This window comes from Phyllostomus hastatus, unplaced genomic scaffold (assembly GCF_019186645.2).
Source record: "Phyllostomus hastatus isolate PE091 unplaced genomic scaffold, TTU_PhHast_1.1 phas_contig_159, whole genome shotgun sequence".
Lineage (NCBI taxonomy): Eukaryota > Metazoa > Chordata > Mammalia > Chiroptera > Phyllostomidae > Phyllostomus > Phyllostomus hastatus.
In genome coordinates, this window is record NW_025333640.1 from 27,186,844 (window position 1) to 27,331,022 (window position 144,179).

At 44.7% G+C, this 144,179-nt stretch overlaps 2 protein-coding genes across 2 annotated transcripts; one reads left to right on the forward strand and one right to left on the reverse strand.

Moving 5' to 3' along the window:
• Positions 1–1,225: 1,225 nt before the first annotated feature.
• On the reverse strand, positions 1,226–64,175 carry SMAD1 (SMAD family member 1). The gene is made up of 7 exons (XM_045831683.1): positions 63,912–64,175; positions 36,603–37,197; positions 17,803–18,060; positions 15,191–15,307; positions 11,741–11,962; positions 5,832–6,088; positions 1,226–2,627 (listed from the first exon to the last, which is right to left on the reverse strand). The coding sequence occupies exons 2-7, from the start codon at positions 37,000–37,002 to the stop codon at positions 2,484–2,486; spliced, it is 1,398 nt and encodes a 465-aa protein (XP_045687639.1). The 5' UTR covers positions 37,003–37,197; positions 63,912–64,175; the 3' UTR covers positions 1,226–2,483.
• Positions 64,176–143,859: 79,684 nt separating this feature from the next.
• LOC123814131 (60S ribosomal protein L39-like) lies at positions 143,860–144,015 on the forward strand. Its single transcript, XM_045831736.1, has one exon. It carries the CDS (start codon positions 143,860–143,862, stop codon positions 144,013–144,015), a length of 156 nt encoding a protein of 51 aa, XP_045687692.1.
• Positions 144,016–144,179: the final 164 nt, after the last annotated feature.

Consider the following 144,179-nt stretch of genomic DNA (forward strand, 5'->3'; position numbering starts at 1 on the left):
CAGTGACACCTCATTGCTGATGTCCAGTTGTTTTAATTTATTGATCTTTATTGTATCTCCCCAATTATGGTCATCGGACCAGATTCCCTGCACCAGAAAGGACTCAGCAGGTAAGTGGGAAAACAGAGTACAGGGAGGGGGTTCAAGAAGAGTGGCCCCTATACCTACATGGCAGTTAGGTCTCTATGGTATTTTCACACAAGTTCCTCTTCCAGGAGAGCCTCTCCTCGACTTTGTGGCAAGAACACAGCATCATCTGTTTCACAGAGGCAGAACCAGAGGTTCCCAGAGGCTGAGAGACCCAGCAAAGACACGCATGAATTTGCGTTACGACGTAGGTCTTCTCTGCACATTTTTTCCCGTCTGCAGCAAGGTGTTTCTGGACACAGCCAGAGGCAGCAGACACTTCTGCCAAGTCACAGCTTGGAGACTGAGGGGGGTTGGCAAGAATCGTGGGAAAGAGGCATAACCATGTAAAGGAGAAAGAGTGGCATCTCTTTGGCCAAAGGGAAATCTAAGTCTCCTTAAATCTCCACCCTCTGTGGTCAAACTTTGGTTAGGGGAGCAGGGCGGGGGATGGGAGAAGATCCCAGGCTGGTAGACCGCAAAAGTCTAGTAAGACCTCACTTAATGTCAGTGAGTCCCATGACTTCAAGCGCAACAGTATGAAAACCAATCTTACCTGATGAATTTTACAAGGTTCATTGATATAAACAGGAGTTAAGTTCCCACAGCATCACATCGACACTACAACAAAGTGCCGTTGAACAAAACGATGTTCTCTGAGGACCTGCAGCAATCATCTTCTCTTATTGCAGCTGTAGTTCCCATCCTGCCCCCAATTTCACCCCCTTTCCAGTCACCTCTGCATCTCAGTGAAGTTTGGGAATGCCGGGGCGGGGGGTGCGGCGGGGGGCGGTGCCCTCTGGTTGACTGAACAGCATCCACCAGCAATTGCTGCTGCTGCAATTCCTCACATACAAATGTTCATATATCTAGACTGGGAATTCTGGATTTTGTGAGTTTGTATATCTTTAATTTTTAATGTTCCACATGTCCCTTTTTTTCTGATTCAAAGGGATGCCACTCTCTTCATGATTCAGTGTCCCTGTCTGTGTCGGTAATTTAGTTTGTTAGTTTGGCAAGTATTTAACAAAAATCCCTCAAAAGAGTAGTGAACCTTATGGATCATAAAGTCTAGTGTGTGAAGAAAGGAAACAACACATTTTTAATCAAAGTAAGCAATAATGAGAGGTTTATTTAAAATTTCCAGTAGAGAAAACCCACTAGTTTTGGAATAAAAGTACTCAACGTACGAGAGCATAAGTGAATATAAAAGATTAGCAGAAGAAAAAGAAAACCAAACATAGTACAAAAAATTTAAAAAGTCTGAAATGGATTTAAACAGGGATGTTCTTTAAATCCTCCAAATATTTAACAGAGTTACTAAGTTTGGCAAACAATTCACTTGAAAATTAAAGCCTATTTCTGTAAACTCCATAAAAAATGCTTATTAAATTCACGCACTCCATACAATCAGTATTGAAACGTTTTTGCAGTCAATTTCAGAAAAGCAGGAATTATCCATTTGCTCTCACAGTTATATGAATTAACCAGCTGCATAACTGCTTTTGGGAGCGAATGAAACAGAAGATGCCAAAAAGAAAAACAAGTAGGATAAAAATCTCTAAAAAAATTGAAACACAGCAAAATTCAGACAGTTTGTTTTCAAACTTTGAAGCAACAAACTGAATTTTTACAGTATATTCTACATCTGTAGTTGTCATTTCCCTGGCCCCCACCCCCTCCAATACTCCTAAATCCACTAGTCTAATCAATTCTTTACCTCCAAATATTCTGTACATATATATTTAGCAAAGAGCATATGCCTAACATTATTCTGACAGCAGTATGGTCAGCATACGATTTTAGAAAGATTACTATGTATATCATCAAGATTAACCTTTACTTAAAAAAAAAAAAACAAAAACCATTACTAAACAAATAGTTTAAAAATATTATGAAAACCCATTAAAGAAGACTCCACATGGGATCTAAACCTGATAAAAACACACTTCAGAAAGACTATTAATGCTAAACTTCTGCCAAACGATGACCTTAAAGTGCCAAACACAGAAGAATCTCCTAGGACGGGATTTCCAATAGATAATTTGCCCCTGGCTTGGCCATCTCTCTTTAACTATACACAAAGTCCTGCTAAACGTATGCATTTTTTAGGTGATTTTTACAACAGAATGTTACAATGTAAACTAAACAGATTCTTGATATCAACAGTATGTTACCAAGGTGTTTTTTTTTGTTGTTTTTTTTGTTTTTTTTTAAATCTCTGAATCCAACAGTTGGTCACAGAAGTCAAGTATTATCGAGGCTCCTTTGTCAGCTCCCAATCGTGTCTGACTCATCCATCCTTCAAGTACATGCAAAGGCTCAATAGTTTTCAGGAGGCAGAAGCCTGAGGCTGCTTAAGACACAGATGAAATAGGATTATGGGGCGAACCCATCTGAGTGAGAACTTTATCCAGCCACTGGAGGGGGCCATGCAGATGGATCTCGATCCAGCAGGGGGTGCTAGTAACATCCTGGCGGTGGTACTCGGCTCCCCAACCCTAGAAACAACAGTTGGAGATCATTGAACTTGCTTAAGTCAGTGGTTAAACTTATTCAGTAAAAAGAGTTCTCATAATCAGACATGGAGATGTGGATGCTTTCCACGAGACAAACGCTAGGGCACACGCACACACACACACTCAGTTTGGCAGGCGCTTTTGGGGGGAATGGGGGTGTCCACAGCTCCCCCACAGCCCAGCCATGGATGCTGGATTAGTAAGTCTTGGTCTTGGGGAATGAAAGGTTTAAAATACACTATAAGGATGTTTTAACAGACAGTTTTTAACTTTCATTTTCATTCCCATTATGTTATAGTACTGTGATAGATACTATTAAATTCTCATTTTATCAAGAAAATGAGGGAAAAGGTGTGTGAGACAAAAGAACATTCTATGTCTCCCCTATTCAGCCTCTGAGGGTCCTCCTATCGACACAGAGCTCTTCAGCTTTTAATCTCTAAACAAAACTGGCAGGAGCACGTGCGTATCCAAAAGCCATTACGGACAGCTAATCACTGCCTTGAATCAACAGATTCCATTATTCTTTGGTACAAGAACGTAGCTGGCCAGACGGCTGCAGGTTTACTGACTCTGGACGCGAAGGCTGCAGCGGAGAGAGTCGCTGTGCAGGGCAGTGGTTTCGCTGGGGCCGCGATGAAGGGCCCGCTGGCCCGCTGGCGTGGTGGGCACCGGAACACGGAGTCCTGGGGAGCCCTGGCTTCACGGGGCGCAGCAGAGACCACCGGGCTCTCTTTCTCCGGAGACAGGGCCAGATCTCGCTGATCTTCGACCGCTCACACCCAACGCCGTGACTGGGACGGAACGGAAGCTCTAGAGGAACACCCACCTGTTCACCTGAACTGACTTCGATTTTTCAGATACGGGGGAGTTTACCATGCCAACACCTTACAAAAATATACTTTACACATTCAAGTCTAAAAAGGATCATGTTAAAAACAGGACAAGACTGGCTATTAACAGGAGTACAATGTTCTGTACCATTTCCTCAAGCGGCCATGTGTGAGAGGGTGAGGTCTGCAGGGCTTATGACAACAAAGAACAGAGTTGCATAAACTTGTCGCTCACGGACAGTGAGCAGCTGCCCTTTCTCCTGGCAGCGGCAGTTTTAATACCAGCTGTGTTTTCCCTCCCTCTCCAAATCCAGTTTCTCAGCTATGTCCACTGCACCTTGGACAACTCCCCATTCCCGCACTTGCTACAGTGTAACTCAACGTTTACGAGGCCAGCACCATCTTGAAGCTGGAAACTTCAGGTGCTTTTTCATCTTCCTATTGGTTCTCTGGAATAGCGCTCAAAATATTTGCTGAAGGAGTAAAAGCTAATATATTCTTAATGCACATCCTTGCAGTATAAACACTTTTAACTAGTCTACAGGTTATTTTTAGGTGCAGAAAAGTAAATAATTTAAAATGTGTAAAAGTAAAACAATTAAAATTGATTGGGTAATTGACAGGAAATGAGTTTGAGGAACACGCCAGTTGAGCAAGAAGAGTCATCAATTCTTCTAGCGCGGTCCTTCAGTGATCACAGACTCATGGAGGGACCTTAGTAATGACCGCCACACACAACTCTCTATTCCATCTGTCCACCTTAAGGATGAGGAACAGGAGGATCAGAAAAAAAAAAAAAAAATCCCTGGGCCTTAACCACACGGCTAAGACGGCAGACAGAACTGGACCCTGGATCGCTTCCTCTCAAGGGGGATTCCTTCCTCCATGGCAAAAAAACCCCAGCAAACACAGAACACTGCTGGCCAGTCACTGCCCTCATTCTAAAATTCACTTTAGCCAAAACGCCAAGTCAGAAATTAAACCTAAGTGTTACATAATGGATGAGACAAAGGTCTTTGTAGTTATATATACAAAGCATATAGGTAAACTTCTTCAAAAGGCAAAAACCTCCTTGAATACTAAAAAAAGTGCCCGATGCAGCAATGCAGAGCTGTAGAACTGTTTCGAGAAAAACACCACGAAGAGAACACGCTGAAAATCTGCTAGCAACATTCAAAGGAGAAGGGGGGACAAAAGGTATTCCGGGAAGGATATCTGTGATCTCGAGGATGACTAACCCAGCCAGGCTCCCAAATTGCCCTCTGTAATAAATACGTTACAGAACAGGTTTCCCAGCGAGCTAGGTGAGCTTCTGAAGAGAGGACATGAAAGGTGGCTGCATGCCTCACCCAAATATATAATTAATGCTGTTTCTCAAGGAAACAGAGGATACGAATGTATCTCTGAGAACGCAGTGACAAGTCAGCCAAGTCACCAGAACAAGCCACTGACTGGCTCACGAAATCTAAGCGGATGCTTAAACTTTTTAAACATTTCAATGGCGTCATACACATTTTTACTTCTCGGGGGTAAAAGTGGAGGCGGCAGAGAGAGCAATTACTGTGAGCGATGCCTTTAACTGCCCCCCTCCTCAAACCTCACAAGACGCTCTTAGAGCGAAGGCATCTATTTATCTTCAGGCAAAGGCCTTACTACTTTTGAATTATAAGGAAATCATAGGGTTTACTGGAACCACTGAAAAAACCAACCAACTGAAAATGAACCCCCGTGTGATGAACTTTTATTTTTACCAAAAGATTACTCGCTTATTGTTGAAACAAAAGCAAGAGCTGTTATCATAAAAGTACTGAAAACACAGAATGGGAAGAACAGGGAAGGGGGGGGTGTTTGTTGAATTGATCGGGTAAGACAACTGCGCATTTAGACTACGTATATTAAGTCTACAATGCACTGCAGTGATGTCAGAACACCTGACACGTGCTATCTGAACAAGCAGCGTTATTAAAGCCTGCTACTTACTACTGACATCCAGCACACACACTGGTGTGTGCCCATGACCCAGTAAGCCCCCACTCAGCGGTCTGAGACTTTAAGTGAAATGACATATAATGAGACCAATTTCATCACAGGGTAATCCATACAAACAAGAGTTAAGTTTCCGTGGTGTCTTGTCAATGTCATAACAAAACGATATTGAATGGAATGACATGATTCAAGCACCTGCTGTATGCATTCTCCTCGTAACTGACATCCGTAAGTTTAAAAATGCCTAGGTAGTAAGTACAAGTTGACCTCTATGGACGCACACCAAGGAGATACAGATCTCTGCACAGGGAGAAAGCACAGCACGTTGTGTGTCAAACCCCAACCAACGGAAGGAGAACTCACTCACCTTCACAAAGCTCATGCGTATGGTGCACATTTTTGTGAGCTCATAGACGGTCTCGAAGCCGTGGTTCACAGACTGAGCCAGTAACTGGGCAAACTCCTGGTTATTAAAGATTTTCAGACTGCACCCGCTCGGGATCTTGCAGACGGTAGTGGGATGAAAGCCATGATGGTAGTTGCAGTTCCGACTTTGCACGAAGATGCTGCTGTCGCTGAGGCATTCGGCGTACACCTCCCCTCCGACGTAATACAGATGCACTCCTGCGGGCAGACACAGCACAGACTTAGTCATCGCCGTGGTTTAGAGCTGCTTCGCTACGTGAGTTTACGTGCATTGAAACTCTGGCTAATTAGATCGGCAGATCGTCTCCAAGTCTTGCACAACTGACAGAATCTTAGTTAACTGTATTAGTTAAAATAGGGTCCATATGTCAAGAGGCATGTCTAGGTTTCTAGGAAGGAGTACGACAAAGTCTCTTAAAAATCAGTAACAAAGTGCAGCAATATCACTCTGGTAAGCGTTTCATGCCCTATTTGGCCATGGATTAAAAGCATATTCCCGGTTTATAATACAGTGCAATAAACCTGGACTTTGTCATGGGATGGATCCTGCACGCACTTATCACATAGCTTGCTGCATTTATTATGCAGCTCAGCTGTTTGAAAACTCTTCGAGTGGGAGAAGGGAGGATCGAGAGACGTCAGAGGACGAGGAAGCCACAGGTGGAGGAAGTATTGCTGAGAGCTGCAAGATGTAAGGTCCGGGGGAAAAAAAAAAAACTAGAAAAATAACTCATACTGTGCGGAATCTGATCTCACTGAACTACCATCTGCTCCAAACGTTTTCCTGTGAGGTCCAGACTGCCAGGAGTGTAGGAAATTGATCTTACCCCAGCCTTTGAAAAAAGGAGAGGGGGGCAAAGCATTCTGACAAAGCCCCGTACCATTCGGGGAGATTGCTTAATACAGGCCACCCAGCAAAGAGTCCCATCCCATTTGGCTTTAAACGATCTGTCTACCTTGCAGGTAACTCCTGCGTGGTTTCTTCAATGCCAAAAAAAACTACTGTCTCGCACAAAAATACCGTGTGTTGTGTTTTCGTGCACACACGACGGCTAAGACTTTCTGTGACAAGCTGCTGCTGGAGCAAAAGTTCCTTTTTCTGTCTGATGTCGAGAAAAACACTTAAGAGTGCACATTGTGTTTTTTCCTTTTTTTTTTCCTAACTGTAAAAATGAGAAATTTCCATTTTAGAAAATGTGGAAAATAAAACAAAATATAAAGCAGAAAATATTTTCACTTCTTCAGTGACCTCCAGGCAAGAATTGCTGACACTGGGACACGCCGCATTAGGTTCTGAGTGTCATTAAACTTTCCTCGCAAACATTTAAAACACTGACATGACTGCATGGATACAGACGTTTCTTTAACGAGCCTCCCATTACCGGACCACTGCGTTCACACTCGTCTGCAGCTACTCTAACAATGCCATGATAGATTGCATTGTTTTTGATAATATCCTTAGGAGAGGTTCCTGGAAGTTAAATCACTGGATCGAACACTTTGATTCGCTTTGCCAAATGACTTTTCAGAATGCTTACATCAATTTACACCCTCCTCACCGGGAGTCTGGGGCCCTTCTCCTCTCACCCATGCCAGTACTGAGTCTGAGTTCAAAACAAAAACAAAACTTTCCTAATTAAGAGCTGAAACGCAGCATTGTTTTAATTTGCACGTGTGGCTGGCACGATGATTTCATATGTTTACTAGCCCATCTGTGCTTCTCTTATGAATTCACTGTTCATACCGCTTACCTATTTGTCACACCGGGGTTCTAGTAGTTTTACTTTTTATGAATTGCACATATAATTTATTTGTTTCCCCACTAGTCCTTTGTCTTTTGCTTTTGTTTCTGTGTTTTTATAACCTCCTGAAGTCTGAGGTCTTTACGTAGTCAAGTCTCTTGGGATCTTTCCTGTTGCTTTACGCACTTAGACAGTTTCTACCACTCTGATCAAATATGTTTTCTTCTAGCTTTTTCATAGCTTGCCTTTAACAGAAAATTTCAACTCATTCGCTTATTTCCATACATGGAGTGAGGTCAGGGTTTCTCTCTGCAGCCTCACCTAAAGCTAGCTTCATAGCTGCAGGACTACTAGAAGAACATTCTACTGACCTGTTATGCCTCACTTAACATACATTAAATGTTAAAATACAGTATAGTCTGAGTTTAATTCATCCCACTGTTTTGTCTACACACTGATTTAATTGTAGCTGCACAATGTTTTATGAACCCAACATCAAGTACACTTTCTTTACTCTTCCGTTGAAAAAAGTCAGCTATTCTCACTTGCTTATAATATTCAGAAGACATTTTTCAACTTTCAAAAAACATGTTGTGATTTTGACATGGATTGTTTTAAGCTACAGATTGAATTAGGAAGGATGAATACCCTCAAAATGTGCTTCCAGTATCAGGCCTTCTCTTTAAGGAACACAGACCACCTATTTATTCATTCAGATTCTCTTTCTCTTACAGTAAAATTTGGTTTTCTTAGCACAAATCTCATATATTGCTGGTCCAAAAATTTTATGTCTTCTGTTACTATGGGGAATGTAATTTTCCCTTCTAGTGTATTTTCTAACTGGTTATTGCTAGATTGAAAGAAACTGACATATAATCTCTAGAACTAGAACACGGGAGGTTTCTAGATAAACAACCACATCGTCTGAGTCGACGCAGTGCCCATAAGTAACACGGGTGTGGGTGCAGGAGGAAAGGGGCTCATAAGCTTCTGGTGCACGTGGACATTGGTTAAAGCTTCCCGGAATGTAATTTAGCAAAATGGATCAAGAACTTCTGACCTACTGACTTCACTTCAAGACTCTCTCTCTCCCCCCAAAAAAAATCTATCCCAAGAATATTAGCAACCAATTAACAAACCCTATCATCTGCAAATAATGATCATTTTGGCTTATTTCCATTATCTGTAATTCTACAATAGTCAAGGCATCTGGAACAATTTTAAATAACAGCATTCTCAGAATTCTTATCTTCTTCCCAATTTTCAATAGAAATGTCCCAGAGTACAATGGCTTTTTACTACTTTGGGGCAATGGCCAACTTTAGAACTTAATGAAAGATATGTCCCTCTGCTCCAAATGTATGCAAAATTGTGTCTATCTACAATTTCAGGGGTTTACAGCCCACAGAGATATATTTGTATGTTATGAACCTAAGTTGTAGCATCTCAACATTAAATGTGTAGATGTTTTTTTCTTAATCACATCAATTCCCGCTTTAAGAGTTGTTTGCTTTTGAGGATTAAATGTTAAAATTTATCTCGAATGTGTGTTAAGCATCTATTAAATAATCTTTCAATTTGGTCCACTGTTCCAAATTTCATAGGTCATTTTTATAAAGATTTTATTTATTTATTTTTAGAGAGAGGGCAAGGGAGGGAGAAAGAGAGGGAGAGAAACATCGATGTGAGAGAGAAACATTGATCGGTTGCTTCTCATCAGTGCCTGGACTGGGGACCAAACCACAACACGGACATGTGCCTGGGCTGGGAATTGAACCAGCGACCTTTCACTCTGCAGGACGCCCAACCAACTGAGCCACACCAGTCAGGGCCACAGGTCATTTTTAAAAAACCTTTTACTCTGTAAATAATTTCAAATGTATAGAAATAGAAAAACAGATCAAAGAACAACCATATAACCATTGTCCAGATTCATCTGTCATGACAATTCACTCCAAATGCTTCCTCATTCACACCTCCCTCCCCTCTATTCTTCTACACACACACACACACACACACACACAAATATTCTAACACAGGATTATGTATATAAATATACACACTCATTTAAATACACACGCAGGGTGGGGCAAAAATAGGTTTACAGCTGTGAGTTCGTGAAACCCAGCTTATTCTGCTATTAGTATTTCTTAAATACTATATTATTTATTTGTGTGACCACTGTAAACCATGCCCCACTCTGCATGTATATGTGCATATATATATACAATTTCTTTCTGAAGAGTTGATTTCATCATGGCCCTTCATCCCAAAACGCTTCAGTGTGTACTTCCTAAGAACAAGGATATTCCCTTACACGGGCCCAGCACATCAGCAGTGCCGGCACCTCTAACATCAGTGTAACAGTCTAAAAACCTGCCATTCCTATTCTGGCTTTGTGTGTTGGCCCCAATAATGGCTTTATAATATTTTCCCCCTGCCTAGGACAGGATTACCTCCAGGGTCAGGTTGCATGACACGGAGCTGTCATCTCTCTTTAAACTCTTTTAATTTGGAACATTCTCACACCTTTGTTTTTTGACACTGACAATTTTGGGAGAACACAGTCTCTCCTCACCCTTTTAAATGAAACACTCCTTATTTTGGATTTGTCTGAAGTTTCCAGGTTATGAGATGCAGATCTGCATTTGCAGCTGGAATTTTCCATAGGTGATGTTATTTCCTTTGCAGGGCATCACATCTGGAGGTATATGGTATCCATCTGTCTCTCCCTGGTGATGATAATTCTGATCTCCTAGTCAAGATGTTGTCCAATTCCTCCCCTGTATAATTACTGATCTTGATTCTCCCTTGAAACTAACAGGCTGACTGTGAAGAAACACTTGAAGACCACGCACGTATCCTGATTCTCATTTAAAAAATTCTGTCTATATTTAGCATCCACGGGTGATTGTTCCCTGATGGCTACAAAATGATGAGTTTCCAACTCCAGCACTCACTCTGCATTTACCCACCAGCCTTCCCCATTCATGCGTCTATCTATTCATTGTTAGCGTGGGCTTCTGGATTACTAGTTTTTCAGTGGTTTAGAATTCATTACGGTACTTATGTGGGTGCTCAAATTATCCTAGAGGTGGCCAGTGAAAGTCCCTCCACTCTGGCTCCTGTGACACACCCCCATCACTTGCATGAACATTTCTCTGACAAAGTGTTCCAGGCTCCTCTTGTGCCCACCTGACCCAGCCTGGGGGTCAGCCCTCTCTCCCAGGAGCCCCGGCTCCTCTGAGGGGGAAACAGCGTTGCAGATGATGGCCAGGGCACCACATGTGCTATTGCTTCTGGGTGTCTCTGCCTCTTGGCCCTTTCGGCAGACAGATCAGAAACTACCTGCAGGTACAGACATGTCTATCTAAACACACACACACACACACACACACACACACACATTTACATAATATACACATATTTAAATGACTTCACACTGACACTTCCACAGGGTGTATTTCTTTGCCCTCTTCCACACTTGCATGTCTCTTATTTCACAGTGAAAACCTAGGTTTCCAAAAAAAAAGTCATAGATTGAATATTAATCTTATAATAGAATCTAGAAGTTTCAGGACTGTTTCATGCAGTTAGCTACTAATAACGAATTCTACTAAAAACAGTTCAGGGTTTATTTATAATCACTCTACCCAGACTGAGGACATACAGCTAGGTACTCTGTTCATAACTAGTTTTGGATTAGTTTATTCTTTTTCTTTTCCCTACAGTGAGTTATGGTATTCATTTGAAATACATTAGGTTTACTTAATTTAATTTGCTTTTAGTTTTAGGTTGTAAGTCACTTTTAACAGCAATCCTATCCTGCAGCTAGACCGGTACTCCCAAGAGCAACGCACCATTTCTGTTAATCACTACTAAATATTATGTGTTGGTAGCCCACAAAAAACACTGACTAGAAGGTGAATCTCCTGATAATAAAAATTGGAAAAGTATTTATAAACTGTAGCAAGTACGTATTATCTAGCATTTGCTATAGGAGTTCACCACAGGAGTCTGCTACAGTAGTTTGCCACTAGGCAGTTCTGGGGGAACAAGGACACCACCCACAAACAAACGTCCAGAAGAGGTTCGAGTGAAAACTCACCTTTTCCAATATGCCGCCTAGTGTTTTCAATAGTGGAATTCCGATTGACATTGGAGAGCAGCCCAAGGCAGAAACGGTTCTTGTTGTTGGAAGGATCGGTGAAGCCGTCCACCAGCACGCTCGTGGAGGAGGCGTGGAACGCTTCGCCCACGCGGTTATTGAGCTCATAGTAGACAATAGAGCACCAGTGTTTTGGCTCCTCGTAAGCAACCGCCTGGACATCTGCAGGAGAGAACAGCTCAGAGTCAGCCGTGCTCAGCGCCCCGGGCGCTCAGAGACTGAAACCGTGTTGTCAGGTTGGCTCGAGGTCCCGGAGTGAAGATGTGGCAAGGCGGCTGCTGTTTTAACACACAGAGTCTATCTGCGATGTCTCAAGCAGGTACTCCCCGCTCAGTGTGACAGCCTCCTTTCACTGGAGAGCCATTTTCTCTCGTGACGGTCAGGTACCCGAGAAGCCAGCTAGGCCAGCATACCCGCGGCATCTGCAAAACACTCACAATGTGCCCCTAGCAGGCCAAGATGGGAAGGACTCCCATTGCAGACCCTGGCTCGCCATCTGAAGGAGTGCACGGGCGGTACGTGCAACGCAACCGCCAGGGGAAGAGAACAATAGCGGCGGGCAACGTGCCAAAGGTGCTGGCACGAGAAGCAGGGCCTCTCAACAAAGCCCCGGTTTGCCTAGGCTTTTTCAAAGCCATGAAAATCAGTTTCTAATTATTGATAAGAAGTGACTGCGCCTCACGTTCGGTTGCCAATAACCATCAGAGCCCCGGCCCCGCTCCGGCCCTCGAACGCAGGAAGGAGCCCTGCCAGCTGGCCGGCGCGCGCGCGCGGGGTGAATCATATCTCTCTGCTCCAGGCTCCACGCGGACTTCCTCACGCCCGCTTCCAGGCATGCACAGCAGGTGCGCTCCGGCCCCCGCTCCCAGAGCGGCCCGCGGTGGAAATCACCCGGCTTCACTGACAGGATGCAGCTTGTTAAGTCGAATCTCTGAAGGCTAACAAACCTCCAAACAGAACGTGCTTCTAAATATTTGCAACTAAAAGGTTCTAAAGATAAGTTCCTTCTGTAGTAAAACCTCTTACACCGTTAAGAGATTCCAGGAATACAGACCATATATAGCCAGTGTGCCAATACGTTAATGATCTGAGGTTTATGAAGTCTTGAGTGCACAATCATTTAAAAAAAAAAAAAAAAACAGAAAGAAAAGCCACATTGAAGGCATGAACGACAATTTTTAAGGGAAAATTACTTCCATATTCTTAACACCAACCTCCATAAATATTAACCTGCACTTTACTTTAGAATTCGGTACAGAAAACAAGGATCATGATCACTCATATGTGGGATATAACACTGAAAGCCACAAATGAACAAACAAGACACACAGATAAAAACTCATAGACAGACAATGCCAAGTATGGTGGCGACCAGAGGGAAGGGAGGTGGGGGGTAGTCAAGGGCGGAGGGGGTCAGACAGAGGGTGGCGGATGAAGACTGGACTTGGGGCCCACAGTGCAATATACAGACCATGAATCACTAAAATGCACACTAGAAACCTACATAATCTTACTCTCCAAGGTCACCCCAATACATTTAATAAAAAATATGGAAAAAGAAAACCACACAAACATTAGCTTAATGGGCCCAAACGCATGCCATCTTCCCTGTTGCTAAGCGATCATCCCTTGTCAATTTGCTGTGTAAAGAAGAACAAAATTTTAGTGATTTGTAAGTGCCAAATCTTAAAGAAGGCTGCAACATTAACAGAAGGCTTTTCATCAGCTATCAGGTTGTTCAAAATACTAATCATCTAGGTCTGAGACTGATGCCCTTTTTCTGTACACGGTTTTGCAAACCATGTAGTCTCTCTTCTACCTATTCGACTGTACCCTAGCACTGCAACAGCAGCCACAGGTAACTGTAATGAATGAACACAGGGTGTCCCAATAAAGCTTTATTTATAACAAATAGGCACCAGCCTGAAGGGACCTGTAGGCTGTAGTCTGCTGACCCCTGCTCTAGGAACACCACCAAGAACAAACCAGCAACAACAAAAAGGCCAGCATTCCTTCCTCAGGAAAACATTAACTGTAAACTTATTCTAATGGGGAAAATTTTTAAAGCTATTTAAAGGAAAAGTTTTAAAACAATTTCAAGGTCAATTTCCTGAAATCAGACCTTTTAGGCTGCAGAACAATAGCTTTAGGTCCATATGCTCCTAAGTGTACATATGCCGTGCCCATTCTTTCCTGCTCTCTTGTTCCCCAAATAAAAACCCCAAAGATGCGTGAGACGGGAGTTCTTTTCTCCAACCAGACTCCACCTGTTGGCTCATAATTATGTGCTTGAGAGGATGTTCTACAGATCATCAGAGTCAACAAAAACGACAGAAAATTTTTTACAGATTAAAAAGGTGTACACTGCAGTTCACTATACTGCACAGCTAAGAAAGGTTCTTTGAGTTCATCACCCAATTTTAACAACTTCAGCAGCACAAGCAAGCCTGACAAAGTCTGCGGCATCCCCAATTTTAATTAAGAAACTGACGAGAATGCAACAGGACACACCTAGTGATCAAACTGCATCTTAACTTCAAGTCACATAATATTTATGCAAATTCAATGATCCTGGCCGTGTGCTGAGGGCGCACCTGTGAAGCGCTTTCCTCCAGGAGCGGTTGGCTGGGAGTTTTACTCATGACTTCTCGCCGATGCGCAGAGACTTTCCCAGCACCTCGTTACCTGAGCTCCCTGTGTGCTTCAGCACCCTGAACTTGGCCCTGCAGCGGGGGAGGGACCATCCATGGCACCCTCCCCTGTCACTACCAAGGAGTTTTGTAGAGCTGCACACAGACCCACTCTTGACTAGAGAGAGGGAAAGAAACGCTCGGTTCTGCTTCACGTTCTTCCAGGTTAAAAACAGGAAAAACACGTGCCTCGGTTCCTTTTGGCAGCGAGGTCAGAAACAAATAAAAGCAGCAAGAAAGAAACAAATGCTATTAGTCTGTTCCAGCTGCAGCTCAACAGAGACGAGGGCTGGAAACTAGATGGGGTTTGTGAAGCCCTACCCTGACTACAAAGGAGCCTTCTGGGAAAGGTTCTTTTTCTATATAACAAGAGTATTGTTATATGAACTTTTAATTTTGGAAACCACCAGTGGAAACTCCTCCTCAGGACTGTCACACTCGCTGTTTCTCAGTACCCTTCTACCCTTCGCCGAAAAGCGTCCTGTAGTCGTCAATCAGAACGACCGAGTGCCGACGCATGATGACATAGGGCCCTCGTGAGCGCGATCAGTGAGTGTGCTCTTCGTATCCAAAGACTGTTCCTGCCGAGCGTCTCTTACTGTGCTGGCTTCTCAAAGGCTAACGAGATTTTGTGAGAGAACGGAACAGCTGGACAGATACACCTGAGCCCCCGGAAAGGCCGTGGGCGGCGGCCCCTCACCTCCTCTGCTGATCTCCGAGGGCAGCGCAGGCGCCATCATGCTCGTGTCCATCGGCTGCGAGCCGTCCTGGGTCAGCGCGTCTTCAGGAGGCAGGTAGGCAGGCGGGGGTGTATCAGCTACAAGGAGAAAAAAAAAAACAACGATTACTTTATCTTTAATAAACACACACACTTCAAACATATATATTCTCTACTGTGCTGAAATTCTTGGGAGATTGAAAGTTTCCATTTCAACCTCCGCGTCCGAAGATTGGATACTCCAGGCGCTGGACTCACCGTATGCGTTCTAAAAATCACTCCTCTCTCGAGAATTTTAGTAAGAATTCAGGGAGAGGGAAGGCACTCAGGGCCAGCTCCAGGAGCTGTCTGCCTCTCCCAGGGAACACCGCTGTCAGACAACCAGACAAGCACTGAAGACCACCTTTCACCCGGTTCACCGTGGGCAAGCCCTCGGCATCTCCCGGGGTCCTCTGAAAGCTGCACAGGCCTCTTAACCGAAGGGGCTGCAGGGCGTCTCACACGGACCCTCTGGGCCCTTAGGGACCACCACTGAGTCTCCTTCCAGTCACCTCACTGCCTTAAACTGTCAGTTTCCTGAGACTCCGGGCAATCTGTTGGGACTACCTTCTCCACCTCTCCCTACCCACTTGACGCATCACTAGCTTTAAAATCCCTGGTAGCAGAATAATACGAAACAAATCAGTTTCTCACAGCTATATCTTCTAAATTTCAGAATTTACATAACATTTTCTCCTGAAGGTCATAGCCAGCAGACAAGTAAGAAGCGAACAACATCGATTTCTGAAACGAAGAACGTTTAACACAGGTCTTCTGTTTTCTTACATACAATGAAGGGCATGGGCATGCCAGAAACGAGCTCCTCACTGGCCAGTGTGAGCCCAGGCAGGACTTAGGACAGAGCAGGGAGCCACGCTTCACCTACAGGAGGAAGCTCCAGTAACTTAGGTAAGTGCTCCAACGGCCGGGGCAGCTACCCATGCAAAGAGCTAGCACAGCTGCACTCACAGCGACTTCCGAGGCTGACTCTTCAGCTGAATCAAACAACCTACCGACCTCCTGTCCAGCTGTTCCCAAGCAAGGACTCGGCGCACAAAGACAGGACTGTGGGGACCTTCTCTGGATGCCTGTTTCACCCCCGGCCCAGCTTCCTTTAATTTGGCTTCTTTCCTGCAGCTGGAGCAAAGACTCGGCTTTCCTTCTAGCCAGGAAGGAAGACATGGAGCCTCCTCTGACCAAACTCAATACACCTCGGCAAACACGCTGGTGGAAACGTCACAGGCAACCTGCGGCATCAGCACCCCTAAAGAGGACCAGGAAACCGTGCGTGGCAGCCACCACTCCCCCAAGTACCTCCTGCCACCTCCAGCAACTTTCTCCTCTTCTAGTTTCCCCTCCTCCTTGGCCCATGCCTTAATCCCTGACAGCTGGGGAGGAAGTGTAAAAATCAAGCAATAACCTTCCACATTTTCCCTCTTGGGCCCACCCCGGGTTTGCCACTGCTCAGGAGGCTTCTGGAGTCACCTCCTCCCCACTAGCCTGTGCGTTCAAACCCAGCGGGTTTGGGAGGGCGAGGATAGGGGTGGCTGGGAAATCAGCAGATGATACTCCTTTGATTTTTATAAACTAACCAATCTCCCACCCTCATCCTAAAAAACAAACATAACAATACAAAGTAACCAGGCTTAAAAGGAAACAATAGATATGAAAACAGAAGATAGCAGTATCGAATGTGGACCCCTTTTCAGTTTTTGAGGACCTACCAGCACTGTTGTAGAATTCAAATTTACTCAAAAAAAAACCCCCAAAAACGCTTCGGTGGCCCCATGAGCATGCGCGGCCACTCATTTACAGAGAGATCAAGTACACCTCTATTCAGAGTATGTTTCTTGAGGTCTACTGGCAAGAAATTTGGTACTAATCAATTCTGTTCTCTGAGGCACTTGCTTATTAACCTATTACCTTGAAAAACAAAATGTCCTAATTAATCATTTATTCTGATAAATATTACACCACCCATTAAGTCTAAAAGAGGAGGATAATTGTTTTCTGTCTTTGCTAAGTTAAACAAGCAGATGGTTTCCAGTACCTCTGTTGCAATCCCTTTGTTGTTAGAGTATAGGTTTCTTGGGATTACGTCATCGCTTACATGAATTTAATTAAGTAGGGGACTGTGATCCCTCAGGAAATATCTTTTCTGAGGTTGCACTTGTAGCAGGTTTTTTTGTTCCACGTATGAAATGATGTTGACGGAGCCTGTGCTTCTCCCAAAAGCAAATGTGTGCAACACACTATTTCTCTCTCTCTCTTTTATCAAGAGCAGAGACTGGAACGACGGTACCACTCCCAAAGGATGCAGCTGTTTCAAAACCCTTCAAAATAAAACATGAAAACCTATTCAAGCATCTGTGCCTGACGAGTAAAACAAGCTACGTGCTTGTTCCTTAGCTACAGGGTCTCCTTTCCCCCACAGCTGAGTCCTGAGTCCTGGCCCACGGCGCCCCCCATACCGTACCGGGGCAGAAAGGCGTGCCAGCATGGTAACGCTGCCTGGCTGACCCGCCCGCAGACCATCACCCGGCGTGTCAACCGACCTGGCATCTGAAAAGGGCTTCCCGGGTCGGAGCTGCTCGGAGAGTGCGGGTAGGTGCTGCTGCTGCTCCCGGGCGAGTTGGGGTAGCTGCTGCCGGGGGAGTGGGGGAACGGGTGGCTGTTGGGCTGCTGGAAGGAGTCCGGGAAGGTGGCGTTGAGCGGCATGTGGGGCTCATTTTGCCCCAAGTTGCGGAACTGAGCTAAGAGGCTGTGCTGAGGATTATATTCACTGTGTCTTGGAACCAGCACTGGAGGAAGAACTGGAAAAAAGAAGAGAGAGAAAAAAAAAAGACAAAAATGAGAATGATGAAAATCTGTAATGACCATCACAATCAAGTTGAAACATACTCTGTAAGTAACAAATTCTCTGAACCCTGCCCACGGCCAACTCAAAAGCACCATGCAAATGAAAAGCCTTTTTCGCCCAGGCACAGATGCGGTGGAAAACACCGTCCCTCTAGAGCCGCCGGTGAGTCGGGCCAAGAGGAGCAGCACCGACGCACTGCCTGGGGGGAGGCTGCACCGCACGTCTGGGAGGCTGACATGTGATGGCTCCTCTATTCCTAACTTTTTCATTGACTAGAAGCCGAAGCACAATTAAGAACATACGTCACCACGGACAAGCCCACTGTACATCCCTGGCTAAGAGTTTACATTTCAGAGTTAATAACACTTACCGAATGGTGATGAATTTTCCACCATAAACGTTTTAAATGGACACAACTCACCTTAAACCACAAGGAAGCACAGTAAATAAAGTTGAGAGGGGACATACAGTGAACAGTATAAAATCCAAACGCCAAGGCAGGCGGCGAATTAGACAAAACAGGATGTGTCGTGGGACAGACTTTATGTGGTCTGCTAGCGGTCACACAGTCACGGAAGCTGAACAGCAGGGACGATTCTAAGGGACGCACAGTCAGGCCACTGCGCGGCCGTGGGGACAGCCGAGCGCACCTGCACAGACCCACACGGGACAGCCGCCTCTGCAACTGCATGAGCTGCGCTTCACCCGGCTGGCGGCACGGCAGGCGCGCTTGCCCCAGTGTCAGCACGAACACGTGAGCCGTGTGTCCCTGCGACGCTGAGACTGCTGGACATTACTAGGCAACAGGACCCTGTTATCTGCATCACAATCTCACGGGGCCTTGACCAAAAAGTTGTTCAGTGGTGCGTGACTGTGCCTTAGGAACATCCTTTCTCAAAGGACCTTATTGTATTTACCCACTTTCCAGGATCCTTATCACTAACTGAATAGGTTTAAAAAAAACAAAAAAAAAAGGAATAGGTCATACAACCCGCATTTCGCCAACTGACTACTTAAGGCCAAACATGTTTATTTATAGCAGTAAAGGAGGAAAGAAAACAACTCAAGCCATTCCTAAAAGCTCTACATGTTAGGAACCTACGGAGTGAATAATGAGCATGGTCAGAAATCTCCAGAGGCAAAGCCACTGCCAATGCCAACGAGAATCAAAGGCGAGGACTGGCTCCCGGAGCCCTCACCAGGGTTAGGTCCTGCGCGTCCTGCCAGGGTCCCCAGGCGGCTCTGCCCAAGACCCAGGGCCCTCGGGATCCCTGCTGCTCTCGTGGCCTTGGCCAGAAAGACTCAAAACAACCCATTTGGTCAACTGCATGGGAGGAGAGAGGAAGAGATTTAAAACCTGTTATTGCTGCTGGGAGTTAGGATTCAGAATTTATTTTCCCAGTGAAACAATATTCAGGAATTAGACGTTAGGCATTAGGAATTAAGGATTTTTTTAGCGCTTTCCAGGAAATTTATCCATCTAACATTTCTATAGAAAAAGTGCTCTTACCACTTGGATTATTATTTATTCGTGAGATGAAAAATATTTAAGTAAAAATAGGTTTTTGAAGGTATTAAAATTTCTCATACGCTATAACTGAAATTTTACATAATCCTGTAGCAAGATGACTTCCCTGCTGACTCTGTAGAAATAAACCTTTTTAGTATAACAAATAAATGCATTTCCTTGTTAGCGCAGTGATGGAATCTGCCCAAACCAAGTCATCAGAAGAGCAACCGCTCCTTCTACCTTTCGAGAGCCGCCTGAAATGTAAGCTGCTTTGTTTGCTGAACAAAACATTCCCGATGGGCACAAAGCCTCCCCTAAGGCCAACAGAATCTCTACTCCAAAATAAACTCATGCTATGAAATAGTCCAATGCCTTTGAATTACTTCTGCAATCAAACATTCTCTTTTTCTTTTAGCTGCTGCAACTTATGTTATTGCCACTTTCCAACTTGCCTTTTTTGGTCATCTAGCTACAGCCTCCATGCACACTGGCATCTTTAAAACGGGGGCAAACACTGGCCTCTGTACCCCTGCCCACCAAGACAGCACCACACAGCAATTTCAATCAATTCCCTACCTTCACCCTTCAGAGGAGCCCTAACTCCCCAACACACACACACACACACACACACACACACACACACACACAGTCACCCTCTCCCCCCTCACTGTATCTTGTTTTTAGCGACTCCTGCTGACGAAGAGTTTTAGACGCGGGAGTCTACCTCTTCCCACAGCAGCAGGCAGCTGGCACCTGAGCTGGCACTCTGCAGGGCTCCTGCAGTGACTCTGCCATGTGGGGTCTGGCTCTTGGGCACAGTGCTGCCCCCAGTGGACATTTCAGGCGAGGTCAACAGCTTCAGCCAACGACCTGGGAGAAGGGAGCCCCGAGCTGCGAGGAAGGCTCATCTCTGATTATCGAGCTGAGTTTGCCACTGCTGACACCGGTACAGGTGTCTTTTAATGAACTTAAAATGTATTGAGGTGTCACACATCTGTACTAAGGTGCGCGCATCTTTGTATAAACGGGGTCGTCTAGACTCCTGTCTGGCTTCTCTGATGCAACAGTATGTCGGTGAGACTCACCAGGGTTGTGTAGCATCTTCTTACACGCGCACAGTACAACTTACTGACGCAGCCCCCTCGCCTAACCTCCTCAGAGGGTCATCAATTCCGTTTTCTCCAGCTTATCCTTCCTGCTTCTTCTCAAGAAAACATGTTTTCCTATTTCAGTTTCACTAGTAAAAAATACAGACGCACGCGCGAGCACACACACACACATTTTCCCTTGGCTTTCTTCACTCTACCCTAGAATTAACACCACTTTAGTTTATACAGATCTTCCTCACTTGTTTTTACAGCTAATTGCACCATAGTTTATTCAACCAATCTCTCACGTCTGGGCCTTCAGGTAGTTCACAATGTTTTACCATCACACATAACACTGCAATGAATGACCCAGTCATATAAACTGTTCTGTTAAAGGTTTATCTCCAGGATAAACTCCTAGAAGTGGAAGTACTGGGTGAAAGGGTAAACACAGGTATTGTCAGCTTGTGACTGCCAAGTACCCCTTGCTCAGGCCGTACTCTTTTGCGTTGCCACTGGCAACAACATATGAGAGTGACTTGCCCACAGCTTCCAGAACCGACTATTTTGTCAAGCTTTTGATTTCGGGGGGGCATCCTGATAGGTGAGAAATGGTATTTTGGTGCAACTGTAATTTACATTTGCCTTAATATGGTAAAAGTGAATCATCTTTTCTTGTATCTTGGAGGACATTTTAACGCCTTTGTTGTGCGTGTGTGTGAACTGTCTGCTTGTGTCTTCTGCCCATTTTTGGTCTTTCCATTTTTCATTTAAAAATGTATATTAGAGATATTAACCTATACTATATTTGTATGTTACAAATATTTTTTCACAATCTGTCTTGAGCTTGCTTACTGCAAAAGTTTATGTTCTGGCTGTCAAATTTATCAATATTTTCTCTTATTGTGAAGGGATTCTGATTCGTAGAAAGCTTTCTCCTACACCCAGATTGTAAGGAGGAATTCACCCCCGTTATTATTCTTGGGAGTGCATATAAAGCTTCTCATTTCCTTTAGATCTCTGATCCGTTTGGACTTCAGTTTTATTTATAGCAGGAGGCCCAGATCTAATTTCGTCTTTTTTCAAATGCTTCGACAGTTGCCCCAACACCATGAAAAAGCCCAGCTTTGTCCCAGTGATCGGGGACACCACCTTTCTCGTGAAGTTCCATACGTGTCAGGGTCTATTTTTAGACATTCCATTCCATTCTATTCTAGCCTGCGCCCCAGGAGCACTCTGCTTTAATTAGAGAAGCTTTGTAGTATGTTTTAACGCAGACAGGGCTCGTCCCCTCTCCCAGGTCTTCCTTTTCAATGCTGCATGCGTGCTTTTCCACATGAACTTCACTTATCACCCTGCCTACCTCCAGGAAAAAAAGGTATTATTAGCACTCTGATGGGGACACTACATTTATACCCAGACTCGGTGAGAATTAATACCTTGATTATGTTGAGGTGTCCTACTCAAGAACTAGGAAGGGCTGCTGAAGTTTACTTCTGTGCATTTCAGGAGCGGCCACGGTCACGGGCTGTGTGAGTTTGCCGGGGCTGCCACCACAACACACCACCTCTGGGGGCTTCAACCACAGAGGTTCATTTCCTCTCAGTTCTGGTGGCTGGAATTCCAAGATCAAGGTTTCTCCGGAGGCCTCTTGTCTTGCTCCCAAGTGACCACTTTCTTGCTGCGCCCTCACATAGCTCCACCCCCTAGTGTCTCTCTGCATGCCCTAGTCTCCTGTTCATATAAGCACCCCGGTCAGACTGAGTCAGGGCCCACCCCAGTGGCCTGTTGTGGTCTTCTAAAGGCCTTGTCTCCAAACACAGTCACATTCTGAGGTACTTATGATTGGGGTTTCCATAAATCAAATTTGGGGGGAGGGTCTCACACTATTCAATCTATGATACTGCATAAAGGTTTAAAGTTTCTTGTTAAATTTATTATTAAATATTTTACCTTTCCTGTTGCTGTTTTAAATGGGATTTTCTCTTCCATTCTCTCTTCTAACTGGTAGTGATATGTTTATATATATATATATATATATATATATATATATATATATACACATGTGTGTATATGTGTATGTATATGATTATTGATATTCCTATGCTATTTTTATATCCTACTGCCCAGGTGACTTCTTTTGTATCGAAGTTAGTGCTTTCATTCATTCACTATAGAGCTCTCCAAGTAAACCGTCATGTCGCCAACAAACAGATACAGTTTTAATCTCCCCCTTCCATTATTTCCTCCTGTCTCATTGCACTGGCTCACAGTGCCAATGTAATGCTGGAAAGCAGTGAGGGAGTTAACTTCCTTGACTTATTCTCAACCCTGGCAAGAATGTCTCCAGCACTGCCCCACGAGCAAGCTGACTTGAGGACGGGCGGGGGGGGCGGCTGTGTGTGTGTGTGTGTGAGTATCCAGCTGTAACAGTGTCACTGCTCAGCAACCAGCAGGGATGCAATACTGACTTGCACAACGTGCATGAAGCTGAAAGCAACACGCTGAGAGAAGGCTGGCGAAGAGTGCAACTGTGCGACTTCCTGCACAGGCAGGCTGGTGTAAGGTGAAAGGAAGGAGGTCAGCAGCTGCCTGGGGATGAGGCTCTGGCCGGCTGGAGGGAGAGACTGCGGCAGCGCGGGAGTGAACTTGGTTCCAGGATGAGTCAAGTTCACTGTCTTGACTGCGGTGATGCTTTCAGAGATATACATCAAAACCAACCACATGGGACATTAGAAACACGTGCAGTTCATTCTACACCAATCATTCCTCAATAAAACGATCAAAAACAAATGTAAAGGGGCCATTTAAAATTGCCCTTTACCAACGTTTTACAACGGCTAAAAGTTTCTATTATCCATTCCTTTTCCAAGCCCATCTCCAAGGTTTGGGAACCACTACTCTGAGCTCTCAACAGTACATTCACTCCCAAGTGGAACGGTCTTGTGCTTCCACCTCCACTGTGGGGGCTCTACAATGTCCACCCCCCCACTTGGAACCCCCACCTGGGAAAGGGGCTCCAGCTCTCCACCACCACCACAGACGTGTCCGTGCTTGCAGTGAACAGAGCCAGCAGTGAAGAGCTGCGGACAGCCTCACGCTGAAGTGGCGACAACATTAAGAAACACAACGTTTTGTAGGAGCCATCAGAAGCAACAGCAAGATGCACAATCTTTCTCAGAGACATTTCCCCAGCATTTCTCAACACTTTCCACCCTAGTAAGTGTGCGTTAACTTAAAACGACTGTACATAACTTACAATCCAGGACGAGTGACATGCCAGGAAGACGTTCCACGTTACCTTGGCTTTGGGGGCGTGGCACGGCACGGTGCATGGGGTGGTTTCCTATTTACTCGGTGTCACCATTCTAACGAGTTACTCATTTATCAGAAAACTACAGTAAAAAAATGTGGCTGGTAACAGCAAGGAGGCAGGTAGATATCAAACTAAACTCTAGAACTAGGAGGATTTATGTGGAAGCAAGGAAACGCGTACCACGTTGATTTTAGCTGATCACTGCACGCCACAAAACTCCCATCAACACGACCGCCGGCATGACTATTTGCTATGAGCCTGGAACCATGCTGAACACATGACAGCACTCTGCAAGTGAGAGTGCGGAGGGGTGACTGCCTCAGGTCCCAGAGAGAGCACCCGGAGTTGGGAAGGCAAAGCACACTACTCTTGACCGTGAGTTCTACTGCCCCGAAGACTCTGAGTCTGCAGGAATGTGAGATGATGCTCTGCGCGGCTTGCTGCAGAGACGGAAGAACAGAACAAATCCCAGAATGTCTCTGGACAAATTAGAGTTAAGGTCCCTCAATTCAAAGGTGAAAACTCGAGTAAGTTCAGTTATAAGAAGTACCTGACTCCCTGATCATGCATAATTAAATAAATCACAATCCAATCTGATTTGTGTCGTTCGACTTACAACCTGTCAGCAGGGTGCTGATGCGCCCCAGCTTGCCTGGGACAGTCCCAAGGTGTACCTGTTGTCTGATGGAATTATTCATAGGCGGCCCTTGTCACGCTCAGCAGTGTCCTGGTTTGAACGATTAGTTATATGGCGGTCCCAACAACAAACAGTAACTGGCAAGTTTCAGAGGAGGAAAGAGCTGGGTCTGGGGCAGCTGCGAGCTCTAGAGAGAGGCATCCTCGTGGCAGAGACACACAGAAGCTAGTCAGGCAGGGCTAAGCCCACACGCGTGCAAGCTGCTCTAACACAGTCACAAGGGCCGGGCTCCCTCCCCTGCGTGGGGCCCTACAGGGACGTGCTGCTGCTCTCTAGGGCACTTCTCTCCACCCCCAGTTCTGGTCCTTTCACATCAGCCATATCTCAGATCGGAGGAGAGATAAATAAGATGCCTGCTTTCTACTGGTGGACAAGGAGAGAATAAACGTCCAGACCGGTTATCTGTGTGCGGTTCTCATTTCTTGGGGTCGGGGTGGGGTGGGGGTGGGTCAACACTCAGCTGAGAGAACGAGTATTTGGGGACCACAGGGTGGCGGCTGGCTGTTTTCCAGTACATCTGTGCCGACACACACAGGCAAGGGCCTGCCCAGGACAGCGCAGGGGACACAGTCACTAACACTGTAATAACTACTAAAAAGAAAAGAGCAAGGACATGCAAACGGGGGGCCTGACTCGGGTCAGGAATGGGGAGGAAGAGAGGGTGAGGGACGTCTTCCCCTTCGCCCTGTATTTCCACAGTTCAGGCTGTTTCTCTTTTACAGAAGCAGAGCCACGGGCGCAGGCCCTCCTGGGCCCCGTGCGCACTGCAGTGCACGGAAGGAGAGCCTCCCGCTGGGCCGCGGCGGGGATGGACAGCAGTGCGCGGCTTCCCTTTCAGGGCTGCTCCTGCTGGCTCATCTGGGTGAAGAGGATCTGCTTTGAAAGGGGAGGCCCATACTGAAACCCTTTCTTTACACCCAGACATTTCTTTTTGACTTGAATCACTTAAAAACTCAGACTGTGCAAGCTGTCCCTGTGTCCCTAGGACTTCTAGCCCTGGTAAAAACCCTAAGCTAGCTCTACACTACCTCCTTGGATGTTATTTTGCCAAAAAAAAAAAAAGTCTTCTGGGGATTTCACTGCACCTCCCTCCAGTCACTTGAAAAATCTCACACTGCTGTATGTCTTCAAAAGGAGGGAAAGTGTTCTTCCCTCCCTTTTCTGACCTCTCCAGAGGAGAAAAAAAGTCAGATTTCTGCCTTTTCTCAGTGAGGCACCTCGACTTTTCAAAGTATTTATGTGTCTCTTTTGGTTAAAAGACATAAAATCCCTTTTTGGTTAGAAAAAAAAAACAACAAAGTTAAGTTTCAGGACAGACACTTTCATTTCAGGAAGCGAGTGTCATCAGGAGACATTTGTGATTCCGCAGCCGCAGCCGGACTGGCTCTCGGCGTTGCCAGGGCACGAGGCGGAGGAATGAACGAGACTCCGTGGACACTGGACAGCGGGGCGGGGCCCCTCCAGGTCTGGAGCCTTTGCGAGGTTTGGAAGAACTGCTGGAAATCCGATCACCGCATCGTCAGTGGTGAAGTCATCTCACAGCCAGACAGAGGCTCGCAAGTCTCCCCACCTGGGGTGTGACCCACCAGTGTTTGTGGACGAGCTTTTTTTTAAAAAAAAAAAACAAACAAACACAGAAGAGAGAGTTCTATAGCCAAGTTGACAGGCTCCTGCCTGTGTTTGTTGACACAGACATCGTGGGAAAAAGCTAGTGGTGCGTGAATGCTTTTTCGTTCTGAAGACTCGGAAAAGGCATTCAGGTCAGGAAGGAGTCGAGACCCCCGAGTCCCGGCCCTGGCTGTGAAGATAAATACTTTTGTGACTTTGAGCAAATCACCACTTCTCAAGAGTCTCCACTTCCTCACACAAAAAACCAAGGGACTCTAGGGGGCGGGCCCTCCTGCTCTCAAGTGTACACGTCCCCTGACTGACGACAGGACGGCCTTATGTATGTACATGCGCAGCCCCAGTGCACACCAAGTTCAGTGCCAGACTTCTCTCCGCTGGGTCTCGGGGCACGTCGCCGAGGTCACCCAAGAGTGGGAAGGTGGCCCAGGGCTAGTCGAGCATGGCCAAGAGCCAGTCCAGCTGCAGCGGCCTCCTGTGCAGACAGGCTGAAAGGGGGAGGGGCGGCCACGCTGCCCAAGCAGCTGTGCCCAGTACAGTACCTGTACAAGACAGATGGCTCTGGGTCACGTGTGTCCAGGGACCCAGAGAGAAACGTTTCAAGTAGAAAGCGGTGGAGAGGACAAGACCACTTCAAAATGAATAGTGTAGGCATTTATGAAATAAAATTCCTATCTTAGGACATGTCAGAAAAACTTCACACTTACAAAGGATTCTCAGAACCTTCAATGGAGGTTCCATTAAAAGTTGGATAGATATGTAACCAAAACTCCAGGAGTGGTGTCATCTTGTCTTTTGGTCAGCTCACTGGTGGGGAGGCGATGGTGGCGAGGGTCTGAAAGACTACTGGCTAACGTTCCCTGAGCACCCCACACCCACCCACAGACACTGATCATGGGTGAAGCTCTGCACGGGACCTGTGGTGCAGGGGCCAGCGGGACAGCCACCGTCCCGACCCGTGTGGAGTTCACGACAGATGCCTGGATGATCGCGACAGATGAGCACGCAGACTCGGCCCAGCTCAGTAACACATCCCAGGTTACACAGCGGCTAAACTGCGGGCCGGGGTCTGAATCAAGGTCATAACCACCAGACTGCACTGCTCAGTACTACAAAGCTGGAAAAGGTTGTGGAAACTGTTTTTAAAGTTCTTTTCCATTTTTTTTGTTGTTTTTTTGTGGGGGGTGGGCATATTTTTTAGAGTTAAGATAGTTTTGCCTAACAGTAGCAACTCTATAGTATTTTTTTCTAGGGATATATCACTCTTGGGCACAAATATGTTAACAGAAGACAAGTATGAGAACACAATTTGAATATAAGCAGAGACATGAATTGTATTCAGTAACAGTATTTTGAAGCTTTAAAAAAGCCATTACACCCCTGTCTGATGTAGCTCAGTGGATTGAGCGCGGGCTGCGAACCAAAGTGTCGCAGGTTCGATTCCCAGTCAGGGCATGTGCCTGGGTTGCAGGCCATGACACCCAGCAACCGCACATCAATGTGTCTATCTCCCTCCCTTCTCTCTCTAAAAATAAATAAATAAAATCTTAAAAAAAAAAAATGAGATATCTGTTTAAAAAAAAAAAAGCCATTACACTTAACTTAAAGAGAGCCCAAATCAAACTCGACCTCAGAGAACCCAACTTCCCAACTCCAGGCCAGAGATTCCTCCGTTTTGGACACCACAGATGCCACCCTGGAAACAGCCCCTGTCCGCGAGCTGATGCACCCTCCGCGCCCCTGCTGCGGCTCCACCACCTCCTCCAATTCCTGCACTGATCTCTCCCCCACCCCCACCCCCGCTGTCCCAGGCTTCTCGCAGACTCCATCTGCCGGTTTCATTCATACGCTGTGCCCTTTGTTCACATGGCCACGTTCCCAACTGGTTCTTTAACCCCTCGCTTCTAACCAGTAAAACTGAAATAACAGGACTTTTCTCAGATTTTTAAATGTAACCCGTATACAGTGCTCGTATGTGCCTAGTGCTGTAGCAAACATTAACTCGTTTCATCATCCTGAAAACTCCGACCAGGGCACTAGAATTACCTACGCTTCGTGCTTCACGTCATCTGCTTTCCAGAGCCTTGCTTGGCCTTTCTACCCACCTCCAGTGAGGGTGGGCTCCTCTTTTCCTCATGCTCTCCTGGGCGCCAGGCAGACTTCTGCCAGGGCACCTGTCACACCTCACCACCACCCTGACTTTGCCCCCGCCAGGCCGTAGCCCCCTGACAGCAGAACTGAGCTTTTCTTCTTCCGTACCACCCAGTATCTGGCACACAATAGGGCCTCAATACATGTTTTTTCCATGAGTATCTATTTGTGAAAATTATATGACTATTCTTGGACTCTTATTCTATAAGCTGATTAATATAAACTAGTCTTTTACAAAACCCAGTATACAGACTCGCTGTGTCTGAATTAGCAAGACGCCTGTTCACACAGGCAGACCATGGTCCCTCAGCCCGGACACCGCAGCTCAGGACCTCGGGCGTCGGGGTGAAGGTGGACATGGGGTTCCTGCCTTCGCTGGTAACTCAGTGCCAGGCCTCTAGACCTATGTATCTCTCACTAGCCATGGACCTTGAACTTCAATTTTCTCACCTTAAGACAAATTTCTAGTGACCACCCCTTTCCCCGAGGCGCGATCACGACCCCACCTGGTAACGGTGGGTGTCGAGGTACAGGAACGAAGTGCCATGCCTGTGTCTATGTAACCAGGGGAGACGGGACTCGAACCCAGGCAGGCTGCTTCGGAACCCGGGTGCTGCACTGACCACTGGGCTAAGGTGTCTCTCTCAGCAGCACCCAGCTCCCTGGGCTATGGTGAGCACAGAGAGAGAGAGTTCCTAATGCTGGCTGGCAGGTCTGGGGTGCCTCACCGCCTGTCGGACACCGCTGATGCGGGAACGGCCATCCCCAGGGGCCACGCCGGGCGGCACAGCTGAATGTCCAACTGTGGCTGAATGGAACCAGTTCCCATTCTGAGTTCAGATCTGATTCCGAAAACACATTCCACAAAAACAGACACGAGTTATCGAGAATGAGACAAAGCCTCCATTAAAAACTGGAAGCGCAGGTGTGGCCTCTCCCCATTTACCAGCACCAGCCCAAAGTTCATGTGTTTCAGAGCACGTGCTCTGCTACTGGGACCTGAGGGTCCCCGTCCCCTTGGTGAAAGAGGAAAAACTGACTAGCGGTGGGGGGGAGCTGCTTATTTGGGAAGCAGCACAGTGTGGTGGCGAGGAGCCTGGATTTTGAAGTTGGACTTGCATGTGAATGCTGGCTCTCCAGTTCCAAGTTGTGTAACGGCTTAGCTGCATCTCGGTGGTCCTTCGAGCTCTCCCCCCTCTCCCAGCTGTGCTCAGGATTCAATGAGAACACGTGGAATGCGGCATACAAAGTTGCTGTTTTAATTTGTATCATTACTATTATTCTTACTGTAGCGATTCTTAGTTTTCTGATAATTTGTATAGTGAAAACTTACTTAACATTACAAATTTTGTTTTTACCTAAAGATGTGCATGGAAGTTACAACTTGTATTTTACTGTTTGGGCCACATTGTGTTTCAAGAATGCACAAAGTCTTTTCACATGCATTATTTAATTTAATCCTTCCCACCACTCTGGACAGGAGGTGTATTTACTACGATGTCACAGGTTAGCAAACACAAACCCAAGGAGGACAAGAAATTGGCCAAAGGTCGAAGATATCAAGGGCCAAAGTTTTAACCCAGGCCCTCTGCTCTGAGATTCTCCCTGGCCGTATTTTAACCCTACAACTAGAGAGAAATAGACATCTCTTTTAAAATGATTTTATTTCTCCTGAATTTCCTAAAAACTCCACATTTACCAGTTGGCAGCCAGCATTCTACTGTGAGCAAGAGCACCCCCTCCACCAATTATTTATTATCAGCAGGGATTCTTGTTGTGACCCCTCCATGGTTTATAATTCATTTCTGTCCTTATTTTGTTGATCAGATCATCTGAGGGAGCCAGGGGCAGCCCCTTCAAGCTGACACCTGTGTCCTTAATAATATGCTTCTGCCATATTTTTGTTTTTAAAAAAAGAACTCACTTTAAAATTAGCTGTTCTTTTTCCTGTTTAAAAGTTACAGGTTATCTATTTCAAAAGCATTTACCCACAACTGCTTCCTAACTTGGTCTTCCTTAAATACCTATCTGGTACACTACTGTACCCTGGATACATTTACTTAGATGCTCAAAGAAAGATACAGTCACAGGGGAAAAAAAAAACAACACTGCTAAGTCGGCTATCCAGTTAGTTACATATAATTTGGGGAAATTACAGGGAAACATAAAGGAAAAAACCAGACCAGGCAACTCCACTTGGTTGTCACATACATGTTTACTTTCTGTTTACAAGCGGCTGCCGGAATATCATTTATAAAAATCACAGACTCTTCTCCTGCCTGAGCGTGACGGAAGATTCCAGACAGGCAAGTGCGCTGGTGGCCAGGGGACGGTGGTGTGACCGCACACGCCAGCCCACTAGTCAGACAAGAAGTGGCTTTTTCGTGGGAAAGAGTGAAGAACTAAGGACAGCAGCCTCTCCTGGAGAAGCTGTCTTAGAACCGAGGCCGTGATGTGGGAGAGGGTGCACCCCATCTTCCATCGCAGGGTCTGCAAGGATCCCAGAGCAAAAAATGACGATTCAGAGAACTGGAGGGGAAAACTGCCAGACAGTCCTCTGCTGACCTACATCTTTTGGTTTAAACATAGTCCAGGTTTCTTTCCAGACTCGGGATCTTTCATCGGGGAAATCACTTCTAGTTGCATAAGCCGCATGGGCTGCAGCAGTTTATGGGACGTGGGCTCCCGGACTGAAGGTCACGGGGACGGACAAAGCCTGCCCAGGGCACCGACCCATCGAAGTGCAGCGGATGAGACTCGAGCCAAACACTCATCTCCCTGTCTCACACCTGGGGAGGAACCGCCGCTGACCCAGGGGACGCCCTGGCAGACAAAACACAGGGGAAACAGGCATCTGCAGCTTTTCAATCTACCACGTGCAAATCAGTTTCTAGGAACTGCACCATCCCCCGCCCAGCCTGGTCGGCAGATTAACAAAATGTGGGCTTTCTAGCTTGCCCATGCTTCGGGCCCTTGGCAACCATTAACATGCCCACCTCTTTAAAATGCACATCTTCTCTTCTCTATCTCCTTCCCAAACTAATCTGGTTTTCCCAGATATCAGGGCAGAGGGCTGACGATTTGGCTAATTCCTGATTGTTAGGCACGATGCTGAGTCTTTGGAGAGAACATATGCATTTGGAAGTGGAAAAAGACAAGAGGTAGACATACATTTCAGGGCGAGAAATCTTGTCTTCTGTTTGAGCCTTTCCAGTACCAAGGAGGCTAGAAGCAACACCGAGATAAAGCAGCCTGAGATCATCACACGCATCCACCGTGCCTTCCACGTCTCTCCCTCCTGCAAGTGTCTGCCCAGAACAGAGGGCACTGTGGACACAGGGCAAGTCCCCTGCGACTCCACTCCCACCGCACGGAACACTCCCAGACCTTCCAGGAGTCGCTGTGGGCAAGACAGGCCAAAAGGCACAGCTCACAGGTCCCAGTGTGATGTCACCCAAAGCCAGTCCTGGAAGTATTTAGCTAGGTTTTCTCCTTACTTTCACACAAGTGCAAGCAGTGTGTATATGCTACTTCTTTCACTTATTATGACAAATATTTTTCTATGGTTTTCAACACTGTTCTTTCTCACCGGCCATGCTTTTCTGTGTTCCGTCTGTACCATGAGCCGGCTAGGGTTCCTTCGACCCTACAGAGCAGCCGACTAGCCATGGTAGATGGGAGAGCGCTGAACTTGAAATCAACCAGGGAGATCTGAAAACAGCGTCTCTTGCCCACCTAATGTTGTAGAGACGAGAAAAGAGGGAAGTAGAAGACAATGGTCAGGAACCCAATACTTTGTATAACCTAGAACGCACAGTCTTCAGATTTCAAATTGGAGGGGATGTAGCCACCAAAAAATTCGACTCTAAGACAAATCATGTAATCGTCTAGCTGTCTGCTTCCATGTAGGTAATTTACGTTAAAGTAACGTGGAGTAAATGCTAAAACTTCCCGTGTGTCCATCGATTAATACAACACACAGAAGCAGTGCCCTATTTAATGTGCTATAAATCAGAATAAACTCCACATTCTGCCTCGGATTTAAGAATATGGAATCCACTAAAAAAGCTGGGCATAAGTCCTACTTGTGATTGTATCCCTTCACCTGCTCTAGCATTACTGTAAGCGACAATGTTGAAATGATCCAACATAAGCCAATACCAATCGCAGCATCTAGGACAAAGTTTCGCCACCTAAACTCCATGCCCACTTGGCTGTGTGTCGGAGCTGGGACAGAAGCACAAGCAGTTACTAGCTGCTTTTTCAAGACGGAGCTTCTGCAGGGAGAGAGACTGGAGCCCGGGGGGGGGCTATGCAGGGAGACGGCTCGGGCTGGGACATCTCCCCCCACCCTCCCAGGCACCTCTCCAGAGGAAGCCTCTGCTGAGTGCCCCGGGCCCTTCCCCACCACCCACCCCGAAGGGGTCCTGCATGGACTTGTACCTCCCCGAGTTCTTAAAATAGTCTTCCTTCACCTCCACGTTCTGTATCGACACACGCCCCACACCAGAACTATCAGCGAACCACCCGGACTAGGACTGGAAGCCGTGTTGTGCCCACACGTGGCAGTGTGTCCGCAGCGCAGTAAATTCGTGGGCAACGCCCACGGGCCCCCGCTCCTCTCAGTCTTGACCTTCCATCTGAATTTGCCTGCCCTGGCCTACTTTATCAGTAGTCGTTTCTACTGCACTGTGTGTCTTCTTATAAACTGACTGACATCCTCGTACAATGAAAGACACACGTATCGTCTGCACCACCACGTGGACTGGACCGCAACGTACAGACGGTGAGCGCCGAGGGAGCTCTTCTGTGGCCACTCTCGCGCAGGCGTCCAGGTAAGAGCCAGCCGCGCCCCTGTCCACGCTCCCGTTCTTCCCTGCGACACCCACCAGTGCTGCGCTCACGTGCCAGTCTTTCCCGGGCAGACTCAGTTCCTGGGGAGCTGTATTTGTGCCAGAAACGTTTGGAGAGAGGTTTAGATGTGGATGAGCACAGAAGGATGGTTCATCATATGTGTCAACGTGACTGGGCTGGAGGATGCCCAGACGGCTGGTAAGCATTACTTCTCGGTGTGTCTGAGAGGGTGTCTCTGAGTCGGCAGACTGAGTCAGGAGGCGGCCCGCACCAATGCAGGAGGCAGCATGCAGTCTGCCGGGGAGCTGAAGGGAACAGAAAGTCAGAGGCAGCGGAGGTTCGCTTTTTTTTTTTTTTTTTGGAGCTGAGAAATCTATCGCCTCCTGCCCTCGGCGGGGGATGCCTGGGGCTTACACCACCAGCATTCCTGGTTCTCCGGCCTGCGGACAGCAGACCGTGAGGCGCCTCCTCTGATATCTCTGTCTGACAGTCTGTCTCCCCATCCGTCTGCCTACCAGCGTATCTGGATCCACACCTGTGTGTCCATCTATGTCCTGTGGACTCCGCTCCTCTGGAGAACCCTTGCCAATATGGCCAATATGTGTGTGGTAATGCTTTACTTTAACTTTCATGGTTAACATTGTTGCGAACTGACCCCGAATCTTCAAAACACTTGCAGTGGCCCTATTGTGGCACCTGCTTTACAACTGCAGGTATCAGACGCCTCGATACCACCCCTCTGAGGAACCTACGGCACAAGTCAACACTTCCCCCATCTCTGCCCTCCAAACAGGTACACAAACGTAAGGCTAACAAAAGCCTGAATGAGGCTGCCATTTCTTTCGCCACTCAAGTAAAAACATTCACAATATAAAGAAACATGTCTTTTTAAAAAGCTACTGCCCTGGCTGGTAGAGCTCAGTAGATGGAAGGCGGGCCTGCGAACCAAAGGCTTGCAGGTTCAATTCCCAGTCGTGGCACATGCCTGGGTTGTGAGCCAGATCCCCAGTGGGGGGCATGCTGGGGAGAAACATACACATTGATGTTTCTCTTCCTCTCCTTCCCTTCCCCTCTCTCTAAACAAATTAAAATAAAAAACAAAAATAAATTTAAAAGATACTAATCTTTGTTTTTGAAAAACCCTAATGTGTTTCTGAGAAACATTAATTTACAATCGTTGATTAGGTTGCGATCCTTGAGCGTACAACGTCTCGTTGCTGGTGTGGGTGACGAAGTGAGAGTGCTCACGGAGCGCCTCTGCTGCGTGCGCATCCGAGCCCCACGGCCGCTGGAGGAACCTCGCGGGCCTGGCGGCCGGAGTCCTGGGCTGAACGAGCTTTCTCCCGAATCAGCCAGCGTTTTTTACGTTGAGGTCATTGCAGGTTCACACACGGCTGTACGATCTCACACAGGGGAGTCCTGCCTACCTTTTACCAGTTTCTGCCAATGGGCGACATCTTGCAAAGCTACAGCACGACACCAAGAACAGAATCTGGACACCGATTACGGTCAAGACGGAAAATTTCCATCAGCCCCAGGATCTCTCCTGTTGCCTCAGAGCCACACCCACTCCCCTCCCTCCTCGGCACCCCCAGCAGCCCCCAATTCCCTCTCCGTTTCTACAGTTTGAAGACGTTCTTTTTAAGGGAGTCTCGTCAATTTATCAAGTGACGCGTTACACGGCGACTGCGTTACACGGCGACTGCGGCAGCCAGGGTCAGAAGCTCGCGCTCAGGCAACAGGTGAAAAGGGTTTTAGGCACATTTTCTTCCCCAGCAGCTGGGAGCCGTTATGCGGAAAATGAAAGCACCTGGAAGCTGACTGCGGGGTGTTCCTTTAAAGATCAAAACCGAAATCTCAGAATTTCCAGCTCAGGTTCAATGTGGCCTTTCAAGTTGATTAAGTTCAAAGTCCAGAAAATAATTCTCAAGACCATGTGAAAAACATAAAAAAAAAAAAAAAAAACACCCAGCCAAATGACAGGAAGTCTCCATGAAGGCATTTTAATAGCAACAGATAGCAACTGAATGGTCGTGTCCAGACCACGGTCAGATGACCGACTTGACCGCTGCCAGCATTTCCTTTGGTGGAGAAAAGAAGACCGACATTTAACCCAACCACTAATAAGTAGCCTGGATTCAAAAGGCTACTAAAAGTCCGAGCAAAGAGTCACCTGTTACAGCGCCAGCCGGGTCACAGTCTTCAGGAGCTGCATGAACTTTCTCTTTCCTGTGAACTGTCCACACATTTGCAGAAAGAGAAATTCTTCACATCACGAACCTAAGTAATTCTGGGCCTCCCTTAACAGGGACACGTTTCGAGAAATGCGTCGGGAGGCGGTTCTGTCGCCGTGTGAACAGAACGAACATACACAGACGCAGATGCCACCGCCTACGGCACTCCCAGGCTGCGCGGTCCAGCCTGCCGCTGTACGTCTGTACCTCCTGTTACTGTAAGAACCGGGTAGGTCAGACGTGTAAAAACTAGAAATGTCTAGGTAGTGGTCTCAAATGATTCCACAGCAGATCATGATTCGTTTACATCCTCTACACAGCGTATGTCACAGCAAAATTCCAGTGAAGGCGACAGAAGGTGCGGCTCTTAAGGACAAAGGGATTCAAGCCACTGACAGCTGCCCCTGAGATGCATTTCTCTCAAGCGGGTGGACAGCAACACCACGCTTTCCTTTGCTAATTTTCTTCCCTTGCAAAAAAAATCACAGCTAAATTTGCCTAGAGAGATGCACAGAACCAATGGGAAACATAAAAAGTGAATTTAGAAAGAAAACTATTAAAATTCCAGGTATTAGTGCCACTATGATAACTTCATCCCTCTCTTCCCACAGAAATCAAGTTAACGAGGAAGGACTAAGTTGTTAGAATGCATGAAACAGTCAAGGGCTGACAAACATATGTTTTCCCCCTTATGTTTAAAAGTCACAACTGAGCCCTGGCTGATGTGGCCCACTGGACTGAATGTAGCCTGCAAAGGAAAGGGTCGCCGGTTCGATTCCCAGTCAGGACACATGCCAGGGTTACGGGCCAGGTCCCCAGTTGGAGGTGCATGAGAGGCAACCACACATTGATGTTTCTCTCCCTTTCTTTCTCCTTCCCTTCCCCTCTGTGAAAATTAATAAAATCTTCAAAAAAAATAAATAAAAGTCACACCTGAAAACACAGAAAAGGAATGATTACTTGGATATTTTAAACATCATGAACCTGCTAAATGCAGCAACTCGAGAAGACGCACTCACCGGGGCTCTCTACCCTCTTGTAGTGGTAGGGGTTGATGCACACCTCCTTCTGCTTGGAGCCGAAAGGAAACTCGCAGCACTCCAGAGGCTTCAGTTCATGGTGGCTCTGAAGGTCGGGCCAGCGCCACACACGGCAGTAAATGACATGAGGCAGCCCCTTCCGGTGGGACACCTGCAGCCGGCCGTCCAGGGAGCGGGGAATGGTCACACAGTTACTGGGCTGCCCCGGGCAGCTCAGGGCCTTCTCCAGCTCCTCCATGGCCCCTTTCTTCTTCTTCAGCTTCTTCACCAGGGCGTCGACCGCCTTCTCTGCCCACTTCTCTTCCTCGTCACCCTGTTTCCACCCAAGGAGTCTCTTCACGGCTGGACTGGTGAAGGAGAATAGACTTGTCACGTTCATGGTGCCGGCGCTGGTTACGCACACACGCTCCTTCTTGCTGGCTGATGGCAAAAACGAAGGCGTCTCCAAACGAAACGGGACGACCGCAGAGCCTTCCCTTTATTTACAGAGGATTCTCTCTAGCTTCAGTCTCCAGATGCTGCGAAGCAGAAATGACCATTCCTAGTATTTCAAAAGGTGACCCGAAGCCAGCCCCTAGAAGAGAAAAAAAGGGCGGGAGAAGTGTTTAAAATTATCTCTACCACAAAACCGCAATTCATTCAAGAATTACTGTGGGCCAGGTACCATTTTAAATGCTTTTTTGTATTATGGTATGATGGTGGCCGAACCGTGTACCCCGTAAAACTCCTGCTGAAATCCTAACGCCCAATGACAACATATTTGGGGATGGAGCCTCTCAGGAAGTACTTGAGGTTAAACGAGGTCGTGAGGGTGGGGCCCTAATCTGATAGGATTGGTGGCTTTATAAGGAGGAGAAGGGAGAGATCTCTCTCTCTCTCTCGCCTTCTCTCCCCCACGCGCTGAGGCAAGGCCGCATAAGGACACAGAGAGAGAAGGTAGCCATCTGCGAGCTCAGAAGAGAAAACCAGACACCAGACTGTCTGGAACCTTGACCTTGGACTCTGTAGCTCCTAGAAGTGCAACCAACAAATTTCTGTTGTTTACACCCCATGATCTATACCACAGTAGGTCCTCACTCAACAATTCCAATAGGTTCTGCAACTTGAAGCAAAATCACGTATAAGGAATCCAAGTTCACCATAGGCTAACTGATACAAACAAGAGTTCTAGGGCATCTCATTGGTGTTATAAGAAAACACTAGCAAAACGGTGTTATTCAAGGACCTGCTGCATAATGTTACGGCAGCCCAAGCAGACTAATACACGGGATGTAGTGTCTCCTTTTAGCGGGGCAGTGAAGGGATTGTCATTTTACAGGTGAGTACCCTGAGCCACAGTTTAAAAGGAATGCTTTTTACTTGAGTTCTGAGATAGAAGCAACAGACACCTCAGTCCAAAAAAAGTTCAGGTTTTCATCAGATACTATGTTTTCTCTTTAGATTCATTTATCGTACTAACAAAGTGTTTTAAGACACACTTCAATCAACAAAAACTGAAAGCACCAGGAAACAAAAATGTAAATGTTTTTAGTTTGTTCCTCAAGTATTTCTTATGCTAAACGTGGAGGCAGGTCTAGTTCTACCACAAAAACGTAGCCGCATGTTAGGGTGTTTATTCAGTGAACAAGCCTGGGGGTAAGGCAAGAAATTCATTTTGCACTTTTTCACATCTGCTTTTCACGGGCATGGAGGAAGGGATGTCCGCGAACACATACTTCATTAAATTCTCCAGCCGTGTTGTCTCCTTTCAACCTGCCAGTGGCCCCTCATCAGACGCAAACACGGAAGGCGAGAAAGATGCAAAGAGGGTAACGTGACGCAAACTCCGCTAAGATGCAGTAGCGTATATCAAACCAACCTCCTCCTGAAAATCACTACAAAGGCGGAATAAAATGCAAGCAAACCATGGCTGGGGATGGAGGCAGGGAAGCCTCACTTTTTAAAGGCATCGTAGAGCAACCAAGGTACTCCGGTGGAGAGGGGCCAAGACGAGGGACAGAAGGAAAAAGCAACGAAGTGAGCTGAACATTACTCACTGCTTTCCTTCCCAAGGCATTTGCAAAGCCCGGGCTACGAGCAGCAAGAGGCCCAGCAGCCAAGCTCCAAGAGGCTAAAGAGCCAAGCAGTTGCTTCAGCAGATTCGTAATACAATGGAGCGAAGGGCCTGCTGAGGAGGAGGCCCTGGTACTACTCTAGGCTTTCAGTGCAGGTCCATAAAGGCAAACATGACATGGACCGGTTTTACATGGAACCACGGCCTAGAACCATCTCAATAATAAACTGGATCAAGGTGACGTGAGACGAGGAGGAAAAACTGACTGAGGCAACACTTGCAGATACCGGCCAAGGCTGTTCTAACACTGACAACAGACATCTAGCCACAGACTCACGAAGCCCTATAAATGCCAAGAAGGATAAATATAAAGAAATCTACAAGTTCTTCAAAGACATGATTCTCAAGTAAGTATGATAAGGCTGACGGCCAACATTTTGACAGAAACAATGGAAACAAGAAGACAATGAAATAATACGTTAGCAAGCCAAATGTAAATAAATGGCTGGTAACTTAGAAGTCTCTACTTGGTGGAAAAATCATGCAAAGAAATTCCTGTGAAGTAAAGATGCTTTCCAACTAACAAAATCTGAGAAAACCGGTTTCCAGCAGGAATTCGTCAGGCAGAAGGGAAAAGATCCTCAAAAGCAGCAAAGAACTGCAGAAAAGAAGGAAGAGTGAAGAGTTCCAGGAGCGTAAATAAGGGTAAATCTAAATCAATATTGACTTTACAAAACATAATGGGAATCTCTTTGGTGTTTAAAAATACAATTAAAATGCATGACAAAAAAAAAGGCAGAAAGGACTAAATGAAGTTGGTGTTCTAAGGTCCCGGTATTGCCCAGACTATGGTAAGAATTATATTAATATTATTGATATAAGTTTTGAAGCCATGTCATAATAAAGCAACCACTGAAAGAATAATTTAAAAACTATTAAAAGATAATAGGAGTTTAAAGATAAGGAATTATTTTCTTAAAACATCACTAATACAAAGAATATAAGAAAGGGGGGGAAAGGAGCAAATAATGGATGAGAAAAATTAAAAACAATACAATTTAGTCCTAATCCCCAATTACTTAAATATAAACAGATTAAATTAAGTAAGAGACAGGGTGAGGATGGGGAGTACCACCTCACGGCAGTGCCCTTACCAGAGACACAGACTAAATACAAGGACAGAGAAAGGCGGACAGGAAAGATGGGAAAGGATACCTACCGTATTCTAATCAAAAAGCTGGCAGAGCTATCCAGTCTGGCAAAAGAGACTTCAAAAGAAGAAACATCATCAGCAGTAAAAAGAAAGATCCCATAACGTTAAAAGAGTTGATCCACCATGAATACATCACTATCCCCGTCATGACTACCAAATGTTTGTGCACATAGTAACAGTCTCAAAATACATAAAACAGAAATGGACAGAATTAAAGTTGCAAAGAGACAAGCCCACAATCTAGTGGAAGATTTACACATTAACTGATAACAGAACAAAAATCAATTGCTATAGAAGACTAGTGACATGCTGAAAAACTCGATCTAATTCATGTGCATAATTTACTACACCCAACAAAAAAATATAGCCGTGTGGAATGTCTACCCAAAATGACCACACAACAAAGCATGCAAGAAGTCTCCATACATAGCAAAACCATACAGAGTATGTCCTTTGATCATAGTATAACTAAGAAATAAAATTTTTGTTATTAAAAATAATTATACTTTTAAATAACCTATGGATTAAAGAAGAAATTACAGGAGATATTAGAAAACCTATTTAACTTAATGATTATAAAAATATGACAAATGAAAACCTGTGAGATGTGGCTGAAGCAATACTTAAAGGGAAGTGTATGCTTCTAAATGCATATATTAGAAAAGGGGGAAAAAAGCTGTAAAACTAATGTTCTACATATCCACCACAAGAAAGAAAAGAAACAGTAAGTTACTTCCAAAGAAAGCAGAAGAAAATGAGAGCAGAGATTTAAAAGAAAAAGAGAAGCATAACAGAGAAAACCTGTAAAAATCAAAGCTGGTTCTTTGAAAATACTAACGAAATGGAATAAACCTCTAGGAAAATTGGTGAAGAAAAAAGAAGGCAAGACTACCAATAATGAATGAAAGAGGGAAATTATGGATCCCCAGAAGTTAAAAAAGGTAATAATGATGGACAGCTGTCACAGCAAGTCACGCATGTCTGTCTGCTCCGGCTCTGTGGTCACTGACACGTCTCTTGTGAGAAGAAAGTGGGGAATTCAATCCTCCCGCTTCCTGCCTTTGAGTCCAACCCCATGCCTGGCACACAGCAGATTCTCAGTAAATGTTTAAGGAATAATTCAGCTCCCTGAAGAAATCAGAAGACCAAGTGTGGAGCTTCAACTTTATTCAGTATTAAGTATGCATGTTATTAAATACAAATACTATTCAACAAACTGTGCAGAGAGTTGGTCATTTCCCTTTTTTAGAGTAAAGAGGTTTACCCAAATTTACCGGTTCTTTTCAAGCTGATGTTCTTTTCATTTCACAGAAAAGGAAACAGGAAACGAAGTTATGCTAGTATCAAAAGTCGCGCTTGGTCAGCATGTACCTACTGAAATGACCATTCACTAAAGGTTAGTTTTGCAACAGAACAAGAAAGACAACTTCTATCTAGTCCTCTCTGGTCACCATTTATGAAGGGAACAGATTTGCTCTTATTCTATTATGTCATTTCGTTCTGCTCCAAAAACTGTTTTACATATTGTAGCCAATGATTTTCAAAGAGAGGAGAGGAGAGTATACCACAATCACCAGGGGCTACTGCGAACTCTGTCCCTGATGGGTTTGTTACACGAATAAGCAAGCATGTGGAGGGGCAGGGAGAGATTTAGAACCAGCCTTTCAGACCTGCGTTTCACCTGTTCACAGGGACACTCACTGGACGACACTGCCCTGAGCGCCCGCCCAGCACCTGGCGCCATGTGGCACCGAGGTCCACCTGCTGAAAGAGCTCAAATTCTCATGCAAGAGGCAGTGTGTACCTGCAATACCGTGTGACAAACGCTCTAACACGGGTATGACTAATATACGGAAGCAGAAAAAGAGACAATTGCAGGGATTTCAGGAAGTTCCCCCAACAAGGACCTACTAGACAGGCCCGAGAGGATGCGTAGAATTTTGTGGAACAACAGCGCTACCGTTTCCAGTGACCACTGCCTGACAGCCTGTCCCACACACTTCCCAGCCGTAGAGGGTTGAGTCTCTGCAACAAACCCTGAGAAGCGAATGCTACCACAGCCTCTTTATTTTATAGGGAAGGAAACTGAAATGTACGAAAGCTGAGTAGCTCGCCCCAAGTTTACACACACAGCTGTATGGCAGAGCCAGGGTTTGAACCCAGGCTGGCTGGCTGTGCAGCCTCAAGTTTTTAAACCACTTTTCTAAATTGCTCGTTTCGACAGATGGGTTCAAGGTGGTGGCTGAGGTGAAGAGCCAGTGACCCACCTTGTCCTGCAGACGAGAGGCTGGTTTTAAATCAGAGCATCGGCGTGATTAGATCTGTTTTAGGAAGAGAGCTAAGGTGATGTCCCCGATACGGGAAGTCTCCTCCACACCGAGAACAAAAAATAAAAACAAAAGCTACCGCCTCTGAGCACGGCAGGGGCCATTACTGGGCATGAAGGTCTCGATGCCACTCACAAAAATTAAAGCGACAAGACCGCAAACCTCTGTCCACAAATGGGCACAGGTGAAACACAAAGGTAGGACGGTCACTAATTTTTGCCTTACTGAGTTAAGCATTTTTTAAAAAAATATAAAGTCAAAGAAGTCATCTGCCTCCCATTAGGAATTCAAATGAGCCCATGATACCGTGGCCTTGGCGAGACAGCTCCTTTTCTTCCTGCCCCTTTTTGTACTTCCTGCTTTAGTTTATGTCAAAAGTTAAGTGGCCTTATCAGTTTAAAGTGCAAAATAAAAACATGAGTCAGCAAACAGAGATTTCCTTCCCTCTTCTCCAAACACAAACATTTCACACTGACAAAACACAGCATTCATCTGGGCAAGAAGCCTTAAAAATATCAAGATCTTTGTTCCAGAAACTTCACTTTTAGAAACTTACTCTAGGGAAATATCCCGAACTAGAGAAGGTAGAAAGTTTTTGCACAAAGGTTTTCATCAGAGCATTATTTATTATAGGGAAAAAATAATTGGAAAATAGTTACGTAAGCTGTATATGTACAATTCACTCAATAGACTGTTATATAACTGTTAAAAATTATGTTCATAAAAGCTACATAATAACGTGGAAAAAATCTTAAGCAGAACATAGGATAAACAACTATGTAAATATAACAAAATATTAACAGTGGCTGTGTTTTGGAAGGTTACTGATATCTCTTTCTCCTACTTCTACAAACTTTCCAAACACCCTTTAATAAAAATGTATCACTTAAATTTTTTAAAAGCCTCTATATGTAATTTACTAATTACAAAATAACACAACTCAATTTCACGAGCTCAAGCCACACACAAACTCCACTCAGACATCAGGTTGGCCTTCTGCCCTGGCTGGGAAGGACTTCTGTGAGCACCGCCAGGAGCCAAGGGGGCAGAATGCGCCTTTGCACTTGGATATTTCACTTTGTAACTGATGTGGTATTCCTTAATGCTAAAAGGAAGAAAGCAAAAAAAAAAAATCTAAACTACCTTTCACTGCTGTGTAACTCGCTTTACATGTAAAGGAAGCCCAATTAGCCAACTGCACAACAATGGGCATTTTCTCCCTCTCCGCTCGATCCAGTGAAGCGGCATGTGATGATCCAACCGTGTGCATATCAAGGAAGTATCCTCTCTGCCATTCACTGCCCTTCACATTCCAATTTCCCACATAAAGTTTTAAAAGGAAATTATTCTGATTTGTATCTGTAAGATACCTGTTTTAAGAAGGCAGGAGGGGAGGGCAGCCACCGAGTGTTACTCTCCAAGTCCCCTTAATAAAGGGTTGAGAGGGGAGGAGACAGATAATGACCAAATGAAGCTTCAGACGAGGGCCATTTTACAGTCTTGCACTGGCATGGAATTCAGTGAGCTAGACAAAATAAATGATCCCATTAAACGTTGAGAATAATTAAATTATTCAATAAACATAAAGTATAGGCTCCAAAAAGTGCCTGGAGGAAAAAATTCAGACTCCTAGTACCTTAAAAAAAGTAAGTGATAGAAGATAAATGATCTATTTTCAACAAAGCAAGCAACTCGCTTCTTAAAATTCACTTCTTATTCTTTGGTTCATCACTCTACCTTCATTCGAGTGGTAAAACATCAAAGCATAAAGATCGAAAGAATCAAGGAACTAAAATCACAGGTTTCACTTTGAAAATGGTTAGCAGTTGGATGAGTTATTTAAGAAAAAAAAAGACAACTTCATAAAAAATTATCATTCTATAAAAATGTTTGATTCTACCCTGGCTGGTGTGGCTCATTTGGTTGAAGGGTCCTCCCCAAAACGGAAAGGTCGTGGGTTCAATTCCCAGTCAAGGCACATACCTAGGTCACAGGTTCAGTTTCCAGTCCAGGCACATAGGAGACACAACCAATCAACCTTTCTCTCACATCAATGTTGTTGTCCCTCCGTCTCCCTTCCTTCCCCTCTCTCTAAAATCAGCAAGCATCCTCCAGTGAGAATTTTAAAAAAAAAGTTTGATCCTTTTTGGGCAGACAAGTATTTCCAAGTAAGTAAATAAATTATGTGCATATTTCTTGACTTACATCACTAGCTTTCTTCTTAAACAGATGATCTTGTAAATAGAAAGTAAGACCTGAGAGCTCTGGCTGGCGTAGCTCAGTGGATTGAGCACGGGCTGCAAACCAAAGTGTCGCAGGTTCTATTCCCAGTCAGGGTACATGCCTGGGTTGCAGGCCATGACCCCCAGCAACCGCACATTGATGTTTCTTTCTCTCTCTTTATCTCCCTCCCTTCCCTTTCTAAAAATAAATAAATAAAATCTTAAAAAAAAAAGTAAGACCTGAGCTTCCAAAGAGAGCCACAACAGGGTTTCAGAGAAACCGTGAGCAAACTGTGTGATTTTTGTGGTTCCGTATTTTTGTATCTAAAACACATCGCTGTCATGCCACAGACATGCAGAAGACCCCAGTTCGTGTTGTAAAACATTACCGGTGGCAATATCAATTAGGATCGTGAAATGATATACGTCATCTCTCCTAACATCCAATTTTAGACACACGTTAAAATTGGCCTGGGTGAGAACTCTGGCCTCCTCTGAGATGCATAGCTAAATTAAAATACCAAAAAGGGCCCAAAAATGAACACGCCAAGGGATCTGTCAGGTAATGTTTCATTATTCCAAAATGGACCGCTATTTTCAACTTACTCGATTTCATTTAGGTACCATGCCGACTACAGGCACTCCTACTGTGAAAGATGAATAAAGGAAATGCTCACTGAAATCGGGGTGGGACAGCAAAGGTGTGCCGGGGGGGCTCTCTTGCACACACCCCTTATTCTCACTCTTTTTACATATCCCAGCAGGAGAAAGCTTACTTTTAATACCCCAGAAAGGAGGAAGATTTTCTCCTTGCCCAGCAACAACTCAGCCAATGGGAAGCCACCACAACTCCAAACTCTAGCTCTCCTCCAATGAACTTCTGCTCAAAACTGCCCCTTCCAACTTCCGCCCTTCCCGCATAAAAGCATCCTCCTCTCCTTTGTTCTCCGGATTTGCTTGCGGGTCACCCTAGCTTGCCTGTCCTCACCTGTTCCTTGATAACCTCCGCTGTTTATTTTTTAAGGTTGACACTAGCGAAGGCAGAATTGTCCAAACAGATCCTGATTTGCATGGAGGATAAAACAAAGATTCCCTAAAAATTCCTGGCCCATGAAAATACAAAGAATCACAGTAGACACTACAGATTAGGGTTTTAAAAAATGCTTAAAAAGATGAAGGCCTCAAAGAAAAACATTCCAGATAGTCAATGCCAGTAAACAGTTTAAAACATAAAGAACAATGTGTCATTAAATCAAGAACTGCAATGAGCTTTACTGTAAGAGCAAAATGGAGAATTCACAAAAGAGAGAGTGGGGATCGTAACCATACTCGTTAGGCCTAACTAAAATCAGACTACAGAATTAATCCCAAGTCCTGAAGAACTGGGAACTTGCAAACTTTGATAAATCGACAGCGCCTATTACCTAGAAGTGACCAGCAGGCAGTCCACAAACCAGCTCAGCAGGATGGCCGAAGCAAAAGCCGCACACACAGTCACCTTTCCAGATGGAGAAGCAATGCTATGAGCGCAGTGGCCGTGAAAACCAGGACAGGAGTCCCCACCCCCCATCGACTCCAATAGTTACCACCTTTGGGGAGCCGTGGCCCAAAAGTACTATGCGGAACATTCCAGACATAAACAATTCACGTTTGAAGTTGTGCACTGTTCTGGGCAGCGTGATGAAATTGTGTGCTTTTCTGCTCCATCCTACCTGGGACGTTACAACTTGCTACCCGAGTAGAATGCCATTACAATGACTAAAAACAGAGATGGGTTTTCTCTAGCTACAATGTATCTGAGTCTCAGAAAACACCCTGAAGTAACAACGCTCTGTGATTGGGTTTCAATAAATGATCTGTTCAAATGTTTCTTTTCCCTTGTAATTCCAACTAGGAACTAAGTTGGTTTTGAAATACTTGTATTGTAGAAGAAAACAGGTGAAGTGTCTCTGCATTTCTTTTCCCTCTTTCAAAGGAGCGGTGAGCCCCTGACTTCCAACATGTCTCCATTTCCAACGGGTGAAATGTAGTCCGGAATAACCAAACGTAGCCCACCGCCAACCAAAATAGTGTGTGTGTGGGAGGGTGGGGGGATCTTAGAACAAGAAGAAAGTGATGCTGGATAAAATCTCTCTCCGTTTCTTTTACAGACTCGAAAGCACTTTAGACACAACCTACTTCACTGCTTGGGAGTTGGGCTAGAAGGAACTCAACTCCGACAGAGTCCTCAGAAAAAGGAAATGTAAACAGCATTCCCACGCAAGAAAGCAACATGAAGACCCACTGGAAGTCACAGACGAATTCTGCCAATAACTGGAGAGAGAGAGAGAGAGAGAGATCTCTGCTGTGAAGTCCTGCTATCACCAACGCCGAGAAGTCAAACTTCACCTTATGGAGCCTCTTCCCAACTTTCTAAACATGTGATTGATATCACAAGAGTTTCCCACTTTCTCCTTAAATGTTTTTCAGAGATTTATCTCCCAAGTCTGGAGAAATTGGGGGTTGGAGGTAGAAGAGTGGCCAAACTCCTGAAAGCGTCTGTTTAGCAATGCAATGAGGCAGCTACTGCTGCCTTTAAAACATGTCTTCCTGCCTGTCCCTCAGGTGTGACCGAAGCAACACGCTGGCAAGAGTTGCGACGTGGTCTCCCAACAGTGTTGAGTGAGTGGGAATCTCAGGAATCAGGGTGAAAAAGGACCACCGCACTGACTTTTAATGCTGGCGTACCACTGGTAAGTCTGTGGCGAGCGGTGACCCTTCAGTCCAATGAGTTCAAAAGTAGCATCCCCTCGATGGAAGTGAAGCAGGGGATATACAGATTCAGAATTGCATGAGTCTCCAAGGACAACACTGTATGCAGCTCACAGATTTAGTTGAGCCACGTGTGCTACTGAAGACAGCGTCACTGTGTTAGGAAATTCCTTCAGACACATCCTTCTGGGTCCTGTGTGCGCACACAAGTCCCTCCTTCCGCCCTGACAAACCCGGGCTGCTTGGAGGGCGACTGGGGCGTTTTTCTTAGGCACCGAGATTCTACATAGGACAGCAAGTGTCGTTCTGTTTTGTTTCACCGGGTAACTATTTGTTGAGTTAAGCAGACTGAAGGCACTTCGAGGCTTTCTTACTGTTCTCAACAACGTCAACAGACCCACTTGGCTTCTTTCTACATCTCCCTGCCACTTCTTCTAGAAGCTGTACAACAATTCCTTAATCCCACTTGAGTCCCCATTCTTCCAGTTCATGCTTGTCACGGAGAACTGTCCGTCAGCATACGGTGGCCTTTCGGGACAGCCTGGTCCTAATTACCTCACCCTGATAAACTTTTGAGTCACTTCAACTCAAAAATTGTACTGAGTCATTGACCGGTAAGTGCATTCCTCAAACACAGAAACCTGGAGACCAGAGGCATTTTAAGTTTTCATTTTACTGACTACAAGAGGGGAAAAGCCCACAAGAGTTGTCCCTTTGAAAAAACAACACTCTGCGTCATCGCTACGTAGAATAGCAATTTTACAGATTGCAAAGTGTGGTAAATTTCCACAAGTGGTCAGTTATGAATGATTCATCGTTCACAAAGGAATGAAATTAGTTTGAGCTATTACCTACGCAAGCATTCTATTGTTTGTCTTTACAAACATCTTCCTGGCTCCTTGCAGGACAGTTCCTTCAAGGTACGTGTCATTATCTCAATTTCACTAATGAGCCTGAGGATCACAGGTTAAAACAACTTCCTCGAGACCCTATGCTAACTAGCATGTGGTAGATCTTACATTTTAAACCAGAACAGATACTGAAGTCTATTAATCAGGTTAAAAAAAAAAAATCAGACGTCAAATTCACAGATGAAAATGGACGAGGCCACAGGAGGGGAAACCTACCCCCTTTGTTTAAAAAAAAAATCCTGCTCTACTTCATTTTTGGAACGTTTTTCTCTTGCTCCTCTGATCTCACAGGTGCTGTTTATGACAACAAAAAAAAGCACATCTGTTGGGCTGCGCCGACCAGCACCAGGCAGGACAGCCTGAACCCTCTCCCTATATTTAGATCCTTCAGCTCCGAGCTTAATTGAATAATTTAATCTGGATCCTCTAGAAGGGAAACACATCCATATCCATCACAGGCATCAAAGGAAACATCTTTACAAGTTATATCCTTTTACAAACCAACATATGGTCTCACACCATTCTCCCAATTGTTGAACTCCTCCTCTGGGAAGAGCATGGAATTTTATTTCTTTTTATCACTTGAAAAAATCACTTCCCTCCTAATTCAGTGAAACTGGGTGGAGGCCACTTCCTGCACAGGTGAGAGAAATAAAACTTGTTGCTCTGTCATTGTCAGGAACTTGCAAGTTAACCATTTACTTTGTGTACTTTCAAAATGGAAACAAAAGGCAGACTAAATCTGGAGTCAGAAATCGGGGCTGCTCTCCAGGCTTTCAAAATAAAACCCCTCCAAGTTCTCCGTCGTGTGAAGGTGTCTCTAAATGAGAAAACAAGAGTCCTCCTCTTGGAAGAGGCGGGTTTGAATGGCGACTTTCCACTCAGTAAGTAGCTGTGCCACGAACCAACACTTCTCTGAGCCTTGATCTGCTTTTCCACAAAGTTTTGATTCCACTACCTACCCCCACAGGGCTGTTACGAAGATTAAATATAAATATGTGAAACTGATTTTAAGACTGTAACATGCTCCAAGACATATTGTATTAGGAGAGCAATTTCACAACTAAAAAAGCTAATTTTACTATTACATATATACAAAAACAACCGCACATGTTTTCTGTCCTAGTTTTTATCTGTTCAGTGAATATCTCACTTTATTTTTTAAAAATGATAAAAAGAAAAGCCGATAAGCACCATGGTCATTCAATTCATTTGACAAACACCTATGCTGTGTCAGACACTGTTCCCAGCACTGGGGACACAGCACTGAACAAGAGACAAAACCAGTAAGTTTTAGCTCTAACCGGTGTGGCTCAGTGGGTTGGGCATTGTCCGGCAAAGTGAAAGGTCGCTGGTTTGATCCCCAGTCTGGGTTGCAGGTTCAGTCCCACGTGTAAGAGGCAATGGGTGGACATTTCTCTCCTCTTTCTCCCTCCCTTACCTCTTAACACACACACACACACACACACACACACACACACACACACACACAGAGTAATTTTTAGAAAGTCCGTGCTTTCATGAGACCTACACTCCAGTGGTTACGGAAGGAACTCAAATGCAAGCCTGGAGAAGAGCGGGGCTGAGCCACGTGGGCTCTGGAGTGCTCAGACAGCAAGGAGTCCAAGGAATGGGGCGGGAGGGGAGAGCAGGGAGCAGTGGGGGGTGAGGTGGGAGAGGTGCAGGGAGCGGGGCGGGGGGGCCTCGGGGACTTGCCAGCTCTCGCTCTAGACCCAGATGGGAACCACTGGGGGATGTGAGAGGAAACGTATGTGGGACCTGACTGACAGTTTAAACAGGACCACTAGGGCTGGCTGGGTTGAGGACAGACAGAAAGGATGGGAGGAGGAAGCAGCAGGGAGACCCGAGAGGAAGCTACATACAACCACTGATGCACTTTGAGAGGATGAAGGTTTAGATGGGTGGGGTGGAAGGGGTCAGATTCTGGACGATGCATTCCGGAGGCAGAGCCGTGAACAAATACACTCTCCTGCAGGTGTAAGGGAAGAAAACAATGAACCATCATCTTGGAGAACTCTGTTCAATTTTTAGAAATGAAAAATCCCACACTACAGGACTACGAGACTGAGTATGTGGGCTGGGGTCAAAGGTTACAGGCAATCCCAGGAGCAGCAGGGAGGGCATGAGGACCAGAAGCTGCGGTCCTGGAGGAGGGAGGGTGGGTGATGGCAGCGAATGAAGGGAGGTGACTGGCACAAGCTGTCTGACAGTCAAAGCTGAGTGTCCTCACGGAGGCTGGCGGGAGGAAGGCTGGGGGTGACGATGAAGAGGACCCCCACACCTCCCGCCCTGTGGTATGAGGTTAGGAGAGGAAACAGCCAGGACCCCAGCGAGCTCCAGAGAAGCAGTGCCCTCTGCTCAGCCTCGTCTGGTCTCGCCATTATTCACGTTCCAGATAACCCAGATGTCTGACAATGAGGGAATGATTAAATAAATTATGGTACATCCGACAATGAGGTAACTGTTACAAAAGAAAAAAAAAGACAGACTTTCATGTCTAACATGGAAAGAAAAGCATACCATAATTGTTCAGCTTTTTTAAGATTGCGGAACAATACTCGGAGTGCAATCTCTTTTTAGAAACACAAACAGAAACGAAACCTGTGCATGAGCGTTCTGTGTGCATCTTTAAAGGCCCGGAAGCAACAAACAGAACTGAGCAAGTGGTCATCGTGAAGAATGAGCTAGGAGGCGGGGAGTGCAAGACAGCAGACCCGTGTTTTAAATGATCAATTACCATGTTCCATTTTAAAACCCCAATGATAAAAACAAATAAAAACTGAATGTAGGTAAGAGATTTAGCCCTACAAGGCCTCAGGAGACAGTATGATGACTAAGGTGGCAAGATTTATTTATTTATTTGTTTTTTTTTAAAGATTTCTTTTTATTCATTTATTTTTAGGGAGGAAAGGGAGGGAGACAGAGAGAGAGAGAGAAACATCAATGTGCGGTTGCTGGGGGTCATGGCCTGCAACCCAGGCATGTACCCTGACTGGGAATCGAACCTGCGACACCTTGGTTCGCAGGCCGCGCTCAATCCACTGAGCTACACCAGCCAGGGCCAAGATTTATTTTTTATAAAGAAAAAAAATAATTGAAAGTGTTTGTGTACAAAATGAATACCACTGAACTGGGATTTTCAGAGAAATGTATTTCTGTATACAGGGTTGAACTAGATGACCTAATTCTGGGTGAATATGGTATGAGTAGGAACATACTTTTTTATTAAACAATAAAACTCAATTTTACAAAATGCAGTAACCTAACAAAAAGTAAGCTTCCTTCCCCTTCTAGTCCCCTTTCCATTGCCAATTCAAATATCCTTCAAGTTTTTCAGTGAATCTTTCCCAAAACATGTTTCGTACTACTCAAATCACTCAAGACCAGTTTGGCCCTGTCCGTTTCCCAGTACACAAATCTGTTATTTAGAAAAGGAAAATAACTTCTAAAAACCAAAGTTTACACAATCACTCTCCCAATTATAAGAGAAATACTTTCTAGCTGAGATGATACAACATTGATAACAACGATGTGTCATTTTGCAGCTGCCCCCTATCAGGAAGAGTGCTTCTTCAGGACGGAAACGATATCCATTTATTTCTCTGTTCTTCCCAAAACAGGGCCCAGGGCTGGCCTCACTGTAGGGAGGCACGAAACACCTGCTGAACTGATTAAAATCAGCTTAATAAAAAGCAGAACCCCCACAGTGGGGGTGCACCTTTTTAAAAGGATGCTTTTGGCAACATAAACCAACATCTCCACCTGTGCAACTTCACACGACAAAGCTCTTCATGTTTAAATGCAAATACATGCTGGCCTGCGCCAGGTGGCCCAGTTGGCTGGAGAGCTGGTTGTCACCCCATACTCCAAAAGGTTGCCGGTTCAGTCCCCGGTCAGGACACACACCCAAGGGGCGGGCTGATCCCCAATGGAGGCAGGCGCACACAGGATGTTTCTCTCACATCGATGTTTCCCTTTCTCTCTCTCTCTCCCCCTCCCTCTTCCTCCCTCCCTCCCTCAGTCCGTCCTCCCTCTCTAAAAATCAATAAACATATCCTTGGGTGAGGATTAAAAATAAATAAATGCGAATACATGTTGTACATGGAACTTGGATGCCAATCATTTAAATAAGATAATTTTGTTCACAGTTCACAGAAACACACTGAAAACCACTCGCACATTCCCTCGAGCTTGAACAAACCAAACAGAGGCACACAGACCCGAGTACCGGGGAAGAAGAGTCATTATTAATTACGCCGGGCTGCAAAGCCAGCGATGGACAGCAAGCGGAACAGGAAGCTGTGCTGGCTGAGAGGCAAGCTGTATACAATCGACTGTCCTGGGCCTGAACAGGGCTGAATGTGTATCGTTTCTAAAGCTGTGCTCACGGCACCATGATGATTCCTTTCATCTTCCCGGAGCTCATCTTCTCTCCCCAACTCAGCTTAAAGAGTTTGGGGGGTGGGTCTGAGCAGAGCCCCCCAGTGTCGGGTCCCGACTCCAGTCGGCCCAGGGAGGACATAAGAGTGGGGGGGTGGTAGTGACAGGCCATGGTGCTGAGCCCTCCCCGTGCCACGCAGAAACATTTACAGACCATTTGGAAGAAAGACGGTGAGGCAGAAGACACTGACAGATCTGAGTCTGCCTGCTGGCTCGGTAGGAGCTCACTTACTGCTGGGGGAGACCGTGCACTCAGCGCAGGGGAGGGCCCCACCGGTCCCCAGCAGACTGTTTAACTGCAGCATAGGGAGAGCCTTTTGTATTTTCTTTTAATTTTATAATTTATTTTTTTTAACCTCACCTGAGGATACACTTACTGATTTTACAGAGAGGACGTGGGAGGGACAGAGGGAGGAGGAAGGGGGCGGGGAGATATTGAGGAGAGAGAGAGAGACATTAATTGATCCCCTCTTGGATGTGCCCTGACAGGGACTGAACCCGCAACCTAGGCCTGCGCCCTGGCCAGAAATTAAACCTATGACCTTCCAGTTTGCAAGGACAACGCTCTAACCAGCTCACCCACTGAGCCACACCAGCCAGGGCCGTGAAGCCTTTTTACACACACAACCCTGACCGTTATTCGTAAGAGAAAATCTAGCAAATTAAATGCTGATGCCTAACTTTGTAAATGGTTCTCGCTTTGTAAGAGGTTTTGCTGCATGGGAGAACTTTTCTCACTCGAACACCTCATAAACTAGTCCATCTCAATCACCAGACCCATACTCCAAGGCCATCACTGGGTCTCATACGAGTATGAAAATGTCACGATAAAGCAACTGCAGTACTGCCTGCCACTCAGGTAGGGGACAGTGAGGCTCACTTCCACGTGCTGTATTAATCACCAGTGTCGTCGAGGTTCCTTGTTCGTGCCAGCTGACTGAGAAACTGCACATAACTGGTGGCCCTGAGGGGTACCTCCTTGGAACGCCTGCTTCTGTTAAGAGGCAGGAAAATTTAGGCTCCCCTTCCTTCGATGAGAAAAGGCCAGCTTTCCCAGACTGATACCTTCCGGTTCACAAACAGTAATACAAAAGGGTGAAAAGAGAAGACAACTTCATCCCATTCCACTGAAGAGCCGGATCCAGGACACAGCAAAATATTTTATGGCTATTAGCAGCTTACATTTTGTTTGTTTGTTTGTTTGTTTGTGAATTGCTTGTTCACATCCTTGACTGATTTTTCTACAGCAATGGTGTTCCTAATTCACTCAACAAATTTCTTACAAAGAACAGTCACTTGCTATAAATTTGTTACCTAAAAGATTATGTTTGTGAGTGTCTACTTGGTCATTTGTGGTCACATAAATGCTGTCAAATCTGTACGTTTTGCCTTTCTGGCTTCCTCTGCCGTGGGAGTCCCGTTGAGAAGGGCTACAGCTGGTGATTAACACTTCCCCACCTCTTGGAATGGCACGAATCAACCCCCACGTTCCTTCTGACACTATGGCAAGAATCCGTACTGGGATCTTTCTGCACTGAGCATATGTTACTCTAATAAACAGAAAAGTTTTTTAAACCGTAATGAACACTGTAAGAAAAGCCATTGATAAATTCAGAATACTTACTTTTTTAAAGCACTAGGCCAGCGATTTTCAACCAGTGTGCCACTAGAATTTTTAAAACATGCAATACCTGACTATTAGTCAGGGGCACGGACCTCCTTTCCCTTAGATTGTCAAATTAAAAAGTGACAACAACCAAAGCAACAATAGCCATCCAGTGTGAATCAAAATTGTACCTATTTTTTTTGTCAGAACAGCAAAAAAAAAAATGTTTTTTTTTTTAGTGTGCTGCAAAATTTTAGTAATTAGTTTATGCATGCCATGAGATGAAAAAGGTTGAAAATCGCTTCTCTAGGCAATGTAAATAACTTTTAAAAAGCATTTTCAGGCATTCTTCTCTTAGTTCAATTTCTACACTTTTCCTAAAAACCTTCATCTACAATTGTCAGGGAAAGGCTCCATCTACAAATTCCCAAACTTGGTATTTCACAATTTCATTACCGGCATCCCCACTGCTTAACTCTTCTTCTCAATTCATTCAGTCCATTAGACTCCTTGTAACCTGTGACCCCCTTATCTAGACTGGATCCAATACTCTCTCATTAACATTCTAGACTCTAAAATCCCATTGATTTTTATAAATAGCTAACATTTTTCCGAGTGCTTGCTGCATGCCAGCCCCTGTGCCCCGTGCCCGGTGCCCCATGCAGTCGGGACTCAGTGACCGGAAGACGCACCTCCTGCCTTCACCTCCGAAACCAGGACACTTGTCACTGATGGCCCGGCACGTCTAACCGACAGTTTTCCCATCAGGGGGACCTGAAATAATGCCTCACAGTTGGCAGCATCTTAGATTTGACGAAATACGACAGTGTAACTCGTTTCCTTTGCAACTGATCGTGAGGCTGGCACTGTTACCCCCCTTTTTCAGATGAGAAAAAGGAAGGTACGGATGTTACTGGCAGGCAGCTTTCCCAAGGTTACGAAACAAGTTAAGTTTTGGGGGCTCGGACTTAAACCCAAACATCCAGGTTCTAGGGCCTCACTTCTCAACCGGTTTCCTGTCCCTCGGCCAGCATCAGCTCTACCGACCTTTCCCTCCCATCTGCTCCCACGCCACTGGGTCACGCTGGGATCTGCGGTTCCCTGGTCTTGTTTATGGCCACGTCAAGCTTCACCCCAGGCCTCCCCCTACCGTTTAAACTTTGAAGTCTCCAGCGGTTTTTCCAAAACTCCATTATTCCAATCTTCCAATACCATCTGCCAATCCCCCTGCCTCCCCAGCCCAACGAAGGGACCTGCCTCCCCCGCTACTGGGAAAATCGGCACACGCCGGCATGGGCTCTGCCGTCTGCTTCCTTGTCAGGTAGCTCTCCGGCTCCACCACGGCTACTACTTCCTCACCCGGGGACCACTGTCTCCACCAATCTCTGTTTCTGTCCATTAACTGCTTTCTCTCGACCTTCAAATACCGACAGGGCTCATCTATTTTGAAACAAGTCACCTGAGGGAATCAGAAGAATCTAGTCCTCACTTCTCAGCACACTAAGTCTCTTTGCCTCAACTGCATTTACTTGATTACCCTGGTCTTTCCTCCTCCACCTTGAACTTGATGTTTCCCTTCTGAACTAGTCCTGGAATCTCTCTTCCCTTGACTTCCTGGTTTAACTGCTCCTCCGACCCCACACCTTTCTTCCAGTTCCTTCTTTTGTCTCCCTCAAACACACCGCTCCCTTCTCCTAATTCCCAAGTGTGGATTTCAATGGAAGAGTCAATCATCAGTTCTTTGTTTCTCCGTTCAGGATTCTCTCAAAATACCCGCCATTCTCAGAAGTTCAACCATCATTTCCAAAGTCAGTCGCAGCTGGGAATCTATACTTAAAGCCCCAAGCCCTTCTCTAAGCTTCTGCTTAGTCTGTATCTCCAACCTGCCTGCAGATACCTAGATACCCCTACCCCACCTTAAATTCAACCCGTCAGTTCTAACATCATTCACACAAAACTTTATTCCTTCTACAGGCAGTTCTTCCCTATTCTTAAGTAAAAGCTTGATTACTTTTCTAGCCACTCAGGTTGCAAGCTTAAGAATAATCTCTGCCTTCTCTCTCTCCCATTACTTCTACAGCCAGATAACCAGCAAGTATATTTTTACTCACAAAACCCACCTCATACGATACATAAATCAAATAGCTTTCTTATAATCTCCTGGCATATGGACTCTACCCCAGCCAATCAATCCAAACTGCGTGTTCAAACACCTTCAGTGACCTCCAGTGTATGCTTATTCTGGCATTCTAGGCCCCCCCCCCGAAACTGTCACCCCATCTTAATGTTGCTGAATCTCTCCCCCACCTCACCACACTGGCCCCTCAGGAATATCTACTGTGGTCAGGGAGAGCTGCTCACCAGCCTCGTGATCTACGCTGTCCAACAGGACAGCCACAGGTGGCCATTTCAACATAAACTAATTAAAATCTAAAATGCAGTTCTTGGTGGCACGAGCCACATTTTAAGTGCTCAGTACCCACGTGGGGCTTGTGGCAGTAGTGTCGGACAGTGCCAACCCAGAACACGGCCATCACCGTGGGAAAGTTCTACCAGACAGAGCTTCCCTCCGGAGTCCTTACCTCGGGAGCCTGCCACGCCAGACTCCGCCCGGAACGTCCCCCCGTCTCTGTGCGCACCCACAGGCCCTCCCATGCCACAGCGGTCCTCACGGCAGCTGTCTGGACAACTCGCTCCTCGGTTACCTTACACCAGCTGTTGCAATGTAGTTGCGTTTAATATTTTTAGATTTATCTTTAAAAAAGAAAATCCTCACCTGATAATGTTTAACTGATTTTAAAGAGGAAGAGAGGGGGAGGGGTGTGGGGAGCAGGGAGGGGAAGAGGGAGAGACATTGATGTGAGAGAGGAACATGGGTGGCTGCCTCCCAAAGGTGTCAGGCTGGGGATCGAACCACAGCCTTTGGGGGCTCAGAATGAAGCTCCAACCAACTGAGCCACCCAGCCAGGGTGCATTTAGTCTTTCATTTTCATGTTTTCTCCCCAATGACCCAGTCGCTCAGAACTAATAAATATTCATTGAATCATGAAGCATGTACTCCTTAAATACTACATCAAAATTATCAAATAAGAATGTTTAAAAGCCCTTTTCCATTAACATGACACATTTTATTTCAATCTAAACAAAAGATCATGCATTTACCTAATTTAATTTAATGCCTAATTATAATACTTAAGATAATTAGTTCCCTTTCCTTGTGTTTGAAACTGAAAGAAAAAGACAAAGGTCTGAAATGCTTCCACTTTGCATAATAACACTGCAAAGAAACCATAAAAGACAGAGAAGGGAGGTAAATAAATGAAAAGTCTGAGTAACTACACTCTATCTCAGACTGTAGGGGAAAAAATGTATAGTATAGAGGCCCTAAAATTAAGGGGAAATACACATAAAGCATTAAAATAATGTCTATAAATAAACTTTTGCCTCAAAAGCTAGACTACTCTGTTGTCCTCTTCCCAAACATGACACAGTATCTATCTACTTGCTTTTTGAGCTCAAACACAAACAGATGTGTAACTAGCTGCTGTGTGTGTATGTGTTCCCTTAAATGCGGGCTTGTTGTCACAAAAATTACTTAAGAACCAACCTACCACACCACAGACTCAGTTCTCCCGAGGGAACCAGGCTCCGAGTGTGAACCCGAGGAACCAAGCAGAAAAGAGATTAGGTAGAATCGCCAGGTACCGATTCCTGGGAACCTCGGACGGCTTGTTGCTTTATTTCCAAGAGGGACTCTTCCCTAAAGTCCTGATGTTCGCTTGTAACAAACCAGCTCACATACTGCAGTCCCCAGGACCTCCCTAAAAATCTGCTGTAGTCACAGGAGTTGAACCGTTTGTGAAAGTGCTGGCTCTTCCCGTCTGAAAGGTCGCTTCCCTTATGCAAATGACTCTTCTGCGGAGCTTGCTGGTTTCGGCAAGTCAGCCAGCCAGCAGTTGCTGTCAGCGTTAGGTTTTCGCCTACAGGACTAGTCGTATACTATCCTAAACAATGTACACCAAAAATGAAGACTTTAGATGTTCAGTGAGGACATTTGCACTACCTAGCTTAGCTATTTTTCCTGAAGGAAGCTACTCCAGAAAGCGGGTTAAAAAAATATTTCCAGGTGTTTTTGTGGCAAATCAGAAGACAGACTACCACACTGGACCGAACAGTTGCCCTGCCAGGTAACAGCAGAAAAGGGATATACAGAGACAAGAGGTTTCAGCTCGGGGGCAAACGGTGACGCCTCCCTTCGTTACCCAGAGCGCGCCCTGCTAAGGCCGGCAGCAGAAAGTAAAAGCAGGGCTGCCGGGCTGGGGAAGACACGCAGGTGTGTGGCAGGTGTGGTGGCAGGTGTGGTGGCAGCGGCAGGCCTGGAGGGGGCAGGGACGCTCTGCCCCTGCTCCAGACCTCACCCTGGGCATCGCTTCTGTCTGGCTGTTCCTCAGGTGCATCCTTTATAATGCACCGGTAGTGACTTTTTAAAAATGGAAAAAGAGAAACCACATAATCCAAGTACAATCACAGAGAACACTTCAGCAGCCTCCATGTCATTCCATACTTCAACATCCAACTTGTTTTATTTATCGTTTTTCTCCTCAGATCTTTCTAATTCTTTCCCTCATCACCCCCCAAAACTTCAGCTTTCGGTTAAGGGTGCGACTTGTTTTTGAAAGTCAAGGCAGGAGATTCGTATAGAACTTGCCTGACTTAAGGCGAACTTCGTACAATCCTGAACCACCCACTTTCCGGTAATGTCCCACCGATTAAATCATGCACCGGACATTTCTTTTCTATCTCTGGAATGGAAAAAGAAAAAAGGCAAACCTATCTCTGAAGTTGTCGGACTTGATTCCTACTCGGCATAAACAACGTTAGGTACAAAAAGTCAGCGGCATACCAAAAATTCCGCATTTCTCCCCTCCCCCAATTACAGTGTGCTGGGTGTGCTCGAACTGGCTCCAGCAGCACGGCGGGAAAACACGGCAGACCAGTGGGAACTGAACTACAGGAAGAAGGACCCAGGTCCTGGCTTTTCCTCCCTGGCGATCGCAGGAGGAGTGGCTTTTAGACACCCATCTTCTCTGGGCCTCGAGTGCTCAACTTGATAGGAACCCACTGAATGAGAAAGTCCTCAAAGCAGCTTTTAACATTATATAGCTCTATTCTCTGTAAAGGAAATTACAGATCTGAGTGTTTACGAAGGAACTTGGCAAGGCGGCCCCGTGGTGTCCTTCACCTGAAGTACCATGCGATGCGTGGACTTCAGCGAGCCCATGGGCCTATTACCAGGGCCGCCGACGAGCGGTTCTGAATGGGAGGACCGGGGTGAGAACGTACAGGATCCCTGATTTCATTGGATTCTTAAACAGCCCTAACAACAACAACAACAAAAAGTTAAGAGCAACTGAACTGCAAGACTATATAAAAGTAGACATTAAATGTAAAAAAAAATTTTTTGAAGGAATCTGCAATGAACTATTCTCTCAAGGTGCAGTGTTTACCGGCTAAGGAAAGACAAATTTTGATAAGACAAACCAAACTACTAGAACTTGCTTCTGCGGCACCATCAGCGTGTGGTTATACAGGAAAAACGTGAGGGAAAAGGGCCAGGAATGATGGAGAAAAGCAGAGATCAAACTAATTTGGCTTTGAGATCCATGAGTTTTACATCAGACGTATCCTTCCAGTTATGTTCTGCTCCCATACAAATTAACACCGTGTTTCCTTTCTTTCAAACACTTAAAAGGAGACAGCCAAGGAGAGCACAACAGCACAAACTTTGTCTAAAGGCCTAAAAAATAAAAGCCAAGTCATGCCTATAATCGAGTAATTAAGTCCAGCAGAACAATGATCATTTGGGCATTCTAGACAAATATGGGTGTGTGTGTATATATATAAATATATAAATATATAAATATAAATACATATATAGTTACAAGTTAAGACTTATAATCACTAGCTATGTAGCCTCAGGCAAGACAGTGAATCATTCTGAACTCAGTTTCTTTACTGGTAAAATGTGACTTACAGAAGTACTTAGAAAAATTCTGAGGCTGAAATGAGACAGGAGGATTAAAAACAAGGCGACAGCACTGGCTGGTATGGTTTGGCTGGCTGGAGCTCAGGTGCGAGGCTGGGGAGCCAGGTAGGGGAGCCATCTCCCACAGTGGTGTTTCTGGTGGTGGTTCTCTCCTCCTTCCCTTCCCCTCTCTCTAAATCAATAAGCATGTCCTTTGGTGGAGATTAAAAAAAATACAAATAAAAAATAAAATAAAAACGAGGAAACAGTAAAAACTCAGAAAAAAAGCTAGCGATCATTATGTCTCTAAATCAGATGAGAACCCACGACACCCATGAGAAATGTAATGCACAGAAAAGTCAACCTCGTTTTACCCAGAAGCTTCCCCCGGCAGATCTAAACAAGGAGCAACGATGGGTTTCGACCCCACAAACTCATCGGCAGAGGTAGCAAGCAGAGAAGTAGCTGCACGATAAGCAGAAAAGGCGGAAGAAGAGAAACAAAATCCCAGAGCAGCTCTGTCCAAAGAAGCCTCCTCCCATGTTCTATACAGTATTGTCCAATATGGCAGCCACAGGCCACACGTGGCTGCTGAGCACTCGAATGGTGACTGGTGTTCCTGAGAAGACAGATTTTTATTTTTATTTAATTCTAATTAATTTTAGTTTAAATACCCACTTGCGGCTAAGGCAACCTTACTGGACAGCGCAGCCCTAGATGACCCATGGACTGAACAGGGACCTTTAGAAATTCAAGCAAAAAACTGGGGTCTTTCCCTGAAGTGTCCGTGCGTTTGGTTCAACTATCTTTGTTTTCAGAGGAGACCTGGGAACTACGACTAGTTAAAAAAAAAAAATAACATGTCAGCTGATACATCAATCCACGGCAGCTCAGCTCTAATAAAAGGATCAGAGATAAGAAGTAGGTGGTCCTCTGATATTTTAGAAGGTCCCAAAGGCCAAGTTAGATTCAAGCGCACATGAGGCACGATTCCATACACGGGCCAGAGCTGCAAAGGTCCTAATCAGCAGCTCCCGAGCATCTGTTTCCCCACCGCCACACGGAAAGCTGCTTATACCTGCAGACTGAACACCCATGCATTTATCATCAGTTTTTTCAGAAATTCAGAGTGCTGTAAGCCTTCTAAAACACCAGCATTCCTGGCCGGTTCAGCCTTTCCATCATAAACAAAACCTATGTACCACCCATATTTGAGGTATAATGCCAGACTCCTGCTTAGCTGCCCCTGTAATATGGTTTAATTATGATGACTGAACTAATAGGCTGACATCATAGACTTTTACAGGCTGACCCCATGTCATCCTGATGTATCATTTTGCGCCAGTTCAGTGCTGTAAATCAATTTAAGATCTCGAGCAGGTTGAAAAGGCTGGTAATGATGCTTTCTCTGCTGCCTCTGGAGACTCTACATTATACACAACTTACATTATTTATAAAGCCTCAATGATGCCTCCATTAGCCTTGTAAGACTACACAAATGAGATCTTTTATACACACACAACTTGGCCCCGATCATGTCGGCGACTGCGGCTTAAATACACTCGTCTAATTACACTCAAGTTCATTCTTTCTCCAATCTAACCAAGTTATTAAGTTTTATCTTTAACCCAGAATTACTAGAAATCAAAATCACAATCGGAAATTTAGTTCTTAACTAGTAAATGTATTTGGAAGATGAGACTTCCTCTTAATGCTTTAATCAACTTAGTAGAAAAAAAATTAAATTTTGAGAGGTGTACAAGGTTAACATTTTCAATTGCCTAAAACTGTCATTTTTCTAACGCAAAGGTCACCTGCTCTTCAAGGGTATATAAAACCAAAGGATGATGCAAAAAGGAAAAATGGGTTTGGTTACATACCTATGGTTGGAGAGGGGACAACACTAACGCAAGGACATATCCCCACCTCAGAAGAAACCCGATCCAGCCTGGATCCCTGGGAGGCTCCCGCATCGCCCACCTTTAGAAAATCATCTCACGACCCTAGTTACAGTTTCCTAAGAACTGCAGTATTACACAAATGTACACCACCTGCACAGAAATATCAAATAACTGCAAATGGGAAAGAGGGAGGGGGTGGGGAGGACACACACACTTAAATCAGTACAGCATATGTAAGCCCGGCACCTACATCACAGTAACATGGATGCGAAATATTTATACTAATTGAAAATGCTGGGGCAGGAAACCTTGCTTCAGACTCGGTTCCTTTTCAATAGTAGTTCCAACACAGCTCCTCTACCTCCAATAAAACGTGAAGTGGTAATCATCGACAAAGCGAACAATCACCACAAGCAGAGAACACTTTCCTCATTGTGTCACTGAATGTAATAGGCATGTTATCCACGCCAGGCCGGCAGGCAGAGCGAGATATGTTCCGAAATAAAGGCATGTGTCAGCAACAGGAAAGACATACAGAAATCGTGCAACTTCTGAATCATTCCACCTACTTTGAAACTTCCGATACAATGGAAATCAGAGACCGCCAGGAGGAAGAAAAAGGCCGGTTGTCACAATATTCGAGGAACACGGTGCTTTCTCGGGAGCAGGTTCTCAGACGCGCCTCATTTTCGGAAGGGAAGCGCCTTCCCGGTTATCTCGCACAGTGTATTTAAAAAAATCGTGCGCGCCTCCAAATAAACAAAAGCCGCAGCTACTGCAGTTGTGAGATCCGGCAGGCATCTGTTCCTCCTCCCTTCCTAAGGACATCAAGGAAGCGCTCTGCCTTTAAGCCTTCATATTTATTAAGCAACTAGAAAAACAAGCCCACATCTCTCTCTGTCTCACACCCACCACCCCCACCTCCTGCAGAAACAACCCCGAGAAACCCTTCCAAAGCCAGGGAGCAGAGTAAATGAGCAGTTGTTCAACAGGGAACTCACAAATACACTTGCAGTGAGGCAATCGAATCCGGTCAAGGGAAAGGAATGAGACGACACTTGGAGGCGCAGGGGGGTGTAGGCGGAAGAGAAAAAAAATTACGCGCAGCCGCCGCCGCCAAATCTTTGAATAAATTAGAGGGAATTTCGGTACGAACTTTCCTTGACCTCTACCCAAGAGGTTCGTTGGGGCAGTGAAGGGCACAGGTCTGGGATGCAGAGGGGCCCAGGACACTGGGTGTCCCCCCACAATGTGATCGGCTCCGAGCGCCTAAAGGGCAGTGCTGACGGCCGCCCTCCAGCTCCCGCAAGGGTGGCCCGGGCCAGCGCGGGACACAATGGGCCCGCGGGCGGCGAGGACGGGCCTGAACTGGGCTGCAAAAAGGGAAAGAGAAACGGGGAGCAGGCAGAGGGGGAGGGGGCCGGGAGGTCCCGCGCCGGTAGGGCCGGGGACAAGGCTGGGGCGAGGCTCCGGCCGAGGAGCCAGGCTTCCCCACCGCAGCCCCAACAAAGACGTGAGGGGGATCCCAGGCAAGCCTTGCCCAGCTGGTTGGGGTGAGCGGAGAAGGTGGCAGGTTTGTTTCTCCCAGTGGCCGGGAGGCGCCATCATGGGGGGGGGGGGGGATTCCCGATCCGCCCCACGCGGGAAAGAGCCCCCTCCCCACCGAGGCTAGCACCGACCCGGGGGACCGCGGCAGTCCTGCGGACCGATGCCCGCCCCAACTGAGGCGGCGGCGGCACTGGAAAGTCCAGGGTGCCAAGGGGAGACAGCGGGAACACAGCAGAAGAGAAAGTTGGGTTCGGGTCTGTTTCGTTTTACCGGGTTGGCAGCAAGCCTGTCCACGGGCACAGGAGTGGCCTGGAGAGTGGAGTCCTGCGGCCCCAGTCGGGGCAGCCGGCCGCTGCGCCTCGCTGCGATCGCAGAGTCCTTCCCCACGCCTCGGCCAGGCTGAGCCGCTCGGCCTCTGCTTCCTCCTCCTGCCCGCTCGCTCCTGGAGCCTGGATTGATCTGGTCGCGCTGGCGTCAGGGAGTCGGAGCCGCCCAGCCTCCACTCCTCCGCTGCCAATACCCGGCGCACTCGCCCGCCCGCTCGCTCGCTCACACGCGCACCCGTGCGCCGCCGCCGTGCGACCAGGGATCCTCTCCAAATTCCTGGCCCCGCCGGCGAGGGGAGCGGCCCCAGACCCGCCCCCCCCCCCATTGATTCCAAAAGGGAAAAAAAAAAAATACTGTGCGCGTTCGGACTTCCCTCTCTCTACCTCCTTTAGTACTGGTGAGCAGACTTGTCGCATTATCTGCAAGTGAAGTTCTGTGTCTGTTTATTTTGTGAAATGCTCATCCACGCGTCCACCGCTCCCACGGCGCCCACCGGAACGTACCATAAACGTAGAGTGTATATATGCCAATTATCTTTCCAGAGTGTCCTATTTAGATCTAGCTTTCATTGTCCCTCACCTACTCCTCAATGATTTGCAAGCCCCAGAAGTTTCACGTACCCAGAATTGAATAGCTTAGTAACTATTGCATGTGCTTATACCAAACCCTGAATCAATACATGTGTTTTGTGCCAATTCGGGATCTAATGATTCCAGTAGGTAACCTCTTTGCTCCAGAGACAGATGCCACAATAGCACTCTAAACTTTTGATCCGATTTCCACGATCTTGCAGATGTCACCCTTCCCGATAAAACAAACTAGCTCTCATCTACCTGGTCTGCATAGACACTGAAAATACTTTTTTGTTAAGAATTAATTTTTCCCTTGGTCAGCTCTCTGGGAAGTGGCATGAAATCTTGGATAATTATCATAATGTCGAGTTATGTTTAGAGACGAAGAGTTATTCTGAGGAATAAATTTTATATGAGCCACAAGAATCATTCCCACCCAAATAAAGAAAATATCAAAGACCTCTGTAAAATAATGGTACTCTCCAGTTGTTCAATACACTTCCGTGTCCACATTCCATTTGAAACTCTTATTTATTAACCACTTCATTCTTATTGCATTCTGTGTTTAATTATCCAAAGAAAATGCAGCAAATCCCATAAAACGCCAAATACCGTTTATAAATTACAGATCAGAATATTTCTGCTAACTCCTTAGTTAAACTAGTCGAGCACTTCCTGGTCAATTCTTGGGCCTCGTCTTATTTTTCCTGAAAGCAGCGTTTGACACAGTTCATCGTCCTCTGCTCCTCGGAACAACAGCTGGAGTGAGCCTCGTTAGAGGGTCACTGGCCCTGCTCAACAACCTCCCTTGATAAACAGAAGGTGCTATCTCCATACAGTAGAACATTATTCAGTCATAAAAATGAGTTAAATACGGACACATGCTACACGTCCAAACCTTAAAAACACTGTGCTACGTGCAAGTGTCCAGAAATTGTACGCTTTCACTCGCTGTATATGCAATACCCAGGACAGGCCAATCTGTAGAAATGGGGAGAACGGTGGTTGCCTGTGTTTCAGTGAATGGGGGAAGTTAGGTGGTGGCAGCTAAAGGTTATGGGGTTTCTTTCCAAGGGGAATGAAAATGTTCCAAAATTAGTTTGTGATAATGGTTGCATAATTCTGTGGATGTGCTCAAGAGCCATTGAATTGTACACTTTAAATGGATGAATTATATGCTGTGAGAATTTTAGTTCAATAAAGCTACTTTTTTAAAGTGTGATATCTAAATGTAGTATATGATCCTTGATTGGATCGTGGATTGGGAGGCTATAAAATGGCATTATAAAACTGTTAATTTTTTAAACCGACAGATGACCTTTCTTAGTGCAATCCTAGTGGCCCCAAATGATCATTATTAATACTACACGTTATGAAATTTGATTTTTCCCATTGTGCAAGTAATTTTTTAAGTAGTAATAGAAATTGGACTTTTTTATTTTTATTTTTTTAAAGATCTTATTTATTTATTTATTTTTAGAGAGGGAAGGGAGGGAGAAAGAGAGAGAGAGAGAGAGAGAGAGAAAGAGAGAGAAAGAGAGAGAGAGAGAAACATCAATGTGTGGTTGCTGGGGGCTGTGGCCTGCAACCCAGGCGTGTGCCCTGACTGGGAATCAAACCTGTGACACTTTGGTTTGCAGCCTGCGCTCAATCCACTGAGCTATGCCAGCCAGGTGGACTTTTTTTTTTAAAAAAAGAACATTATTGGAACAATTGTGAACACTTGAAAGTGAATTGTATGTTAATATCATTGTATCAAAACAACAAAATTGTCCCTCCCTGTTTCACTCAAAATGTAAGTTCTCACAATGTGTACAAGGCCCTACATGATCTTTCTTGCCCACCCTCTTTGACCCCTCTGCCCTGGTCTCCATCTCTCTCCCTTGCTCACGTCCTCGAGTCACCCTGGCCTCCTCACAAGGCCCCGAACAACCTGGGCACACTGCTGCCTCAGGACCTTGGCACCTGCTGTTTCCCCCCCAGAAGGCCCTTCTAACAGATGTCCACATGGGCCTCTCCGCCTCACCTCTCTCAGGTCTTACTCCAATGTTGCTCTCTCAGTGAGGTCTCACCTGGCCACGCTGCCTAAAACATATCACACGCTCCCCGCGCACCCCTCCCAGACACATGCATTTCACATCCTCTTTCCCTGCTTGGCATGGATGTCTCACTTCTCACTGCGTACCTCCTTACTTAGCCAGAAGGGCAGGGTTCGGGGGCTGTTCTGTCCATTGCTGTACTGACCCTCGGTGCCTGGAGCAGTCCGGCACCTAATCGGGGCTCCTCAAACATCTGTTGAATCAACAAATCAAGCACTGTTTAAGGCACTGGGGATATGGTAGCAAACAAAACATAAAAATCCCTGCTTTCACCAAAGAAGACAATGAATAAATACATCGTGTACCAGAGAAGGGCACTTCAGTCACTGAAGCACTGCAGGTACAACTGGGGGTCTTGTGAGATTATAATGGAACCGAAAAATTGCTCTTGCCTAGTGATGTCATAGCGTGTGTTTACTCGTGTGTTTGCAGTGACCGCCATGGGCAAACCTGCCGCACTGCACTGCCGGTCACTCACAGTCACGCACGGTCCGTAATACTTCATAACTGTAATAAACAGCTATGCTACTGCTTTATGTGCTTACTACGATATACTTTCTATCATTACTTTAGAGTGTATTCTTTCTACTTAGGAAGAAATAAGAAGTTTGCTGTAAAACAGCATGCGATGTGACTCCAGCAGCAGCCTCATACGTCTCATGTTTACTGAGTCTCTTGATTACATCATTTTCTCTTGTGCTTGATTTAATCTCGTGTTGTTTTGTACAGTGGTGGGCTGTACGGGCTTGTAGCCCAGGGGCAACAGGCTAGACCATGTAGCCTAGGTGTATAGTAGGCTATAGCACCTGGGTCTGTGTGCCTGTGCTCTGTGATATCTGCACGATGATGAAATCACCTAAGAATGCATTTCTCAGAAAGTATCCCCATTGTGAAGTGGTGCACGCCTGTACATCAATGTGCTAGGTGGTGGTACACAGGGTAGAAGCGGCGGGATTCTAGGGATTGGGAATGGGGCAGGAGAAACCTCACTGACAGGAGACCCTGAAGGAAGAGAGGGGGGGTGCCACAAGACCAGCAAGGAGGTTTGCCAGTCTCCCCAGCAGAGGGAAGAGCACGGCTAAAGAGCCTGGAGCCAACTCTCCTTCACCCACTCACCACAGAGCCGGGAGGAGCCAGCCACTGGGTGGAAGGCACAGTGTGTGGGCCCAGGTGCGCCGGGGCTGCAGAGCTGGAAACACAGGGCTGTCTCTCCTCTCTGCTTCTCCTACCTCAGCGACATGGCCACAGACCAGACTCCCTGAGATTGGGGAGGGGGAAAAGATGTTGGGGGTTGGAAGAGAAAGGAGCAGATAGGAAACAGTTATCTTCTGGGAGAGTTTGAGAGCACATGAACTTGAGAACATGGTCAGATTGCCTGGCAGCACTTTCAAATGCCTATTTGAGGTTAGTGGTCATGAATTCAGAGCAAACCAGTCAGCACGGCTGTGGGTTTTTCTCCAGCCCTTTTAACCATCAGGGGCAGAGCTGGGCTTGACCAGGGCTGGAGGTTTGCAGAAGGGTGTGATGGAGCAAAAGGGTGTCAGAGGGCAGAGGGTGTGGGGGACTGTGGTAAGGAGGGAGCTAAAGACACGAAGGAGCGAGGACAATGGAAAAGTGACCGGATCAAGGTTTGAAGGTCCTCGTGCGGCCCAAGAATGGCTGGAGTCGGGAACAACTCCCAAAAGCTGGGGAACAGACTGAGAATAGGATGCCTGAAATTGGAATCATGGAGCTGGGACAGTTTGGGGCAATTCCAAAATCTAGCGGTGTGACCAGAGAAAGCTGGGTGTCTGAGGTAGGCAGAGGGCGAGACCCTGGCACCCAGTGTCCCTCGGAGTCTGACTCTGACCCCCGTCTCTACCTGGTCTCCTTCATACTCCCACACAAACCCCAGCCAACGTGCCAGGATGTCCCCCCAAAACATTTCAGTATGATATCCTTTGTTCATCGTTTGTTCATACTTGGTATAAGATCCTGACCTCTCCAGTTTTCAAACGTTGCCCTATTCTTTAAGGCCCAAGATCACCGCCTAGATATTAAACAAACAAGCAAAACTACTTGTTAAAGCTGGGATGGGTGGGCTTTTTGAGCTCAGAATTCTCATTTTAACACATGGGGGAAATGAGGTCTAAAAAAGTAATTTGCCCAAGGTCAAAAAACTGGTCAGGGGCAGAACCAGGTCTCCCATCCAGAGTTACCTCTTCTCTGTCCTAAAGCCTCATCCCTGAGGCCTCCTCTGCCCCCTCCCTCCTGCCATGCCCCATACACTGTTTGTACCTATGGCATGTCCCACGTCACCCGTCACTTAACCCATGAATTACACATTATGAAACTCTGTGAGCACATGACAAAGATGGCCGAGCAATGACTAGCCTTCCCTCCCACAAAAAAGCTAGTTTTCTCCCTTCACTGACACAATATTTCGGCACACATCTCCTGAGGAGGCTAAAAGAGCCTCCTCAGAGCACTGTCATGTACCAAGCTCATCATAATACCTATCAAACCCTTAATGGCCAGAGTTGACTGAGCGTTTACCTGGCACAATGCTAAACACCTGAGAGGCACCTTCCCTTTCTGGTCTCAGAACCCGCTTGTGAGATAGACGCCATTATCCTCATCTGCTGGTAACATCAGTGCCTACCGAATAGGGTTTGTGGGGAATAATAATAATAATAATGACAATAATAGTAATAACAAGAATAGTAGCGAACACTTATTTAGTGTTTACTACTTGCCAGGCATTGTTCTGAGCACTACTTTACCCTTCCAAACAACCCTATGTTAGAGTCATGTTATCGGCACTTTACAGACGAGGAAACTGAAGCACCGAGACGTTAAGTAACTGTCCCGAGGTCACGCAGCAAGTGTGCGGATGCCTCTAAAGTGCGTAATATGGTATCTGGTAGGTTGCATGGGTTCAATAAAAGTAGCCACAATTCTTTTCGCTGAATGTTCATGATGCTGTGCTGAGAATACAATTTCTGCCTCCACAAGTATTTGAGGTACACTCACACTGACAAAATGATTTAGTGGACTGTTCAGTTTTTAAAAAGTTTAATGACTATAGAATTTCCAGGGGAAAAATTCTTCAACAATTTTGCTCGTGGTAATAATTTCTCTTCACTAGACCTGCCTTGGTTGGCAAGCTCGCCAAAGTTGAAGGACCGGCTTCGGCTACCTTTAATACAGAGTGAGAGTGGCTTAAGCAAATAGGAATTTACTTTATCTCCAGAAAAAAGGAGATCAAAAAAAGGAATTCCAGGAATGGTGAGGCCACTCAAAGATATCAAGGCCCAGGTCTCTGTGACTGCCTGGCCTCTCCCTCACTGTTGATTATAAAATGGCTGCTATAGTTCCAGTCATCACATCTGCATTCCAGGCAGGGAAAAGAAAAGGATAAGGACAAAGGAGTGAACTGAGACTAAAACCCCTTTAAAGAACACACTGCTACCAGCACCATCTACCATGACATCTGCCTGCTTCTCATCATTAAACACTGTCTTATGCCCTCTCCCATTTGCAAAGATGGCTGGGACATGTCATGGTTTTTTTTGTTTTTGAGCTTAGAAAATTGCCAGTGCAACACAATGGAATTCCTGCTAATGAATAAGGGGAGGATGAATGCAGTGATGTGCTCCAAATGGTTCACTCTGGCTTGTGAGAGCTGATGGTCCAGTTTTTAGGTTTTTTGCAAGGTGGTTGTTAAACATATTGGTAGTCTGAAATTGGTCACAGCGGGAGTATGTACGCCACAAAAATTGGCAAACACCACAAATTAAGGCCCTTTGTTTCCCCCCTTTAAAAGCCAGTTGTTAAACATTTACCAGCACACCACTGAATTCTGGATAGGTGACTGGGAGTCCTTGCTGCAGAAGGCTTTCCACTGTCCGTGTGACAGTCCACATGTCTGTGTCTCTGCCGCGACGCTAGAGACCCGGGGTGCTGGGCCAGAGAATCCTTCAAAGTACTCGGCATATTAATAATCCCCCTCTCTTTACTCCATGAAGATGCTAGGCACTTTCATTTCTGCTAGGTTTTAGTATTTCCCCAGAGAATGCTATCTCAGAAAACTACTATCACAAGTAGTTTTGTGATATTCAGCTAGGCGTGTCACAAACTGTTGTCAAGTTTTGTTCGGGGACTTGAACTAGCTTTACGTAAAGATGTGCTGTTCCTGCAAGATCCAGGCCCGTGCAGAAGCAGCCTCTGCGTCTGTGTTGGAGGCGGCTGCGGCCTGATGCTGCTGCTCATGCAGGCCACCTTTTCTAAGTGAAGGTACCACTTTCCTCCGGTACCGAAGAATCCCTTAAAATAATTTCTCCTTCCAAAATGTGTTCCTGGAAAATGAGGAAAGTGGAACGTTTTTACCTCTGGTGAAAAGGAGGAATCGATGGTTTTTCACTCATAAGGAGGCGACGCCCTAGGCGAGTCTTTCCGGTTTTTCTTTCAGACGCAAACGGGCACTTGAAGACACAGCACTGATAGGGCGAAGAATGCCTTCCCCTTGGTCTGCAGGGAGGCGATGAGAAGAAATTTCAGGAGCTGGGCCAAAAACGGAGAAGTAAATCTCATGGGCTTGTGAACGTGACCCCACCTAAGAAGTGTTGCCTCCAAAAATAGAACTTAGGGCAGTTAGAAATGAGCACCAAACCCTGGCTGGGTACGTCAGTTGGTTAGAACATCGTCCCGATACACCAAGGCAGTGGGTTTGATTCCCAGTCAGGGCACCTACAAGAATCCACCAATGAATGCATAAATAAGTGGAACAACAAATCAATGTTTCTCTCTCTTTCTCTCTCTGTCTCCTCCTTTCTTCCCTCTCTCTCTCTCAAATCAATAAAAAAAATTTTTTTAAAGAACTGAGTACCAAAAACAAAGTCTCACATAAATTAGAGTTGGATACCATACTGTACATTTTCTTTGTGTTGAATAGACAAGACCGACCAAAAAAGAAGCCTTTGAAATTTTGCATTAAACTTCCCTTTAATTTTTTTTATTTCTTTGCATGGCAGGATTTTTTTTGTCACCATTAAAGTCCATTGTATAAATATAGTAAGTCCTTCTTTTTGTCTGAAAGGTTTCCTTTTACAAGTCTTGCTTCACGTGAGCTGCATGAGCTGCACCACCCAGCTGCAGCAGCACTGATGAACAGCCTCACCTGGACGCACGACGACAGTCAAACAGCAACAGCGTGTAAGGCTCGGCCATCCCGCTGCAGCAACCGCGTCCGAGCACTGTCTCGGTCAGGACTTTGGGGAGGAGGGTCCGTAAATAACACCTGCTTCCTCTCCTGAGTGTGGGGACAAAGAACCAAACCCAGACGTCATACACACAGAACTCAAAACATCATCTTTACAGTCTATAAAGTAGGTTGGAATATTTAGCTTTTGGATCTGTGGCCAAATTGGCTTGCCCATATTTCACCTCCACACTAGAAATTCTCAGGCACCAGCATGGTGGGACAGCCACAGGCTGCAGTTCCCTTGAACTGGAGTTGCAGAGGTCACCCCCTCTCAGAGAAGGTCCTCCCTCTGCTTCTCCTGAGCGGCGCTTCCACGCCACATCAGCATGGACCCTGAGTCGGCTCGTCTTTCAGAAGAAAGGCTAAGGCTGCGCTTTTCCACCGGAGACAAGGTGATTGGGTTCTTCTCCAGTTAACCAAGGGATACTCCACTTTGCCTAAATAAAGCCCCCTGAAGTTTGCATATTGTTCTCAAGGAGTTCACACTCAAATTTTGCCCATTTCCAAGTTTCTGCAGTTGTATGGACCCCCAATGCCATAAATTGAAATGCTTTGTATACAACCAAAAGAGAAAAAATAATAAAAGGTAAAAAGATGGGAAGATTACTATAGAAGGTCCTGGAAAAAGTCACAGAACAAAATTAACTCTGTCACCAAATGTATATTGAGGGCCTACTGTGTGCCAGGCACAATTTCCCCACATTGTCTGTTTTGGTAAGTCCTCACTTAAGCCCTCCGCTAGGTCCTGCAAACTGTGGCTTTAAGTGAAAGAACATAAAACAAAACCAATTTTACCATAGACTGATAGACAGAAAGGAGAATTAAGTACCCACAGCATACTTCTGTTCACAAAAACATCCCCAAACTTCTCAAAAGACCCAAAACACTTCTAATATTAAACACTGACATAAATGTGAGCTATACTACATTGAATAAAGATGAATCAAAACAAGTAGGAATTACTTTGGAAGCTCCTTTGTTCCAGTTCAGGGCCCAGGTGGCCAGAGCCTCTCCCAGGAGCCCAGGGTACAAGGTGGCCGTCAACCTGGACAGGACACCCTTCCATCCCAACGCGCTCCCACACCCACACCCATGCCCACTCGGACTGGGGTGAAGTGGACACATCCGTTCACCTCACCTGAGCTTCTCTGGGGTCTGGGAAGAAACCAGAGAAAATCCACGCAGATGGGGGAGAATGTGTAAAGTCCAGACATACCATGGCCTCAGACAGGAATCAAACAAAATTTTTTTCTCACCAACATTATAATGAAATGATATTATTTGAGGACCTGCTGTACTTCCTGCACCCACGTTACACAATGCCAACTAACCCACCAGGGAGGCGAATAGACAATCTGAAGCATGTCTTAAGGCTTATTGTCTCCTTAGCCTTTTCACTGTCTCCTTTGCCTTATTGTCACTTTTAATGTGCTGGGGTATCCAAGCATCAGGCCCAGAAAATTGAGATTTACTTCCCCTTCTTTGAAGCTCTCCGTTTCCTCTCGGTAGGGATCCCCATCAGTAAGCAATTGTTCTTCAGCTCGATGTAGCTTAAAGTGTCCTCACGTGAAGCGGCTCATCACACAAGCCTACTCCCCAGTGCATTTGTGTTAACGTGTTCCTTCCTCCCTCCAAGCCTCTCCCAGGAAACTTCTCCCTCCCTGATTGTGTTTTCAATGGACAGAAATGACCCCTCAGCCATCTTCACTCCTCCATTGCAGTGTTTTGATACCTTCCTGTCCCTTCGTGCACGAGACTCATTTGTTTGTTCAATAAATATTTGCTGAGCATCCACCAGGCCCTCTTACGCGTCCAGAAGCAATGCTGAACTCTTGCTTTCACGGAATGGCCACCCTAGTCACTCTTGCCAACGTCCTGCAAGAGGGCTTGCAACAGGCAGCACGCTAGTGCGTAAGGAAGGAGAAGAGTGAAGCACCAGACCAGCGCACACAGAGTTCCTGTTCTCAGAGGCCTCGTTACATTACATTAAAGTCCGTTTTTCTCATAAGCGGGCTGAGTGCTTTGCTACTTAACGTTCCCAGAAACGCTGGGCGAACTGCAGGTGTTGTGGAAATACATTTAAGAAATTTCAAAAAATGCCATAAGGGAAATGACTCACTTTGCAGAAATCTGTGTCAATAGTGTATCTGGAAAGGTCCTCTTTGCTTAGGCCGGGGTACAAACACAATCACCTCACTTATACGGCTCACTGCACCCACCTGCCCTCCGTGTCAGAAGTCCACTTACTTCCCAAGGCCTCCCCTGAACCCCCTGTGTGGGCAGAAACATGAGGGGCTCACTCCATTCAAAAGACATTGGTCCTGCTGCAAAAAGCCAGGAAGAGAGAGAAAGCCAGGAAGTGTGACCAGTTCATGAATGCTGTGGCTTGGATCTCTGCCACAGGAGGTTACAGGTGGGTCCTACATATTCAGACATCAGGAAATTTGCTGGTGGTTGCTATGATACTCCTGTTGATTCAGCTCTTTTCTTTCCATCAGCCCAGCAGCATCCCCCCCCGCCCCAGCTCTGAGGCCATATCTCTTTTAGGTCACACTCCCAAGCTCAGTCATTGGTCCTAGTGCCTAGAACAGTGCCAGGGGGCCCATAGCTACGGAAGAACTCATGAGGAAGTCTTCCCCACGAAGCCTGGTTCAATCCACACGGCACCTGCCCTGCCATCGGGCCAGCTCATGACATCCCAGCAGGGCATCTCCCTGTTGCAGAAAAAGGGGAAAGGCAGATGTTGCTAAGCAACACACACACGCCTGCCTGTTTTGCACACCTACCCCTACATCTACACACAGGCTAGGTTTGCCTGTTTGCTTTAAATTTTCATAACTTGGAGGGCGTTGTAAATGATTCTCTCCAGTGAAGCAGCATCTTCCGAGGGGCTACCCCTGGCTGTGCGGTGGAAGTGGCACCCCATTCCAGCACCAGCTTTCCATAAAGAAAGGTCTGCTTCTAGGGCTACGGCTTCTGACCACGGCCAATAAAAATCAGTCTTCAGCACCTGAATGCTCCTGATCTGGGGAGGGAGGCAGTTAATTAGATCATTTTCAACCCCCGCCCCTTAACATCTAGTAGTTTTACTGAGCGTTAATATTTTATTAACTGAAGAAAATGTTAAGGGGAAATGTTACTGCGTTATTTGTGTTGCTTTTTAGAGAATGTGGTATTACAAACCAATGAGGAGGATGACATTCAAGACGCTCTGGGGACAGAACACCCACTTGGAGGTTCAGCTCTGCTCCTCCCTCCTTCCGACACCTCATCATCCTCCTGCTCGCCAGGTCGCCACAGGGACTACAGAGTCAAGTCCAAAATCTGCAGCCAGGCACTCCAAGTCTTTACACCCTAGGCCCTCCCCACCTGCTCATCTTAATTTGCCACTGTTTTCTTAACCCCATTCTGAGCTTCGGTTGTATGTGTTTACTCACTCCTTCATGAACTTGCCATGCATATTTTTAAAGGTAAACTTGAATTTAGAACCATTTTAGATTTTCAGAAAACCCGCGAAGATGGTACGGAACTCCTCTACGCCCCTCACCTGGTTCCTCCTAACGTTAACCTCTTTCCTTATTGTGGTGCATTTGTCAAAATTGAGAAAAACAACATCAACGCATGACTATTAACTAATTATCAGTTTTCCTACTAATGTCCTTTGGCTGGTCCAGGAGACAAACTAGGACACCATGTGGCGTCTAAACCAGGGACTTTTTGGTTGCTGTTTTTTTTGTTTGTTTTGTTTCTAGCTCCTGCTCATCACATTTTCCCTCCCTAGGATGTCATTTCCTCTCTGACTTCTTTAAGTCCTACTTATCCTTCAAGTCCATTCAAATCCCATCTCCGCCACGTCTTTCCTAGTTGTTGCCGTCCTCAGTGATTTCCCTAACCTTCAAATTCCAGAAACACCTTGGTCTGGGCCACATACTTGGAATGTGGCATATGCTGACCTGCACTGTTATGTATCGTTTTATATTTTGTTTGCCAACTAGCATTTAAGGAAAGGATAATATCTCATTCATTTTCTGGCACATGTGCAAGCATGTGTTCTCCATAAATGTTTATTCGTAATGAATTTATGTTATTTTAACATTAGCATGCACAGTACAGAGTAGGCTGCAAATATTCATTGAATTCTTGGAGGTCCACGGTTACTGCATTTATATTTTAAAACATAATAGATATAAATGTAATTCGATGACTAATAATACAGATGTTTATTGAGTGCCAACCCTATGCCAGGCATCCTGCTAAATGTTCATAATTCTCATGAAGCTGAACGGGGCAGATGCTATGGTTGCCCCAGCTGAGGATGAGTAATCTGTTCAGGAGTACACACCACCAAGATGGAACCAGGACTCACACCCAACACTGTGGCTCCAGAGCACACACTCTTCCCTGCTTTTTTATAAAGTGCTTTTGGTCCCACCGGTGACTCCAGATGAGGGCTTTGCACTTAACGCCACCTTTCCATCAGCGCTCCATCTTTCCTGAACTTCTGAATCCTGTGTCCCCGGTAGCCCAAGAACACTGTTGTTGAAGGTTTCGAGTTACTTCTGTCTTATCAGTTCCAATGGCCTTACAGCCTATCCCCTCACATTTCTACTCGGTCTCCTGGGTTGGAATGTAGAAGCTATTTCCCGTCTCTACTCCCGGAGGGCAGGGCTGTGTATCCTCGGGCCCGGCGCTAGCCTTTGAACACGGCAGCATACAACCACTGTTTTTCCTCTTTGTGACCATATTCTGAAGTTCTTGAATTTTTTAAGTCATAAAAGTTTATATGCAGGAAGAAATGATAAAGTATTAATATATATATGGAGTAGTAAGAGAGAGATACCTTCTTTCCTTTCTTGTTCTCAGGGATAGACTGTTTAAAAATGGGGCTTGGACACAGAGGTTAAAAATGCTGCAAATAATGCATCAATATTTTTAACTATAAAAATTATAGGCTCCTGATTAAAAATGAAAGCCTTTCCTACTTTTCAGAGGAAATTGCTCTTAAAAGTTTACTATTATGAAACCTCCAGACGTTTTCTATACATGTAAGTTTTGTGTGTTTCATTTTCTAGACACAAACCAGTTCTCCTCTTTTTCAGCCTCCTTCTTTCCGGCTGCAAACAGTGAGTTTGTCCGGGACGTCTGTTCCTTCTCTGAATGTCTCCATCCTTGGAGAATTTATCCATTCTCCGGGCCGGCTAGGGCCTTCTCTCACTTGTTCTCCAGTTGCCAAACTTCTCTTCAGATGTTCTCAATCCACACTCATTCCTCAGCCCCGTGCAATCTGCCTCACGTTTGCCACTCCAGTAAGTTACACTGGACGGTTCTGGAGACATCTCTCATGATCACTGACATGCTCTCAGCCTCCCCCCGCATGGGCTTCTGGGTCCTGTTTACTCGCCTTTGGCTCAGAAGCACTTCCTTCTGGCTTCTGAGCCATTGCAACAACCGAGTTCTCCCTCCATCTTTAGGAGTGGAGCCTCCACTCCCCTCCTGTCCGCCTCCCCCTGTCCCAGGTCTTCCAGGTGATCTCCATCTCTCCCAGCATCTCCCTGAGGGATGTCTTCCCCTGCCACACTCTCAAACATCACTCACCTCCACATACCCAGCAAGAACTAACCTCTCTCAAACTCTAAGTCCAAGTGTCCAACTGTCTGCTGGTCGGATTCACTGTTTCACCTCAAGGTTTACATGCCAAAGCTTAACGCCAGGCCACCTAAACCCAGGGCCACTTCCTGACTTCCTTATTTCTGTTAATGGTATGGCCATTCTCTTGGTCAACGAGGGGACAATACACTGGTCATTTTCATCTCCGGTGTCCTGGGAGTCCCATCGATTGTCTGTGTCATGAATTCTACTCCCATAGGCTGTGCCTGCTTCTCCCATCTGGCCCCACCACCTCACTGCTTCTGGCCGCACTCCTGTAGGCTGCTGACTCCTTTATCTTCACGCCCCCATCGTTGTCTATCGACCCCCAAACTGCCAGATAAGTCTTCCCAGGAGCCTGACTCTAATCTTGCGCCTCCCTGCTCAAACAGGGCCCTTCAGTGACAAGGCACTGCCTGTGAGTGACGCATTCTTCAGCATGGTTTTAGAAATCCTCTCTAGCAGCGATTCTCAAGGATTTCTGTGTTCCTTTTCACTCTTCAAAATTATTCACCCCAAGAGCTTTCATGCGTATGGGCTGTTTCTATCACTGCTTACTGTGTTAAAACCTATGACAGAATAAAATTTTATAATATTTACCAATATACTTTAAAACAACCAAACCCATTGCATGTTAACATAAATACCACATTTTATTTATAAAAAAAACTATTTTCTAACACACAAAAAAATTAGTGCAAAGAATGGCATTGTTTTGTAAATCTCTCGAATGTCTGTCTTAAATGGAAAGTAGCTATATTTCCCAATCTGCTTCTGTATTCCGTCTGTGGTGATGTCACAGGAGATGTAACCTCCGGAAAATTCCACTGTGTACTTAGAAGGAGTGTGAAAAGGTAAATGATGGCTCAGTGTGAATGGGCAAAGCAGCTTAGGGCTCGCAGACCCTTTGGAGGGGTCCCAGATCCCCAGACCATGCATTGAGAACCCCTACTGTGCCTTCTCTCTCACCCCTGCTCAACCAACCCTCACATGCAGTTACACCAATTAGTCTTCATCCTCTGGATATACTCACATTTTTTTTTCATGGAAATAAGTATTCTCTGAAATAAGTACTTTGGTAGATCATTTATTGGGAGTGCCCTATGGCTTGCCAGGATACAGGGATTTAGTGGGGGGAAAAATGAGATGTTTTGTCCCCTCTCATTTGCTGGAAAGCACTCTAGACTAGGATCAAAGAACTTAAATGCTAGTGACAATTTTGCAACTAACATGTCATATCACCCTGAACAAGCCGGTTAACTTGATTCACTTTTTGGTTTTCAGTTCTTCCCTTTCTAAATAGAGGAAATAGAAGAGTGGTCCCAGTTCTGAAATCATTAGTAACTTGGAATTAAATCACCAGAAGTCTCTTCTGAATAAGTAGGAAACACGGACCACTTCTAATCTTTTGTTTCTCTCTCTCCCAAGTACAAATGGCTGTCTTTTTATGAGTGCGGTCAAAATCAGGTCCTCTATGATCTCAGTGTCTAAGGACTGTCTGGAAGGGCTTCAGAAAAACCAATCCCCCTGTCACCGCACTGGAACTTTGGTTGATTCTTTTTTAATTAAGGTATGATTGACATGTAACATTATATAAGTTTCAGATGTACAACTTAATGATTCGATATTTGTGTACTGCAAAATGATCACAAGTCTAGTTATCCATCACCACACATAGTTACAAATATTCTTCTTGGGATGAGAATTTTTTAAAATTCACTCTCTTTGCAACTTTGAATACAACACAGAGCTAATAACTATAGGCACCGTGCTGCACATCACACCCCACGAGTCATTTACCTCGTAACTGAGTGTTTGTGCCTTTTGGCGACCTTCACCCACTTCACGACCTCACACCTGCAACCACCGATCTCTTCTCTGTGTCTGTGAGTTCGGGATTTTGCATTTTTTCTTTTTTTTTTTAAGATTCCAGATGTAATTGCGATCATAGAGTATATGTATTCCCTACCTGATTTATCTCACTTGGCGTAATGCCCTCCAGGTTCATCTGTGTTGTCACAAATGGCAAAATTTCCTTTTCTTTGTGGCTGAATATTTCATTGTGTGGGAGTGTATATACCACATTCTAATTATCCATTCATCCATGGATGGGTACTAGGTGAGTTCCTTGAACTGCAGGTAGTTTTAATTAAATTGGGAATAAATTTCCACTATATTTCATGAAATCGAGAACGTTGCTTCCTTTCTTGATCCTCACCTGCTGAAACTGCAGTTGCCCCGCATGTATGATGCTCTGTTCTTTTCCCTTTTTCTCTCTGCATTTCATTTTGGATAGTTTCTATTGCTGTCTTCAAAATTACTAATCTTCACTTAAAACAGCATCTACTCTCTGTTAATTCCATCCAGTGTGTTGTTTATCTTAAATATTGTATTTTTTATCTCTAGCAGTTTTACCTGGGTCATTTTTTTATCTCTTTCAAGTCTCTTAACATGTTTGTTTTTTCCTCTACTTTCTAAAGCATATGGAGTATATTTATGATAGCTGCTTTAACATCCTTATCCAGTAAGTCTATCATTTATTTCATTGGGTCTGCTTTTATTGATTGATTTTTTTCTCTTCATTATAGATCATATTTTCCTTCTTCTTCGGCATATTTTTCTTCTTCTTTGTGTGCCTGGAAATTTTGATTGGATGCCAGGCATTGTAAATTTCAGGTTGTGCACAATGGATATATTTTTATTCCTTTAACTATTCTTGAACTTTGTTCTGGGATGCCATTAAGCTACTTGGAAACAGTTTGACCTTCTAGGAGTTTGCTTGTAAGCTTGTTTAGGTGGGACCAGAGCGGCCTTTAGTCTAGGGCTGGTTTGACCCCGTTCTCAAGCAATACCCTTCTGAGTGAGTTCTCTGTTGCCCTGTGTAGTACGAGGTTTTCCCATTCTGGCTGCATTAGCCCTGTGTGATCTCCGGAGGTTATTCCAACTGCTCCTTTCTGACGATTCTTCCCCTGGCTCTCAGCACGTGAATGAGCTGATCGATCTGCAGCATCAGCTGAAGATCCAAGGGCAAACCTCTGCACATCTCTGGAGCTCTGTTCACGCGGGTCTCTCCTCTCCTCGCAGCAATCGTTCTGGTCCCCTGACCAGCAGTTCCAGCTGCCTCGGCCTCCCTGACTTCTCAACTCCTTCTCCCTAACTGTGGGAGCCACCAGGCTCTGTTTGAGTTCCTCCTCCCTGCAGTGCAGCCTGGAAACTCTCTTTAAGCACCAGATTGGGTTCATTCCAGGGCTCACTCCATGAGTTTCCATTCTCTCAGGGGTTGCTGACCTGTGCTGCCTGATGTGCAATGTCTGAAAACTGTTGCTTTGTGTCTATGTTAATTTTTGGTAAGTTTTAAGGTTTTGTCTTTCACATCTAAGTCCTCCATCAAAACGGAATCGATTTTTTTTTTAAAAGAAAACTAAGGCTGAATCACGTTGCCTCCAGATTCATATGCTGAAGTGCTAACCCCCAGTGGGACTATGTTGGAAGATAGGGCTTTTAAAGAGGAATTAAGATTCAATGAGGTCACCGGGGTGGGGCCCTGATCCAACAGGACTGGTGTTCTTAGAAGAAGATGGAGAGATACCAGGGTAGCACGCACACACTAAGGAAAGGCTGTGTGAGGACACAGAGAGAAGGCACCATCTGCAAGTCCAGGAGGAGGTCTCATCAGAATCCAACCCCGCTGACACGTTGATCTTGAACTTCGGTCTGCAGAGCTGTGGGGAAAATTAATTTCTGTTGTCTAAGGCACCCCGTCTCTGGTACTTTTCATAGCAACCCTAGCAAACAAATACAGTAGGGATCTAATTTCACTTACAGATTACCAGTTATCCTAACATGTTTATTGACAGCCTCATCTTTTCCCCACGGAACTGCAGTACAGCCTCTGCCATATATCACATGTCCTGTTTCTGAGCTCTCTATTCTGTTCCACTGGTCAATTTGTCTCTGCCTACACTGAAAGAATACTGTCTTAATTATTAGAGTTTCATAACGTTTTACTATCAGGTGGACAAGTGCATTTATCTTAGTCCTCTTCATTAGGAGTATTGGTGATTCCTGGCATTTTGCTCTTTGGCATGCATTTTAGAAGCCGTTTGTCAAATTACACCAAAAAGCAATGTGGGAATTTTAATTGTGCCCCATTGAAACTGTCGACCAGCCTGGGGAGCGATGACATATTTAGAATATTGAGTCTTCCTGTTCATGAATTTGGGATCTTCCTTAGTTGTTTAGTGCTCCTTTAATGTCTTCTGAGAACGTTTCATAGTTTCTCTGTAACAGTCTTGCACATTTCTTGTGAGATTTGCTCTGAAGTACCTCTATGTTGTTGCTGCCATTGTAAATGGGTGTTCGGAGTGTGTCTGTTCCTTGGGCTGGTAGCTGCAAATACAGTTGGTTTTTGTAGGTTGACCTTTTGGTCAGCCTCCTTGCCAAACACAGAGTGCCAATAATTCATCTATGGATTCGTTTGGGCTTTCTATGCATGTGTGTCATCTATGAAAAATGACTGATTTTGGTCCTTCTTTTCCTTCCCTTGTATCTCTTCCTTCTATTGATGCACCACGTTGCCTTGGGATACTTAGCACAACGTTGAATAGCAGTTGCAACTTTCTGTGTCATTTCTGATTTTGAAGGGAATATTTTCTATGTTCACTATGTAAAATGATAGTTTATGTAAGGTTTTGGTAGTTATTCTTTATCAGGGAGAGCAAATTCTCTTCTGTTTCTAATTTAATAGGGATTTTTAAAAATCCAAAATGAGTGATACATTTATACCATTTTTATTCTGCGTTTGTTGAAATGATCACATGGCTTTTCTCCTTTAATATATTTATGTTGCAAGTGTCATGTACACATTTTCTAATATTAAACTATTTCTTGCATACTTAGGATAAACACACAACTTAGTTATAGTATATTTTGTTTTCTTGAACATGCTAGATTTAGTTTGATGATATTTTATTTATAAATTTTGCATTATGTTCTAAATTAGATAGACCTGTAATTTTCTTTTTTTGTACTATTCTTTTCTAATTTTAGTATCAGTTCAAATGTCTCCAAGAATGCATTCCTAAGTGTTTCCTCATTTTACATTTCTCTCTAAGTTTGTATGAGACTGGAGTTATTTATTTCATCAAGTTTGGTGAAATTTGCCTAGTACACACATAATAAACACAAATTTACTTTGAGTCAGTTTTGGAATATATTTTTCTAAGTGTTTGTGCATTTTGTCTTTATTTTCAAGTTTATAGTAACATAAACTTGTTCACAGTACTCTTAATATTGTAACCATGGCTACCACAGAGATGTTATGCCTCCCTTTTCTGTCCCAGGGTCAATCACTTGGTCTGTCTCTGTCTCTCTATTCCTTGATCAATTTTACAAGAGATTGATCTTCTAATATATATTTTTAGAGAACCAACTTCAGTTTTGTTGATTTTCTTTTCTGTAATTGTTTTCTAGTTTGTTAATTTCTGTGCTTCCCTTTATTATCTCCGTCACACAGACATAGCCTGCTCTTCTTTTTAACTGATTCCTTGGGTATTTAGCACATTAATTTCAATGTCTAGTCTTTTATACAACATGCCCTTAAAGTACCATTTTCACTTCATTCCATAAGTTTTGATAGGTTCAAGTTTCATTCATTGCTAAGTGTTTTAAATTTTAATTTTAATGTTTTCAAACCATGAATTAGTAGTCTACTTTTAATTTCTAAGTCTATGGATTATATTTACCTTTTTGCTATTGATATTGTCCTATAAATTTTTAGGATTGTTATTTAATTTGGGAAAACCTCAATCTAGTGTCTTTTGTGCATGAGCTGTAAGAATTCAAGGCACTTGAAGGTTTCTAGTTTAGGGCAGACTTTAGATAGTTTTTCAATTGTTGCCACTCAATAAGTAGTTTGTGATGGAAGACTGATGTACTTGTTTAGCAGGGCATTATAAATTTTGTGGGGTTTTTTGGATTATATCAGAATTTTGTCAAATCAGCAAAGAATTTATATTTTTTCCATGGTTTTTTAATGCATAAGTTTCTTCATTAATTACATTACCAGATAATCAAATTACCTATTCATTATTGCTGTTTGAAATGGATCTATTTTTCTTAATGAGTTATGACTTTTGGTATGATCTGAAAACATTTTTGTTACAATTTGCTTTAAGTCAAAATAATTCCTATTGATTTCATCAATCATCTTTATCACTTGCTAGTAGTTTTAATTGAGTATTCCTTCTATTGTTGAATACCATATATCAATCTATAGATGACAAAAGAAAATACTCTTCATATATGTTCAAATCGGGCATTTTTAATATTCCAAATGTCTGTGCAAATTGCAGTTAAAATGAGATAACTGGCTGTATCAGTTTTTTGAATAAACATTTTTCAAAGAGAAAAATGGCTTTTAATTTGGGTTTCTCTTTCAAATATTTGGAAATATAGATTATCCTTAAAGAGAAAGACTTGAACAGGCTTGCAGGAGGCAGACCGTCTGGATACATTTCGTTTCATTTATTTAAATACCTTTGGTGTGGCATCTATAAGAATGGACTATCTGTTGTCTGGGTAATTTATTTCCTTTTATACATATTTGCTGTTTCCTTTTTATAAAATTTTTTAAAAGATTTTATTTATTTATTTTTAGAGAGGGAAGGGAGGGAGAAAGAGAGAGAGAGAGAGAAACATCAATGTGCGGTTGCTGGGGGCCGTGGCCTGCAACCCAGGCATGTACCCTGACTGGGAATTGAACCTGCTTTGGTTTGCAGCCTGTGCTCAATCCAATGAGCTACGCCAGCCAGGTGCTGTTAACGTATTTTCACATTGTTTTTGTTAATGCTTCATATACTATTTGGATAAGTAAGTCACATTGTGCTTTTTTATTTTGACACACTTCCACGTGCCCACTGGGGGGTGGGAATCAAGTTCAACAACCGGCCTGACGCAGTCCGTGAGAAGTCCACTGCTCTACGCACATCACATTACATTGTGACCTTGGGAAGGCAGACTTTTTTGACTTAAAATGAAGTAACTGCAACTCATCTTTTCACTTTAAAATAAAACTGGATATTCTACCTGGTCTACTTGTCTATCTAGTGCATCTTTATTTGATTTCTGTACAATCCAGGGGAACTTGTTCCTCCTACTGAAGATTTCAGCAACATCAGAATAGTTGACCCACCTTCTTGCAGTTCCCTCCTCATCTGGGTTTTCCTCTTATCTCTGGCTACCCTTCTTCGAACTCCCTCCTCGGATTGCCTTCTTCCACATGACCTCTAAGTATTGTTTTTCGGGGGCCTACTCTAAACCTCCCCCCCGACACCTGGGTTTTAAAATCCTTCATAACCTTCCCTTAGCCTTTCTGTTCACCCGCGTGTGTCACGCCAAGCCAAAACACACCCTTCGTGCTGCCTGTCGAATACCTCGTGACATGTTGCCCCCCTGGTGCTAGTTCCCACCGCTGAAATTTGGCTCAACAAGTTTTTCCTCGAATGCCCAAATCTCCCCCTTCTAACCATTCATGCCATCCTACAGAGAACATTAGATGTCCCAGGACCTACTTGAGGTTTCCCCAGATGTCCCAGTGCACTCCCAACATCTCTCATCTCCAAATCGCCCTTGTAGTCAGAATGAGCTTCTTTTGATGCACTCACTCTACGTTTCATTCTTGGTGTGTTGGTCTAAGCTCATTGAGAGCAGCAACCGGATATTACTTCATTTATACCCCTGTCTCCTGCAGCGTTTTCACTTTTTATAAGAGGCTCTCATCAACTGCTCCAGTAATTGAGCTAGATTTAAAGCAATATTTCTCAAACCTTTCTGATCAGAAGCCTCAATGAAAATGCTTGTTAAATACAACTTCCTGGAACCCCAACATATCCAGAGGAGAACAATAGAAATCCCGTGGCTTTGTTATTGTTGCTGTTGAACTTCAGGGACAGAAGATCCATCTCCTCTCTGCTCTGTGCAAGTCCCACTCTTATGCTACTTAATCCTCTCTCATTTTCCTACCCCCTTCCTGTCCTCTCTTGCCCCCATAGGCAACCACTCCAAAGTTTGTGGTATGTTTCCTTTTTGTTTGTATGTATGTTTTCATTGTAAGTATTATTGTCTTGTGTGCACATATTTTTAAGTTTATATAAATGTTATTGTGAGATATGTGTGTGTGTGTATATATACATATATATATTCCTTGGTATGCATTCACTATCCAGCAACAAATCCTCAAGTTACCACCAGCTTCCCGCTACTATAAACACTGAAGCAACAGACAACCTAATTCTCCTGGAAGAGCCTAAATCATCCTTCTCCCTTGATGAGATTGTTGTTTATTTAATGAAGGATGAATTGAGCAAACAAGTATAATTCTGTGCTGCATAGTGACATTTCGGTCAACAATGGACCATAGTGATGACAGTGGTCCCATAAGGTGATAACAAAGCTGAACAATTCCTACTGCCTGGTGACATCGTAACCATCCTAACGTCGCAGCACAATGCATTACTCATGCGTTTGTGGTGCTACTGGCTGTACAGTAAATAAGATGTGGAGACGATGAGAGAAGACTGTGCTCCAGGCTGATATAGTTACCATGCCGTACTGTCATTGTTGTTGCTTTAGAGCACACGCTTTCTTCTTAGAAACAAGTTTACTGTAAAACAGACTACACTGCACCGGCAGCAGCCTCATACATCTCGCGTTAATTATGACCTGTTCACATCATATTACCTTGTGCTTGATTTAATCTGTGTTGTTTAACAGATTTTGTGTAGCCTAAGTGTACAGTGCGTTTGAAGTCTACAGCCAAGTACAGTATGTCCCAGGCCTTCACATTCACTCACCACTTGGTCACCGACTCACCCAGGGCACCTCCCTGTCCTGCAAGCTCCATTCATGGTAAATGTCCTATAGAGATGTACCATTGTTTATCGTTCATACCATATTTTTACTGTGCCTTTCCTGTGTTTAGATATATAAACACTTAGCATTGTGTTAGCAATTGCCTACGGTATTTGGCATAGTAGTACACAGCACAGGCTTGCAGTCTAGAAGCAATAGGCTAGACCACAGAGCCCAGGTGTGCGGTGGGCTGTACCACCTAGTTCTGTGTGATTAGGTACGCGCACTCTGCAATGCTTACACAACACCAAAACGGCCTGGAGATGCATTTCTTTGGACATACCCCGTCGTTCAGCCGCACCCGACTGCACACACACAAAAAAGGGGCAAATCTCACACTTTCTGAAGGGCTATTGGATGCCAATTCAGAAAGAGGGCTAGAAACCCAGTGATTTTCTAACCAAGGATGATAACACTACAAAACAAAGTCTATTTTCAAGATACACACTTACTAAAATCGGTACTCCCAACAAATCCCAGGTAATGTATAACAAGGTTTGTGAAAAGGCTGAAGGTTCTTAGCATTAAGCTTCCCTTTATTTGAAGTCAATTAGGAGAACACGCTGGCTACACCCTCCAGACAGCCCCAACTCCAAAGAAAGTTTTGCAAACAACAGTGATCTCCCCAAAGCTCTCCTGAGGGCAGCCCAGGCTGAATAGCAACAGGCCCAGCTCGGAGTCACCCGGGGCACCTAAGAAGAAGCCAGCCGTCACATGCTGTAGTGCGGGTATTTTTCAAAGCAGAGCACAGCAGAGGCTCCCCCATCAGTTCTGGCTGGCCTCGATTTGTTGCCTGGAGCTACACCGCTGAACCTCTGATGCGTTGCCAGAGGGGTCACTGGAGAATTGTGTGTTCGCTCAAAGGTACTCTAACCCTCTTGTCTTTGCCCATAAGTCATAGCACTGAAACGCATGAATTGGCAAAAACTACTCCAGCTGCCCAGGGCTTTTCATGACAAGTCCTTCAGATCTTCTGCCATCATATCTAACAACATGTGGAAAACGCGGAGATACCTTTTTTTTTTTTTTTGAAATAATGAGCAGAGCACGAGGGCTGGGGAACCTGAAGGAATCCAAGAGGTGAACAAGAAGTCATGGCAACAGCCAGAGGCAGCGGAGTCCCTTGTCTATAGGTGCATCCCTATTCATCTGGCTGCAAGAATTGAACCTGCTTGTTGTCAGAAAATATAAATGGTGAAAAGTAAAGGTAGATGGAGGTTCCTTATGTAGATTGTGTCGCTGGGGTGCAAATGATACCCAAATTGCAGTCTCTCCTCTGCTCAGCTCAGGGCTAGAGAGGAGGCACATTTTTCTAATTGGCCAAAGGAGGACATATTTTTGTCAACCTCACCCAGAGGAATTGGGATGGGAATTCCATCTCCTCTGCTGTGTCATTCATATTTTAACACTCAGGGACAAGCGCAGCGAATGACACATTGACAAACACTAAAATACAAATTTATTGAACTGGGATCTGTAGCTTTAACATCCTGGTGTCTACCTCCAAGAGTGTGCTAGGGATAAAACTGATAAATCCAACTTACCTGCCTCCCCAGCCAGATGGGTGGCTGGCTTTTTGAGAGTGGGACTTGGTGTCTACTTCCTTTGTGATTCCCAAAACTACCTGCATGGTGTCACGCCCAAAGCAGGTATTTAGTAAACATTGGCGAGTGGTTTGTCCGGATGAAATACGAGGGTTGATTTAGGGCCTCTGCCATTTGAGGACTACTGGAGCTGATCTGTGGAGACTCTCTGCTTGCATGCAGCTTTGACACAGAACTTCGGAATCCCTGAAGGCAAATTTTAATTTAACCAAGTGTTCTAAAGGGACTACCCTGAAGGTATACAGGTGTTTCTGAACACAGGTGAGTCAAGCCTGGCAACAGAAACAAAGCAGTTTCTGAGTTTCTTAAAGAAACAGTATGTATAGGCAAAGAGGTAGAGTCCCTCTTTTCCTATTTCCTAGAGCTTAGGGAAAATATAGACTTATCATGTTTATAGGCAAATTAAACAGTCTAGCTGAATTTGAATACCATCTAACATTCCCCAGAAAGAATGGAACCAAGCATTCACCAATAGAAACTGAAATAACATGTTGAATAACTTGCTGACCCTGCTGCTCTTCCCCCATTTTCCAAGATAATTTATTTAAATAAAAAAAAGAAAACATTCCAAAAGGTTAATAGTGGCTTTCTATGGATGGTGAAATACTTATATTCTCTTTTTTTCCTCCTTGTCTAAAGTTTCCACAATTTTTATAAGTGACAAATTTTTATGCGGAAAAATGTTTTGTGAAAAAACTAACACAGCATCCTGCTTCCCTTGAGCAAACGGGTGAGCACGTGACCTACTCTGGGCCCATGAGAGTCCTTGCTGTTTGGTATTCCTCACACAGCCCGGCTGTCTGCAGATATCAGGGAAGATATTTCCAAGGAGCTACATCTTCTCATACTCCCAGCTATGAGAAGGGGCTCTAGAGAGAAGACCCCTTCTTCTCCACCTCCGAATGAAAAAAAAAATCCTAGGGAAGGACTCCCATGTATTTATCCAAGAGAAATGAAAGCATTCTGTCCACTTGTGCAGAGATGCTCATAGCCACTTTATTTGTACTAGTCCAAAACTGAAAAGGCCATCATGTCTACCAAGAGGGGAACAGATAAACAAATTACGGCATAGTCATGTGGTAGAACACGAGCCCGCAACACAGAGGAATGAATGTGACACACGCCACAGCAGGAATAAACCCCCACCCCCCAATACATACAGTACACATAGTCTGTATGTATGAAACTGCAAAAGATGCAAACTAACCCATAGCGACAGAGAGTGGATCTGTGGTTGCTTGGGGAAAGGAAGAGCGCGGGGAGCCGCCAGAGGGAGGGGCCAGAACAGGGGCAGGAAAAGATATCCAGTGGGGGTGGACATGTTCGTTGGTCCTCCCTGTGTGAATAGCGCCACAGGTGTTTATGTATGTGAAAACTTATCGAAGTTTACACTCTAAATAGATGCAGTGTATTGCATGTCAACTATACTTCAATAACGCTGTTTTTTCTTTAAATACAAGGCAATAAAAATGGAGTCCATTTGTATGCTCTTTCAGGGGCTATTGTCATTCACTGATAGAGCAGGAGAAGCCTGACAGTGTGTCAGCCTCACCAACCTCTCCGTGGGCGGGGCTTCCAGAGGAGCTGCTGGGACACAAAGTTACATCCAGTCACCTATTCCAATGTGATCACGGTGACAGTCTCCTTTTGTTTAACCAGCCGAGTAACGTGCCGCTGGAAGCAATCTTCCTTTTCTTCCCCCCAGACTTTTTGTGCAAGGAATGAACCTAAATTTCGCCTCTGCGATAGCATGCAAGACATGCTAAAGAACATCAAAAACAAAAGAAAAATAGTTCCATTACTAAGAGAAAATCAAGGGATAACTGGATAATCTCACTTTGGATAATTTGGAGCTCGTTGCCCTATTTGTGTGCCGCAAACCCTGTCCCCACGTTCTCAGGAATGGGGTGGAGGATTCCACGCATCAGAAAGGAAACCAGTGTCTTTCACTTTCCTGTGATGCCCTCAGCACGCAGCACAGCGCAGTGACTGAACACAGTGGGTTGTATGATTGACGGCTGTGGAAACTGAACAAGTTACTCACTCTTTCCGACACCCAGCTTCACTGTTTGCAAAATGGAGATAGTAGTTCTCACATGGCAAAGTTCGTTTTGAGGCCTAAACGAGAGGCCTTCTTCAAGCAACGGTCGTATAAATACATTCTGAGTTCTAGATGTTTAAGGGTAATGCATCCTTATTAATCTTCATGACAACCTTGCAAAGTAGGCATTATCATCCCCAGTTTACAAATTAAAAAAACTGGAACTCAAAAGTTAAATAGTCAAGATAGTAAAACTGGTGGCCAAGTAGATTAATCTGTTTCCTAAGGCCAACATCTTTTCAGAATGCTGTATTATTTTTCTAGCATAGCTAACACACGTTTGCTCATTGATTTGTATGCAAGACATGCCTTTAAAAGATGCCATAACATAAACGTCCAAAGCGTGTGTGTGTGTGTGAGGGTTCTCAATGGGAGACAGTTATGCTGTCTGTGCTCAACTTTTTTTAAATAGAAATTTCTTCAGAATCTGTAGCACATTTTTTAAACATGCTTGATGATGGCAAAATCCTAAGATGGGTGGGATAAACGTAAACACGTTAAATACATGGGTGTGAGTGACTAATCAAGGTCACTATATTTGGGGTAGAAGTGAGATGATCATACTGACTCTGCTTTTTTAAATACAGTTTTCAAAGACAATTTCAACAGAGAAGAACCAAAAGTTCATCAAGCAATGATGGTATCAATTGAAATAAGTGTGTAGTCTTTTTTGGTGCCCACTTTAAAGGGTCAAACACTAATTTTAGTACGATCTGATGCTTACGTGAAAACTATCAGGCTCATTAGAGCACAGTCATAGCCCATTTAGCCTTGACCCTGCCCTGTTTCAAGCTGTGATTCAAGGGTGGCAAAACATTTAAGCTTCTTCTCAGGTACATTTGTCCACATAAATAATACAATTTAGTGTATTGTTGAGTATTAGCCAGTTAGTTGTCTTTGAATACTGATTTGAAATAATTTAAAACTCTGTTACATAGGTACGATCCATGATTGTTCAGATATTATAGGTTTTTCACTAATGCCGATCTCTAACATTGAAAAAAGAAGTAACTGTTATATGGTTATTCTAACTAATTTCCTTTTAGCTGGGTTTATAGGTAAAGTTAATTATGAGAGCAATTCATGGATTTGCTGCCGCGAGACAAGAGAGAGGCTGAGCGAGTGCAGAGATGCCTGGTGGTGGTTCCAGCTGGGGCTGTTGTGTGACTGTGGACAAATAAACACTTTCTCTGATCTATCCTCCTCTCACTTTAAAATGTTAAGTGATATGTCACACTTCTTGTTGATGGCAGCACCTCAGTGTTTTTTTTTAAAGATTACTAGTTTAAAGGTTTTTTTTTCATTTTAAACTCAATTTTTAATGAGCTATGGCACAGCAATGAAATGTTTTGATACCAAAGGCTCTTCCTTAACTAATATTTGAAATGAGTAGGAGTTGAAGGGGGTGGGGGATAACGTTACCCGGCATAAATCAAGTGAGTGTCATCAAGAAGGATGCAAGCAGGAGATTTTGCACAAGTAATGCCAACATTACCAAGGACACGTATCCCGCCAGGGGCAAGAAACTGTATACCTTCAAAAAATATACAATTTAATCAAAAATAAAGCACCCTATAGAACTGGTTCATACACATAACAGACAATTTGTCATAACTGGAACACAAAAACCATTCGGTTCCTTTACACCTGTGGCCTAGAACACCTAGTAGAACCAAGCTTTCCACATGGAAAGACCAGTCGGCCAATTTCTCAAGCTATCCAGCACCTTAATGTGAATCATTTAATAGTCACATAGCTCCCTAGCTTCATTGCTTATTCCCAAAGCACACAAAAGAAGGCAGAGTCTAGGTCCTGATCAATATCATTATTGGAATTCTTTGTTGTAAACTATTTTCCAAACGCCACGCCTATCAATAGGATTTATGTCATTCTGGCCAGTTGGTGAGTCTGGAGCCAAACAAGATGACCATCAATAATCGATGCCTATGTCTGATGTCTTTGGACGGCAGCCAGACCACACACACGCACACGCACGCACGGAAAAATAATTAATGGAACATCTGTTATTTTCTTTCAGATTCAGGCTTGGTGAAAAGGACATGAAGTACACAGCAACACCAGCTGCTGGCAAGCAAAGTTCGGCAAATATTTTAAGTCTGTGCCAAGCTGTGTACTTCCTCTTCCTCGGCAAAATTTAATGGTGAAATATATACCTCACTCCATGTATAAGAAAGACTCCTGATTGTGGAATGTAATCTTAATTAAGATATGCTGAATTTGTAAGCTGCTAGGAAAACACGTGGTAGTAGAATCAAGTTTTATATTGAAAGAAAACTATTCACCTCTGGGAATTCAGTCTGATGCTAGCAGCCGAGACTTTTTCGATTTTGCATCTAGACTTGTACAGGCCACTGCAGAGGGCCCCTAACCAACACATTTTAGCTATATAACCTTTACCACCTGAGGCTGTAATTTATCCTTTTTATTGCCTTTTAACTTTGAGGCTGCTCAGCTGAAAACGTAAGAATGAACAGGTGTGTATCCTCTGAGAGATACTGGCCAATGAGCCAAGGTACTTCTTGCCATCTTTGAGCATAAACAGCAGTCTGTTCACTTATTTATGCAAATATCCACAGCACTTGCTATGTACCCAGCATGTTCTCTGTGGATATAACTATGCACAAGACATTCCTTTCCCCCAAAAAGTTACTATACAGCAAACATTAAGCCAGTACTTTCATCTCAAATAACCAAGTAATAGGGCTTTGTGCAAAAGGGGGAGATTTTTACAGTTCCCTTTTTGTTTGCCAGTTTGAGGATCTAAGCATTTGCTAGATACTACCCAGAATCAGGAAACTCTCTGTGGGCTTGCAGTAGGGAAACTACGCTAGGCATTTGCAAATGAAAATGCAAACACCTAGCACCTAACATTAAAAGTCCTTCCAGTAGTACAGGCGTATTTCTGGGGCATACAGGAATTCAGGTATAGGGAATGCCATCAACTTGTTGAGAACTGAGTAATTGTCATGTGCATAAAATGGGAAAAATGGTGATATAAAAATGTTTTACAGATTTGAAGACAAAAATTTAGAACCTTCAAGACAATGGTCCATTTCTGTTTTCTAACCATGTCATCATAGCTTTTGCCTAATTACATTCAACATCAGTTTTCACCAAGTTGGACTAAACTCAATGAGAAGTTTTAATATTTTCCTAGTTGGTGATTTTTGCCCACACCCCAAAGACATAAGGCAAATAACTCTCTTCAACAGTTGTCCCAACAACATTAAAGACCTCGGCTTCTAAACACAATTGAATAACAAGGATCAGATTTATTTTTTGACCTTAAAGAAATATAAAGCTAGACAAAAATACAATTGCACAGAGGACAGTTTGTAGAAAAGGACATTAAATCATCTATAACAATGCTAGATACATTCAAAAAAGTAGAGAAAAGCACAAATGTGAAATGGCAGACATTAAAAAACTCAAATCTAACTTTTAGATATGAAATATATATTACCTAAGGCAAAAACCCACATTGCATTGAAATTAACAGCAGATTAGATACTGCAGAAGAAAAAACAGTGAACTTAAAGACTTCACAATAGAAACCACTGAAATGAAACATAGAGAAACAAAAAAGACGGAAGAAAAGTGACTGTCCGTAAGAGGCATCAGTACGCGGTGGAACACGGTCACGCAGCTCACTATATTTGTAGCTGGAGCCCCAAGAGATGTAGGTTAGGGAGGGGAACAGGAAAGTTATTTGAAAACAGGGCCACAATTTTTAAAATTTGATGAAAACTATAAATGTACAGATCCAAGGAGCTAACCTGTTTTATGTGTTTAAATGTATGGTGACAGCAACACAAAGGTTGAGGTGTGGAATGGACGGGCACTGCTATCAGGTTCTTATACTACAGATAACAACGATATGTCACTTGAGGGTAAACTGCAATAAGTCAAAGATACACACTGTACGCTCAAGAAGAACCACAAAAAATTTTGAAAAAATGCCAATGACAGAGATAAAATGAAATCCTAAGAAACACAGCCCAAAAGAAGGCAGGGACAGAAGAAAAAGGTGACAAAGGACAGGAGGAAAAAACAAAACAGACAGGAAGATGGCTACTATAGGCTGACGGTCTGTGTCCCCCCCAAATTTGCGTGTTGAAACTCAATGGTCCATGGGATGGTAAGTGGAGGTGGGGCCTTGGCAGCTAAGTAATGAGATTATGAGGACGGACCCCATTTTAGTGTGATTGGTGCCCTACAAAGGAGGGCCCAGCCGTGCCCTCGCCCTCTGCCACCAGGCGAAGGCACAGTGAGAGGACAGCTGTGTCTGGACCAGGAAGCGGGTCCTCACTGGACACATGGATGTTGGACTTCCCAGCCCACAGAAGTGTGAGAAATAAACTCCTTGGTTCATAAGTCACCCAGTACTTTGCTAGAGTGGCCTGAACCAAAAGGATGGTAGATTTAAAACGAACGATATTGATGATTCAGTGTAACTGGGCTAAACGCTCAACAGAAAAGGCAGGGATCATCGGACGGGATGAAAAGCAAGACCCAACTGCATGCGGTCTTCATGAGACCCACTGTAAATATAAACACTCGGAAGTTACAGCGCAAGGATAGAAAGATGCACGCCATGCTAACATGGATTTACAAAAGACAAGTAGATTACAGAACAAAGAAAATCAGGAGTCATTTCAAAAAGGTAATCAATTCATCAAGACTTAAAAATCCTCAATAATAACAGAGTTTTAAAGTATAGGAAACAAAACCTGGACCCGAAAGGAGAAATAAAGACTGTGTGATTAGAGGTACAGATTCCAAGTTCCCCTGTCAACACCATCCTCCCTTTCTGCTTGACAAAGTTACATACACTTCGTTCTGGACAGTCTACCTTCGCTTCTACTCAAGTGCTTGTACAAGTAACAAACAACGCTTCCTCTCAGAAATAGCATGTTCGAGATGCTAAGGAGAATAAAAAACAGAAAGAAAGGAAGAAAGAAAGAAGGAAAGAGAAGAAGAAAGATAGTAAGCTCAGCTGGAGAAAGAAAATCGAGGGGTAAGTGGGTAACAGAACTTTGTGTAGGAAGCAGGGTGTCAGTCTATTTTTGTGCTATTACACCCAATTTCTATGTTTTTAGACATGACGTTTTAAGGATTCTAGGAGTCATGAGCAAGGAGACCAGAGTCTTTTTCTGTGATGCCCAAAATACAAAGCATGTATTGGGTGAGCTATAGAGTAATGATTAATCACAACAGCTTTAGATATTTTTAAAAAATCAAGTTTGAGCCCTGGCTGGCATAGCTCAGTGGATTGAGCACAGGCTGTGAATCAAAGCATCGCAGGTTCGATTCCCAGTCAGGGCACATGCCTGGGTTGCAGGCCACGGCCCCCAGCAACCGCACATTGATGTTTCTCTCTCTCTCTCTTTCTCCCTCCCTTCCCTCTCTACATATAAATAAATAAAATCTTTTTAAAAAATCAAGTTTGATGGAGAGCTGTGAAACCTTCAAAGTGACTTAATCTCTCTGGCAACCAGTTTTACCACCTGCAAAATAAGGGTAATAGTGCTACATTCATTCCTTATGGCTGCCATACAAATCACCACTAACCAAGTGGCTTTAAAAAACAGAAATTTATCCCTTCACAGTTCTGGAGGCCAGAAGTCCCAAACCCAGGTGTCAGCAGGGCTGTGCCTCCTCTGAAGTCTCTGGGGAAGAATCCGTCCTCACCTCTTCCAGCTTCTCGTGGGTGTTCCTTGGCTTCTCCACTGCTAGTGAAGTTCTCCTACAGACACACTGATTCAGTCTTTAGGGGACAACATGAATACATTTAGGGTGATGCTCTCTCTATGGCAATAAATGGCAGCCAGGGACCCAAAAATCTGTAGTGTAGCCATGTGAGGTTTAGGAAAGAGAACTTTTTGCCCTGGTTGGTGTAGCTCAGTGGATTGAATGAGGGCTGAGAACCAAAGTGTCGCAGGTTCGATTCCCAGTCAGGGCACATGCCTGGGTTGCAGGCCACGGCCCTCAGCCACCTCACATTGATGTTTCTCTCTCTCTCTTTCTCCCTCCCTTCCCTCTCTAAAAATAAATAGATAAAATCTTAAAAAAAAAAAAGAACTTTTTATTATAGAGCAAAGCTATATGTGCTAAGTGTCTATGATTTGTCTCATTATTAGGTCAAAACTCCTAGTGTATCATGCTTAGGGGAACTTCAGGGACTCGTGGAAGATCGATGCGTGAGGGGCGTCATTGACCACTTGCTCTGTCACAGTCTGTAATAGGGAGCCCAACTGCATTTTTAGATGCTTTCCAGCAGGCGACATGGGAGCCTCGGCCCCGCTTCTGTCCCACGTCTGAGCAAGGTCGGGGGGAGCTAATGCTCACTCTATTGGCACCAGTGGAAGATTCAGACCACAGGAGGTCCTGCTGTCAGCCTGCCCCACCTGTCTCCTATTCCCTCAAGACATTTTTGGACCAGCTTGGGAGGACTGCCATGCTCTTCCCAAAAAGCCTCATTCGAGTGAGCCTTCCCACACCCTCCCGGTTTGCGTGGAGCGTCGTCAGTCCCGACGCTGGTGTTTGGTTTTGCATGGGCACCCACATACCATTGCTATGGGATGGCCACCACACAGACACTCACCCAAGCACTTCCCATGTCCCGGGGACACTGAGAAACCAGGCAAGTGGCTCAGGTCACACTGGGAGCATGCTGTCAACAAAGACAGCACTCTGCTGACCAAAGCATGATGACAGAGGTGATCGGCAGCATCGTAATGATCATGTATGTCTTTGCTATTCAAAGTCTATCACAAAGTCACAGGAGGGACACTTCAAGGCTGTTTCAGAATATCAGAGAACAGCCTTGCCTTAGTTATCTCGCAATTCAAGCCGCTGTTCGGTTCGACTAATACATGAAACAATGAGGGTTATGATTCAGCTCTAGAAAGCTAAGGCTGGTCAGTTTGGCACCAGAGAGAATTGTTTCAGGAATGTCTCCTTTTGACCGTCTCCTGGTATTAGGCGGCCCTGGCAATAGGCACAGTTTATCTAGATGAAGATACAGAGGACTCTGTTTCACATGTCTTTCCAAAAGAGGCGGATGACCCACAAATGAAAGAATGTGTCACTTAGTTACAAGGTCGGTTCGCTGTTATGGGAGTATCAAATGGGCCAAGGAGCGTGGTGAAGCCTTCCTGGAATTTTGGCGGTGGAAGGAGCTGGATGATGTGGGATCCTCTGCACTAGAACTGAAACCGTTAAAAATGCATAAAAAGCAGAGAACGTGTTTAAATTACCCAGAGTGGGGCAATCAGGGGTTCCTTGGGGAGTAACCTCTAGTTTTTCTTGATCTCTTACACTAATATGATAACATTTAAAACCAAAGGATACAGTAGTGGTTTATGTGTCTGTAAAGATGTGGTAAAGGTCAGTTAAAGATACTTAACAAAAAGAAAAAAAAAAGAAAGAAAACGGATTGAACAAAGACCCAAGCAAGAAGGAGATAAGAACATCAAAATGACCATGTTTGACATGTTTGAGATCTTCCTATTTTTCAGATAGGCGAAGTACTTCACATGCATCATCTCATGTCACCCCGATGATCACCCTGAGCAGGAGATACAATTTTCATGTCACGGATGAGCAAACTCAGACACAGACGTGCAGGGTCTCACTCAAGGCCACTCTCCTCGCAGTGGTGAAGTCCCAGTTGGACCCAGGCTCCAAAGACCACGCCCCGCAGCGCCGCCCCTGAAGGGCCGCCCACTGGTTACTTCCAAAACCTGGATGGGGACCAGGACGCTCTCCTTTGAAGATCCAACGTCACCTCCCCCATCATTTACATTTAAGATAAAGGGCTCCCTTGATTGGCTCATCAATGAACACTAATTCTTAAGTAGACCAGTAGTTTATTTCTAAGTATTTCTTAAACAGTGTTTTACACACCGCCTTCATGTGCTCGCGTGATTGTTTATCTGCATAATGGTTGCCTTTAAATTAACTGTTTCTTTTTAGTCTAGCTTCTTCCTAAGTTGTAACATTCATCAAGTCTTGGGTTTGCTACGCTAACATGTTTCTAATAGTTATTAACCATATACAATTATTAAAATAAAAATATCCATCCAGTTCCAGAGTGATTTACATCCCACCATCTGGGAAACATTGTTCTCGAACTTGCGAGTGGAGAGAATTCATTGACATGCACCCTCCGACCCCACCCTCCACGCCCACAGGGCAGAGCAGATCTCAGAAGGAACACCGCCCCTGCTCCCTAAGGTGAATTTTTGTTTCAGCTTCCCCCATCCTAACGGTGGGATGCCTTCCCGGTTTCCATATTCCAAAACCTTCCGCCCTCACGTGGTAGAGCTTCCCAGCAGATGACGTGGAGGGTACGGTGGCAAGGTCCTGACACGTCCCCCTTATCTTTCTCTAAGTTCTGCACCCCTGGTTCAGGTCTTCACACTTGTCCCTCGACTTGCCAGGCCCCTGCCTCTCCTGCAGCCCAAGCAGGGTCCCCAACTCATCTTCAAAATCTCCTTTAACCTGGAGCCATTTCTCAGGCACATACAGTACGGTTTGCTCGTCTCATTCACGCCAAGTGTGGGATTAACCAGTGAGTGCCAACCTCTCCCAGGGGAAACACGGGCGCCGGAATCGGTCTTTTGGGAGGTCAGAGTGTGGCTCTGAAGACAGAGCCCCGGTGTCTTTGTCCGACAGCCGGAGGCGAGGCCGTCCTGCAGCAGGCTTCAGATCATCGCATCAGGCACGTGGCCCCGCAGTCCCCTTGCTCGTGGTCCGACCCTGCCTCCGCCGGGCGTCCTGAGGCTGTTGGCAATGCAACCAAGCCTAAGCCTTCACCCATGTTGTCCCTGGGAACTGGTCTGGATCTCCTTCTCTCCCCAAAGCTCCCGTCTTTTAACACAGTATTTCCCCCTCTGCCCATTTCCAGAAGACACCACCTGATTTGTGAAAATTCATCCTTCTGTTCGCTGTTTTAAAATGCACTTCATCATCATGGTCAATATGTAAAAGTACTTGAAAATAATAATTATGTATCACCCCACAAAGTAAAGTTTATTTAGCTTTGATTTGATGATCAAAGCATAAACCTTTCACTCCTGGGCATCTTGTAGACCCAAGTTTTATGCTCGCTGATTGGAGGAAGAATGAAAGCATTTCCTCCATTCATCTGAAAGACAGCGTCGGAGACCTGCATTAGACCACTCACGTGAAGGGCAAGAGAATTTTATATTTATTTATTGTGAGAAAAAGGAGTAAAATGATGGTGAATAAGATACGAGATATTGAATGCAGTTGGGGAAACGTGATACGTTGCTATCTATGTTCTTGATCTTCAGATTTGCCTTTATTTACGCAGTTGGGGCTCACAGCTGCCTCCACACCTAACCGGGGAACTGCTGGTATGCTCACTCCCTCCTCTTCTCCTCAGAGGGCGCACCTCCTCGTCCACGTGTTTCTTGTCTTGTTCTGCGTTGCTGCTAAAAAAAAAAACAAAAACATCCACAAGGGGTGCGGGAGGGCTGACCAAAGAGAGTTGGAGTTGGCCCAAAGCATTTGACTATTTCTTGGCATCTGAGAAAGGAAGACATTTTTTTATTGTGAAGAATAATGTCCTCACTGTTCGCTAAACGTATGCTCTCCTGAGCAGCTGTGTGTCCTGGGAGCCCCTTTTGTTACCAGGGAAACCCTCTCAATGTGGCCTGTCCCCCTTTCATCAAGGAACTCAAATATTCCATCGGGTTTTCTTCCTTCCTGGCTAAAAACGGACGTGTGGGGAATTGTAGACCTTGCTTTCAGGCAAGTCTTTCACTAAGTATCAAAGTGCCCCATTCCTCCCAACTGTAGAATTTATTCTCTTCCTTCAAATGCCAGCATGGGGAAATGTTGGCAAAACAGGTCATTATTCCTCGAGCCCTCTGTGCGAAAATCACACATTTGTGGCTTAAATAGGATCCATTGGCATCATGAAAAGCAAATGGGAATTTAAAAGCCTGTGGTCTCATTCTTCATGAACATAATTGAAAATAATCCCCAGATATTTTTTTCCAAGGCAATTCTCCTCACATTTTAATGTTTGAGTAACTACAGCTTTCCCACACATTGGGATTCATCAGAAATAATTAAACCCAAATTCTTTGTATCTCTAGGAAGAGCAAAGAGGCGGCCAATTTCTCTCTGCTGATTTATCCCACGAAGTGTGATGTAATGACAACTTCCCATCAACATGTGCTCTTGGCCTCGGAGGCCTTTCCAGATGTTGCCTTGGCGGACGGCAAATGCTCCCTCGTTATCTTCCTCTCGTAAATGTGGAGACACTGGTATTTTTGGAGCCCATATGCTGTGCCTGGCACTGTGTTGGGTACTGGGAATAAAAGAGAAAAGAAGGTACAGCCTGCGTTCTGAAAAAGATTTCTGTACCCACCCCCCAAACACAGAAGTACATGTCCAACGAGTCAGTTCGTAGCAAGAACAAGTTCCGTAAGGTAAGCTGCAGGGGTGGCTGGAAGGAGCGGTAGCGCAGGAACAGGGTGTGGAAATGAGATGCGTGCATCCCCATTTCCGGTCAGGGGGGCCTAATAACCTCCACTACACTTGAGTGGGCCTGGGTAGAGATGGCCCCAGAAGGTAAACCATACACCATAGTTGTTCTTCAGCTTTGTTTTTGCCACAAGCATTGCCTAGAGGTAAATGAAGTGAAAGGTACCCATTACTTAAGCTATCACCTCTGCCTGCAGAAAGCGAGCATTGCTGTTGTACGAGATATTCGACTACCTATTTTCTGTCTATTGTCCCTCAACCTCAAGCCTCCGCTTCTCCTGTGTTTCCCAGAGTCCCGGACATACCTGGAGGGGGCAACACTGATAGCTGTTCCTTTGACCTCCCTCCGCCCCGAAATTCCCTGGGAAGGCTCACAGCAGAGCTGGGACTGGGCATAGCTTTCTTTTAGTTGGGTCTTTAGGGAGTATCTCACCCTAAAATGGTATTTCTCCAAGGATGAGTCAGCTTGGGTGGATTCTTGTTAAAAATAAAGATTCTTGGACACACCCAAGTTTGCTGACCCTGAATCTCTAGGAATGAGGCCTGAAATCAACAATTGTATCCTTTTTTAAGGGCATCCTTTGTCATACTGAAGTCTGGGAGGGAATCCACTAAGAATACTCTGAAGAAACTGATTTAGGTTCAGGGAAGTCAGTGAAAGTATTCAATATTTATAGGAGAATTAAGATGCTTTGACGAGTCTCAAAGTCCCCTAATAAAGGCGGATCTTGTGGGTGACACAGACAAAATCCTTCAGTCAGTCACACCACTTGAAATTCGTCTATCAAAGTCTGCATTTCATTAAATAAGCTTACCTCTTTCCATTTGCAATTTTTCTCTGGCAGATTCCAGGAGGAGGCATCAGTCAATTATATTTTGGTGTGAACGGATCTTATTACATGTCTTTTCTTTATATAATATAATGGGATTTTTTTTAAAAAAAAGAAGTGTAACCCACTTCGTGTGTCTCTCATAGCTCAATCAAAAGTGCAATTAAAAAACTGTCCATGATGACCAGTTTTATGTGGCAAGTTGGCAAGGCTACCGCGCCCAGTTATTCAATGAAGACGAGTCTAGGTGCTGTTGTCAGGGTGTTCTGTAGCTGTGGCCAAATCAGCAGACTTCAGGTAAAGGAGATTATCTTGGATACTCAGCTTGGGCCTTATCCCGTTAGTTGAAAGACCTAAAGAGCCAGACTGAAGGTTCCTTGAGGAAGTAGAACTTGTGCCTTAAGACTGCAAGCATGAGCTCACTCCCACAGAGTTTCTGCTGGCCTGCCCTACAAATTCCAGACTGGCCAGCTCCTCTGCAATCATGCAAGCCAATTCCTTGAAATAAATCTTTCTCTACAGATAGATACCTTATATACATATATTCCATATGTATATATCCATATCCTTATCCCACTGGCTCTGTTTCTCTGGAGAAGCCTGTTTAACCATCTTACTTCTCTCCTTCAGTCTTACCAGCAGGAAGGCGGCAGGAGTGGGAGGCGGGGAGAGTGTGATGCTCGTGAGGGAGAAGAAGGCCACATCCGGGGACATAAGTGCCTGCCTTAGAGGAAGAAGGCAGGAGGCAAGACAGAGTGAGCTCCTGCTCTAGTAGAACAACAAGGGTTCTAGGGTTGAAGGGCAAAATAGACTCACTTCCGACAGGCTTCCTGAGATACCATCTGACCCTGACGGAAGTGTCCTTCCCACGCTCTGCCCAGGCCTCAAAGCCACCTCCCCTGTGTCCCCCCCGTACCGCCCCCACCCCGTGCAGAGCCCCCCAGGGAGGACGGGGCGAGCAGTCCACCAGAGACCGGTGGGCATCCAGTCTTTCTGCTTTGCTCCCCACTCTAACTCCACTCCCCTAATTGTTCCTAACATTAATTAAAAAAAAGAAACAAAACACAGAAGTGTTCCTGGTGGAGGGCCAACAATGGTCTATAAAATGCCTTCCCTTTGAAAGTCTTCCTTCTAGCAGGTGAACTAACCCTCAGAGCTCTGTTCCGCCGGCCCATTAATAATAACCTTAGAATCCAGGACTAACTTGTTATTTGTGGCTTCCTGTGCTCGCTCCCAACAACATACCCCATTAAAGACTCACCTTATTGAAACGGCATTGGATCAAAGCTCTTGCCTTTGTTTGCTACACCTGTTAGGTGCCTGGAAGTGCTGACACTAGAGAAATATTAGAAAGAAGGAAACGCCACAGGTCAGCGGTTATTTGCCCGGTCGAGGTAATTCATCTTATCAAACACCAAGTTATGGTGTCCATTCCCCAGCCCCTACTGCCTTCCTGGGCAGATGAGGTCATTAAGGGATTTGGCATTTGACGTTTCAGCAGTTGCAAGAGTTGGCAACAATGAAAGGAAATAAAAGCTGATTCTCAAAAATCATCCTAGCAAGCAGTGGTTTCCTGCCGTCAAGAATCTCTCCTCGCACCCCTTCACAGCCTTTAGATTTCATGTTGAGATACGTTTTGGGCATTGCTCTTTCTACTTAAGAATTTAATGTAAGGTTTCACGTAAGAAAGCTACAAAAGGGCTTGGCACTGACTTCTGAAATTTATCCAGAACACAGCGTTTATTGTGTTCCACAGCGATTTCTCTGGTTAACAAGAGCAACAAGCTCGTAAGGGGCAGAAACAGGATTTGGGCCCCGTCTCTGCTCAGGTTGAAAGTCTACACACCTTTTTTCATTCACCTCTTTGTACAGAACCTTACTGATCACTTACTGAGTGCCCGAATGGTGTTGTAAGCCACATAATCTGGAAAGACAACAACACATCAAGGAGGAACGGTGGTGGTACCTTGGTACCTGCCCAAAGCTGCCTCCCACCCCCTGAAAGTGATGGGAAGGGACGAATCACCTCCTCAGGCTACGGCAGAGAAAGAAAAATCAGTGATTACACTTACTCACAAATAAGGACCATCATTCAGAAAGTGTATCCCTTCCCCTATTGTTACAATGTCACAGCCCCAGTCTACTTCGATGATCTACAATGAAATCATTGGGAAAAACCCCACTTTGGGGTGAAGTAGCTATCCTCATTGTATCCCATCCAACCTTTCATGTACTATACACTGAGGGAGCCATTTAATTTCTAGTCATCTGTCTTTTAAAAATAATCCAGAATAGGGTGAATCTCCCATGCATGAAAATATTTACCGCTATGTAATTTATAATTAAAAATTGGGAAAGGTTGGGTCAATGGTGGTATGGTTGGTGAATTAATGGTATTCTGCAGTCATTAAAAAGAGAAGAATTTTATAGAGTACTAATCACATGAAACTTGTTATGAAACAATATTAAGGGCAAAAGGCAACCTAAACTACTGTATTGTATAGGAATAGTATGATTAAAACCAATTTTTTTTTGGAATATACTCCCAAATGACCAAAATGCACCACGATGCTAAAAATGGTTGTTTTGAAATGGTAGGACATGTATTACAATGTTAGCTTTCCCTTGTTTTTTAAACATTCTTTGTAGACAAAAGAAAAGACAAAGAAAACACCGGCCACCCCTGGAACAGACAGGACACACCATGCTGAGGGAGCCCACGGCAACCACTGTTCCCTGCGGTTTATGGCAGGAAGACCCGGGGCGGAGGGAAACCGATCGCAGGGGATGAGCAGGGCGAAGTCTTGCGTAGCCCTGGTTACTGTCCTCAGAGCTCCTCCTCCACACGGGCACACCACTTCCATTTTATTGCAATTTGTTTCTCTTGTTGTGTTTTCTATTTTATCTGAACACGGCGATGAGAGAGACACCATTCCTTGCCAAAAGCAATCGAGATCTAAAACTCTTTCTGCTAATGAAATATCTTATCTGCCCGAAACCAGAGAACTGGGCCAAATGGTTTCTTGGATGCTCTTCCAGGTGTAGAGTCTGGGCTTTGGTGATTTCACTTCTTGTCACTCTGCTGGCCCTGGCAGACCTGCCCTGACTCCGTACCATTTCAAGGAACTGGCTGACTAATCAAAACAGAGCCGGGAATACTGCAAAAGCCCTGGGGACATCAGCGAGAAGCTGGGTGCTATTTATGTTGGGGCTGCTCCTGTCAGAAAGCTGGAAGAATGACAGAACTTTTCCCTAATGAAGCCCTAGCTTTCCACCTGGCCGGGCAAGGCGCCAGTCCTAAGAAATCGCATTTTCGAGAAGGCCGAACAATGGGCTATGACAGTTGGAGAAACATGGGCCAGAAATGTAGATGTCACTTTTATCTATCTCCACCTAAGAGTTGTTTCATTTTTTATATCTTGCACTCAATTAGACACTGGTAATTAGCAAAACGTTAAAAATATCCCGGCCCCTTGCGGTAAGAATTCATCTAAAGGAGACAATCAGTTAAGGTGGGAAGAAATATATGTACTAGACAATCTCTTTGTCTAAAACAGCAATATCAACAGCAAGGGCAACAATGAACTCCACTAGGCAGGCTTCCTGCAGAAAAACGCAACAAGCAGGACTGTAGGACACTGAGCAGGACAAGATGCTGGGACATCCCCGGTCCTTAGGACACCTTGATTTTAGCCTAGTGAGACCCATGTCGGCCTTCTGGCCTCCGGAACTGTACTATATAATAAACCTGTTGTGTTCACTAACTGTGTGCTAACTTGTTATAGCAGCCACAGGAAACTAACATGAGAGCTAAGGAAACATTATGGTAATCCATACGATGGAATACCATGCGGCCTGTACAGGAGAATGAGAAAACTCTCTACCATGGAACAATCTCCAGAATATACAAGCAAGAAATGGAACGGGACATACAAGGGACTGGGAAGACTAGTTACTTTCAGGCAGAGGGACGAGGAGGAGGGGACAGAGGGGGCAGGCAGAAAAACATTTTTCACCACGTATCCTTTTGTAACTTTTAAATATATACTATTTTGTTTAAAAGCGAAGAAATGTGGTTTTAACAAGGAGGCTGCCCTTGACCCCTCAGAAAGGGTCAGCCTTTTGTATGATGCACCTGGAAACTTTCTGCATTCTCCTTCATAACCAGACACTATTATAACCTTAACCTCATACTTTGTAACAACATAATATACTAAAAGCAAATAAACTTTCATCCCAGAGTTCTTATTTAATGTTTGTCTTATCCAGTAGATTGTAAGTTCCATGAGGAGAGGGACCAGTTTGTTTTTTAATAGTACCTAAGACAATGTCTGGCACTTAAGAGGACTTTAATACACATTTATTGAATGAATGCGTGAATTCATTAGTGAAGGCAGCCAAGTAAAAGAGGGAGAAAGTTTATACTTTAATCAATTAAGGTTTCCAAAAATAAACCTAATTCATCCTAAAATTAAAAAACAAACACACATAAAAAAGAGTATTATTCAGAGATACATACGTGTCTAGCTATACATGACTATCCTTTTCACACTGAACTCCATTAAATCACAGCTCAATCGGGTTCTCTAGCTTTCTTTACCAAGAGAGAAAAGTTTCAACTATTTTTCAACTCATGGTGTTAAGACCCCTGGACCGTGTTCACAGATTGGAGCCATTTAGCACAGGGTTTGCCTCGTTCCAGCTGTCTGCAGTTTCAGCTGTCAGCTGAGAGGCCTTTGATTCACGGGCTCTCCCTGTCTGCTCTCCACCTCACAGTGTCTGCTTCTCACAGCCTCTGCTTCTCGCTGCAGCTCGCAGCTCCTTCTCTCGTGACCAGAACGCAGAAGCTGAGAGAGAGAGAGAGAGAGAGAGAGAGAGAGAGAGAGAGAGAGAGACATTGTTTTCCTCTCGCCCTGGGGAACCCATGAGTCCTACAATCAGGAAAAGTGTATCACATTATAACCATCCTTCAGAGAGAATGCTGTTTGTTTACCCACATCTTTTTTTTTTTTTTTTTTTGGCCTCCTGGGCATCCAGCTAGGCTGTATTTCCCAGGTTCCTTTGCTGTTGCATGGAGCCATATACCTGAGTTCTGGCCCATCAGACATGAGTCGGTCATGGGTCTCTCTAATGGTATGCCTCTGTAACACTGACTCTCTCTCAGCCCTTTTCCACTTTTAAGGACCCTTGTATTCACTGGGCCCCCTGGGTAAACCAGGATTCTCTCTCTCCATCTCAAGGTCAGATAATGGACAACCTTAATTCCACCTATAACCTGAATTCCCTTTGCCACGTAACATACACCAAAATTCTGCATCTCTAGCTCTGTGGACAACTGGCAAGAGTAAGGGGCATTATTCTGCCTATGATAGGCCCTATTGATTGACATGTATGTTATTTTTTATTTTTTTTTATTTTTTGAATCAGTGGCAGAGCAAGTATATTCTTGTAAATATGTCCTATTCCCATACAGAAGTTCTGGGTCAAAGTAGCTATTGTCGGGCGCCACTTCATGTGTTAACTGCCATTTGTGTTGCCTTCCTGTGACCATCTGTTCAGACCCTTTGTGTGAGTGTCAGTTTTTTTAAATGTATTTCATTTTCTTTATGGCTGGTAGAAGTGCTTTACATATTAAAGAAACGGTCCTTTTATAATAAGTATTGAAATATTTCCCCCAACAAACTGTTTATCTTTTCACAAGTTCTACTGACTTGTGCTATGTAGAAATTTGGAAAATATATTTCTGAAGATGAAATCATCAATTTTCTTTAAGGGTTTCTGGGTTTTGTCCTACTTCCCCACTTTGAGATTATTTTTAAAAATTTCCTCCTTTTTCTTCTAGAACACAGTAATTTTTGATTCACCTGGAACTTATTTTGGTTTCAAACACTTTTTTCCCCGTGCTCTGGAACAGCTGAAACGGCGTTGGAATTGTCTGTTTTTAAAAGTCAGTGGGATTCCTCATTGAAACCATCTTGACCTGGTGTTTGTACCCCAGTTGGTTCCTTCCCATTTCTCCTTATACTTCCTGTTCCCTTTACGTTATCTGTATCAATGTTGCGCGTATTATCACTATCCTGTACTCTCAGGTGTCTTTCCTTCAGTCTTTTCGGGCACTGAACTGCAAACCACTGTTTGCTTGCTGTGTGTCAGGATGCTCTGCCCATCCTCTTACGTCCGACCTTTCCAAATCGCTCGGTGTCAGACCTGTCTCACGCCGTGCTAGTGAGGCCGACACTCACTGAGCTTTCACGATGTGACCGGCACCGTTCTGAGTGCTCTTGACATGTATTAACGTGCTAAATCTCCCCAAGAATCCACTGAGTTAACTTTAGTTAATATCCCCACTTGATCAAGGAGGAAGCTGAGACTCGGCGAACTGAAGTAAGTTGCCCCAAATGACGTAGATTCAAATCAAAGCAACTTGGCTCCACAACTGTTAATAAACTCTCCTTTATATTGCCTTGGATCCAGGGTGTAATTGAGTTTTTTAAAAAAAAAATTCAATCAGATTTTTAAAAAATGGGTGATGCTAGTCCACCTGTACTTCCTGCTATCATAGCTGATATTTGGGTTTAATTTTGCTTTTTGGTGCTTCCTGTTTTATTGCTTAAAATTGTTTTCATTATTTCCTCTTCTTGTGTGTGTATGTGTGGGTAATACTTCTGATTACATGGAAGATTTATGTGTTTGTTTTAGTGGTTATCTTTAAGTACTATAATTTTGTATAAAATTTATATATTTATTTACACGCACAGAGAATTAAATTATATACACTTACTTAAGATTTATATACACTTAATACAGAATTAAGAGTCCTTAATTCTGTATTTTCTTTAGGTTTATTTAGTGGCTTCCTCCTCAACAGAAGCAGGCCAATTCACTAAAAGTAAATTTATCCAAAGCTAATTCACTGTTCCACTTCACCAAAAGTCAATTTGCTCTAAGGCCAATTTGTTGAACGACTTTTAGAATATTGGCTTGAAACCACTGTGAGTAATGACAAAATTAGCATATTTCTTATCTCGCCTTCCTCACCTCCTACTGTTAAAGAAAAAATGACTTACCACACTTGTTAAAGACAGCGAGGCTGACTTTCTCCAGAGGGACTATTACCACAGGTTTTGTAGCAGGGGAGAGGGATGGGGCTCAACCCTGAATGCAACAAGAAAATGTCGGAATTGGTAGCCAAGGAGCGGCACAAAGGGTCAGTGGATGGAAAATTCCTGGGAGGAGAGATTACAGTTAGGGGGATTCTTGCTAGACCAACTCAACAGGATTCTTGCTGAAGGTAGGCCAGGGTGATAAGACACCAAATATGGGGGATGAGGAATGTGATCAGATATCAAGGGTGTAAGTTTTTCCCAAAACTGACCCAGCAGGATTCTTGCTGAAAGAGGACGAAATGGGCCACGGAGTCCAAGATCAGGGACTAGTCAGAAAGAGGAGTCTGATTCAATTCTGATCAAATGAGAAAGTGATTGTGTTATTTTTCTTAGTGTTTATTGTTACACCTTGAAGTAAAGTTACACCTGCATTACTTGATTCATCTTTACCTTTTCTCTCTTGGTCAGAAAAAACTAGGGCATCTGCACATTTATCTTTTATCATATCTCCCTTTTTCCTCCAACTTTTTTAGTTAATTAATTTATTTATACTTCGTCATGCTTGATAACATTTGTAGTCTGTTCTGGATGTGTAGACTCATGATTTGCATTAGTTTTACCAATTAGATGGATGGAATGTCTTCCTGGGGCGGTTGCACTTGTCATTTGATTGGCTGAAGATTGACCTCCTCAAGAGAGTTATGGGATCTTTATTCGTTGAGATTTTATATGTTCAAAAATATTTGGGAAAGGGGCAAGAATCATGATTTCACTCATATGTGAAATATAAAACAGGAAGCAACAAGGGAACAAACAACGCAAGCAAACAGACAAAAAACGCCACTAATGCAGACAACAGAACAGGGGTTACCAGAGGGGGAGGGGGCTGCAGGGAGCCTGAGAAGAGTAAACATATGGTGAGCGAAGGGGACTAAACTTGGGGTGATGCGCACACGGTGCAAAATGCACGTGACGTATTATAGACTTGTATATTTGAAACTCATGTCATCTTTTTAACCAGTGTTACCCCAGTAAATTCAATTAAAGGCATTTGTCTGTTGCCTTTCTACTGGAAAGACAGTTTAAAAGGGAATAAAATTTTAGATCACAGTTCCTTAAACATTTGGTGATGACTGCTCTACTCCCTTCTGGTATTAACGTTAACATGAAGAGGTTTGAAGTCATCTGTTGGTTTCTTTTTATGGATGGCATATTTTGAATCAATACTCAAACTATTCACTTTTTTCAAATGATCATTTTTATCTGTCCCATCCAATCCCTATTCCCATTACCCTGCGGCAGGAACTTTCAACTCTCTCAGATTTTTTTGTATGTATCTCTCTATGAATAAGCGATGCTGTTTCACAGTTTTTAAGACATAGATATTATGCATCGATTTTCTACAATGGAGAGTTCAGCCCTTTCACAACCCAACTGCAACCTACGTCATCCAAGTGTACATATGACTACACCCACCCTCCTTCCCTCTTCCTCACCACGTGGAGTTCAGTCAGCATTGGGTGGCCCTAGTATGACTATGTAACTATTTCTCAGCTAAGCGACATAGTATATAATGATTATATTTTCTTTCTTGAACAATTTTTTTGTTTGTTTTTCCTTCTGTCTGGTTTTCTGGAGTTAACATAGTTTTTTATGTGGCAGTTTCAAACCACTACCAGAACTGAAAGCTTCACGAAAGTGTATTTAAACATATCAAGTATCTTATACACTTGATGGTCTTGGACATGTGTCTCCTGTATCCCACATCCATCTGCTATTGGATGGTGTGTGTCCCAGGGACCAGTCAGCTCTCTGTCGGGGACTCCGTCATCCATCCTGGGAATCACTTTCCTGTCTGGAGCCCCTACTACCTGCGCGGTTTCTTCACTCTCCTCCTGCTCTTGTCAGGTCCCGTCTCCTATGGGCCTCTGAGAAGGTAGGCTTGGGAGCAAAATTTGGAGACCTTGCGTTCTCCATTTACCTTTGTTTCACTCTCACCATTTATCACTGGGCTGGATACGAATCCTCAATGGGAAATAGTTGCACCAAAAATTTTCAGAAATTGTTTCATTGTCTGCTAGTGCTAATGTGAAGTCTTGCCAGTGTGATCCTTAAACATTTGTATGTTCTCTCTGGACGCTCTGGAAACTCGTATTTATCCTGGAAGTTCTGGAAACTTGCAATAGTTTAGCTCAGGGGAGGTCCTGTTTTCCCTTCAGTCTGGAAAGCCATGTGCTTCAATAATGAGAAAAATAATGTAATAGTCATATCAGAATTTCCTCTCTTCCACTTTCTCTTTATTTACTGGAAATCCAAATATTTGGATGTGGATGCCTAAAAATCTATTAATTTTCTTTCCCGTGTTTTATTTTTTCCCTTTGTGGGAATTTTCTTCAGTATTCTTTTATTTCTTCTTTTGGAAATGTTACTTTCTGCTATCTGATAATCAATTTGAGTGAGTTCCTTGTTGTACTGTGAATGTTCTCTGTATAAATGTAAATGTTCTTGTTTCATAGATACGGCTAAAATACAGAAAACACTTGTAATAATTATATGAATGCAAAGGCAAAAAATTTAAAGAATTAAAAATGTACAGAAAAGATAATAAATATGGAAGACAAAGATGATCCATTGTGAAAATATCTTTTGAAGTAGAGAATCCCACAGATAAACACAGAAGATTCATGATATAACACAGAAAAAATTTCCCTGAAATAGAAGACATGAATATGGAGATTGAAAAGGTACACCAAATTTTAGCCAAATTTGACATGTAAAAATCAACATCGAATCAATTCAAACATAACAAAAATTCTTAGGCATTCTGCAAAGCAAATTTAAATCATCTGGAGGTCATCTTCCAGCTAACATGGCCCTGTTCCCAAGCCCAATACTCTTTTGACAGCTCTAGTGGGTTGTCCCAAGTGTTAGAGGTCCTTCCACTGTGGCTGGTGGGAAGATGAGCTATTCCCAAATCTGTGTGATTTTCAAGAATTGTTCCATCTGCTTCTTTTTAGTAGCTCTCTCCCTGACATGAAATGATCAGTACTTAGGTAAGGATTCAAGGGAAAACCCTGGTAGAGGCCTCTGTTTCTGAAGATTTCTCCTTCCTGGGACTCTGTCTCATGAAATCTACACACCTTGGCCTCCCTAAGCAATGAACTCTGACTTCTCATCTCAGCAAGACTCCTGGGCTCTGTTTGGGTCCACACTCTGTCCTGAGACCTGGAGACCCCCGAGGAAGTGAGGGGGGACAATCACAGAGCTTTCCTTATTCGTGTTCCTTGTCTCAGAAGTCACTCTCCTGCGCTACCTGCTGCCTGGTGCCTAAAAGCTGTCATTTCACTGATTGCATTCAGTTCTTCTTTAAGCAAGGACGATAAATCAAGTCTCTGTTATTTCATATGAGCTAGAAGCAAAAAAGAGAAGCAATCTTCTCTCTTTTTTTCCACCTTCAAAACCATAGAGGTGGGTTTTGTTGTTGTTTTTAGGAAATAGTATTCACATTGGCTAGGAAACATCCACCTAAAGTTCCTCAATTTCTTCAGTTTCATTTTTATATTTCTATGGGTTTCAAGTAAAAATAAACTGAGTAGTTTGATTTTCTATCGAGTTATATCTATTTATTTATTCTTTCTATGTGTAAATATGAAGAGGCATCTGAAATAATGGTCATATGAGTTATCAATAGTAATTCTAGGTGATAGGATTTTGGGTGGCTTTCTACTCTTTTTCTACTTGGATATTTGTATGTACCACTTTTTAAAATGTTAAAAATATCTTGTGATATTTTTACGGTAAACAGAAAAAAGGACAGGGAAAATGTGAGAATGATTTTTTCAAGGATAATGGAATCTTAAGGAAAAGTAACTTCAGAGGAGGAAGAATACCTATTTTCTCAGAGATAAAAGGATAAAAAGATGATTGCAGAGATCAAAAAATGAATCCATGTGAAGGCATAAGTTCACACCAGATCTCCAGATAAGCACCATCATGTTAGAAAGTAAAAGATGAGGTCATTTCCAGTGAAACCATTTCTTTTTTCGAAGAAACCCATCAAGGAAAACATGAACCGCAGGTTGTGAGGCCCTTGAACCTTCTGATCTGAGAACTGGGTGTGTCGGTTTCCTGACTCCACTGTTCCCTGTCTACATGATAATGTAGTTGAATAAAATGTGAGGGGTGAAAATATTAATAGGCAAGTGGGGACATGGTGAAATGAAGGGGAATAATAGCAGTAGTAGTTGCAGGAGCAACTACCTTTTATGGAATGCATGGTATGGGCCAAGAAGAATGATAACTATGTCCACTGCATTTGTTCCCCCTAGCAACAGAGTTTTAGAGAGGTTAAGAAATTGCCCACGGTCACACAGCTAGCCAATGGCAGAACTGGAATCTGAACCCAGTCTACCTGAGAGAGCTAAGTCTTCGGTTTTTGAACAAGAATTTTTACTTATCTTTTCTTTACATGCTGATTCTCAAACAGAGATCTACTTTTTAATCGCTTTAGTGTCCTTATTGAGATTTGTGTTTTCTTTAATATATTAAGAGAATGCATTCAAATGCCCTCCAAGTGTTCTCACCTTGGCATCGTGAAAACTGAGTTTCCTCTATCTAGCTTCTTGCCTCTTAGGTTACTTTCATTTTTGCAAACTCAATTTCTTCCCCAATCATTGGCACTGCTCCTTCTAGCTCAGCCTGGATAAAGTATCCATCTTTATCTCCCCCTGTTTGGTAACGTGACACCCGGATGTGGATCCAGGACTTCAGTTTCAGGGCCGACACATTCCCTCTTTGACCCTGGCCGATCTTCGCTTCCTTGTCCTTATGCGTATGAAGCCAGCAGTGAGAATTGCATTTATGTTCAAGGTGCAGAATAGTCTTCAAGCGTTGGAAAGGTCTTTGACAAAACATTGAAGAGAACTGTGAAGGATTAATGAGTGAACATTTTCTTGCTTCAAAATAAGGTCATGTTTGCTGATGTATTAAGATGATCTACGAATAATTCACTAGTCTATAGAATTCCTGCTGGCCCACCCCACCTTACAACTGCTGCAAAGCAGTTTTGCTCACTGACAGTTTGACTCGAGGATGGCCAAAGACAGAAAAATGTGTCCTCCCAATGGCTACCTAAATTGGTTTTTATTTGCCCTAATTTTTTCATGTCCTGTACTGGAACCAAGAGCTATAATTTCACCTCATCCACAATCAAGCAAACTGAAAAAACTTCAGAAGCTCCAATCTTTCTCCAGATTTTTGGGCTGTGTTTAAGAAAAACAGCAACAAATATGCCTATGGCAGCCCATCCTGTGATCAAGGCTATCCGAGCTGAAACTTAGGAGGGAGAGAGCAAGACCAACCCCATTTCTCGGAGAAAGAAGACAAGACGTTAGAACTCCAGCGTGATAATGGAGTACTTTCCTTTTGTGAAATCAGAGCACTCCACAAACTGATCTTCAGTTTGTTCACTAAAGAATGACACTAGTTAGGTGGGCTTGCTAAGATAAGAAAGGGAGACTGAACTCTTCCAGGCCTTACTGTAACAAAAGCAGAGAGTGTGTAAAGGTATGTGATAGTAACTTAATTATTCTGAATGTGTCGACTGGGGAGGACTCAGCTACCTGTCTTCTGTTCAGAGGGGATACACTTTCCCTGTCCTCTGACATTCTTTGGGCTCACAGCTGACGTTTGAAGACTTCCCTTAAAGCGGGGCAAGAAAGCCCTCATGAGGAACTGGCAAAACGACAGATCCACTGTTTCTGTGCTCTGGCTCACGTGGGAAGCGGCAAGACCCACGAAACAGGCAATATAAACTACATCTATACATTCTAGTCTTATGTTTACATTTATGTCTATGATTTGTTTTGGATTAATTTCTATGGAAGGTGTAAGTTCTCTCTTTATTGTAGATTTTTTAAAATAGGAACGTCTTGTTGAAATAACTGTCCTTTCTCCAGTGAACTGCCTTTACTCCTTTGCTGAAGATCAGTTGACTCTGTGTGTGTCTGTTTCTGGGTTCTCTGTTATGTCCATTTTTTTTTTTTGCCCTTACCATGCTTCTTTGATTAGTGTAGCTTTATAATAAGTCTTACAGTTGGAGAGTATGTCAGTTCTTGACTTTGTTCTGTTTTTCCAATATTGTGTTTGCTATCCCAGATCTTTTGCCTTTCCATGCAAAATTTAGAATCATTTTGTCAATACCCACAAACTACTTTGCTGCCATTTTGATTGGGATTGCATCGAGCTGTATAGATCAAGTTGGGAAGAACTGATACCTGGACGATATATTGAATCTTCCTATCCATGAACATGGAATGTCTCTTCATTTATTTAGAACCTTAATCTTTTCATTAGACTTTTGTAGTTTTCCTCATATAGTTTCTAGACATATTTTGTTGTTAGATTTATATCTGAGTGTTTGATTTTGGAAGTGCTAATATAAATGGTAATACATTTTTAAGTTCAAATTTGTTTTGATTTTTGTTGCTGGCATATAGGAAAGCAATTGACTTTTGTATGTTAACCTGGTAGCCTGCAAACTTGTTATAGTTATTTATTAGTTCCAGAATCTTTTGGCCATTTTTTTTGGAGTTGCTACATAGATAAGCATGTCATCTGCAAACAGTTTGATTTGTCCTTTCCCAATCTATGTTACTTTTACTTGCTCTTCTCGTCTTAATGCACTATACTGGACTTCCGGTGTGATGCTGAATAGGAGAGAGAATATCATTTATCTTGCTCTGATCTTAGGGTAAAATCATCTGTTTTCCATTATCATTAAGCATGATAATAGTTGTAATTTTTTTTAGATTTTATTTATTTTTAGAGAGGGAAGGGAGGGAGAAAGAGAGAGAGAGAAACATTAATGTGCAGTTGCTGGGGGCCATGGCCTGCAACCTAGGCATGTGCCCTGACTGGGAATCAAACCTGCAACACTTTGGTTCGCAGCCCACGCTCAATCCACTGAGCTACGCCAGCCAGGGTGATAGGTGTAATTTTTTATAGATATTCTTTATCAAGTTGAGGAACTGCCCTCTCCTGTTAGTTTGCTGAGGATTTTTATCTTGAATGGATATTGGCTATTGTCAGGTGCTTTTTCTGCATCAATTGATATGAACATATGATTTTTTTTCTTTGGCTTGTTGATGAGATCAGTTTAATTAATTGATTTTTGAACACTGAGCCAGTCTTGTATACCTGGTATAAATCCCAATGGTTTGTGATATATAACTCTTTTATACATTGTTGGATATGATTTACTAATATTTTATTAAAAATTTTTGCATCTGTGTTCACAAAGAGCTATGTAGCGTCTCTGCCTGGTTTGGTATTCGGATAATGCTGGTTCCACAGAACGAGTTAGGAAATGTTCCCTTCATTTCTGTTTTCTGGAAACGACTGTAGAGAATTGGCATTCTGTCTTCCTGAAATGTTTGGTAGAATTCACTAGTAAAACTACCTGAGGCTGGTGCTTTCTCCTTTTCAAGGTTATTATTTATTGTTTCAGTTTCTTCGGCATTTAGAATGTGATGGTTCATTTTGTGTGTCCGTTTGGCTGGGCCGTGGGGTGCTCAGATAGTTGGTCTAACATTACTCCAGTGTTTCTGGATAAGATTACCATTTAAATCTGTGGACTTGGAGTAAAGTAGATTGCCTTCCCTAATGTGGGTGGGCCTTATCCAATCAGGTTGAAAGCCTGAATGTAACACAGTGGCTGGCCTCCCCTGAGCAGAAGACCCTCCCCCAGACTGCCTGCCGGCCTCAGCGGCAACACTGGCGCCCCAGGTTCTACAGCAGCAGAGACAGCCGAGGCCCGGAACTGCAGCAATGACTCTCCTGGGTCCGCGGCTGTCGGCCACCCTGCCGATTCTGGGCTTTCCAGTCTCTGTGATCATCGGTGCCAATGCCTTCTAATACATTCCACATATGTGCAAATTACACATAAACACATCCTATGTGTTCTGTTTTCTGAAGACCCCTGACCATATGCTTCTCCTTGTGTTCATGTGATAGTTGGCATCTTTTAAGGAATTAGTACATTTCATCTAAGTGACCAAATTTTTGAGCATAGAGTTATTAATAATATTATTTAACATTTTAATGTCCATGGGATCAGTCATGATGATCCCTCTTTCATTTCTGATATTAATATTAATAAATTGTGTCTTCTCTGTCTTATAGGCTAGCTAGAAACTTATTGATTTAAACTAGTTTTTTATTTCTCTTTCGATTTCCCATTTTTAATTTCATTGATTCCTGCTTAATTTTTATTATTTTTCTTCTGCTTGCTTTTTAAGCTTAAATTCCTCTTCTGTCTCTAGTTTCTTAAGGTAGAAGCTTAGACTACTGCTGTTAGATCTCTTCTATATAAGCATTTAATGCTATACACTTCCCTCTCTTGTTTTTACTGCATCTCATGAATTTTGATAAATTGTATCTTTTATTTTCATATAGGACAAAATATTTAGTCCCTGTCAGTGACTGTTCTATGTGAGCCACCAACTCAATTTTAATTAAAAAAAAATTAAAACAGATCCAAAGTGAATTTATAAAATTAGTGAGGTACAATGGAAATGAAGCAAGACTAGAAAAGAATGAACAGGATTTAGCATGTTATTACTTTAGCTCACTGCCGTGATAAAATACATTTCCAAACTTGACTTTCCACATACCTGTCCACTCATCCATGTACACAGCCTTTTGAAATATTTTTTATTCAGATCGTTCCTAGCTGAGACGCCTGCATCCGAGACCCTAAAAGGAGGAACTGCCCTCCTCTAACCTGCCGGGGACGTGGCTGTGTCCCAGGGGTGCTCGGGCCGCACCTAAGACGGCACAGCATACGCATTAGGCCCACGGGAGTCAAAGCTGAAGGCTGTGTTTTCCCCCCCGGCGCCACAGGCACACGCCACATGTACCACACACAAGTAAACACCGTGTGCTACTGACACGTCAAAGAAAGAGCAATCTCATTGTTGTCGTTGATGGTTTATTTTTTGGGTTGGCAGTACCAGCTGGTAGGTGTCTAGTACCCCTGTCTCCAAGAACACTTCTGCCACCAGGATGGTGACAATGATGAGTACAGTTTAGTGGTGAGGTAGGTTAGAGGTAGCCTGTCTTCTCTCCGGGACTTCTTATCTTGATTGCATTCCAGTCTTCCAGAAAGAGAAGGTTCCGGCAGCAGTAATTCCCCCTCTGGCTCCTTTGGCGTCAGGGCCAGGTTCCAGAGGGTCTGGCTCTCCTGGCTGGGCCTTCTGTCTCCAAGGTCTCTATGCCGACACCCACCAGCTGGGCCATCCCCTGGAGCCAACTTGACACTAGAAAAACAGAATTAAATCTCTAATGTGGGTCCTGTCAGAGATTCCACAGAATGGACTCAGAATCTGTTTGAGACGACTTTATTAAAAAGTGAGTCTCAGTCTGTGAGATTTGTAGCTACTCCTTGTTGCAGCTGTTTTTTTTTAAGATTTTATTTATTTATTTTTAGAGAGGGAAGGGAAGGAGAAAAAGAGAGAGAAACATCAATGTGCGGTTGCTGGGGGCCATGGTCTGCAACCCAGGCATGTGCCCTGGCTGGGAATCGAACCTGCGATGCCTGGTTTGCAGCCTGCACTCAATCCACTGAGCTATGCCAGCCAGGGCTCAATCTGTAAGATGTGTAGCTACTCCTCGTTGCAGCTGTTCATGAGTGGAAGAGCATCATACGTGGACAGTTGTACCACATGTCCCCTGATCCCACACTCCGAAACTGAAAGCTGCCCCCAGCATTGGAACAGTGCACACTGGGGATAAGGAGGTCAGGCCGGTGGGAAGCTGCACCCAAGTGTCTCACCACTGGGGGGACTGTTCTGGCCACAGAGTGACAGGTGGTAGGTCACACTTACCCCGGCCCTCCTTCCAACCTCAGCGTGGACCAGGTTTAACATCTTTCCCCAAGGGAAACCTTTATCTTTAGGAGCCAAGACAGTAAGCACATTCTTCAGGATGAGAAATTACGTGAACTGAGGTAGGTCATCTAGCACAGACGAAAGACATAATTTATGGGAAAAAGGACCCAGGGAAAGCAGAGGATGGTTGTTTCCATGTCCCCATTATATATTTGTTCTTCTCGGGTTTCTACCATTTAATTCCTGGCACTGCCAACCTGGGAAGAACCTGTGTAAGGGCCAGTCAGTGATGGGGTGTCATCACACTGCTTAGGGACGGCTTCACCGTGTCTGGCTCTCCTGAGAACCCGGATTCATGGGCACAGCCAGGCTGCAGCGGGGGCTGGACCGGGCAGAGGTGCCCTGAGTCCCAGTTCGGCTTCGCCCTCTCACAGCCTTCCCCGGGCCTTGGTTTCTGGGCCTAATTGCTCGCTTCCAAAACTTACCGTGGGGTAAAGTACGATATTTCACATTTCATAAAATGTGGAGTTTGTTGAATGTTTCCACATACACTTAAGCCTGGGGACATGGAGAAAGGCATTACTGTCTCTCTATAAGAGGGATGAAAACAAAGGAGCCAGTGCGTGTCTCACCCCAGGTCCTACAGCTCGTGGAAACTAAGCCAGATTTGGCTGCTCGAAGGACCTCCTGTCGGTGGAATCCTGCAATAGTCATTCTCTTGGGACGGGCTCACTTCGCTTAGCATTCTCTGTTCCCTGTCCCTAACTGTCCGGTCCTCTGTGTTCCCAGCGCATAGCCACGTGCTCGGGGTACTTGTACGATCATGTTTCAGCTCGTGGTTTCTCTGTCTCTCCTCCTCTGGGCTGGACCGCCCTCAGGACAGGCCCTGTCTCGTTCATTTCTGTCTCCCTTGTGCTCGTCCTGCTGCCCAGCATATTTACACAGGCTCAAAAATTATTAGCCAAATCAAAGAATAAAATCATATAAACAGATAAAGACATCGACATTGACGGCAAGGGCGTACAAATCCTCCCACGGGACGCAGGAGCCTCCTTCCCCTTGCAAAAAGTGAACGCCCCTGCTCTCCGCCCCTGGGGACTGTTAACATCACCCTGCCTCCCTCCACTCCCCAAAGTTCTAGACAAGAACAGGGACTGGACAGGAGGAACGTGTTGATTCGGAAAGGCTGACCCCTGGTTTGCAGGGATTCAGATGTGATGCACCATGAAAACAGCCAGCGTGTCCGTGACAAGCGGTTGGAGCCGAGGTGTCCGTCATGACTGAGGGACAGAGGCCGAAAGGGGAGAGATGTTCTTCCCTGGTCACTGTGAACGGGATTGGCGCGGGAAGGAGGTGGGGAGCGCCTTCAGGGAGAGCTACCCCTCATTCCCCTTTCTAAGTAGCTGGCTAATGGTGGACTTCACTAAAGGGCTATTGCACTCAGCTGAGAATCTCGCACACATGGTTATCAATAATCAAACACAACTGGCCAAAGACTAGCTAAACAAATCAATTTCATTAAAATAAGAAGGTGTCAAAAATCCCAAATGGTAACCCCCAAATCGCAGGGACCCTGCTGGCGTCCTTTGGAGAGCTCCTGCCCTGGTGAGTGGATTTCTATTCCAAAGGATTACCCGTGAGTCAGAGAGATGGGGTGAGCAGGGGTGGGTGAGCAGGGGTGGGTGAGCAGGGGTGGGTCCTCAGGCCAGCACAGCAACGCCCATTTTATCTGCGCAGTGAAATCCTGAATGCTGTGGCTAAGGGAAAGAACTCGGGTATCAGAGACAATGGCCAGACTCCCTTAGCTGCAGCGTGAGCAGTGTCATGAGGAGGGAGTAGGGGTGGGAGTGAGAAGACGGGGGGCGGCACAGTGTGGGAAACTTCCCTGCTGCTTCCTCAGCCCTGGAGCCGAGGGTGCTGAGGGAGGCTTGGGTGTCGCTACTCTTCTGGGCTACATCAGAGTTGCCTGCATGTTGAAAAATAAACAAACAACAATTCCAGGGCCCTACAGGGTCAGAATCTCTGGGATAGGGTCCCCGGCCTTGGTGTGTTTCACATAGTGGTTTGGGAGCCATTCTCTAACCTCTGCTCTTTCTCTCTTCCAAGTAACAGGCTCTGGGGTCATCAAAGAAGAGGAATGGGAAGGTGGGAGCCTGAAAAACTCTGGGGAGTGGCTGAAACAGGGAAGGGATGCCCCTCGTTTTGTGGCTAGGAGGGAGAGGAAGTTGTGACGGCTCACCATGTAACTGATGAGCAAGCTGAGTCTTACCACGGTCCCAGAGCAGATGTGGGAGCTGAGATTCTAACCCAGGCCCCTGTCTCATTCCCACGCCCGACCCCTCCTCTGCTGTGAAGTTCTGCCTCTGCCATATGGTGAGCAGATACACTTCAGAGCCTGCCGGTGCTAGTAAACTGAATGCCTGAGAACGGTAAGCTAACAGTGACGCCCAGGTGGCCCAGGATAAAGCTGGAGGCAAGCCCAGACCAACCACACCCAGGAAAGCCCACGGAAGCCGTCTTCCAAGTCTCCTGGCTGGCCTCTGTGGGTCGGTGCCTGCCTTTGCCTCTCTTGGTTCCTCTAGCCATAAAGGATGGTGGTAATATTTCCGTATCTTCTTCCCAGCACTGCAGTGAAACTTAATTAGTTCACGTTTACTGTGTCCTTTGAAGATGAAAAGCTCGGTGCACGAACTAAGTAAGGGTCATTACTCCACGTGTCTTTATTCTCTCTGACAGATCTAGAGGTCCACATTCTGCAAGACTCTTCTTTTTCTCTATCTTCTGCTTTTTCTAACCTGCTGCAAACCAGGGACTAGTGGAATTTCTTGAGCTTCCTAAGTATAAAGGGTTTGAAGGATTTAATTGCTGGCTCGGATTGAGGGGAGGGAGGGAGAGGAGGAGAGAAGCATGTCTAAACAGAAACTACAAGCATTCTGAGATCTGCCCCTCAACCTGGAATTCTGTGGCTCCCCCGGGGTTGGCTTCATGACCTTCGGCTCGTTGCATGGTGCGTTCACGGCCTCGCAGCCGCCGGCCCTTCCACTCCCCTCACCACTACCCTGCCCCACCTCCGCCCCCTGCTTCTACTCACACGCACACAGTCACAATGGGTGCGAGATGTGGGAAGAGGACGGAAATTTGTTTTTTTTTTTTCTGCAGTAGTTGGCAGTTTTAAAACTACCTTACAGAAGGACTAAGAGTGAAATCTCTGTTCCTTACCCTTTGCATGAGACCATGCAGGAGCGAATACTTTTGGTCCCATAGAAGCAGTAGAATTAAATACTGCTTTCAAGATCATGATAAAAAAAATCTACTTGCCTTCAACAAACAATTTTTAAAAGAACACATTAGAATTGGGTAAGGCAAGTCCTCTTTCAAGAACTAAAACAATGCAAAATTGTGTTTCATCTCGAGGCCTGAAAGCTTTGCTTCCCGTTCTGGCCAGCCTTGGGCCTCAGTTCCTCTAAGCGAGGGGTGCACGCTGGCCCTCAGCTGAGCTGAGAAGCTGGGACACTTTGTCTTCGGCGTCTGCGGGCGTGGTTGTACGCTCTTTCACTGAGCTCCCCCATCGCTCCATTCCTGTTAGGCACAAATAGGAGCCGTCCCAGCTGTTTTCTATTTGTTCCTTCGTGCCCCTTCCCCCTCCCCCCTCCTCCGATCAGCTTGGGTGGGAAGGAGGAGAGAGGGGAGCGGACAGGAGTGATGTCCTTAGGTCTGAGGGTGGCCACCAGGCAACACCACAGAGAGGCCAAGAGGTCAAGGGCTGAAATGGAAATTGAATTGTGTGGTGGGCCAGGTCTGCCCCTAAAAACACAGATTTCATCTTTTCAGGCAGTTTTAGATACACAGATATGTATATTATATGAGCTTATATACGTCCAGGTAGGTGTATACTTGTCAGACTATTGGACAGGATAAGTTGAGTGTGGTAACCTGTGCACTCAGCCTGACTTGGAGCTGGAGCTCAGAAGATCAGCGAAGTTACAACTGACCGGTCCCTGACGATGAAGGGACAGGACTGGGGTCAAAGTGAACGGATACACCTGGCTCTCCCCGGCTTTCAGCACAGCGCAGTGGTTTGGGCCTACTCTCCTTTATCGGGAGGGAGGATAATGGTTGGCTTGACTGGGGCCAGAGGAATCTACAAGAAAGAGGAGACAAACAGGACACTGGTGTTAGCAGCATCGTGCTCACCCAGGACCCGTGCCTGGCACTCCCCTACTGGTGTCCATGAGATCGCTGGCAAAGCAAATCCCTCTCTGGGAACGTTCCTCCTGGGGTGGCCCTGAGGATGTGCCCAGCAGACCTTGAACTCCAGGCTGGCCGGCTGCTGAGAATCCCTTCCCAAGTCGTTTTCAGTTGTCTCCGGCGGAGCCCAGGGGTCTGCGTGGTGCCGAGCACCCCGGAGGATTCCGATACAGGCTAAACTCTGGGAGTCGCTGCTCACAGGAAGCGGCAGTCTTTGCTTTGGAAAACGATGACACGTAGCAAATTCAGATTTAAAGTTCAGTTAGTTGTGAGTTTACACTCACACCATTCAAATGAAAGGTAATTTCTTCTAGCCTGGGTGGAGGGCCCCCCAGGAGCCTGGTAAGGCAGTGGGAGACATCAGTGGTGTTGGGGTCCCACTCCTTTGGAGAACAGAGAGGTGGATGCCGGGAAAGGCCCTGCAACCCTGTCTTGGACCCGCTGAGACTGTTGTTTCTGTTTGTAGATTCATTAAACCAAAGTGGTGGGGCAAAAATGTTCAGCCTGTTCCGAGTTGTGAGCTGGAGTACAGTCACAACTGAAACCACAGATAAACAGGGAGACGGCGAGGCTCAGAGACTCGTTTGCCAACCGAGGCACTGGGGAGAGTCCGAGGGTTCATGAACACAGGTCCCGAAGACACCGCCCTGACGCAGTGCATGTGCTCATGCAGCCCCGGCTTCCCAAGGCAGAGCCGGGGCCTGGCTCAGGTAGAACTAACACAGGCAAGTGTTGCTTGTTCAGACATCTCTTTGCCGTTCGTGGGAAGTCATACTGCTGATAAGACAAAAGACCAAAGGAGCGGGGAAGAGAGAGCATTTATTCAAGGAGTTGAATAAAAACTACCAAGAAAAATGAAAGGACAAAGAAAAAAATCTGGTTGCTTTGAGATATGGGGGTTTTTACCTACATCACCATCAGCAATGGTCCAGAGAGAACTGTGATCTATGTTTTAATTAAATAATTTTCCATCAGTTTTTTTTGTATTTAAGAAAACAATCCTAAGACAGCTGATTGAGTCGTAAGCATCTTGCTGCATCCTGTATATCTGATTAGTTTGCGCTGAAAAGCTGGGTCACAAAGGAAACATTTTAGAAAGGAGTCCCCTGATGCACTAAACACATTTCTGCGAGACATTCCCCCTTCTAGGCTTTCTGGGGGGGAGGGGACGGGGGCGGGGGCTGAGGAATGACTGCAAACACGGAATTTACAGCTCTGGCCACAACCCTGAAGGGCAGTTTATATCACTCCAGGGAGCAGTCCAGTATCGGGCAGAGGCCTACAGGAAAAATGACACCTTTGGGGGGCTGCAGGAAGTGCCACCTGGACATCACCTTGTGTTCTATTATGAGAACTCACCATTTGGAACCTGCTCAAAGATTTCGTGACAAAAACGACAGTGGTACCAACTGCTTTCACTGTTACTTTGTACACTGAGGAGCCATAGGGGGAAGCACCGTGCTTACAGCATCCGGGCTGAGAATGCGTTGGAGTGAAACGGGCCGTGACTAGGAGCTCTTGGGACTGCAGGGAACTGGAGGGTGTGGATTCAGTCCAAACGCCCAGCAAATGCGCATCCACCCGGTACAAGTCAATCAGCCTCCCCCACCCTCCCGAGCGGACACCCAGGCGCAGGAACGATGGAGAAAATCCCATGATGTGTCAGGAATCCCAGCCTATCCACAGCACACGGCACTCATACCCTTACTGTGTAAATCCTAAACTAGGCCAGACCGAGATTACACGCATTCCTAGATTTTCCTTTCTCATTTCTTTCTACCCCCCACCCACCCACCTCATTTTCATTTATTGTTTAGATCAGTATATCAAGACCTAGTTATACACGGACGACTGCATACCTCCACCGTAGGCCGGCAGGCACCTTTAGAATCTCCGAGGAATGCTGTGGCGTCTCTGATCTCGGGGAGGCGTAGCATGTCCTAGAGAAGTCAAGAAGTAAACAAGAGAAAAAGCAGGATGGACTCCATGACCCACGCAATGTCTCCAGGTGGTTAGCAAATGTGTTGCCCTGACTCCAGAGGAATTACGGATCAAAGCGGAGGGAACTGCAGGGCTCTCAAGTTTCTCGAGCAAGATGTGACTTGAAAAACCTTGAAAAGGAAGTAAGGTTTTGCTAGTTAGAGAAGAGAGTTTATGTGCAATAGGTGCGGAGTAAGCAGAGGGATACGAGCAGGTCAAGCTTTTATCCTTCCTTTCCTTCCTTCCCTCCACTCACACTCCCAACCGCCAAGGATGGGCAGAAATGATGGAGGCTAAACATTGCGGCGAGGAGCCGTCCTGGCAGAATGGGGCACAGCTTTGCTTTTCCCTGTATTCTGAAGGGTCCTAGTAAGGCTGTGTTCCCCGCTGTAGATTCCGAATTAGCAAGTGCTCTGTGGCTCTGGCCTGAAGCTATGGCAGGGAAAGCACTGACTCCACGTTTTGGGGCAGGAATTCATCCTTTTTTTTTTTAAATATGTTTTGTATATATTGTCTTCCCTATTTAGCTTGCCTTACTTTTTTTTAAAAGATTCTTTTTATTTATTTTTAGAGAGGGAAGAGAGGGAGATAGAGAGAGAGAGAGAAACATCAATGTGCAGTTCCTGGGGGTCATGGCCTGCAACCCAGGCATGTACCCTGACTGGGAATCGAACCTGTGACACTTTGGTTTGCAGCCTGCACTCAATCCACTGAGCTACGCCAGCCAGGGCTGGAATTCATTCTTATACAGGACATCAGGGAGCTGTGGCAGAACATAACAGAAAACACAGCTCAGAATGGCTTAAACAATAAAGAACTGAATCATCTCCCGTAACAAGAAATACAGATGGGTTTTAATGCAGCGACCTGACAACATCATCAAAACCGAGGTATTCTCCAATTTTCCTCTCTCCCAACCTCAGAGTGTGTGACCTTTCTCTCTACAACACCGGTTCTAGAATTAGACGCCTTCGGTTTAAATCCCAGTTCAGTCACTTATTAATAAATTGTATTTGAACAAGTGATGGTACCATTTTTGGTACCAGCTCAGTTTCTTCATAGGATTAAATATCATAAGGTCAGTAAAGCATGTGGTGGCATTTAATAAGCACTCCATAAATGCAGACAATTGTGATCTACATTATAGCAGCACATTTTTTAAATAAACAAGTCTGAAATGACAGAGTAGTGTTTTATGTGCTTCATAGATAGTTTATAGTTCATTGCGCTTCTATATAATAAATATGCAAAGTACATTTTATAGGACCTTGGAGCACACTTGTGATTTTAAAAGTTAAAATTTATAGAGAGAGCTTCACCTTATAGTTTATTGCTGGTCCTACCCTGGATTGGGGAGTCAACCCCAAATTACGATCTCTTTCCTACAGGAAAGTACAGTCTGCCATATAATGACCTATTTTCACACGTGTTTTTAGGAATGCTTTGCAGTGGAAAGTTAGGTGGCCTCTGCTTCTTGCTTCTCCCACACAGCACGGCATGTAGAAGGTACTCCATTAGATTTGCTGAGGCTGGCTTTTTTATTAGTAGAAAGATGAACAGAAATCCAAGTCTGTTCTTTCTTGTGCCTTAGAATCTATTCATTACTAGTGCAGTTCACTGCCCACCAGGTGTGTGGGCCCGACTCTGCCTGTTTGGAAGTCTCTCTTCCCAGGTGTCCCGGACTCCAGCTGGCTGGCTGGCTGGCTGGCCGCCCAGTCGGCAGTCCTCGGGCAGGGTGCTGCCTTCCTCCTCATACCCAGAACGCTAAGCTCTGTTTGGCCCAGTGAGTTTTCTGAGAGAAGTTTCCAAAATCAATATCTGAGGTCTCTATTTGCTCTGGCACCTGCCACTGACGCAGGTAGTGGCAGACAGGGTTAGACTCTCCAGAGGTTTCCATCCTCCTGCCGTGCAGCCAGGGTCACCTGAGGCCCCAGGCTAAGCCTCCAGCTGGACGCGTGGCGGGGCCTGGGCAGAATCCCTTGCCAGTGGGCAAGCACTGGGCCTGGCAGTCAGGAGCTCAGGAGGAGTCCAGGTCCCCATGCTCTTAGGTTTTGAATTATAAAGAAGTTTTGTTTTATGAGCTAAGACTTTAAAATATGAAATAATTTTGTGGTTTCTTTTCCCTGTGATATCTTTGCTGTCATTAATTCCTTCAGAGCCACAGAGCAAGTCACCCAGAAGCCTAGTGGTCTCCTGTCAATCTTAAAGAGACTGTACTCTAAACAGCCTCAGGTTACCTCATTATGACCTGGAAGCATGGGTTCCTTGAACAAGTTTATATCTTGAATCAGTTCATATGGCTGCGGTTCTCTTGCCCTTACTCTTCATGACTTTGTACAAGTCCACTAGGCTCTCCTCCTCCTGCTTTAGGTTTCTGGACTGCAGACCTGATCTTTGTATCTGGATGGTTGGCTCCGCATTCCCTTCGTTATTTCAGGTGCCCACCTGCCTCAGGATCTGCACCTGCTTATTTCTCTTATGTCTTTTACATACCGTTTCTCTGTGGTAGGCAAAACCATGTGCTTTTCTAAAAATTGATTTGAGAGAGAAAGGAGAGGAAGAGAGAGATTAACAACAAAAACTAGTAATAAAATAGAACAACTACGACATTGCACTATCATAAGAGTTATGTGAACGAGGCATTACCAAGTAAAATCGGCGTGACCACAAGCGCTGTGACCCTAGGACCGTCCTCTGATGACCAAGAAGTCAGGAAGTGGCCGATGGCGGGGAGTGTCCCCAGTGTGGGCATGCTGGACACGGGGACGATCTCTTACTCTGGGCAGGACGTAGCAAGGCAGTGTGAGACTTTTTTTCACACAGAATGGTATGCAATTTAAAACTTGGTTATTTCTGGAATGTTCTATTTAATATTTTTTAACCTGATTGACTGAGGGTAGAAAAACCAGAGATAAGGGGGTGACTACTGTACAAAACAGGCAATAATTTTTTTTCTTAGAAATGTCAGGTCTTAGTGTCACAGGTTCGATTCCCAGTCAGGGGACATGCCTGGGTTGCAGGCCATCACTCCCAGCAACCGCACATTGATGTTTCTCTTTCTCTCTTTCTCCCTCCCTTCTCTCTCTAAAAAATAAATAAATAAATAAATAAATCTTTAAAAAAAATAGAAATGTCAGGTCTTAGCAAGGGCCATATTCACCCAGCTTTACAGCCAAATGAACTTGGCCTTGCACTCCTAACCAGTGAATTGAGCAGAGTAGACATAAGATAAAATACCTACACCCAAAAGTAACTAAGTTAATGACTGATAATGGCCTGGTGGCACTAAATAGATATTTTTGTTGAATACGCCTTATATAACTTGGACTAGACTGGTGGGAAATTACTTCTCTCTCTTTTTTTTTTTTTAGCACAGAGTAAAATGAGTTCGGCCAAGGAAGACTCAAGTTCTGGAGGGGGGTGGAGTGGCGTGCCTCTGTGGTGTGTGGTTTTCACAGTGGGCTTGCCTTAGTGTACAAGATGCCAGGGGCAATGCCCCTGTGCCTTACTTGCCAGCCTGTTGTATAGGTTCCATGGCTACGAGGCCAACCTCTGCAGAAGAGGAGGAGGGCCGTCTCCCGCCTGCAGAGCACTTGCAAACAGGGGCAGAAGTTCAGCTGGTGCACGGGCCAGGAAAGGTATTCTTAGCAGAGGGCAACCCCAGGAGCACACACATGGAAGTGTGAAACTCGGCATGGCATTTCGTGAACATAGGAAAACCAGCCACGAATTCCCAAGGATGAGTGACAGAAATGAATACGGCTTAGTCCTTTTCATGTCCCAAATTGAGGGCAATAACTTTGGTTGAACCGAACAACTTTTAAGAACTTGCAGATATTGAGGTGTACGCATCTTGGGTAGAGGAGGAAAGATTTGGGAGGGTTTACATGTACACATACATGCACATACAAATAGAAAGATTATCCTCTTCAGAAAAATCTAAACACTGTCGTCAGCCAAGCTGACTCACCCAGCAAGATGTCTGTCTGTAATTATTTTCCCATTCACATTCATGGTCACTTTATCCATTTCTTCTGAGACACTAAAATCTTTGGGTTTTTTTGGACAAGAATTTTAGGTCACTTGAAAGGCCAAGTAGTAAGTATTTAAATTAAACAGAAGACATTACAACAATGCCAAAAAGCTACTACCCTATTCAGCTACAGTGGAAGCATCAAGAGCACATGTTAAGGGTTTGCCCTGGCTGGTGTAGCTCAGTGGATTGAGGGCGGGCTGTGAACCAAAGCATCACAGGTTTGATTCCCAGTCAGGACACATGTCTGGGTTGCAGGCCACGGCCCCCAGCAACCACACATTGATGTTTCTCTCTCTCTCTCTTTCTCCCTCCCTTCCCTCCCTAAAAATAAATAAATAAAATATATATAAAAAAGAGCACATGCTAAGGGTTGTATGGGAAGGGAATTTTCTTTCCCAGAGAGCTGGGAGAAACAATTGTCTCCATAGCCTGATCATTTGGACACAGAAAAACATGTGCCGAAAAAGCTGCAGAGTGCCGAAGGTGAAAGGCAAGTGGAAGAGGGAGAAGTGGCCACACTTGCCGACACACCTCCTGATGCTCCTTGAGGGCTGCTTAAGCTGAAGCTGTGGGCTCTGCCTCCTAGGGGCTCTGCCTTCTAGGGGCTCTGCAACCAGGACTGCCAGATTCAGGGGGGCCTGGGCTCCTGAGGAATATTGCAGATGTTGAAGAGTCTTTCCGTGTGTGCACACGCACATGCATTGGTACCAGAGCAACCAGAGGGGATGCTGTGCTGACTCATGGACTCTTTGCCAGTCACCATTTCTCAGCACCAAGTGCTCAGAAGCAGTTGTAAAGCCAATTCTGCACTTTAGGAGGAAGCACTGATCAAAAAGTAAGGGGGGGTAGATAGACACCTCCACGATGCTTGCAGAAACCATCAGGAGAACCCCAATGGGAATCTGTTTTCACATCTTTAGCCGTGTCTCTTTATAGCAGAGGAACTCCTCAAAAAAAAAATCACCCTCACCTTTTACCTCTCCTACTAGTGGCTCTCCCAGCTGATAATCTCATACAAACTCTGCAAGAGACCCATCTTGTTCCAGTCTAGTCATCCACTTCTGTGCTTCACATCGGGTCTGTTAAGCTTTATCTTACATTGAGAAACCTCTGGTGGAGGTTAAGGGCTAGAAATCCTCCTTGCGATGCCTCGTTCTGGCTCCTTGCTGATTTTTGTGAGCCTCACGGCTTTCACTGCAGCGCAACTGCTGCAAGACTTCAGACTTTGGAGGGTGTTGCCTAGGGGTGTTTGGACTTGACTGGGGACACCTAAAATAGTTTGCATGGACATGCTCTCGAACCAGAGGCATACTTGTGAGTGTTGAGGGAGAAAGCAAAGACAGAATCCTTTATGATTGTTCTGGTTGCTCTTGATCCCATGGTAAATATAGCAGAACAACAGGATGGTGACACAACATTATTGTCTTATTTCTCTGACAAGTACGTAAGTTCTTTCAAGTCAACGTCTGTCTCTGATTCATTTTTGGCATCTTACGAGGCTAGTTCTCCATGTTACAAATAGTAAAATTATCCAAAAAAAAGTTTATGAACTAAGTGAATAATATTAATAAGAAAAAATAAACCCCAGGTGTCCCAAGGTTGTTAGCTGTTACTCAACAGGGCCCAAGGCAGAAGGAGGTCCGTGTTTGCCTGTGTGGGTCAAACGTGCAGGTGTTAGCAAGCGAGCCCCTCTGAGAGAAGGAAGGCACCCATCCATACCACTGCTGCCATCGCTCTTTTAATATTTAGTAGCACTGCTGAAGGACTACTGCTCTACAATAGATCCTGTGATAAATGCTAGACGTGCAAACGTGAGTAAAACACAGCTCTTGTTAGGTTTGTATGGGCTCACCTACCATGAGTTTATCTGGCTCCCAGCCAAACTGCACTGGATGCCACCAACTAATATTCTTGGATTTAGAACTCTTAGGTCTATATAATCACAAGTTAGGATATGAGTGGGAAGTATAATGTCTGTGTCAGATATATAAAAAACAACCCAAATATAAGTGGAATAGAAGATGAAATCCAAAATAAGTGCAGCCTTATACGGAGCAAGAAAGCCTTTTTTGTATTTTTGCTTGGCGTGAACATGAATATCACGAGGAATATTTTAAGTTCATACGTATGTAAATGTCCTACTGAGTTATCCGTCTTGAGTATGGAAGAAGGTCGATAATCATGTGCTCCGGGAAGAATATCCTTCTGAACCCAACAACTATCAGTGATTTATCGAAGCCACTTTGACTTCAGAGCGCTCGTTTCTCACCAAGAGTCAGACTCAAGGCGCATAACCGAAAACACAGCCAGAAAAGGTCAATGTTTTTTCTACTTTTACACACATACCAGATGACATTCATGGCCCTTGGGAAGGAAAATTTTTTTCCCTCTGCTTCATAGGTTATCTGCCCGGGGCTCTGTAAATCAGATGGATAAAAGGCAGATTACTCAGACAAAAGCAAACAGAAGTTTACTAATACATGCATCCATGCGTATACACAGAATACTCAGTGATGAGTAACTCAAAGAGGTGGTTAGAACTTGTGCTTCTACCATTATCCTGGAAGAACAATAAATTTTTAGAGGAGTGACAGGCAAAGGGAAAAGACTTTGTTTCTAGGGTGCAGATTGAGGGACGGTAAATACACCATGTTCAGGAGAACGAGCGGCAGATAGGGGACAGCTAGCGAGGTTTGTTACGTCCATTCCTCCGGTACGATCTCTGGACTGATAAGGGTCTGGCGTTACCTCTGATGACTAACTTCTGTCTTTCCTGGTGGCGGGAGACAGGGGTGGGAGACATTTTTACAAATTTAAGTCCTCCTTTTTTAGGTAACAAGGGAGAAGGCCGAGAACTTTTATCTGCTTCTTCTCAATTGCCTTCGGCTCAGAACAACCTTTCTGCCGAAGCGGCATAACTCGGACCGGCAAATTCCTCACTCTGCTCTTCATGTCGCATTCTGCAGTTACGACCCTTAGGCCGACCAGGTGTTTTTCCTGCCCCACAGAAAGTTCAGCCCTTTGAAGGTATATTTCTGAGTTCCAGGTTTCCAGTCCTCGAAAACAACACAAAACGAAAAGACCACCTTGCCTCTCTTCCCACCATACTGATGAGACACGTGGAGATGCACACATTTGCCTCGTTATAAAGTCTTGATTGTTTCACTAAATGAAGTATATCTATGAGTAGCTTTAAATGGCATATTTATAATTTTTTTCTTTCAATTATTTTTTTAAAGATTTTTGTTTATCTACATTTAGAATGAGGGGAAGGGAGAGAGATAGAGAGGGAGAAAAACATCAATGTGTAAGAGATACATCAGTCTGTCACTTCTCACAAGCTCCCAACTGGGGACTTGGCCTGCAACCCAGGCATGTGCCCTGACTGGGAATTGAACCGGCAACCTTTCAGTCCGAAGACCTTTGCTCAATCCACTGAGCCATACCAGCCAGGGCTATTTACAATTACACTTGACTTTAAAGTGTGTTCTGGAATGGCACTAGTTGATATTCTAGTAGTAAATTCTATTTGAATCTATTCCAAAGATAACAGTGAATATTTGCTAGGAATAGCTGATTCCAAAACTTCCTAGTTTCCCAGATTCCCTTGATCGACCCTTCCCAGTTCTCTATTCCATGTTCTCTCACTGAAGGTTGGGTTTGCTTTCCTTGGGATTTCCTAGAGTAAGAAAGATGGTGAAGTATTTGGGTATCAGTACAACGTAAATAGAAGGAAACTGGATATTGACCAGAAGAACAGCTGCCAGCAGTGAGAACCAATGTAAAATAACAATAAAAATTTTTGATAGATTACCAAAAAAAAAGGAAAGTTTTCAAGACTTGTTCTGGTCTAGTAGAAAGTGCTATGCAATCAGATAGTCGCAATGTGCTTTGCCTTGTATTAGCTGTCTGACTCTTACTTAGCAAGCTACTTAAGCTCTCTGATCTTCAGGGGGTTTTTTTCCTTCTATTAAATGGGAAGAATAATCCTCACTTCTCCAGACTGTGAGAATTAGACATGCCTTTAAAACACCTTGTTCAGTGACAATCAGCAGTTAACTCCTAGAACAGTGTCCAGCACTGGGTGTTTAATAAACAGTTATTGAATGAATGGCAGCTGTAACAACAGCAACGGCAATGATAACATACAGAACTTTGTAAAAATATATAAGATAAAATCCCTGGAACATTTTTATGTAACTTATTACTACAATTTATGCCATTCTGAAATAACCCGAGTCACCAATATGTGGGCCAGGGGACACGAAAGGACAAACAACGTCATTTTAATACTGAGTGGATTGATTCCATACTCTGAAAGAAAAATGCATTATCCAAAATTGTGGTGTTTAACAGTTACTCTGAGGAGTTGGAATTTTTAAAGAATTCCAGGAAACCAGAGCCTTCTAGGTAATGAATCACGGAAAAAGGGATCACCATTTTCTGACTAGAGGCTGATATTTTTTATGTTAAGGAAAGGTCACAGACTTTCCATTACCTTGCCTTAAACTGACCTTTCCTAACGGCAAAGCCAAGCATGACTCAGGGAAACCCCGAAGGCTTAGCCAGTGAGAACGTGTCTCTTTCTGCCATTGTCATAGATTTCTTTTTTTTTTTAACCATTTTTTATTAATGTTTGAATATAGTTGTGTTCATTTTCCCTCAATCCTACCCTGCTTTGGCTTTGTCCAAGGGTCCTTTGTGCATGTTCTTTGACGACCCTTTCCCTTCTTTCCCCCGATGCTTCCCTCCCCCCTCCCTTCTGGTTACTGTCCGTTTGTTCTTCATTTCCACATCTCTGGTTCTATTTTGCTTGCTTGTTTGTTTTGTTCATTAGGTTCCACTTATAGGTGAGATCATATGGTATTTGTGTTTCACCGTCTGGCTTACTTCACTTAGCATAATGCTCTGTTACATGGGCTTAAACTTCCAGCTGTTTCACTCTGTCTGCTCCAGGTCTCCTTCCTACAAGAAATCGTTTTTGCCTTTTCTTTATTTCAATCTTAATTTCCTTTGGGTATTTACTGCTTACTTCCCTGAGATTTATGTAACTGGAAGTAGTATATAGAGATATATATGCATACACGACTGCGTGTGTGTGTGTGTGTGTGTGTGTGTGTGTCTCAGTTTGTTTTAGTCTCTTGCTCTTCCCATTTAATAACATAACACCCTGGCCTTTTTTTCTGCATGGTACTTCTACTCCTTATATGGAATTGGGGTGATCCTCAGCACAGTACAGAGTGCCACCAACTTTTCTGTGTCTATTCTCTGAGTGTAATTCCTGAGCTTTCTTGTGACAATAACTGCAGGTCCAGAGATCCATTCTTCCTCTTCAGGAAGCATTCAAAGGCCCACAGGGCACGGGAGTGGCTTAGGGAGGAGGGTCAGGTCGAAGGAACAGCAAGGTCTGTGGCTCAGAGGCCCTGACTGCTGGATGAAAACTCATCTTGGCAAGTCACAGCCCAGAGGCATAGCCAGGGAAAGTATTTCATTCTTGTAGTAGCCAAGGTGCCTGGAGGCCTTGACCATGTGGGTCATTGTTACTCAGTACAGGGACTTTCAGGCAAACTAGCCAGGACCTGCCTGCTGAGAGCCCTTCCAGTTCTCTATTGCTTCACAGAGCGGAGGTTTCACAAGTTCTGGCTCCAGAGAAGCAGTGTGCTGGAGGCTGAGAGGCCTGGGTAAGAGGCATCTCCCCAGATGCTGGAGCCGAACGCCCCGGGGCAACACTAAGAAGATGGAGAGATGTCCACAGCTTGGGGGCTGTCTCCAGGGCAGTGGCAGAGCTCTCTGGACGGTCACCATCCTCTATACCTGCTGCTTCTGCCAGTCCAAAGCCAAGGCCTTCCCAACATTCTTTATGGAGAAAGGCCCACGACAGGCCCATCCTGTCCTATGACAGGACCCTGAAGCCCTGAGATTCCTGATCCCAAAAATTTCTTAGTGATCAAGCTCTTTCAGTTCATGTTCAGAGTCACTTCCCAGAATGCCACACAATCCTAGGAGTGCCTGGCCAAGAAGTTCCCACCTTTTTCTGCAGAGATGTTCTCACAACATTTTAAAGACACTTAAAACATCAAAGTCCTGGTTGCACTCCTCTCCCAGAATAACAGCCAGCTCACCCCACACTTAAGTGACTCAGTAAGGTCACTTAAGTGACTCAGTAAGGTCATGTAAAATGCCTCTTCCCAGAACAAGAAAAACCTTTGCAAAGTGATACTGCCCACCAAGACAATGGAGCCTATTCACACCATACTTACGTAAGGGAGGAGACCACTTAAGTGTGTCTTCCCCTAACAACAATGCCCTGCTTCACTGCATTTCCAACCCATTATATTTGGAAACAGTGGTCAACTCCTGTCTGGGGTGCCCACAACGCATGCCCGATGCCGTGTCGGTCTCCTTCACACTGGCCATCCATAAGCTGGCTTCGAAAGTCTGTATGCTAAGTGCAAGCTACATGACCCCGTGTCTTTGCCTTCAGTCGGTAAAAAGGACAGCGTGCCTAAAGGTATGAATGCAGACACGTGCACACACACAATGTCAGTAGGTCCCACTGGTGAAATCTGAAATGCAGTTTCTGCCTTTGCTTTGTAAAGCTGCCTGAAAACCATGGTCTTAACCATATGTGACAGATTTTATTTCAGGAGTACAGAAAAAATATATCAGCTGAAGAGCTAATGTCATGATACACTTACCTACGTTCCATAATGCTAAGAAAACCTCCGTCCCATGTTGACAGAAAGCAGGGAATTATGGTAGAATCTCACCATACTAGGACAAGTGGGGGTCTGAAAAGACATACTATAGCCTAGGTAACGTGGACAGTTTCATTAGCTGCATTACTACAAGGTGAATAAAATTACCTAGTTTTTATTTCCCCCACCAGCTAGCTCCCTGCTCCCTGCCAGAGCCGATCTCAGCTGCATGGTGCTCTCTCTGAGCTCCAGGCTCCTGCTACAACCGGTTCCAGCCACCATCGTGATCTCCCACCAGAACCTACCTCATCAGCCATAAGCAGATGTTCTCTGATAGCTACAAGATCCAAGGTCTGGGAAATCACAGACGGGCTGTCCCTAGAGGTGGAGGGGCAGGAGGTCAGTAGGAGAGAAGGGAATGTTGATGACTCGCTTACTGGGGGAAATGCGTCTGCCGCGGGCCCCAAGGGCAAGGGTGACGGTCCTGAGAACAGCCATCGCTGACGTTGCCATTGCCATGAGCCATCATTTGCAGGAAACCAGCTGCACAAAAGATGCCTACGAGTACATCAAAGATGACGTGAAGTCCGTCAGGGAAACCTGAAGAACCCAGACCAGAAAGAGGATAGCCTTTTACGACGGCAACTGCAGAACAAATCCAGCACGTCCTTGCTAATTTCAACAACGATCAGTTCTGGATTGGTGAACACATGAGTCCAGAGGGCATAGTTGCTCTGCCGGGCGGCTGTGAGGACACTGCAACCCCATCCATGAATCTCTGTAAGGATGGGTTAGAAACGGAGAAATGTCAACAAATTTGGCAATTTGGGTCTCTCACCTGTCATCATAGCTGGCTGCTGCTCTTCATCTACACGCCAGGACTAGGGCAAATGGGACTGATATTATCTTGAGCTCTTTATTTATTATGAACTTGATTTATTTGGAGTGGAGGCATTGTTTTTTTAAGAAAAAAGATATCATGTAGGTTGTGTAAAAATAAAATACATTTAAACTGGAAAAAAAAAAACCCTAGCCTGCCCATGAGGAGTTATCCTAGGGAATTCTTAGTGTGATCCAAATCTATCCAGATCTCTGTTGCATTTTGGAGCCATGTGGTGGGAGTCCTTCCTGCTCCCCTCCTCCCACTATCGGAATATTAGTGAGGTCTGATGTTGGCTGGGACTTCCGGGGGCAGTGAGAGTGACCGCAGGGATCTCCTGCCGCACGGAAAGCTGTTCCATCAACCCAGCCCGAAGGGCTGACCCAGTAGAACAGTGCAGAGCCACGCTCTTGTTTCCTGCTCCCCAGTCAGTACTACCCTCAGTTTCCCTATCAAACTCCACTTTCCCCTCCATCATCTCAGCCTATTTCCCAGGACATAAGAACCTTGACCCACTTGCCTTTGGCAATGGGGACTGAATGGAGCACAGGAACTGTGTTATATGCAAATTTGTGTTATCATGGGATTTCTTTCACTGGTTGTAGCCCTGTGCGCTTATCTCCCCTGCCCTTGTCCGAAACCCCCGCCTCAGACCAGAGGCAAATAACGATTTCACAAATCATGTAGAGCTTCTTTTATTCCACATTCTGTGGTAATAGACATATGATCCAACAAGAAACCAATAATAGCAGAGCCAAGAATATATGTCAAGTGTGTTATCCCATAAATAATATGTAACTGACATCTCCTGATAGCTGGCACAAATAATTTAAAGAGGAATGGATGGCCCCTGCTCTTCAAAACTCTTGGAATCACACAATATTAAATGAATGGTTTCTTACAAGCCAAAGGCAATTATCAGAAAAACCTTCATAAAGCAAATTTTTGAGCTGTGGCTGGCAGCGAGGGGCTTTTGTCTGGAGAGAGATTGCATTACATTACCACAGGAATAATTAGGCACACACAAAAAATGTCATTTCTGTGCCAGTGGCAAAACTGAAATGTCTGGATGTCAGTGTAAATAGACATCAGGATATGATACAAGGGGTTGAAAATATCATTGAGATTGTGGGTGTTTCGTTGGCGAAATGAAGACGTTGAGCAAGCGCATGTGTGATTCCAGTAAGCCACAGGCTGCCCGAAATCAAAGCTCGAGTGTAGAAGCTCATGCTTTCTCTTCAGCGAGGGGGCAAAAAAGCACAGGTACTTTCCCAGCCGCTGAACCAAACACTCGTTAGTCGGGAACACCGATCCCTATCAGTTCAGGTGCAGTTATGAAATTCTTCTCCGGGGACAGGGGTGTGGGAAGAAAAATATGTGTTCCAGGGTGAGGGGGTGGCAAATGGAATGATGCTTATCATGAACAGCCTGTTTAAAGAGAGGTTCCCGGCCATCCCAAGAGTGAGGTTTTTAACCTGAAGTGAGTTCGGAAATCAGAGATGATAGCAAAGGCCTTGTGACTTTGTGAGTTGTTGAAAGTAATTTGAAATGAAGGCGGTAGTGTCAAGAAGAATAGCTAAGTGACTTTATCTCCTTCCATTGCTCTGAACTACATGCTAGGCCTTGAGAGCCCAAAATGAGAAGTGGCTCACTTCCTGGTCAGGGCAGAGAGTTGTGTGGGTCACTTCTGAGGCTGGGGTGGGAGGCTGGGCATGGCTCTCCTTAGCTCATTCTCCAGCATCGTTCAGAGAAGAACAAGCGCAGCAGAACATGGTGAAGCTGCACGACCATGAGCTTCGTGGCCCCCATCTCTGGATTTCCAACTCAGGGGAGGACAGTAAAGTAGAGATGGTTTGATCTGTTTCTCAGTGTAGATACCGTCTCCCCCACCGACACTAAGGAAGCCTCATTCTTTTGAAACACATTACCTACAAATATAATTTGTCTACCCCTGCATAAATAAGGTATACAATTAAACACATTACCTACAAATATATGAACAATCTCACTAATTTACAAGTTAAAGCGTCACTTCGAAGCAATTGTTTACAAAGCCTACTGCTGATTGGCCTCCTGTGGCCTGCTCAGGGGATCATGCCTGAACTTTATCAAGCTCCCACAGGGGCCTGCAGCCAACCCAGGGTTTCTCTAGAGTGCCCCCAAGAGAACTGGAAAATCAAAATACACCCATGAGTTGCAATAATCAAATCTTAAAATCCTAACTACCTGTGAATAAGTAACCCAGTTGACATAGCCACATTCCAACTTACAAGCTCTTCAAACTACCCAATTCAATTCAGCAAACTTTGAGTGGTTCTTCCAGGCCAGGTGCTGTGCTTGTTGAGCCACAGCATAAAGACAGCCTATAATACACTTGAAAATATTCTGAGGTTAAGCTATAGCATCGTAATAATATATGAGCTCAGGGGTGATGAGACCACATTCCAGAGGGGGCAACTACGGTTCCTTCTGTTTACTGTATCTCCAGACCAACAGCCTACCCCTAATCAGCATCCTGAATATCAGAAACAAACCTCTAGTATTCAACGCTGTTGACTGGCAGGATGAATGTTGAATGTTACATATTGGACATCACTGTTGAAATTAAAAGTACTCACAATGTATGGATTGGTTAAGTATTTTAGAGACCCTCTCCACTCTTGCATGAATGGGGTATAAGAAGCAAACAAAGACTTAGTCTTCACCCTTGGAGGTAGAGCTTAAAGCTTGATTCCTAAATAGCCTGAGGTCTAGCAGTCGGGGACGAGGATTTCTGGCGGGCTGGTGAATAACTCAGGAGTAAAATTCCTCACTCTGGAGTGTAGTGTCAGTCTCAAGGCAGGCAAGGTGGACTTCAGGGCATGTAAAATGACAGAAAGCTGAGACTTCATTAAATTTACAGAACTGTGCAGTTTTGGACCTACTTGCTAATCAAGGTATGGCTAATAAATGTCTATATATGTGGCAGAATTTGTTTTGAGAATTGCTCTCATTTTGACCTAGTAGCAAGATTGAGAAGGAACTAACTCTCATCCACCTCAACTTCTCAATGGCCACTGTTATCTTCCAGGAAAAATCGAGGAGTTGTATATGACCAAATTGACTTAGATCAGCAGCAATATATGGGCCCTACTTCCAAGGAACTCACTGAGGAGTTTCTGCAGGCCTAACCACCGTGCACCAGAGGCTACTGGAGTTCTAAGAGACCAGTCAATAGCCAAGGTCCCTGTTATGCCAAGGAAGTTGGTAAAAGATATTTATCTATGCAGGGGTGGACGAAAGTAAATTTACTGTTGTTCATGTGGAAAAAGAAATGTGGGTAATGATTATTACAGTAGCTTCATTAACTCAAAAGAATGTCACTATGCAACTATAAACTGACTTTTGTCTGTCTATGTATATATTAGTCTACTAAGCTTCCGTTAGTCAATAGCCAAACAAAGATCAGGTTCTCAGCTCTTCATTTATGGGTCAGAAGCATAGATCTTGGAAAAACCCACATACTTCCCACATTCCCTAAGAGATCTCTAACTCTTCTTGTAAAAGTTTGTGGAGAGGTCAATCTTACAGGTTGTTGAGGACCCAATATGCAAAGTGAAAGAGAGGATTTCTTGATGCCATCCCTATACTTTGCTATTCACAGATAAAGAAGTAATTCTGCATGGTGAAGGACTTGTATCTCAATATTCAGTTCTGGGTTTCTCTCTCCTCATAAAGCTTTTGGTCTTAAGTTGGGTGTTTTGTTTGTTTCCCCCCAGCTTTAAAGTTGGGTCACTATAGTCCCATGCTGGCGCTCTCCTGGCAGTTGCCCTTTGGAATCAATTGCTTCTTGGTATCACTGTTAATAAAGAAAATACAAGCCAAAATGTAAGCCTTTTGATCCCACCAAAAATACAACCTTAATTATACAAGCGTGAGTAACGGTCCTTCGTCGGACTCGCCCTCCGGCTGAGATTGGCGAGGGAGCGTGGTACTGCCACAGGCTGTAATTTTCGGAACTGCAAACTTCACTTCTCTCTGGTTCCTCCTTCTTACCCATCCCATCCACCACCACAGGCTTTAAATATAAAGCTGTCCTTTTTGGTCATAGTTCATGGCTAGTTATAGCAAAACTCTCTTCATACACAGCCAGACTTTGAGGATTTGTTTAAAGGTACCAGTTAAGAATACCATAGTTAAGAATAAATTTCTCCACAAGTTTAGAGAAAACTCTCCTGCTCCCTTTCCCAGAAGTACTAAAATAAAGTTAAGAAGTCCTTTTCTTTCCTATCCCCCACAATGCCATAGTTTGCTTCAAACAGCTCTTCTTCCTAATGTTTGAAACCAGTAGCCAATGTGTATCATGCATTTTCCTTAATGCATATTCTATGGTGGATATCACACAGCAGTGAATATTTTTAAAAGATTAAGACATGTGTATACAACTTCAAGGAGCTCACAAGACTAGTAGAGGAGGAAGAATACCACCCAATGACACGTGATGAGTGATTATGGGTAATCCAATGAAGCTTCTCAAACTGGGACGTGTAACTCGTGTCCCTCCAGTGTAGCATAGCATGATAACCAAGATCACTGGCTTCGGAGGCAAACTATTTGCCTTCCAGTCTACCCCTCATCATTACTTAGCTGTGCAGTATTAGACTAGTTACACATAATCTCCCTGAACCTCTGCCTCCACATCTGTACAATGGAGCTAATACTAGTTCCTCTTTCAGAGTGACCATAAAGCACTCAGCGTAGTGCCCGGCACACAGTAAGCTCTCAATAAATGTCAGCTGTTGTTCATCACTCATTTTTCAAGGTTTGAATCAAATGTGAAAGCCTTTAGATTCCAGCCAAGTTCTACTCTCCAACATTGTTTTGTAAATTTTTAAAAATCAAATTAAAAAATTAAATTTAGATTGAAATGATTATTCATATAGAACCTATACAACAGATTATATCAAGTGGTGAAGCTGAGAAAGAGGTAATTCTTCTACATAAAAAAAAGATAGGGTGCTTAGTTATGGTAGATTGGCTATGGTAGATTGGGAGTTTATTTTCTCTCCCAAGTCTGTGCTAAAATGATAACAAGTGGATTTTAAAGTTGGCAAACAAACACCAACAAAACAAACCACAAGGGCTGATATTGCTGGTGAGAGAGTTAAACAAATTTTTGGAAGACATAAATCAAATCAAAGAGTAGTCACTGCAGTCTAAAGTGCCTACGAAAGGGGCATCTGATTAAAACAAGCCAAAGCTCTGAGAGGCTCTAAAGGACTTGGAGGCATGTGGTCCCACAGAGGGTGAAAATAATAGTGAGAAATAGGGGTAAGGGTCCAATGTGTGAAAGCGGGATTACTATGTAGATAGACCACTAGCTCTTGGCACTCAGGAGAGAATGAGGCCAAGGGCCCAATGTGGGGGTTGTTCCAACTACCAAGTATGTCAGTCCTAATTATAGACTTGGGGACCAGAGAAATGACCGCCTGGTAGGTCTCTGGACCCTTACTATAAGCCATACTTTGACCAGAGCTTCATTTATTATCTGATCTCTTCTCATGTGTCTACTTAGGAAGCCATGATGGTGTTTGGGGTCTCTGGATATCAATGTCAACTGGGACCCTGTGTCCAATAAGACCTCACAATCTCTTTCCCCAATATATGCTTACTCGAGTAAATGGTGGTAGGTCTCTGCAGAAAGACTAAAGTAAGCATTACAGTGTATACTTGCCGTAATGGTGTGTGCGTGTATGTCTAAAAAGAGCTAGATAGTAACTCCAGAAAAAACAATAGATTATGCCCCTGCTGATGTGGCTCAGTGGATTGAGTGCTGGCCTGTAAACCAAAGGGTTACAGGTTCAATTCCCAGTCAGGGCACATGCCTGGGTTGCAGGCCAGGTCCCCAGTAGGGGGTGCATGAGAGGCAACCACACATTGATGTTTCTTTCCCTCTCTTTCTCCCTCCTTTCTCCTCTGTCTACAAATAAATAAAATCTATTTAAAAAAATAATAGATTATGAAAGAAAATACTATATTATTTGGCTCCATAAAAAACAATATTGACAGTCATACATGTAGAAAACAAAAAGTTATTATTTCAGTCAAAAAAAAGTGATGTATGTGCAAATATAATGAAAGGGTGAAGGAGGAGCCGTCAGAGCCAACATCAGCTGCGCCTTCAGTGGGCCCTTCCAAGGCTCAGTCAACGCTCAAGTGTGCTGGCCCGTGCTGAGGAGGGCAAGCCCCTCCTGCACATTCAGAAGGACCAGAACAGCCTGGAGAGTCAGAGTTTATTAAAGCATCACCCAGATGTCCTCACCTCATGTGTCAGGGACTCGGGTTTGCCCAGCTGGAGCCATGGCCACCTTGGTTGACTTTCCAACCATCTTTGAAGTTTATCCAGTCAGAACATCAAACTCCAAACTTGATCTTCAGCTTTTACTGTGAGCCCATTGCATGAGATGTGAACTTTGAAAGCTGCCAAAGAGATGTTCTGGCTTTTACACTCAGTTTTCAACTTGTTGACTGCCCTCAGCTTTTTGTTATCAATCTGTAGTTTCACTGTAATTTGGGAAAAAACCACCCAATTCCACTATCACTGTATTTCTCATCCCCTCCCACCCCCCACCATACATGTTCCAATTGCCTGAATCATCGTATTGACCATTGCATTTTCCTCTACTGACACATCCTGGCTCACTACTCAATCCGTGAACTGCCACGTTGTCCCAAGACTGTCAGTGCACCAGCTGCCACCAGGAGTTGGTTCCTCATTACCATTCAGGCAGTGAGTGAGTGGCCCGGTTCCTGCACCCTCCTTAGTGCCTGCTTTCTCAGACCACTTCTGACACCAATGGTTAGAGGTTGGATTCCCGAGAAAACAGGTGGGAGCTTCACTGGGATGTGAAAAGTTTATGGGAAGGAACGCTTGTAAAAGAAAGGGGAAAGATTAGGCAGGATAAGTGTCAGACCACAGTGCAGATGTGAGAAAACTCTGCCAACCCAGAGGGAGCCCCAGCATGGAACTGTGAGCGGAGCCGGGCAGGTGGCCACGCCTTTTTGCCACCTCTTTGTGTGGTCATTAGCCAGGGTTGCCAGAGACCCTGAGCTCAGCCATCCCGCTCTCTTCAGTCATTCGCTGTCCACTTCCCCGAGAAAAGGATACGCTTGACTCGAATGCTGGTCTAGATCCTGAAGGAGGTGACTGCAGTGAGTCTTTTCTTAAAGAAGGATCTGAGCCACACTCTGTACCTGCCACTGCCTGGTTCTTACCCTGAGCTTATATTCTGCTGAGGGAAATACCTGTAAGTATATGATTGCTATTCAATTGGTATACAAAAGGCACAGAGTCAGCTCAAATTAGCTGTGTGGAGGAGTGAATGGGTCTGATAGATGGGGAAGAAAGACTCACCCTCTGGGGTCTTGATCATTTTCTTGTCCCCCTTACTTAGCATGTCAACTTGAAAGATTGAAACAAGGCTCCTTTCTCCTCCACCATTGTTCTGCGTGTGGTTGACTCTTCTTCACCATGTCTTCTCACAAGACTTTCAGGGTCAAGAGGTTCCTGGCCACAAAACAAAAGCAGAATCAGCCCACTCCTGAATGGATTTGGATGAAACCTGGTAATACAGTCAGGTACCACTCCAAGAGGAGACACTGGGGAAGGACCAAGCTGGGTCTATAAGGAATCGCATGCTCTATCCAGGTTGCTTGCATCTTACCATGTCACTAAAAAGATTCCTGCTAGGTGGACGGTTGGACGTGTCTTATTGGGACATTACTGGAGGAGTGATTTTTCTCTTTGTTAATTTGTTTCTGCTCTAGGATGTTGGCTCAGTAATAAATATG

What these genes read in the sequence shown, in the direction of transcription:
- LOC123814131 (XM_045831736.1), top strand. Translation starts at nt 143,860, where the DNA reads ATGTCTTCTCACAAGACTTTCAGGGTCAAGAGGTTCCTGGCCACAAAA.
- SMAD1 (XM_045831683.1), bottom strand. Translation starts at nt 37,002, where the DNA reads ATGAACGTGACAAGTCTATTCTCCTTCACCAGTCCAGCCGTGAAGAGA. An exon ending in CAAGAGGGTAGAGAGCCCCG is followed by an intron (nt 18,061 to 36,602) that starts GTGAGTGCGTCT and finishes TCTTTTTTCCAG; the next exon opens with TTCTTCCTCCAGTGCTGGTT. An exon ending in AAGCCCTTTTCAGATGCCAG is followed by an intron (nt 15,308 to 17,802) that starts GTCGGTTGACAC and finishes TTCTCCTTGTAG; the next exon opens with CTGATACACCCCCGCCTGCC.